General features: G+C 38.0%; 1 protein-coding gene across 4 annotated transcripts; it reads left to right on the top strand.

The window, feature by feature from the left end:
* The first annotated feature begins 24,120 nt into the window (after positions 1–24,120).
* Positions 24,121–101,611, top strand: LOC149801528 (lim and transglutaminase domain protein ltd-1-like). 4 transcript variants are annotated; one of them, XM_089955706.1, is made up of 11 exons: positions 24,121–24,355; positions 32,368–32,524; positions 72,507–72,678; positions 74,300–74,413; positions 76,399–76,625; positions 80,186–80,394; positions 80,915–81,822; positions 82,300–82,468; positions 84,780–85,060; positions 87,261–87,446; positions 88,712–101,611. In XM_089955706.1, the coding sequence occupies exons 3-11, from the start codon at positions 72,523–72,525 to the stop codon at positions 88,757–88,759; spliced, it is 2,298 nt and encodes a 765-aa protein (XP_089811832.1). In that variant the 5' UTR covers positions 24,121–24,355; positions 32,368–32,524; positions 72,507–72,522; the 3' UTR covers positions 88,760–101,611. The 4 variants fall into 4 exon arrangements, with proteins under 4 accessions (XP_089811832.1, XP_089811833.1, XP_089811830.1 ...); XM_089955707.1 differs by having other exon boundaries at positions 72,503–72,678; XM_089955704.1 differs by having other exon boundaries at positions 24,122–24,355; positions 32,368–32,527; positions 72,499–72,678.
* The last annotated feature ends 42,568 nt before the right edge of the window (positions 101,612–144,179 follow it).

Genomic DNA, 144,179 nt, shown 5'->3' with positions numbered 1-144,179 from the left:
ATTGTATGACATGTTGGGTGGAGACATGAACATGAGAATGACCATACTCAACAACAGCGAATCACCCACCGTTCACGACAACGAGTCTTTTAGCAAGTTATTTCGTACCCCAGTAGAACTGAACCAAGGACTGAATTTGATGTTCGTGTATTCCGATGTGGTGGAATACAACGTGGTGGGACACACCTCCGTACCGTTACTGCGTGTCATTCCTTTCAAAGTGGATTCTGCCACGAACGCTGACGAGGAAGGTGGAAACACTTACCACGTCCACCGCGAATTTGTCCATCCTCACTATTTACCCGTCAGCAAGTCGTATTTGGACACGGTCAACATTACTATAAAAGGAGATTTGGGACAAAATATTCCATTCACCAAAGGAAAAGTCACGGTGAAACTCCATTTTCGAAAACGGTTCTCTCACGACTCGTAAGTAAGTCATGTATCCAGTGTACCGAGGGGTTGCACGACAGCGAGGACACGGTTTAGGAGACATGTTAAAATCGGCCTTTCGTTCGGTGGCCCCGGTGTTGAAACCGATGGTGACACGCGGATTGCACGCCTTGAAAGATGCGGCACTGACGCAAGGCAAAGAATTTCTCCAAAATGTCATCATCGACAAACAAAACCCTAAAGAAGCCTTCATGAGGGCTGGCAAAAATGTCTTGCTGCAAACGGGAAAAGACATTTTGGGTCGACGAGAGACACCTATAAATGCCCTGCACGCTACCGAGTCTGGCATTCAGCAAGGACAAGGCAGAAAGAGACGACGAAGAAGAAAACACCCTTTCACCAGACTTCAAGCGAGAAAGGCCAAGAAAAGAAGAACCGTTCGAGACTTAGACGTTTTCGATTATTGAGACACAGAGAAAAATGATGCACCGAGAGTCTTGCGCTTGTTCCAAGACGGAACTGGATCTGTTTGCCATGCCCCCCACCATGATGACGATGCAAGAATCTCAATGGGTGGAATTTCATCCCGTCTCCTCACTGACCGATTCCGCTCCCATCGAGTTCGAAATCAAGGGACAGCCCGAAGATTACATCGATCTGAATAGCAGTTACTTGTACTTGAAAGTCCAAGTTCTAGAAAAAGATAATGGTGGAGTAGATGACGCTGACGAAATAGCTCCCGTCAACAATTTCATGCATTCCTTGTTCAGCTCAGTGGATTTGTACTTGAATAACAAACTAGTCAGCAGCAGCATGGATACATACCCTTACCGTGCCTACTTGGAAAATCTCTTGACGTACGGAACAGATGCCAAGGATAGTCATCTCAATGCCTGTGTGCTGTGGGTACCTGACGTAGCGGGCAAGTTCGACACAATAGATGGAAGCAATTCCGGCTTTGAGGCAAGAGAAGAAAAAATCTTAAACAAGAAAAGTTTAGAACTGATGGATCGTTTGCATTTGGACATGTGGTTGCAAGAGAAATATTTGCTGAACGGGGTGAATGTCCGCTTGAGACTGAATCGCAGCAGTGCCGCTTTCCATTTGCAGGCTGCTGATCCTGCTAAGGCTCCTAAAAGCATAATCCAGGAGGCCAAACTCTACGTACGACGCGTGGAAGTGTTACCCAAAGTAGGTAACGACATCAGTCAAACGTTGAGCAGAACGACCGCCAAGTATCCGATCCGACGTGTGGAAGTGAAAACCTTCACCATTTCTGCTGGACTGCAATCCATAACCGAAGATCATCTGTTTCAAGGACAGCTACCCAAGCGTTTAATCCTTGGTATGGTCTCGAATTCAGCCTTCAACGGAGCCATCAAAGAAAATCCTTTCAACTTTCAACACTTTTTAGTGAAGAAAATCGAAGTCAGTAGGGATGGCAAGACCTTGTGTACCCGACCTTTCGAACCTGACTTTGGTGATGCGAAGAATTACTTGAGATCGTACTTGTCCCTGTACGAAGCCACCGGCCAGTTAGGAACCAACACCAGTCACGGCATTGAGTACGAAGATTATGCAGGAGGCTATGCTTTGTGGGCTTTCGATTTCACTCCAGACCAAGGCAGCGACGAAGGACATTTCCACCCTATAAAATCTGGCCAGATTCGTGTGGAACTTCAGTTTGCAGAAACACTGAAACAGACAGTGAACGTCATCCTGTATGCAGAATTCGATAATACCATAGAAATCAACAGTTTGAGAGAAGTCATTCTAGATTATTAGAAAGCCATGGAAGACTGTTATCCCTCTTTACCTAGTGGAGAAACTTTGGAGATGGAATGTAAGGAGACCGTGGAAGGAGAAGAATCTCAAGACAAAGACGAAGAAGTTTTGATGAAGTCGAGATGGCCAGAACAAGAAGCCCATTTAGTCTCCTGTTTTGCCAAACACTTGGTCGACAAAATGACGGAATTGATCAAGAAAAATTGTTATGGATGTCAAAACGATCATCCCAGTCAAATTCAACACGATAAATGCCTGATGTTAAGTCAAGAAGAAAAATTGGACGAGTATCTGGACGAAGCTTGGAGTCTCATCTCGAACAAAGACGTGTTGCACCAGTGGTATAAAGACTTGCGTGAACATTCTTGTCCACCATTAACCACTCAAGAGATCCATCGTATCGAAGCTCTCCTGAATCAGAGTGAGGAAACAGAACGAATAACCGTTTATTCGTCAGACATTTTCAAGCAAAAAGTCAGGATCGAATTGACGACTTATTATTACCTGTGAAGAAAAAAACACACAAATCAATGGATACCTGGGAACTTTATTACCTTTTGAACCACAGTTCGTATACGGCTTCTTGGAATCCTGTCGTCTGTGCTAAAGATGAACTCCCTCATCGCAAACCTAAAGACCATCAAGCTTACGTGATCAACACGGACGAAAGTCATCTCCCAGGAACCCACTGGGTAGCCGTTTACTTTCCTCAAGAAGGATGTGTGGAATATTTCGATTCGTACGGATTGCCCCCTTTGGAAGACGATATCATCGACTTTATGAGAAGAAATGCTCAAACCACCCGATTCAATAACGTGAAATTACAAGGCACAGATTCCTTGGTGTGTGGACAATATTGTGTGTATTTTCTGCATCATCGCAGCCTGGGCTATTCCTTAGAACATTTAGTGACTCATTTTGATCCTCGTTCTTCTGCTAGAAACGATGTGAAAGTAGATCGATGGTTTTGTGACCATTATGCTTATCTTTTGTCTCAAGCTAGGAAACGTAGTGTCCATCAATGGCCTAATGATTTCCAACAGTGGAAATCACAATTTCATTCACAACGTTGTCAGCCTTGTTTAAAGTAGATTGTATTTGAAGAAAAAAATGTTTGGTATTTGAAAAAATTGTTTGATGTTATAGTGTTGGATTATTGTTAAAAATGTTAGAGTTGTTGTTTAGTGTTAAGTGATTTTTGAATAAAAAATGTTGTGTTTTGAAAAAATGCTTTTGTCTTTTGTTTAGCTATAAGAATGTTGGATTGATGCTCTTTCATTTCTTACTATCCCTCTCATGACAATCACTGAACGTTGCGAATCGAAAACCGTGTGGGGGATGTTTTCCTTCACGTCCGCGCTTTCACTTTAAGAACCGGGTTGTTTCCAGTCTAGCCATCCATTGTCGACTCATCCTCCTAAGAAGATGTGCTCCAAACTAGCTAAGCTCAACGAAGCCTACGTGAATCTGCATAGGGTCAGACACAGTCTGATACCGAAGCCAGAAGAAATAGAGAACGTGAGAATGTTAAAAATCACTGAAGACCTGATAGAAGAGCTCTTCAGAGAAGAAATGAACAAGGAGAAAGAAGAATGGACAGAGAAGTACAGACTTCAAAAACAGCAACAACAACAACAACAACAACAACAACAACAGCAGCAGCAACCTGAACCTGACAGAGGCTTTGTCGATTGCCGTATCGACACCAAAGAGTTCTTCTTCTCTTTCCGAAGAAGCAGACCTATTGCCAGAAAGTCTATCCTCAGAGGACATCGCATTCTTAGAAACTAAAAAAGAATGCCATAGCAAACAAAAAAACAGCCCTTTTCAGGGCTACCCAATACTCTAGAAAAGAAATAACTATTAATTTGCCAATGTATGTAGGTAGAGTAGTGTGAAAATAAACACTAACTCTAGCTTTTAAAAATGTGAGCGTATGAGTTTGTGTGATTGTGTTTGTAAGTCATAAAGTAGGTTGGTGTGGATAGTAGATTAAAATGATGTTTGTTTTTTTGGGCTGCTTGAGGTGTATATTAGGGGTTAGATTGGATTGCTTTGCGTATGTGGATAGTCTATTGAAGTGATGGGTAGCATAAAAAAGTGAGAGAGTGTTTCTTTTAGGTCCGCGCGTTGTTGTTGTTTTTTTTGGTCATGATCTAGGTAAGATGAATTTTATGTTTTTAGGGGGATGTTTTCCATCACGTACGCGCTTTCACTATAAATTGAAACTCGTTCGGCAGTCGAGCTACCCTTGTTGATTGATCAACGCAAAAAATGAACACGAGACTTGAGAAACTGTTGGAGCTTCATGTGCATCTGGAATATGCCAGGCGCATATTAAATGAACTGGCCGCGGAAGCCATTGTCGAGGAGGGAAGGATAAGAGAGGAGGAAAGAAGAAACAAAGAAGAAGAAGAAGAAAGAAGATATAAAGAGGAAAGAAGAAACAAAGAAGAGGAGGAGGAAAAGGAGAGAAGAAATTTCAAAATCCCAGAGAGTGAAAATTGGGATTCTGAAGCAACATATCCTGCCTCTGCTCTCTCCCCTCAAAAGGTAAAAAGTAACTGGGGGATAAGATGTGTATGTGGCGCCAGGCCTGGAAGGTGCCACCATTAACCAGGTGCCCATGAAGTTCCAAACAAAACAGCCCTTTTCAGGGCTACCCAATACTCTAGAAAAGAAATAACGATCGATTTGCCAATGTATGTAGGTAGAGTAGTGTGAAAATAAACACTAACTCTTTATTAAAAGTGGAAGTGTATGTGTTTGTGTGTTTGTAAGAGCTCAGGTATGTTGGTGTGAATAGTAGATTATGGGTTTCTTAGCAAATGTGGAGAGTATAGTTAGGGTTATATTATATGAAATGAGAAAAGTGGGATGTTTTCCTTCACGTACGCGCGATGTTCGGTCATCATCTAGGTAAGATCCATTTTATGTTTTAGGGGATGTTTTCCTTCACGTTCGCGCTTTTCGTATAAGAACCCACAGTATTCGTCGTTCAAACCATTCTGCAAAGAATACAAAGAAGATGGCGTCAAACCAAATGGACAAATTACAAACCTTGCAAGACGTTTTAGACAACTTAGGAATAATGGAACAGATGCTATTAAGACTGGTTGAAGACCATTATTCCTATAGTCCCCATCGTGTAAAGATGGAAATTAACAATTTAAGGAAAGCAAAGGACAAGATTAGTGGTGTAATGAAAGAGATCAAGGAGGAGAAGGAGGATGAAGAGGAAAAGATAAGAATAAGAACATGGAACGAAAAAATTGAAAAAGAAGAGGAAAATGAGAAGAGGAAGAAAGAAGAAGAGGAGGAAGAGAAGAAAGAAGAGAAGGAGAAAAAAAAGAAGAGAAAGAGTGTTGGAGATAAAATAAGAAGTTGGTGGAGGAAAAGAAGAAATTAGAAGCAGAAGAAGAAGAAAACCCAAAGGCCCTTTTCAGGGCCCCCATATTTCTCGAAAAGAGATAGTCTTTTGAATTGCCTACCCCTTTTTTAAATTTAAATTTAAATTTAAATTTTAAAAAAAACTTTTTTTTAAAAAAAAAAAATCCCATGTTAAATTCCCCTTGTACGTATAGTATCCCACGATTTATTCCCATGTTAAATTCCCTTGTCCGTAAAGTGTCCCACGATTTATTCCCATGTTAATTCCCCTTGTCCGTAAAGTGTCCCACGATTTTTCTCCATGTTAAATTTCCATTGTCCGTAAAGTGTCCCAAGGGTGTTTTTAATGCTAATTCCCATTGTCCGTAAAGTGTCCCCCTTCACTACTTACGTGAACCATGAAACATCAGCAAATTTTCCCCACAATGTGGCAGGCAGAAAAAGGTTTACTTCAAGTTTATTGTGTAACAAAATGAACTGAAATAGAGTAACTCAGGATTCTAAAATACAGACAAAAATATTTTCTTACCAAGTGCAGACAGTCTATGTAAGATGCATTTATTTTGGCTGTTTTGAAGAGTAAACAGAAACAGAAAACGTTATCATATTACAGTAAAATCTCATCCACAAGACAACTCAGTTTGTCTGATAATGTGACAAATGTACTCTGGTGTCAATATGTCCTGGGTCATCTGTCATGCATCGTACACTACACAAAACAAAACACAGAAACACCTGTACTGACCCTGGATAAAGTCTCTTAGTGTCCAAAATCTAGAAAAGCAAAACATTACAAAATCTTAGAAGAAAAAAATTATTTTCCTTACACAAAAAAAACTCCAGAAAATTTACATTCTCTAATGTTGCTACAGTATTGCAGGCCAGCTGTCCTATTGTCTATAGAGAAAAAGAATACGAATAACTCGTGTGCGTCGAAAAATATATGCTAAGAACAGAGCATTGCCCTAGGATTCGGATGACATGATGTCTGCTCTTAAGTATGTGTTTTGTTCTTCACACCATCCTTTTTGTCCATGCGTTTCATGTATAATGTTACAGGAATTATAAGAGCTAGTTTCGTCTTTACATTGATGATATGGGAGGTGTGGGTGAGTATGACATTTTCTTTCTTTATAAGGGATGATAGGGAAGTTAGTTTTCTTTATAAGTGATGGATAGTATGTGCAGTCTTAACATTACATTTCATACTTTGCTGCCAGGAAGCCCCCGAAATGTTAAACTATGAATATTTTAACATTACATTTCCCCTCGCCCCCCATAAATCTGCAAAAAGGCGGCCTAACGTTAAATTCCGATTCTCACCAGAGCAAAATCTCTATCTTAAATTCCATTCTTTTAGGTGCACGTGATTTTGTTTTAGATACACTTTTGTATTTTAATAAATCTCCGAAGAGTTGCTGTAGATATATAAATGAAAAAAAAATTCGATCATTGATGGACCTGAAGAACTGAATACTGTATTCAGGGATTGTAGGAACCTGTACTGCTATTCACAAATGTAAATATAATTCTGGAGTTAAACAAGTTGAATAACAGAAAAATGTATCATGGTGGAATTAATAAAATTTTAATAAGTGATGAATATAGAATGAACCCATTTTTCTCAGATGGCAAAGGACAAACAGACGAAGGAATAGTTTGTTTAAATCATAGTATGATTTTGTATATGGTATGTATATTTGGTGTCCATATAAAAAATAGAAGTCCTCCTATCCGTATGGGTTCAAGTCTCTGGCTTGTCCAATGTGGAAATGTGAGAAAGCTTGCCAGTAGCTTCCCGCGAGTCGATGATTCTGCACGGGCTTTTCTCGGTTTCTTCATCCTAGTCATGTGCCAATAAATGCCATTAAACTCACAACAACAACCGCAGCAGCAACAACAACAACACAATACAACATATGTTGTACATTTGGTTTTCACTGTACAATATATATTGTAACAAAGTTAACTGCAAATATTTTTGGTGAACAAGAAAATGAAAGTATTACCTTAAGATTTCAGCAATTTATTTCAAATTCAGCAGTTAGATATAGCTATGCGCTTTGTGGCGATCACATATTTGTGGTACAGTGATGAGAACGAGTAATATGGTAATGTGTCTATTTGTAATACAGGCCACCTGGCCTATCCACACATCATCCGGTACAAAATGTTGGTTTAGTGTTTAACAGGAGACCATGTTGCACGATGTTTGAACAATATAAATTATTAAAAAAAAAACACTAGAGGTTTCAAGCAGCAAAACAAAAGATTTGCGATATTAAGATTTCCCGAGTATATGTAACAGTAACTAATGATAAAACAATTTCTCAAATCTTTAAGACTTTTATAATAAACAGTCCAAAATTAATCTTCAAGATTTTTCTAGCATTATTTTATATATAAATTGTTCGAATGTTGTTTGTTTTTATATTTAAAAAACTGTTAAATACTTTCTTCCATACAACCGGTAAGTAGTTATGAAATGAAAACCATTTTCAAATTTAACAATACACATTTCATACAATCTTTTTTCATAATATATATTGTCATATCATCCTACTTTACCTTTTTTTTTTTTTTGATAATTTCCCGTTCTAAGCATAGTAATTATGTAACAAAAGTTACAGTCTCCTACAGCGCCGTAGAGAGCGATCACGAGCCCATGGGTAAGAAACACCTGTGTCTCTCTTAGTTCTTGTTCAAACAAAATTGTTCTGTTTCAGATTTAATAAGTTTTTTCGGCCCGGGCCCCCTTACGGTCCCAGGCCCCGGAGATAAATTCCCTGTTGCCCCCCCCCCCCATTGGCCCTGGTCTCCCCAGCAGTTCTAGATATTCTGGTCAAGTGAAGTCTATTCGGAATGACCACAAGAATATAGTCTTTCTATTTATTCAATCTCACCATGAAGTTTTGGGATAAAATATGTTCACATCTTTGATTAAATATGAACAAGACATATATTTTCACCATTCACCTCCTGACTGCAAAAAAAAGAGCCAATTCCACACACAAATAGAAGCTTTCTAACATTGTTAACCCAACAATCACAATTTCCCCAATAGCAATGGTAGATTGTAATATTGTTTACATCTGTCTTCTGTCATTTTTAGATTTCTAAGCCAACCCTTCCCTTTCCTTTGTATCTTATATTCTGCATACTAATTCTTCCTAATTCATTTGGAGTCGATTTAGATATACTAATATTATTTTTACAAAATGACAAATTAACGTTTTCACTATCTTTTTAGCATTATAAAAAAAAACAGACCTCAAGTTATACGAATGGGATCTATCTTCGAGCAAAACATGAAGCAATTTACAGTAATATACAGTTCTTTATTACCAAATTATGAAAGACTCCTCTTAAAACTTTGCATAGCCTTCAGTGCTTGCAAAAATTCATTTTTAACACAAGTACCATGAGAGTTTTGTTAATATTTCTCTTTTAAAAGAAAATAAGCATCCTAAATATTCGGTAAGAATCGATCTTTACCTCTGTAGCACCATAGTGGCACATTTAATAATATCTGAGATAATAACATATACGAAGTAAAATCAATCTTGTTTTCTATATTAACTTATAATGTCCACTGTAAGAAGTATTAATGCAATTATCCAACTGATTTTGACTATCAGCAAAGACAATTAAGTCGTCTGCATACAACAGCAACAATAATGTTAATATCCTATGGTAACTACCCCGTGTTGTTTCAAGGTCATTAAATAACGCATACAATCTAAACGAATGTTTTTCTCATACCTAAAAATGAATGTATATAATACATCTTCTGCAGAACAAACCGCTCTAAAACCGGTTTGTTCTTCTGCAAGCAGTTCATTTTCTTCCACTAACTCGTTTGAATCGTTTTGTTTGGAATCGATGCGGAATCACTGCTTTTTACAGGTATTACACGGACTGGGAGGTTCGTTGTTACTACTTTTATCAGTAATGGTGGGTCTTCAAGTGGTTCTACTGTGCTTTGCATCTGCACGGTCTTAGTTATCTAAAGGCTTTGTTGTTAGCGTCTGTCAAACCAAGACTGATCTTTAGGCAGTTGTCTTTGAGAGGTCACAGCTGAATGTTTGCTTTTTATTAATTACTGTTTTCGTAGAATCTGCTGCATCATGATAAATGGTAATAATTGTTTCAACGAATTCATTGAGTTTGTTTTAATTAATATAATTTCAAATCACATACACATTTAGAGATAACAAATCCTTGAAAGTTTTGAAAGTAGATTCCCCCATTATTTTGTTCCATATGTATTTATCTATAGGCTCAACACCAGTGTCACCTACAAACTTTTGTTTTAATTTACCCATAAAAAATATAATGGACATATGTACATATGTATGCATGGATGTACACACACACACACACACACACACACACACACACATATATATATATATATATATATATATATATATATATATATATATATATATATATATATATATATATATATATATATATATATATATATATATATATATATATATATATATATATATATATATATATATATATATATATATATATATATATATATATATATATATATATATATATACACATACATACATATAGAAGTTAATGAGTGGCCTTATTAGTATGTTACCTGAGTAAAATTATGTTATAACCCTTCTTAAATGATGATGTAATTATCCATACCAATTTTGTTTGCAGCCGACATATTTTCTTTTAAATAATTATTTGAATTTGCTGAATAGTCTATAATGACAACTATAACAATGCAGTTTCCGAGATATAATTTGCGCTTACATAAAATACCTGATGTCGTTATGGCTCATCGATTTCTAGGTCAATACAAATATTTTCCAGTATCAGCAACAAGTTGAAATAAACTAGTTGAAACATAATAAAGTTAAAGGTTTAATTCCTGTAGAAACAGCCATGTAAAAATTCGCAAACATAACCGTTTTGCTGTTTTATTTCTTGTCTTGTCTTGTCTATATTTTGTATTTGCCTTTGAGAAAGACTCATTAAAGAGTCGAAAGCGCTCAGGCTAGTTAGATACTAGTTTAACACACACACACACACACACACACACACACACACACACACACACACATCTATATACATGTGTTGGCTAAAACTAATCTTATAATCTCCTGCTAAAATCGAATTGCCTTGTATACGTCCTTAAATCGGTCATATGACGTAGAAGCGTAAGTTTTTTCCACAAATGATTTATCTCTCTTGCTTCTTGATTGGTCCGACCATGGCTGTCTTCATCTGCCTTATACCTACATTCTTTAAGAAGGGTTATAGTATATTAATAAGGCCAAAAATTAACTTCCACTTTAACATTCATCCCACTGATGATATCACTATCATACCAATTTTTTTTGAAATATTTGTTTCTCTAAATATATTTCAAGGAATTCAAGAACAAAAACCTATATTGTTTCTGGATTTCTTTTATCTGCACGTGATTTTGTTATTGCATCATCTTTTCTTTTATACAACAAGTGATGTGAAAAAATAATCTATTTTTTCTGACCATGACAAAGCCTATCGTATCAAATGCTTCAACATAGTTAATCAAATTAGACGTATTTTCTTCTTAACGTTTTCCTCATAATCCAGATTAATACTATTGAGGTTAATGAAGAATTATAAGAGTTCTCATCGTATGAATTTGGAAGACCTCGGCCGAAATCCTTGTTTTTGTGCACATGAACAGCATAATTTCTAACCTCATCAAAGACATTAGCATATTAATGATCATACGAATAAAAGCCTGTCTTTTCCTGATCTGTTGCCTTTTTCAACGTCGGATAAAAAAATATACACTGCCTTTCTCACTCCCAGTGGAAAACGCACATTAACCACTCATGGTACTAACACTGTTCCAATAGAAAACTTTTGCAAATACCATGCTATTAAAAAATTCTTAATTAACTTAAAATGTCTGAATGCTTATGATCAAACCTTTATTTATCAGTATAAATGCATCCTGGATGACAGCTTTTGTGCAAAGAAAACTATAGGAATTTTGCCATTTTCTTGATCTACGTGTGTCTAAAACATGTGCTTTCAAGTCCGTAGCAAAGAGTCTATTTCTAAGTTAAGTAAAGAGTGTTTCAAAATCAAGTCTGTTAAAGGACAGAAATTCCATCAATAAAATAATGTCTCTATTTTGTTCAGTTATAATTAGGATAAGCTCTCAAAATGTTTTTCTTTACTAAAAACTAACTTCATTATCAACCAATCCTGGTCATTCAAACAGAGACTTATAAAAAATGGTACTAATCGCTGACTCGCCATCTTCGCTAGCCAAGGTTCCGATATGATAATCCTATCTACACCTTGGATATTGGTGCTTTGTCCTAGCGACATCTTTTAGATTTCAGGAGTTGCCTCCCTTAGCATGTCAACTAACCAATAGCGTGGCGCAGTGTACATCGGCCGAAAATGTGGGAGCAATTGACTTGCAGGGGTACTTTGGAAGTTTAACATCGAAAGAATGACTAAATTCCAGAGGGGAGGAAGCCATTACAGATGTATTTGGGTGAAGGGTATTTGTGCGCACACAGACCGGCAGTGGCAAATTGCTTATTTATCAGTGTATTCAAGTTCTGTGCTCCCTTTGTCTCGATCAGTGAGGAACAGTGTTCAAATTTGAACAACTTAATATGATTGGATGCGGTGGCTTACCGCCGCATCCAATGAAATTCACAGACCCGAAGCACAGAAATATCTGCTTGATGTGCCAAGGTGTAGATAGGGTTATCACATCGGAACCTCGGCTACCGAAGATGCTGCCTCGCTTGGCGCTCAGTATTATAGGTTAGTGTTTGGACTGGTCGGCCTGGTGTCAGGATAATGTGACCGGGTGGGACATGATGCTACATGTCTGCTAAATAAACATCACTATCAACTGCCACACTGCAGACATCGTAGCGATATGATACTAATTGTTAAAGCTACGTTAAAAATCCAAACACACACACATACACACTCGCTTCTATATCATGCGTATTAATTGAAAATTTATCATCAAACATAATTAAAACATGTATATTATAATAATATAATGTATAAAATTACTTTCAAACTCAAAACCAATTACAAAAACGTTCTATCCTTTCAACTTACATACATTTATTCTTACATACATACATGCATAAAGATGGACGGAGAAAGACAAAGACAACAAAATATATAAGAAGTACATCACGTTTATGAATGATAAGATAAGATGTCGTGTGCACTTTTTGAAAATGAAAGTTCGAAAGTATTCGATGAGATACAAATTTACTGCTCTAAAACTTGACATTTCTTTACATTATTTTTTTTTATATGTATGTAGGACGATAACAAAATTCGATGTTGATATATTCAGGGCACATGGTAGGGTGAGACTAGGTAACATAAAAAAAAATGGGTAGTGTGGAAAACTGGTTGTGACAATTCTTCCTGGCATGTAAGAATTAAAATAATATCAGTTTACAAAATTTAATATTTAATTTCGACTTTAAAAAAACGGTTGCACTAACTTGAAAAAACATTTACATAGCAAACAAGCGTTCAATTCAACCAGCAACAGCATATATCTAAAACAATTGAACAATGTCAGTAACAATTTGAATATTCCATCACATCATGACGTCAGATACTACAAGGTTAAGAATACATCAATTTCCTTCACATGCGCTTGGTAAACACAACTGCAGCCGATAGCTTTATTACCGTTAAAGGGATGCGGCTGCAAATTACTATGACAGAAAGTATTCTAATGAACAAAAATCTTTGGAACTGCATGATGTTGTTGCACATGATGATGGTGTTCTTGGGTAAGGTTGCCGTTTTGACCAAGTGGTTAGAGCGCTCGCCTCGGATGCAGGAGGTAGCGGATTCGAACCCCAACTGAGTCATAACAAAGACTTGTAAAACTGGTGCTGGCTGCAGAATCGCTTGGCGCTCAGAATCAAGGGGTTATGTTAGGAATGGTCGGCCAGGTGTCAGGATAATGTGGCTGGGTGGGACATGATGCTACATGTGTGTGTCATGATGCCAGTGCTAGACATCGCTATAAACTGCAATACTGAAGACATCGTAGCGATATTAATAAAATTGATTTGATTCTACTGGGTTTGAACCCGCTACTTCCCGCTTCCAAGGCAGACGCTCTAACCACTAGGGCCACCGTAGCGATACAGGGATAATTTTTATGTTGAAAATACTCTTAATCATCTGCCAATAACTATTGGACAACATTTTTAATAAATTAAATATTAAAATTAATTTCATTAAATACTCTTAAAATAATGTTATGACATAAAGATAACATATAATAAAATGCTTGTAAAATAATGTTATGAATTTTCACTTCTTATTGTTCTGCGTAAATGTTCTCATTATGGGGTAAGAATTGTATTCTTTGTGTTCACACCGAAAATCAGATATCAAATGCATCTGTTTTAAATATTACTTTTCTATTTCTATTTCCGCTCTAACTTGGACATTAGTTTGAACAAAACTTGCTGTTAATTAATGCAAACTTGTTTGGGTACATGTTTCATATTGTTATTAGAAAATCAGATGGCGAGTAACACTATCACAAATCAACGAAGATGTGTGTGTGTGTGTGTGTGTGTGTGTGTGTGTGTGTGTGTGTGTGTGTGTGTGTGTGTGTGTGTGTGAGAGAGAGAGAGAGAGAGAGAGAAAGAGAGACATTTTGATTTTTAACGTAGCTGTAACAACTTTTCAGTCATATCGCTACGATGTCTATAGTGTGGTAGTTTATAGTGATGTCTAGCACTTGGGCATCATGCCGCAGACATGAAGCATGAAGTCCCGCCCAGTCACATTATCCTGACCAGTCCTAACACTAACCCAGTGGTTTCCAAAGTGGGCGGTCGGACTTCCGAAGGGGTGCTAATGCTGAATAATGCTTGTTATTGGGTAAGGTAAGGAGGCGTTGATGATGACCAAAGGGACGGTGTCCCGAAGATGTTTGGGAACTACTGCACCAACCTCTTAATGCTGAGCGTCTAGTGAGGTAGCTGTTAGTAACATTTTTATAAGTCTTTGTTATCACTCGGCTTGGGATCGAACCCGCGACCTTCCGCATCCGAGGCGGACGCTCTAACCAATAGGGCACCGGAGCGGTCCAACGAAAAGCTCTGAAGCCCAGTTGACGTAAAAAGAACCGAATGCTGACTCTTTCATCTGTTTCCTTTGTGCATGATTACGGTATCAGCCATGGTAAGATAATTTGATTATGCAAATACCACCCATAAAAACAACAAGATGAAAAACAATACAAAGGAGAACAAAAATAACAAAGAACGTGAAATGTCCAGGAGGCAGTTCACTGAAATTTGTGTACATACATAGGTAAGTCACCATTGAAATCTAAGGTTATTGCAAGATCTGGAGTTTCTCGTTACCCGGAGCACTATATGGAATCGGGTCACAATTAATACTTCCAGTTCAGTACCCACGAATGTAGTTCTAGTCTATTTTAAGAACATTTTTTCCTCTCTCGTTTTGGTGGTGATAGAAGAGTTGTATTTATGCATTTTTGGTAGGGATTTAAAGGTAATTGTTTATTCTTGATAATATGAGCTCAGGATGTTGTTGTCTGTGTGTATTTCGGCGACAGTGCACAGTGAGTAGTAAGGCCTTGGTGATGATCCGGAAGTGAAATCTGTGTTGTTTACATGCTGCTATGTTGACAGTCCAGTATCTCAAAAAAGAGCAGGTCAACCTTTGACGAGAACTTCACCGTGAAGTCATCTTTGAAGGTATTTTAGATTAACATATGATTTGCATTGATTGTCACACAGTGGAAAAGTCAGTAATGAGAAACAAATGTAGAGAACATATAGTAAAATTAATTGTGTTCTAAATCCTGTCAGGGCAGCACTGATTCAACTTTAATTGCTATAAAAAATTTATTATTAATGATAGATACATGAGATTTTCACACTCTGTGTATATTGACTGTAGCAATCAGAAAATATAATTAAAATTTTAAAAAATTTATTAAATATTTTTAAATATTAATTAAAAAAAATTAAAAAAAATTAAAAATAAATTTTTCCCTATAAATTCACAGAAATGGTATCTGTTGGAGATGACACTCATTATTATTAGCAGCAATGTATTCCTACACCATATAGAAGTTGCAATGGAGGATTTATTTCAAAGCCTGTCAGCAAAAATCTCATTAAATTCTGCAATAGCACATAATAGTGTTTGTAAAATATGGACAGGAAATGTAACAGCCAATGTATTATATGGCCTATTGTCATATAAGGATCCCGTGACAAACACATGGAAGAAGAAACATGTTCACAGACTGGCACTGATGTTGAAGTTGAGAAGTCTGACTATACCAAAGGAGCTAGATGCATCCCATTTATGCCATAATAGTTTGTGTGTGAATGTGGATCATCTGGTTCTAGAGCGTCATTCCATTGACAATAATAGGCAGTATTGCAAAGGTTATGGTCATTGCATTGGCCATGGTGACTATCCAGACTGCATGATGAAGTTGAAATTGTAATATGGAATAAATTCAGTTATCATGATATATCATTTACACCCACCCACATCCATATCAATTTATGTCTGGCATGGAAGGATGGATAGATGGATGGATGGATGGATGGATGTGTTGAGTAACAAGGAGAAAGGAAAGAGTGTGGTCTTTATTTTAGTAGAACATTCTGGTATGACAGTGCTTTCTTAAATACATTCCTCCCTCCCTTCCTCCCTTCCTTCATTTCATTCATTCATTCATTCATTCATTCATTCATTCAGCTAGTCAAGTAAGTCATGTCTTGTCATGTCATGTTATTTTAATTTTGATTTTTTTTTCTTTATTTATTTTGCTTTTTAATTTCTTTATTTGTATTCATATTTAGAGAAAACTGTTTCGACCTCTCCATAGGTCTCATCAGGTGTTAGTAAGTAACACAACTGCACATAACATGCATTGTGTTACTTACGGATTTCCCCACTACAGTTTTCCCTTCTGTACAATGTGTTCTTCATGGTGTCTTTGAGCACTTTCATTTTGCACATGGAATTAAGATAACTTTTTTCTGTCTGCAGTGTTAATTGGCACCTGCTAAACCTTTGCATAGGAGTGATCGCCCTTGGTGTCTAGCAGTCCTTTGCAGTAGGCAGACTTCCTATTGTCTTGCTGTGTCCTGTACCTCAGATGGGCCTGTATCATATTTCCTCGTCTTGCTAGAATACGTTTCCTGGTTTGTGGATGCTTTTGATACAACTGATGGTAAGTGCAGTCTTTATCCATTGTCTCCAGTGATTTCAGAGTTCTTGTTGAAAGTTTACCTCCCAAGAGTGTCACTTTTATTTTCAGTGATGATCCCAGGCTGTTATTGAGTCTGTGTATTGTTGAATGCACTCTTGCCTCAAAGTTTCTGGAATAGTTCACATTTTTAGGTAATGAAACACTGATTGATCTGTTCACCGCCTCACATTTCTGTGTGTTTGTGTTCAGTCGCAGTCTTTCTACAACATCACAGGAGAGTTTCATTTTCAGAACTTCTAACAGGATGTTCTTATCATTTTCTCTCATGTTGAGATGAGTCACTTGATGAGGGCCCAGGTGTGCTGATCGCATCCACCAGCTGTTAGTACTTCCTCCCCCACAAACCTTTGAATAATGCCGGCATTTGGAGCAGTCCCCTGAATAACAGAGCAGAGTGGCATCCATTTCTTGGGGAAGTTGACATTTAATTTTTGTAATATCACCACTATTGTCCTCCATCATTTGCTTGAAGATTAAACCGCAACGTGCTTTAATGTCTTGGCTGACAATTTTCTGTTTGAGCCTTTTTCCTTCTCTTGTTCTTATTCCTGGAAACATGTTTTCACTAAATATTGCAGAATTACACCGTTTGAACTGTAAACGACGCAAATGGATGGGATCCGACAGTCTTTCTATTTTCCACATTGGATGCAGAATGGTGTAAGCATTTTGGAAGCCAGCAGCAGCCTGTGCATCTCAATCTGTTGTTGCATGTCTAATGAGAATCTCTTGCAGCAAAAACTCGTTTCTCTTGCCATTTCATACTCTGAATGTGGTGCAACTGGTGACAGATTTGCTGTGGAGTCAACATGGCCTCCTGGACATTACACATCAAAACCTTTCCCCTTCAGCCATGCCCCAGTCCAACACAGCTTGTTTTCTACTGTAGTCCCCACAATGTACTGCTTCTCTGTAACAGTTTCGCAGGCAATTCCAACAGCTTGTGATGAACTTTTACCAGGTTTCTTTTCATGTCCAAAGCTAATGGCATTGTATCTTGCATCAAAAGCAACATTTATTTGCTCAGGATGCTTAACACCACGCATAACATTAACTTGTCTGACTAGTTTCAGCTTGTCTGTCATGTCCATTCCATTGATCTCCACAGTTGCTTTGCCTACAAGGTTCGAGGCCCTTTGCATAGATGTTCTGCTAGGTGGCGGAATGTCAGTGGCTGCAAGTAAGTATCTAGCCCTGGTGTTGCCCATTGGTGTATCTTGTAGTCCAGCTTGAAACATCATATTTACAGCAGCATGATTTGGCCCAGGGTTATTTGTTTTTATCTCATCATACAACTTATACTCTGGTGACTTAAAGCTGCAGTTTTACACATCATAGCATGCTTCCAAGCAAGTCCCCATTTTATTTCATTAGCAATTTGGAACTCTGGTCTGCCACATGTGTTGACTTGATTACCATGGCGATGAATGAAATCATTCCACATTTCAACCTTTTTTTTTTTTTCATACAGATCATACGTGTCCCATCGTGCTCATTCAAATTTATCTCTTTCAGGTCCAATTTTGCTTTGGATGATGGTCGTAGAATTTTTGCAGACCCAGGTGTGCCATTACAGTCTGGTGCCTGAACTGATTTGAGACCCCCATTTGTCGGCTTTGTCACTGCTATGAGAGAGAACTTGTCTGCATCAATTCTTCTGGTCACTGGAACAGATGCAGCACTGGAACTTGGTAGAGTATCATCAGTCAGATATGTGACTCCTTTGTTATGTGGAATATATCCAGGTTTAAAAAGAGTTGTCTTCCTCTTCTTGTACCCTTTCATGGTTTCAGGTACAATAACTGCATGTAAAATACAAGAATTATAATCTCTCTCTCACACTTATATAACTAGGAGAAGGCATGCTAGCTAGGTTTCAGAGAACTTCACCAACTCTTCAATACTACTGGAAGCCTAACATCTGAAGACTCCTCCCCTCCATGGGTGGAAATGATGTCATGTACTTGGTTAGACCTAGCTTGCGTATTTAGATGCTACCAGATTTCAGGTGTTACCTTTCATTGACAAGCCCTGGTTTAATTGCTTCACACCTGATAAGGAAAACCATTGATGTTTATGACAAAGGAATGGAGAGACTTTGCCACAGAACAAAATTTGTCAACTTCAGGTTTTAAATTTTCATTAAAATTTAAGTTAAATTTAAATTTTCATATCAAAATATGTATCATTTTTTAAAATTTAATTTTCTAAGAAAGTTAAACAGTAAAGTTAAATTTCTAGTAATTTCCAGTTTGGTGTTAGAACTAAAAACTAATTACAGTTTATTTGGAGTGTTTATCTTGATTAGCAATATCACAATTGAACTTTAAGTTTTGTGCATTTTTGAAATTCGGCCATTTGGAATTGGCTTGTGCTTGTGTTACAGTGGTGTCAGCTAAAAGCCTATAACTGTCCTATTCATAGATGAAATTCCTTAAAACTTTGCAGCAGTATTTAAGAGACATTGATTTGATCATGGATGGAAGTTTTGTCCATGGAGGTGAAATTGTCTAACCCTGTCAGGAATCGGGTCACAATTAATACTTCCTGTTCAGTACCCACGAATGTAGTTCTAGTCTATTTTTTCCTCTCTCGTTTTGATGGTGATAGAAGAGTTTTATTTATGCATTTTTGGTAGGGATTTAAAGGTAACTGTTTATTCTTGATAATATGAGCTCAGGATGTTATTGTCTGTGTGTATTTCGGCGACAGTGCATAGTGAGTAGTAAGGCCTTGGTGATGATCCGGAAGTGAAATCTGTGTTCTGTTTACATGCTGCTATGTTGACAGTCCAGCATCTCAAAAAAGAGCAGGTCAACCTTTGACGAGAACTTCACCGTGAAGTCATCTTTGAAGGTATTTTAGACTTGCATTGATTGTCACACAGTGGAAAGGTCAATACTGAGAAACAAATGTAGAGAACATATAATAAAATAAATTGTGTTCTATGTCCATATGCCAACTAGAGAGGGCCGCTTACGAAGGCGAAGAAACAAGTTAGACATACTTCTTTTTACCAGTTAGTAGCGGTAGAATAGAAAGATTAAACCAGCATATAAGGTCATATGTAATATTTATTTTGGGGTTACATGTAAAGGGTCTATTTCGACAGTATAAAATATAGCTAAAATGTATGGAGTTATTAATGTCAGGATGATTCCGAAGAAACAATTATTTAAAGCAATACATGACAGATTCAACAACGAAATTAGTTTCCTGCCTCCGAGTAATATATCCATGAAATCAGGTAGTATCTTTAGCGAAGACGATAATTCAAAGACTTCCTTTTCATTCTGTTGCTTTTATCGGCACATTTAACACGACATCGGCTACACTATGCCGAGAGAATCGTAACTAAGTGCCTTTCTCGTGGACACATCCACGCCTCTCAATGTAATCCTTGGCTTGGATTAAAACTTGCAGTCAATAAATAAGCATGGCGTGAAGATCATTACGTCAAAGGCTGATAAATAATATGTGACAATCTGATATTTTAATGGAGTAAAAATGCTGACAAAGTATAAAAGAGAATATCACGAAGTCTATTCCTAACGTCAGATCTGCTGATACTTTGTCATTCAAATGGCACATGTCAATCAAAAGGTGCAGACAAGGTCCGATTTAGAAGTGTTAAAAAGTTATATTGCCTATAAAATCAATAGACTGACATTTATGGTTTCATGAGTACAGAAGTTCGTTTTGAAATTAGGACTTTCTTACCGTGTTAGTTGTTGCGCTTACAGCTTTAATTAAAAAGTGCAAATAACAAGTTCGCTAATGTCAGAATAAATAATCAATCATGATGAACTAGGAAAGGAACACTAAGGTTATATCACTACCAATAACACCGCGTAACGATTGTGCCTTTTAGGACAAATTTTGCAAAATGACTGACAATGTGTCAGGGAAAAACTCCTCCTCCTTGCCCTTTTGTCTTTCCTTTTTTCTCTCACCTTCCTCCTCCATGTCTTTTGTTTCGTTGTCGTTTTCTTCTTCATTGTTCATATACTGCACTGTGCATTTTCAAGCAAATATTGCTACAGGTGCAACACCGGGATGAGTTGATAAGGCATTCTCGTCCATTCGACAGAGAAATATAGCTGTTTTAATGCCCTTACTTATCTTTCTTATCTCAGTCTGGTTGTCTCAGTCCGGTATTCTGAGACAAAGTGTCCACGCACTTGAGATTACTTTTAAAAAGACATCCTTGTTGTCTTCTGCTGTGCCTGGCGGACAATCAAGAATAACAACACCAGATATACAACAAAATGAAATTAACTCAAAGCATTTTAAGGTCTCTCGAACATTGAATAACACACCTTACAAAACATTGTGAGAGAGACATACACACGCAAACGATCTTGCGCCATTTGGTATAATGCTAGAAACTATATAAATCTTTAGGTCAGCGTCATTAGTTGTTTTTTTTTTTTAAATTCGTGTGAAACGAATTAGGTGCTAATAGCTAGATTTAATTGTGCAAAATGAACTATAACAGAAAACACCAAACACAGGCAATACACATCACTGGCTACATACCTACAAACTCTCTCAACACATACTGTCTAGATTTTCGTTAAAAAGTGCAAAACCTGTTGATCTTCATATAGAGTGAGAAGCAAGAATAGTACCTGATGAATACTGTATTTTGAATCAGCTAACTATAGTGACAAAATGCATGGTTATTTTAATTTAAATGGGGGAAAAATTGGGTGAGACAAATAATCTATGCCGGTGTTTGTACCAAGACAAGGAAACAGGGAGACAAACAATGTAATCCATTTACTGCAATTTCCTTGTCTCGGTGCAAACCCTAACATAGATTCTCTTAATCTCACTCTGTAAATCGTATATTTTGTGTGAGTTTACCTTAAAAGAGTCTCACTTTGTATATCTTTGGTCAACAACATGTCAAGGAAGTTCGCTTTGTGCTGTACATCAATATAGATTAATATTTGTAAATATGGTCATACATACATACATACATACATACATACATACATACATACATACATTAAGAGATTATGCCTGAGATAATAAAAAAAATCTTGCTAAATTGAATTTTCAGGGACGGAGTTGTCTCAAGAAAAGAAGAAATTTATTAAATTTTATTAAGAATACAAATATTAAATATACTTTTTGAAGATTCGCGCTTCATTGAAAAGGTATTAAGTATTAATCTCCAGTTTACCTTACATGTAATAATGAATGGTTATTCGTGTAACAAACGTAGCATTGACCTCACCAATGGAGACAACATATTACACTAATTAAAACTATTTAGGGAATACACATACGTGATATAATTTTGTTTCTGTTAAGTATAATGCTGATGCATCACTTTTGATAGTTCAAAGAAATCTACGAAGTCCTTTGTACATAGTTTATATAAATATTCCATATTTTCTGGATTTAGTATTGTTACATATATTTAATTTGTATTACTGGTCGGTTTTTCTTTATATGCTACTTTTACTTTGTACTTGACCTCGTTCAAAGTCAAGTTCTTTGTGTTCCTGACAAATGACATTTAATTTGTAAACAACAGAATATATAACTAGAGATTTATCTATGATCGTGGATTAAAGATTCAGATCATTTTTAATGGCAAACATCTTTATAGTCTTGATTCTGATCCTAGAAAATTCCAGAATGGAAGTTAGCTCCTTTAATTGACAGTATTTTCAGAAAATGGTAATTGCGACCTAGGTCAAGTAGAGGGGTGTATAATCCTGTTTACCTAAAAATGACTAATTCTTGCCTTATCAATTTGAAGCAGAATCAGTGTTATTTGTGTTTTCAGTTTCCCCATTTGGATAGACTTATTGATTCAAAATTATATTCAATGGAATTACAAAGTGCTCAGTAATGTTTTTGGACAGAAACATTAATTTTGAATCATAGTGAATTCAGACAAGGACATTTTTGGATTATGTTATTGTTATACATCAAAAGACTAGTAGCATATCGTCACAATCCAGGCCACTTGCATATTAACACAGTCGAGGCTACAGGCACGTCAACACACTCAATATCTGAATTTATTTGCAATACCGATGAAATTCAATTGGAATTTCTTACATTTGGACTTGTGCTACAACTTTAAGGACTATTAGGGATTTATTTGATGGAGCAAACGCTGATTACGAGTTCAGCTGATGTACAATGATTGAAAAAAGGCCTTTATTTAAATGCAAAATATTTGTCATATACAGAACATACCCACTCCACCCCACCCCATTATGCCCACATACCCACCCTACGCCATCATACCCACATACCCACCCCACCCCATCATACCCCCAGGACTACGTTATCATACAAAATTAACTGCCAATATTAGTTGTCTACGTCGTGTAAAAACGTAATGAAATTTAAACAGAGTTTGAGATAAAGAAACAGCACAAAATCATCTGTCAGGGGGACATAATACCAGATATCAACAACTCCACATTTAATTTAACAACCGATCCAATTTGTTTTATTGTATCGTAGCCATGGAATGCGTTTGACAGTTTGACAGTCAATACACTCTACTTACAGAGAGGTATTAAGAGATTGTTACGTATCTTATCAGTTTAGTTCTTTTATATTTTAGAATGCGGGTCTTGTTTAGGTTAGAATTTAACTGATTAACTGATTACTGTACAGGAGCCCACATACCGTTATTAACTTTGAAAAAGGCCGGTCCCATAGCGGCGCGGAACAAGATCGGAAATTGTGTAGCCGTTATTTTAGGATTTGAACCTCTCTATCCCAAAGTAAATTTATTTGGTTTATCCGATTGCGTAACATGTTCTGAAAACGTTTGATGGGGACTTTTGTAAGCAAATCTTGATTTGTAAAGAAATTATTTCTGGAAGTGGGGGTCGTATGGGATAGAAAAAAAAAAATATATATATATATATATATATATATATATATATATATATATATATATATATATATATATATATATATATATATATATATATATATATATATATATATATATATATATACACACACACACAATTTATCGGTCTTATATAAGATATATGAGACGTACAATTCTTGTACTTGACAGTACGATGAATTTTTTTTTTATGGAACTGAAGCCGCATGGATATGTAGTTTACGCGATCGGTAACTCGTTTCATTGAAGCGTCTTAAGTTGAACCCATAAATCCCAGAAATCTCTGGGGTGCATTGCGAGATTTAACAACAGTGTATGTTCTACCTGTGTCTTGGAAAGAGAGTAAACATTGTTTTACTGGTGAATTAATGAACAGTAGATCTCAGCTAAAATATACAATCACTTCATTTGCCATAAGTGCTGGGCATTCAAATACATCAGTATGGTATGCTGATATGGACTAAACTGTATTTAATAATATTAGATACCACTTTTTCAAACTCAAGGAATATCAGACCTGACAAAGGTGGTGGAAAGAGCGAACGAGCTTCAGTCACTGATATATGCGGAAGGTGAGCGAACTTTTGTTTTTTAGAATACATATCAAGGACGCGTCTTTGTTTTAAAAAATTAAATGCAATGAATTCGTGTATTTTCAACTTTATTCATATGAGTTGACAAAAGCCTTTCCTATAACACACTGATCAATAACAATGCACTTGCAATGCTATTTGTACGTACTGGCAAGGTTAAAACAACAAGCGGAAGCAGGATCTACAGAAAGGGCTTGTGATTGATCTATTTCATTCATATAAAGACAATCATACTGTTGATGCTGCTGTTAATAATTGCACATAAAATCTAATTGATTCAACATATCACCCTTACGTTCCATAATAAGGAGTTCCTGAAGACGTGCCGGAATAACTGATCACCGTTAGACAACCCCGTCATTGCAACAAAGATAGTCCATCAATTGTGAAAAAAAAGTAAAACATTTAATACTTTTTTTACATATTGTGAAAGATATCTATAAAATTAAATATATGATGGTGTTTAGAATGACCAACACCACCAAACTACGTGTATGATATTATGCGTAAGGTATTGGTCACTATAGACGACTTATTGGGTGGTATATGTTGGTATTGGTCACTACGGCGTATTGGACAATATACGTGGGTATTGGTCACTAAAAATGGCGTGTTGGCCGTATAATGTAGGATGTTGGATAATAGATAACATTCGGAGTTTTGCATAGTATATGTGGGGTCTTTGTCGCTATACACGCATGTTTGTTAGTCACTACACACGAAGTGATGTATTGTGTACATTGGGAATTGGTTGGTATAGTGCACACTGTTGGATAGCATATGACTAAGTATTGGTCAAGGCGTGTTGATGGCGAAATGTAGGGTTTTGGACAGTAAATGACTGGATATTGGTCACAACATACGACATGTTCGATAATATATATGAGCTAATTGTCAATATAATCGGGATAGTCTACGTTTGATACCGCTCACAGTACACTGCTTGTTTATGGCATAATGTGGAATGTTGGATAGTAGAGAACTAGATGTTGGTCGTTACTCGCGGCGTGCTGGATGTTATATATGTGATATTCGTCACTGGAGACCTAGAGTACCTCCCCCAACCCCCCCACACACATATTAAATTCCTGTTATGATCCGTTATGGGCCCTTACTGCCATTTCTGTCTTAAATCCCCGTTATGACCCCATATTTGCCCTTCCTATGTTCAATTCCCATTATGCCTTAAAGTGTTCTGCACATTTTAAAGATACAGCGTAATATTAGACTTGCATAATGACCCCAAAGTGCTCCAGATAACCATGGATGGTGCTTCATTACAAAGCATATAGCAAAAAAAAAAAAAGAAATTGTCCAAAAAAATCTAATTATGCTGCCACCATAGATGAAATATAATTCGTTACTTCGCTGTTTACTTGTCATTCTTAAGTTCTTGTCCAATAATCCAATAAAGTGGCCAACGATTCATTGACCGCTATTTTAAGGATCCAGACATTCTTGAGAAAAAGTTTAATAAAACATCGATTTTCTTTTTTTTCTTGCATCATAATACTAATAATTCCAAAAGTTAGAAAAGATGTCCTTTTAGGCTTTGCACAAAATAAGGTGTGCAATAAAGTTAAGAATTGGGTCACATAATCCACGAATTTTAGAGGAAAATCAAGAATTTGTTGTGTTAATTTTTGTATTTGATGGAACACTTGTTTATATTGACCTTTACGAAATGTCAGTCTGTATATTAGCTGAACCACATCTGCCTCCGTATACATTTTATTGCACGTCCCAAACTATATCTCAAACCACAGATAACACAAACTAGCTTGTTAAGTCACGTCCAATTGCAAACAACAGAGGCCCTGGTCTGCCGTCGTTGTTCTACTGAATGCTTCTTGCAAACTGCATAGATCCAGATATGTGGGCGCTGGATGCGACAGCAGATAAGAGTCCGCGCGGTTTGCAATTGATTCTACTTAAAGGTGCGTATATACGATAGTTTACACTTATGATATAACTGAAATTTAATGTAAATATTTATATTCAGTCTTTTCTTGGATCGACCAGGCTTGTCATACGAGAAAGCTTGGCAATAACTTCGCATGGGTCGTTGGTTTTTTTCTGGGTTGTTCTTGTGCCAAATATAGTGTTGACCAGGTATAGCCTACCATGTGCTGAAAAACGGCGTAAAACCCCACAAAACCAAACTAAATCCTAAAGTTTTATGATCGTTATCAGATATACTCGCTTATAAGTCGAATCCATCTGCTAACTGCACAGATCCAAATCTGCCGTCACAAAAGTCTTGGTCTATGCAGTAGAACACACGATATAGACCTTGATCTGCCTGTGCATTATGCTGTGGCTGACAAGGGTCCATGCTGTTTGCAGTTGAACCGGATTGATATGAGTATATACGGCATTAGTATTGGCTTAAATATAGAATAAAGTATATAAATAAAGCACATATGTCAAGGACTCTCTGACGGGATGTAGCAAAAGGAGAGAAGCAGTTGCATCGCTTGGCGCTCGGCATTAAGTCAGTAAGAGGTTAGTGTTGGCACTGGTCGGCCTGGTCCCAGGATAATGTGACTGGGTGGTACATGATGCAACATGTCTGCGGTATGATGCCCCAGTGTTAGACATAACTATAAACAGCCACACTGCAAACATCGTAGCGATATGACTGGAAAATTGTTAAAGCTACATTAATAATCCAACACACACACGCACACACACACACACACACACACACAAAGGGGAGAAGATTAATGTTAAAAAAAGGGAGAATGCTTATGTCGATTGACATACACTAATATATTTTATAGGTATGACTGCTTTGTAAACATTACTGTAGCTCACTGTATAACTTCTGCATTCGAAAATGTCAAAGGTACTATACATTTAAACAAACACTAGAGTATACAGAATTTGCTGGGTAAGTATTTTCTCCGCAAAAGAATATACAGTGGTTATGTTTGACAAACATAAAATGAAATTAATTATCCAAAATATTAAAAAATCTTACATTTTCTATGCTCATGTTTGTTTTGTTTGCAAATCCTTCGGGTTCTGCTTTAAGCCTATGCCATGATCCTCTCCATTTTGTAAGTTCAACTTTAAATTTCGAAACAGCAAACATATCTAGGTAGGGTTGAAAACAGAAGACTGCACATTGTATAATACAAGACGTACGTGAATACATAAATATTGAGAATTCCAGCTCTAAACAAAATTATCGGGGAGTCGATGTTTCAAAGGAAAAGTACACTCTTCTTCTACACCTTTGATTTAACCAAGGATAATATTTTTTTAAGTCAATAAAATAAAAGATAAAACCACCACCACCACCACCCGATGATAAATATATCTCATTTTGTTTCGTTGCAAAATGATTTGAATATACATCGTATAATTGGAATTCAAAATCTGAAACCAGTATTTAATAATATTTTCGTATCTTTAGGCCATTTATTTTGTTCTACTGCGTTCACCCCGTAAAGAAAATCTTTAGGACTTTTGTGAAATGATTTCTCATACTCCATCCAAAGAAGAATGCGAAAAGCAAGCCAAAAGCATAGAAACAGATGACATAAGATGGAGCAATGCATGTTTTAAATAAATTTGCAAAAATATCTCATCTCAGATATGTTTTTAAAGATGCATTAGACACTTCATCTCGGATACACTTTTAAACTTATATTAACATCCCTTCTCTGTTACACCTTGAATATATATATTAGACATCTCATCTCTGATACACTTTGAAATATACATTAGACATCTCGGACAAACTCATCTCATGTACACTTTTAAATTTACATTAAACATCTCATCTCTGATACACTTTGAAAGATACATTAGACAGCTCATCTCGGATACATTTTTGAAGATGCATTAAACATCCCATCTCTATTACAATTTTTAAGATACGTTAAACTTTTCATCTCGGATACACTTTAGAAGATGCATTAAACATCGTAGCTCTAATACACTTTTAAAGATCCAATTAACTTTCCATCTCGGATACACTTTTAAAGATACATTAAACTTTTCATCTCGGATGCACTTTAGAAGATGCATTAAACATCCCAGCTATAATACACTTTTAAAGATACATAAACTTTTCATCTTGGATACACTTTAGAAGATGCATTAAACATCCCAGCTCTAATATATTTTTAAAGAGACATTAAACGTTTCATATCAGATACACTTTTACAGATACATTAAGCATCCCATCTCATATACTGTTATGTATATCTATATTATATGTACTATTTTCACAATAATAATTGTTTTTGGAAGGGTCATTTAGTTAATGCATATTTAAAACCAATTTCCTATCATCATAGTTTGCACTTTCAAGATGAGTCATGTATTAAAATGCATAGATTCATTCATAAAGCTCTAAGATTGAGTCGTACTATAAGTACAAGTATAAATCACTTGATCCGACAATGACACGAGTTCTAGTGAAAGACCAAGTTGACCTAATTTTGATTAGTCGGTGTTAGAACAGATCTTCTGTTTACTGATGCAGTGATTTCGAAATACTAACATGATTCATTGTTCATTGAAGCCCAGTATTGCAGTCTCTCTAATGCTTATTGGAATTGTATACAATAGAATTATTTCATAGAATTGGGCCTTTTTAGTAGTACTATCAGTCTTGAGAGTTATACTGAGCGGACTGATTCATTTATTTAATTTAATCATTCGTTGTAATTACAGTACTATAACATTCATTTAAAGACTATATGGCTATAACAGTTGTAAATCACATATAGACAATTCGAATTTAGAGCTGTCACTGGATTACTGTGAAATTCTTAAAAGACATTTTGGGATGGATTATAACATAGTGGTTCTTCTGTATTGTTGACACATCAGTACGTTACTGACTATCATTTGGAATACCTTTGGAACTTATTCAGATTATTCGAAATATTTGGAATTAGTAGAACATGTAGAACCTTAGGATTCATTCAACATACAGTAAGTTATTTTTAATTCTTTCACTTTGTATTTTAGGAAAATAAATTATATTTTCAGTTAGACAAAACTTGCTGGTCATGCTCTTTCTTGCTACTTGTTTTAAGACCATAGAGTCGTAACAATGCACTTTTGAAGATACAATAAACATCCCATCTTGGACATAGTTAAAGACACATGACACCTCCTGAGTGACTAAAACTACACAGAAAACACGACATTATAACTCATTGTGGGACAGCTTTACTTCAAAATATGAAGTACTTTATTTGTGTTGTAAATAAATCATTGTGTACAAGGAGTTGGGATAAAATCACTGCCATACCGCAACAAATACACGGTCTCTATTTTCGAAAACTATCACAATTATGTTGAATCATGCTCTTTCGTGGCAAGTATTGAAACCGGCTACATGTCACTTAAGTCGCCCGCAGATCAGGGTCTATGTTGTTTATTCTGCAATTTTCATTTAACAAACTGCACATACCCTAACCTGCTGGCGTATTATGCAACGTTAAATATGGGTCTCTGCATTTTGCAGCGTGACTTTTAAGCGAGTATACACACTAAATCAATGTAGTATCTATAATCGACTGACATGGACAATTAGTTCGCAGAAACAGAAAAAACAATAATTTGGGCACTTAGTCGTGCCATTTGTGTAACAATTGTGCACATTATCTTTTAATTGCGTTTTACGTACTGTCTACAGTATTGCTATAGTCTGAATATACCTCCCCGTTTGTTTGTACCCCTTTACCGATTTCAATTACGGAAATCAGTATTGTGATAAAAAGTGCATATAATTAGACAATTCATTCATCTATTTATAATTTCTATCCTGACTATGACCAGAGTGGCCCTAATACTGACATCCTCTGCGCCTTTCAGGCTAACGGACTTTCCATAGTAACAAGGGGCCAAATTGCGTACACTATGGGCGAGTCTGTTTTACTCAGACAACCGTGTGACATAGTTCATCCTATTCGGGAACTGCCAGATAAGTCCGTAAATTACCATAATGTTTCAAGTTATATGGACACATGAACATATAATTACCTGGCTTGTTAAATTCACGTGAAAGGCAAATTTGTTGGTGTCATTATTTCTTTTGCGTGATTCGGCGTTGTAAAAAGACGACATATTATTTTCCTTCTATGTGTACATGTGTAGTCTTGCATACATCCCTTTGCTGGGCATGAACTTGTCCAGGAACTGGAAATGATCGGCGAGCATGGTCGTCTTTTACACTGAAAACTTTCGTTTGGAGTGAAACGCGCAGACGATAACAGTGTTCGCCCCGCCCCCCCCGGGCATAATCAGTTTTTAAATTATAAATTAATAAAGGAACTAAGTTCTGTGCATCTTTTATCTCATTTGTGATTTTCGGTTTTTAAATCGGTAGGGGTTACAAACAAACGGGAGGTAGATTCAGAGTATATTTTAAAAGTCTAGTTTAAATTTGTTCACCTTGAAAATCATCGTGTTTCTTCCTCTCTCCCATTGTTTCATAACATCACACCATCATTGTTTGATCGCGTTCCTGTGTCATCGCTCCATCACTTCAATTCATTACGACACAGACGCACTGAATCACTACTTGTTCGCTATCTTCATCTGTTGATTGTTTTGGCACCCCTGCGTCTATGATGTGGAGTTTGTATAGTTTTCATGTCCGTCAGTTTGTATGTGCGTCCGTTCTTCACAGAATTGTGTGACCGCATCTAGTCCCACAACTTTAATGGATTTCTATGAATTTGGTGTATAATCATAGTCATCATCCGAACATTCCCGTTATGCTTAATAGTTGTTTTCCAGAAATTCACACATGGTCGCTGCTATATACGAGACAGTTCTGCAAACGGAACTCGTCTTCCAGTGAGTCAAGGACTTTTGTAATACTTGGTACATGATGTGGTCGTCATGACGAAATGTGGGTATTGACCGAATCCCATCCTGCTGTGATTTTGTAGAAGTTACTTTCTTATTTACCTTGCATCTAAAGACAACCAGTCTAACCGTGTTTGACGGAGACAGTCCGATTGACTCTGTTTCTTTATTTTGTATAATAGTTAGAGTTGGGAGAGGCCAGGATAATTTTACATGAGCTTTTTACATACCATTTCTTCTGCTAGTACATTTTTGGAAGTCAGTGAGGGGATATTGCAATTTATCTCAATATGATTTCACAAACACCAATGGTTTATTTTTCTGACGTTCATTTTCTTTCAGCACGGATAAGTTTAATATATATTATTCAAATGGGAACAATTCATCCTTTTTCCCTCTTATCGTTGGTTTCTGGTCTATTTCACTAATATTTTACCAATGCCAAGTCTATAACCCACCCCCACCCCCACCCCCAAAAAGAGCAACATTCAAAAACAACACGAAGAGGCGTGTGATGGTTCAGAACTGAAAGACATAATGTGCATCAGACAACTGAGATTGGATTATCAGTCAGTTGCTTTTTGTTTTTCATAACATCTATAGTCTTTTTCGTCAAGTACAACTACATGTGAACCACAAATCGGCGGTGGGTAGTGGATGGTAAGGCAAAGAAAGGAGATGAAGAGGATGAAGGGAGTGAGTGGTGGTTACCCTGCCCACCTCTACGTCCAACTTTGCCCACCTCTACGTCCAACTTTCTCTACTGGACAACACAGACCCATCGCCTACTGGTATTGTCTTTCCACCCCCACCCCACCCGCAACGATATTTCTGGACCCGTCTTGGATTACAGTGATGGACCATTGAAGAGAATGATATTCCATAATTAGGTCACAGCTACGTGTCTATGCTTATCTTCAGGGCAATGAAAATCGAAGCAGGTTTGCATAATGTTTTGAGTATTGTTGCTGTAATTGTTACACAAAAGCTGAATATATTTCGACCTGAAAAAGACCTTCGGAAAGGTCGAGTTAAATACAGTATGTGTTATTTGAGACGTATAATTACCGATGCAAACATTTGTAAAGGCAAATGTCAAAAATAATTATAACTCACAAGTTGAATTTGTTTTGTTTTTTAAATGTAAACAGCACCACTACGTAAAATCCGCAGTTCTTGAATAGAGGCGGCAAGGAATTCAGACCAAGGAAAGAAACACAGGCAGTAATCACTGAGAAAACTGTACACTTGCGATCCGATTGTTCGACTGACTACAACACTTGCCTGCCTAACATTCATTCTCCTCAGGTAGGTCATAAGAATACACACAAAAGAACATATTTTCTTTTAATACAATTGCATACCATACTATACTCGTTTATACGAGCCCAACTGCAAACGGCACAGACCCAGATCTGCCGGCGCATAAAGCGCCGGAAGATTTGGGTATGTACAGTTTCTTTGAATTAATCAGTAGAAGAAACAACATAGACCCTGATCTGCAGGCGCATTATGATATAGCAGATCAGGATCTATGTTGTGGTTGGAATAGACTTATCAGCGAGTACATATATAATATATTTGAATCGTTTTCCATTCCTCTGCGCCCATTGTATTGTATAGGGTGAATAATGAGATATTATTAGCAAAAGAGAAGAAGGAACATTTTTCAGTTCATCTGTACAGATATAATAATCGTGTTTTCAATGGTCTCAGTACTTCGATATAGGAAAATCTTAATAACTCAAACATCAGTCTTTGGAAAACTTGATATCAGTCGAGTGACCAACTGTATCCAATTGTGCAACATACATGGGTCTGCGACCTCGAAAAACTCCCCCAAAACAAACAACAGAAAACACGAACCCAGAAATCGGGACAAGCAGCTCTACAACTGTAACATGGACATTTGCATTTGATTCAGCGCCACCTGTCAGCTTTTGTGCTTCCTTAAAGTTACCGCGCGTATGAAATCTTTACAAACGTCTCTTCAATGTACACAATTCATTGTAATCAGTACCAATACTGAAAGCACGAAAATATTCCAATGTAAAATTATAAGACAAATTGTATTATTCGCAGATAAAACAAAACTTCAAGACTATTAGAACAAGGTATAATAAGAAAGAAACACGAACAATATATACTGTGCAAACATTCTTTAGCTAGGACTGTGGAATTTGAAACGTTCGGCTGTTTAGGAGAGGTGGCTGTAATACGGTAGTTGTGTGCGGCCTTTAACCGACTTTTGCTGGAAGATCCCTGGCATGAAGTTAGAACTTTGATCAGACTGGACCGATTTGGGAAGGCCAAAAGGTACAAAAGATTTATCAGGGCTTTTACTATCGTTTTAGTCTTAATATTTCGTAAAGGAATTGCCTTTGGAAATGTTGTGGACGCACACATTATGGTCAACAAGTATTGGTTTCCTGACCTGGTCTTAGAGAAGGAGCCTGCGCAATCAACCATTTTTGTCTATACGATTCAGGAACAATAATTTGATAGCTCAGTGAACACTCGTCGCCAGTGAGTATTTCAGGTGGTCTCCATTTTCTCATTAGGTTTTCACAAAATAGCAAGTTGGTACCTTTACTGCTTTGTTTTGCTAATAGCCCTCTAAAACAAACAGAATATTTCAGGATCTTGTTCCTGTTCGATGACAAGTGATTTTCGTTTGTCACGTTTATTAGAAATGAGAGAATGAGTGGTAAAATAGGATCACTGTGATCAATACTTTTTGACTGATCAATACTTGGAGCAAAGGCCACCTAATTAAAATCTTGGCTAATCAATGTGTCAGCCAAAGGAATAATTTCCTGATCATTCTTAAGAGCTCTTTTTGACAAAGATCTAGTAACTGCACAAGAAGGGTATAAATCAGGGGTTTCATTTGCAAGAGGATAAACTTTCTGATCCATACAAGGCTTGTCAGTTACAAGTGGATTAACCACAACCTTATCTCCAGTTACGTCATTGCCTAGCACTAAGGGAACACACTCAATGGGCAAAGAAATCACATCACCAATCGTCACTGGTTCCGAAACTAAGTCTGATGTTAACTTAACGTTATGGAGTTGAATCTAAATAAAGCCGCACTCTTCTCCCTGAACAAGAACACTTTTAGTAGAATAAGAATTCTCAGACAAAGCAAATCACCTGATAATAGAAGACTGAGAAGCTCCCGTGTTCCTTGATATACAACCTTTTGACATGAGTGGTTCATAATACTCCTTAACAAAGTACGAATGGGGTTTAGCCAACAAATGCATTGTTTCCAATAAATGACTATGACCTTGAAATCTGAGAAACAAGAGCATTTGGCACAGCTCTGTCCTTATTATGTTGCTTATTATTTGTAACTTAAAGCAATTAGGAAAAACGTGCCCTATTGTCATGCAATTAATGCCCGTAGGAAGAGACGCGGATTTCCGATCAGCTTTATCATATGCTTTTTTCTTATAAGTTGTGCTAGATTGAAATTTATAAGTACTATTAAGAGACTGAATCGGTTTATTACTGAGAACCTGCTGAGAAGAAAACGTATTGACAAATGCAACTTTATGACTCAAGACATAGTCGTCAGCTGTACGAGTAGCGTTCTCCGAAGTGTATATATCGTGTTGATCAAAGTAAATATTGGCGTCACTGTGGACGGACTTATTAAACTCATCGACTAATATTCGTTGTTTAAGTTTGTCATAATCTTTATTAATCTTTTTTAGATGCACACCACATGTCAAATAGTTGTTCTTTTTCCCTAGCAAACTTGACATGGGTTTGGTTTTTTTCTTTTTTGTAATTCAACTTATGTCGACATGCATCAGGTACCAGCTCATAACCCTTCAAGATACATTACTTGACTAAGTCGTTATCAGCACGTGCTTCTACTGACAGTGAAGTATAAGCTTTGCCAATAAGTAGCCTATGTAATAACAAACTCCACTGTTATATTGGCCTTTATAAATTCTCCTGTATGTTTTCAAAATCCAAAGTGTGAAAATATTGATCTACATCTTTTTCTTTAAATGGGGGTACTAATCTAATATTATGTGGTCAAAACATGAACTTTCGTGAGGGAATCATTTTTGCTTGTCAGTTCTAATTATTTTAATGTTAATTGCATTTCCATCTCGTCTTTTTGCATTTTCAATTTCATTTTCCATCTCTCCTTCTTTTTGCATTTGCAGTTGCATCTGCATTTTAATTTTGTCGCTCTTCCCTTTTTCTTTCTTCCTTCTTAATGTAAATTTTTCTTTCTCTTCCTTTTTCTTCTTTTTCAATTTGCATTTGCGTTTGCCCCTCGTCCCTTTCCCTTTCTTCCATTTTAATTCGACTTTCTCTTTATTCTTCTGAATTTGCGTTGGAATTTCTTTCTTCTTTTTGAATTTGTCGCCCTCTCTTTTTTCTGCGTTTCCATTTTCATTTCCATTTATTTTTTCTTCTTTATGAAGCTGAAGTGTTCTTAATTCTATTTCCGCCTGGGCATTTAATTTCATTTCAGAGCTAGATAGAAACTTACTAGTTAACCCCAAGGCACTTGCATAACAATGTCCTTTTCCACCAAATTATTGATCAAAATATTGTATTTTACTGTCTTAACAAGGACGATTTTATTTAAGAATTTGGTAGTTGGCAAGTTTCAGTAACTCGGCTTTCCTTCAATATTCCAACCTATCCTGGGTCTGACTGGACACAAAACTATCCACCTTAGATGAAATTGGTTCATTATATAAAATCAAACGACAAGGGACAAAGTAATTTCCAGGAAGAAAAAAATATTTAAAGTTTCAAAATCAAGTTGAATTTTTCTGAAATGTGTCTGAAATTCTTATCCCAGACGAGACTCCAATTTCTGGTACGAATCTATGATCATATACTAAGTAACAGAAAGAAGAAAAACCATAAAGTTTTGTAAACCTTAACAAATAAGTTAACTATCAAAGTTGCACAATGAAAATGGAAGAGGAATCTAAAATAATCCTTACAAGTTCTATTCAGGTCAAAATGCATTGAATGTTCCAAATGATTTTCACATCCTCGAATGCATGTATCACAATGGCATTATCCAGAGTTCTTTTCCATAATTAACATTAATCCCACAACTATTTTCTACTCAAATTATCTAAACACACAATATTAAACACGTCTGGAGACTGATTTCAACATAAGAAAAAAGAATCCGAAATAGGAATGAATTAAAAAAAAGCAATGAATCTGATTGCTCAGTTTTTGTCCTAATATACACATTCAAGAGTATATTATGACTATATGTAGCAATATACTCCACGTGAGAGATCTTAATACTCAATCTAATATTTTCAAATATTTCTTCATGTGACCTAATCATCCAATGGAAGTAGCTTAATTCTTTTAAGAACCCACCTGACATAAACCCTCCAATGGGAAATAACCCCAAACTAGTAAACATGTCTTATTATTAATATTATTATTAATGTTCGTAAACGCCTCAACAACTATTTATAGATTCTACGCAATCTAGTCTTAATATCTTAAAATATACTCTTTTTTAACAGTGTACAAAAACTAAAACTAACTGTTTAATATCTTGATTATAGATGATCAGTACAAGTTAGAGTCCTGAATAAAACTACACATAATTTTGACACAGTAATGTGCCCAGCAGTGCCGGATAGGTAGCGGGGTTACGGGGGTCCGCCTCTCCACTAAGAAACCCCAACAAATAAAAAAACAAAACAAACACAAATGTACAGTCACTTGTTACTAGAAATTAGACCATCGTTTTATTCTTGCGCGTGTTTATTGGTTAGTATGCCCACTTTGAGTAAATAGTCACATAGACTTTTGCTTCGGTGGTCTTTCGTGGAAAGTCAGAGACCTTGTGAAATTTTGCACACACCCCCCCCCCCACGTCAACACTTGATCTGCTTCGGCCCTACCAAGAGTTACATGTAAGATGAACAGTGACATTCATTTAGAAAGAAACAGAAACTTTTGTGAAACGAATATAAGAGATATCAAGCTGAAGAGTTTCGTTTAATATGCATATGAAGCAGAAGAAATTATAGGTCACTGCTAAATAAGTTCTTTAATAGTCTACTAGATTCCCTGCCTGTGACAGCTGTAACAGATTTTAATGAATAAAAATTCACTGTGAAAAAATATGACATCAAAGATGAAAATAATGTGTAAAAATTGGTTTCTTTATAACAAAAAAGCAAACATTGTGTTTTGAACAGTTATTTTTTTACATAACTCGTGCAGCCGAAGGTCAGTTCCGAAATTCCGCATAAATTAGAGATCACGAGAATAAATAACCCCGTACCTCACTGTAAATAACCAAAATAAGGAACAAGCAGGGAAATTAGTGTCGACGAACAGAGAAAACAATTACTGCGAAGGACTTAGTATCCATTTAACAGTCGTACACACATTTTTCAGTTGCGTATCACGTCATAGGTACCACTGCTGAAACGATCTGGCTTAAGTAATTTTCTTTGAAACGTATATGGTAAAATATAATCAATGAATCGATTGAGCTAACTAAAAACAAACGAGTGTTGTATTCCTCATATCCCTTTGCACCAAGTAACATTATTGTTTGATTGCGTCATAACCTCGTCGCACTGCGACATAGCCATAGTCACCTAGTCTATCAGCGTTTGCTCGCTATGGCGCTTTGATCACTATCGTTTTTTATCGCTTTGGAACAAAGAAACAATTTCCCAAATTGATACCGGGCACATTTCGAAACTTCTATTTCATATTCTGATAAATATAAACGTGCAGGATAGGAAGACAAAGGGTACAGATATGTGGGTTGCGGTTTCTCGCCGAATTGTAGAATGTATCAGACCACTAATTTTTTCACAGCCAGAGAACCAGTCAGCAACATCGCCCTCTTAATAAGAGGGGTGGTTAATTGGATTTGGATTGCGTTATCTAAAGGAAGACCTACCTCAATGTTATAGCCCGATGCGAGTGAAAAAAGACCAGAATTTCAACAGAGAACTGAGCAAGAATACTGGGAAGAAATAAAGCAATACGAGCCCCCGTAGACAAGAAAAATAACAAATTTAATCAAAACAAATTAAATGTGACAATTCCAATTCAATCTAAACTATGTCAACAGAATTTAATTGCAGTGTCCAATTTGTATTTATTCCATCATAATAAAGAGTGGTGAAAAGAGCTCATTGTTTACGTGCGTGTATCAACGTCTTCCTATTTCCTCGACTTCCTATTATGTATGTTTCATCCCTTCCTGGACTTCCTAATCCTTTATTCTGACCTCGGCCTTTTTCTTCTTCTCGGACTTCCGTTTTTGTACTGTCCGGTCTCTCTCCCTGAAAGCTGTTCCTTAAAGGACAAAATTACCCCTAAATCTCTGTATGTACCGCTTTCTACACGGACATAAAATTCCCTCACTTCTTTACTCAGAAGCATACTAGCTATCCACGCACTGTGTAAATTCTGACTTAGTACGGTAGAACATTGCCCTCACTTCGCAGCGACTGGTCATAAATTACCACGTGAGCGTCTATCGAACATTACAGTAGTCATTTACCTATGCTACTACATGTTCGATTACTATTGCATGAAATTCACAAGTTCTAACTCACAGCAATCTCTAACCTACAAGATTGTTTAAACATTACAAAATCAAACATAAATAGGTAATTATCGTTAACTCACGATAATCAGTATCGTCCTAACAGACAAAAGAAATTATTTCATGTAACCCTATGAAATCCAACATATGAAATTTTGGATCGCATGCAATCAATTCTATCAATGAAATGATAACTGTAAAACTAAAAGATAAATTGCATAACAACTCTTGCATCAACACATTTCCATGAAATTAAATAAAATAAATTGCATAACAACTCTAGCATCAACACGTTTCCATAATGTGGAACCTAGTCATAGCAAACATATTTGCATAAAACAAACAATACAAAAAATAGAAAATTACGTGGGAAATTAAATTGCGTACCTTAAGGCTGTTCTCACAAGACAGCCACCTGGTCCCTTCTTGTTTAACGAGGAAAGCACTGTTCTCTTTAGACTTCCCCCGGAGCCAAAACCACTCCTCTCTCACGAAATTAAAGCTAAAGAATTCCGACTAAGGTCGTCACTTTAAATTCACATTGCTTCTAAAGTGTACTCCATAATTTATTCTGCTCAATGGTAGGCAGCGCTTCCTAAATTTTCTCCAAGATAATAATTTCTTCCGTCAGATTTAGACATCATAGAATATGTGAACTACGAGGTATATCCCTTTGAAAATAATAATTTGAGATGGGTTATCAAGCGGTTATGGTTGATAGTTCAAATGTTTACATTCTCAGGACAGCGAAGCAATGCCCTTGATCAAATCTCACTCAGTCATAAATTCTTGCCTTTCGTTTTAACACTGACACGAGGGGTGGGGGTTAGAAGAAAGGTCGAAGTGACCCTTCACAAAGACTTTTCTGGCTTAAATGCGATAACATTTTAATGCTCAATGCATTCAACTTTAAGGTTCAATACAATTCACAATTCCACACTTCACACAGTCTACTGGTATGGAGTAAAAATACAGTACTAAATATTCTGAGACGCACCCATTGGATAGTAAATGGATTTAATTTTTTCCATTATACATTTCAGAACCTTTAAACTATGTAATATAGTCGACAACACAATATTTACTTCTATTTTTATATGCTGTATTTAATTTACGTGTGACCAAATATCACATGGACTCTTGGTGCGAGGTTGTGTTATTAGGTGCAGACAAGGGAGACACCCCTTTAAGAGTACGAGGTTCAAAAATATAACATATGCTACAAAGCGCCTGTATTTTAAGGGTGAAAAACTTTTTATAATAAATGGAAGGATGTGTAATTTGTGCACCAATCTAATGTAAAAATTATTTGTTTTTTTGAAAATATTAGCACTAAATTCTGTGGGAAATGAAGTAATTGTCCGATCCCTCAAGTTGACGTTGGCCGTGCGGGGGTGGGGGTGGGTTCTGAGGGTTCTACAGAACAGTCCTCTAATATATAATGTAGATACTAAACTGCGGATGAAATTATAAAGCTAATTTGGTCTGTTGCTGAAATCTCGAGATAGTGCAACGTAAAATTTGCTTTAATTTCTTGAGAAAAACGAGATGAACGACGGCTTCTTAATTCTCCTTACCTGAACTGAAGACACCTGTACTATACACTCATTAAGTTCCTACAATGCTTTTTTTGTGGGGGGGGGGGGAGGGTATTTTTTAAAATTATTTTTATTGTCCGTTCGACGTTAATCTGGATTCTGTGTATGACAAAGTCTGACTGCATCTTGTCTCATAGTCTTGGATCGATTATTGTGGTATTTAGTATATATTATAGTCGTCATATAAAATGTTGCTATTGACAACTCCTTTCCTTGCAGTTGAAAATCCTTTGTCGCCGACAGTACGACAGACCCTATTTTCATTATTTGCATAATGTCGGGACGCGAGAGAGGCGATAGCATATTAATGTGATAATTTTTCGCAACATTTCTCCTGCCAGTTAATTTTCGGAATGTGATCAGGCGATATTAGGATTTGACCTAACATGGTTTCTCAGAGACTGTGTGCTCTTCATTTTTCTGACATTCTATTTTGTTTCCCAGATAGAAGACTTAATAAAATGATCTTAAAAGGGAACATTCTAAAGGTGAAGCATCATTACCTTGACATCACTACAGTGATCGACATTTCAAAAGAATGACATTCCTAAATTTGACCCAGTTGCGTATTGTTACCAACCTTAAGCTCACACACCACCGACGAAAAAAACAAACCCCCACCAAAGATAACCGAAGCAGGTTCGCAGAATGTTTAGTTTAACATAGTTATAATTGTGAAATAAAATCCTGATCGATTTCCTATCCGACAAAGGCCTTTGAAAGGTGCAAATCAATCACAATATATGATATTTGAAAAACATGTTTACCTAGGCAAACTGTTGTGAAGCAAAACGTCGAATAAAATTTACAGCGCATGAGCAGAGAACTCAAGGGGTATTCAGACCTAAGATAGTCCTTGAAGCAGTAATGACCGAGAAAACCATAATCCTGCATTCGAGTATCGATATTCCACTGACTGCATTCATTGCATGATCGAAATACACCTTCATCAGGTAGGTCTTACAAATACACAATCTATAACACAGATACTTACAATGCAAATACATTTATTTGTCTTAGTTTCTATTATTCAGGGTACCTTTGCATTTGTACAGGATGAATAAGAGGACATTATTTGTGTTTAGAGAAGAGTAGAATGAGAATTTTTCCATTTTGCTGTAGTGATATTTTTGTACGGTTGTCGTAGGTCATACATGCTGTCGTTACTCACAGAACTACGCGTGTTCGTGTTTAATCTTGAAGACCTTCGATAACTCTATCATCAGTCTCTTCAATATCTGATAAAATTCCAATGGCTTGCTAAGTCCAGATATATATGATTCACAGGTGAGCGAACCTTGCAACCTCGAAAAAAGCGAACACTGGAAAAAAACAAGTTGGATCCTTAGTACCTCGACTTTTCGAAGTTCTTATAGTTTTAATTTTGTTCAGCATTATGTCAGCAGTTCTGCTTGTCATAGGATTGCCACGTATAAAAAGCTGTGCAATAAATACTGATGCAAAACCCATGTGCGACATGTTCTGTGTTCCAAGCTGTTTTAATGGAGACTTATGACAAACATTGTATTCCAGATCGGGGTTTCAACCTGGCATGGAAAAAGCGACCAAGAAGTGGTTCCGATCGGTTGAATTTGAGTGATTAGATACGAGTCAAAATTATGTATGACCATCTTTCATCGTCTTAAACTCTGACAGTATTTTATGTGTGAAGAGTAATATCTATGAAAATGTTACTGTTGTTGTAGGGTTTAACGCCATTTTTCAGCACAAGATAGGCTATACATGGCGGCCAGTATAACTGGTGGAGGAAGAACCCTGGAAAACCCCGGGAAGAACCATGGCAGGCTTTCCCACTTACACACGTTAGCCGAGCCTGAGCCTCGAACCCACGCAGGCAGGCGAGATGGCAGTGAGCGAGGAGCGCTTTAGACTACTCGGCCACTCGCCGATAAAAATGAGGTGACAGTGTTCATGCATAGTGTGTGTGTGTGTGCGTTATTTAGATTTTTAACGTAGCTTTAACAATTTGTCAGTCATATCTCTACGATGTCTGCAGTGTGACAGTTTACAGTGATGTCTAGCACTGGGGCATCATGCCGCAGACATGTATCATGATATCCCACCAAATCAATATTATCCTGACACCAGGCCGACCAGTTCTAACACTAACCTCTTAATGCTGAGCGCCAAGCGAGGCAGCTGTTAGTACCATTTTTGTAAGTCTTTGATATGACTCGGCCGGGGTTCGAACCCGCGACCTCCCGCATCCAAGGCGGACGCTCTGACCACCCGGCCACCGGAGCGTTGTTCATGTACAGACGTGACCACCACTGACAAATATGTCACGTAGATATGCACTTGAATTGCCTGTACATTAGAAGGAGACAAATATTTGGATAGAAATAAATACAGTTGCAAATTGAAGAGAAAGAAATACAAAGCGGAAGCGAATCATTTCACACAAAAATGTGAAAGAAAAGAAACTATTTGTAACTTGTAAATAAATTATTTTTTAGTGGACTATATTTCTTGTCCATTTCGGGTGAGAAAGCTTATAAAGGAATAAAAACACGCTGTGATAATTATGGCATAAAATGAAAAACGCTCAGTAGAATTATTTTCTATACAACAAGGAAACAATGTCTGTTTATGTTCACATAGATCATCCAGGTGAAAGACAGCAGTAATAAAATGCCTTCTAAAATAAAAAAGCATCAGTGATATATATATATATATATATATATATATATATATATATATATATATATATATATATATATATATATATATATATATATATATATATATATATATATATATATATATATATATATATATATATATACTAAGTACATAAAATGGACGGTATCAAACGAATATGTTGACTATGCACACGTATAAATGCAATATGAACTGTTAATGATCGTGTACTCTTGAATATGACTTCTTTCATACGGTGTCTACAGGGATATGCTGAAATATTAAAGGAAATTAACTAGAGGGTATGACACAGTATTTTTAAATGCTGTGTTGTGGAACGATCTGCCGGGCAGATATTACAACACTGCAGTAATATACTGCAATGTAAAGGAGTAAATTACGTCAGTACAGCATGCGTAAGGGAGACATTACGTAATGACACGTACCACAGAATGTATTAGTATATGCAGCGAATGTCAAAATTTCGTTACAAATAAAAAATACAAATAGAATGTATTTGGCTTACAAAAAAAGGAAACAGAAACGTGAAAGGTGAAGAAATGAAAGTGTCGAAAGAAGGGCCAAGAATTGGATCAAAAATACAATACTAGTACGTGTGGATCCAAAATACAATACTAGTACGTGTGGATCCAAAATACAATACTAGTACGTGTGGATCCAAAATACAACACGAGTACAAAGCGGATCCAAAATACAACACTAGTACAAGGTGATCCAAATTACAAAACTAGTACAAGTGGTTCCAAAATACAATACATCTACTTGTACAAGTGGATGCAAAATTCAGCACTAGTACAAGTGGTTCCAGAATACAATTACTAGTACAAGTGGATGAAGAAAACAATACTAATACAATATCGCTCGAAAGACTATATAGTTCTCTCCCTTTACATCCCTTTGGAAACGGTGGCTATGTAGGAATAATTCGCCAAGACATTTTGATTCTGAAATATATACATATGTTTCCAATATAAAGCGTAACATACTTTCCTTTTAAAAAACTTCAGTTGCCAAACTGACACCTGAATAAAATAATTTCCTTAAAAGGTTCATACATTACTATACTGTTAAATCTGTATATACATAACCGTTATATTCAGGCGCCATTTACAGACACAGCGATTGAGTGTAATATTATGGTAAACATCGAACGAATCAGCTGCTGAGACTGACGTTTCAATGAAAGCAACAGTAAAATGAACCGTTATGAACAAAGCTTGTTGATATGTATCCAAATTCTGTCTCATTTGATATTCAATAATAGCCTGCCAGACAAAAGCTAATGGTGACCTGTAAGATTTGACTGCGCTTAGTACGGTAAACTAACATTTCACTACTAGTATGTTAAAATTCACAGTCATTTGGAAACCAGTCCGGAAAAAAAAACCTTATTTATCTGTTCATAAAGTGAATTATATTTCATTGGAACGCTCCTGTAGCATAAATAGTTAGAGCATCCAACTCGAATGCGGGAGATCGTGTGTTCGAATCCCGGCCGAGTCATACCAAATACTTGTAAAAATATTACTATCAGCTGCCTCGTTAGGCGCTCAGCATTAAGAGGTTAGTGTTAGGACTGGTCGGCTGGTGTCAGGATAATGTGACTGGGTGAGACATGATGCTGCATGTCTGCAGCATGATGCCCAGTACTAGCTACGTTAAAAATCTAAATCTCACACACACACTTAACTATGACCCGAACGCACTCAGAGTGTACCGAAGTTATTACAACATGTATTATTGACTTGTTTGTTGAAATTATAATTTGATTTATATCTTTCAGTAGAAAAGTTAAATATTCAGTCTCGCTCAAAAAAGATATAACATCCTGAATCCAGGTTAAAACTTCTTATATTTGTCAAAGATGTATATATTAACTAGACATGTGCCATTCAAGCCTTTAATATTACACATAATTCTCCCGAATCGGACAAAACAACATAAACGACAAACAGAACCCCCTAAGAAATAACAAACAAGCTGTGTTTGTAATCGTTAAAATAACTGATATAATTAAAACATTTAGTTCACATTGATATATTCTTTCTGCTCCGGTTGGGCACAGTTAAAGGTAATACGAATGTATTTGCTGATAGAAATGTAATCTGTCAGGACCCTGTTTTTATAGCCTACATATTTCATGTCATTTCATAAATAAAATTACAGGAAATGTATTACAGAAGGCAGGCATTTGCTGACATTTAAGGTGTGTGTAAATTGAACGATGATGTTTCTGCAGGTAATCAGTGTTTGTAATGTTGTTATTTTGTCACCAGCGTAGCGAGGATGACCCCATGCGTGATGCGAGGTCACGTGTGTATATCACTATCCAGATTTAGCGCATGCTTTTAAATAAATTTGTTAACCAAGGGTTTGCCGTGAACCTGGAAGAAAGTCGAGCATTGGAACCAAACCGACGTATGTCCAAACAAATTTCTTAGGAAGAAAGCTGAAATTTCATGAATAAAAACTATGCTAATCTAATAATATTTTTTTTATTTTTACATAAAACAATAAATGAGTTCTTTGTGAACCAATATATCTAGATTGGCTACATCGTGTAGAAACGCTTTTGACCACCAATCTTGACCATTTTTTAAACTTGATACAAACGAATTTGCTTTATCGTTAGTTTTGTTCCCGAGATTTAATTTATTTACAATATTAAACAATATAATAAACAAGAAGAGCTTTTCAGAATATCAGATAGCTCAAGATACGTTACATGCAACACACAATAATGGTAAAAATAAACATGCTAATTATTATGCTGAAATCCACTAAATGTGTTGTAAATTGTGCATACACGATGATCATCCATTTCACATCGAAACGCCGATTACCCCTCCGAATGACACGAATGAGATCAACGATACAAGTGAGTTATCAAATATGCCTACTCCGTGTGATCATACACACTTTATTGAACCTTTGTCTGTTGCAGGGGTCTTTGAGTCGATGCCACATGTTACGACTCTGTGGTCTTAAATTAAGTAGCAGAATAAACAATAAAAAAAAAGTTTAGCAAAATTCAACAAATAATCTATTTCCCTTGAATAAAAATTAAAAAGTTAAAAGGAACTTACATAATTGTGAATTAGATCAGAAACTAATCCATAAAGTTCTATCACAAGTCCACAAGAATAGGGTGTTCCGAATAAATTCCATATTTTGAATGTGCCAACCATGATGATATCCCAAAAGCCTTGATGTATCACAAAGATGTAATCCAGAATATCTTTGAAAGAATTCACAATAATCCCCAAATAGTGTTTTAGTCTAAAATGTCAATGAGCACTTTGTAATTCCATGAGCAATTTAATTAAATAATTCCTCTTAAATTATAACTCCACAAAGACTCGTATAAAAAACAGGAATGAATAATTGTTATATAATAGAAGAAATCCTACTTGTCAGAGTTCATGTAGATGCTTAAATAGATGTGTACACTTATGTATTCGTGTTTAACTCGCACTTAAATGAGAACAGGGTAGACCCACATATACATTCTCACATTATGCCGGCATATCTATGTATCTCAGGGGTGGCCAGTGGTCTAAGTGCTAGTCTTTACCGATCACAGTCAACTCTCCTCTGTCCCTGTGGGTTCGAGTCTCGGGCTAGGCCAGTATGTGTATGTAAAAAAAACTTGCCAGTAGCTTTCCGTAGGTCGGTGGTTCTTACCCGTTTTTTTCCCAGGATTTTCCTCCACCGGTTATACTGGCCGTCATAACTAGCCTATCTTGCGCTGAGAAATGACGTTAAACACCAAATAAAAAATCATCCCAAGTAGTGAAGGGGGGCACTTTACGGACAATGGGAATTAGCATTAAAAACACCCTTGGGGCACTTTACGGACAATGGAAAATTAACATGGAGAAAAATCGTGGGGCACTTTACGGACAAGGGGATTTAACATGGGAATAAATCGTGGGTCACTTTACGGACAAGGGAATTTAACATGGGAATAAATCGTGGGTCACTCTACGGACAAGGGGAATTTAACATGGGATTTTTTTTTTTAAAAAAATTTTTAAAAAAATTTTTAAAATTTAAATTTAAATTTAGGCAATTCAAAGACTATCTCTTTTCGAGATATATGGCTGGCCCTGAAAAGGGCCTTTGGGTTTTATGTTAATGTATTCATTAACATAAATGGCACCGCATTGGTCTTCTTCTTGTCCTTAGGCTGCGTCTTACTGTTGGTCCGTACATCAGCACTCTTTTCAGGCATCCTTGTCTTTCGACGTAGATCCTACGTATCCACAGGCTGGTGTTTGTCCTGTGGACAACGGTCCACTTGGCTCGGACATACATGAGCATGTCCGTCCGGAACATCATGGAAGACACAAGGGTGGATGACTCAACTGTGGTCCACATCTTGAAGCGACGAGAACAGGTGAATCAATGCAGTGAACGGCGCTTATTTATAGGCGGAGGAAGGATTGAAACGGATTGAGTTCATTTACCAATCCTAACACGCGTTACAGAATTCAGTCAGCTCGCATCCAATCCGAAGAGAGCAGTCTGTGACGTCACGTAGTCAATATAGATTCGCTAGCGCTTGTGTGCAGTCAATCTATGCGACAGTGATTCAACATGACGGAAACTCAGAAAACGATTCAGTGGGGTGCACCACCAGGGGAGACTGCCCAAGGGAACCCGGACTTACTTTCAGAAGAGGTGAATTGGGATTTTGTGGATTTTCTCTCCTCGCAAGAATTTGTTCCGGAACCTTCGTTACTTTCTTCATTACCGCAAGTGGAGAATTTTAGACAGAGACAGAAAGAAGAATTGGAGAAATTTATACAACGACAAAAGGAAGCGGAACAGACTTTTCTCCTACAGCAACAGCAACAAGAAGAAGAGGTAAGAAAAAAACAACAGCAACAACAGCAAGAAGAAGTAGCAGCAAAGAAACAAGAGGGTGAAAATCAAACGGTCACGGTACTGTTGGACATTTTAGCGGAGTTAAGAAGTCTGAAACAAATGTATCAGACTTCTTTATCACGACCGAAGAGAATACGACCTTCCCGAGCCAAACATGTCAACCCTGTGACTAAGCCTACCGTACCACCCTTAGTGATTTCAACCCAATCATTATCATCATCATCAACATTACGCAGTCCAGAAGTAGGCCTTGGCCGTGGCAAAGGCTTAAGGCAGTTAAAATTGATTGCTTAAACTCACCCCTACACCATGAAGAAAAAAGGCCCTTTTCAGGGCCACCCACATTTCTCGAAAAGAAATACAATTTCAATTTGCCAATAACTCAAAAAAACTCACCCATGTTACCCTTATAGTACGTGTCTGTGTATGAGTGTGTGAGTGTAGCTTCTTATTTTAAAATCACAACTCAAAGACACTTACCTTATATCATTCATTTATTCTTTTCTCCATTTTTTACAATCCAATTCACAATTTATAACACAACACTTTAATAATAAGTTCATTAATTTCTTCTTTTCTCCTTGTTTAGTCTCTCTGTTTTTTGAATTTCTTCACCGTCACACTCTTTTCCTCTTCTTCCTCCTCGCTTTCTTCCCTTCTTCTTTTTTTCTCCTGTTTCTTTTTCTTCACCTGTCTTCTTTCTTCCTCAGAAGAATCCCTCTCTTCCTCTGAAGAATCCCTCTCTTCTTCTGAAGAATTCCTCTTTTCTTCTGACTCCTCTTGTTTCTTTTTGGGGCAATCTGGAGACCAATGTCCTTTTTCTTGACAATAATAACAGGTATCTTCACTTTTGTCTCTTTTAGTCCCTGTTTTTTTTCTTTTTTGACGGTCTGGACACTCTGAAGACCAATGCCCTTTCTTCTGACAGATATAGCAAGTATCTTGACTTTTATCTCTAAAGGAAGGAGAGTAGTCCGTAGGCTGGTCTGAAGAGAATTTTCTAATGACCCCTCGCAAAGCTCTGACGAAACGTTCCATCTGGTCAGTCTCTTCCATCGTTGTGCTCGGCTTGAGAGTGAAATGAATAGTGAAAGGACAAGACACACACCCTTTTATATACGCTGGTCTGCCAGGACTATAAAGTAGTTTATGGTGTTTGAACTTGAGTCATTTGACTTTTTGCTTTCAAGATGAAACGATCCCATTCATTCGAGAAGAAAGAAGAAGAAGAAGAAAGTAAGAGGCAGAAACGTGATCTATCGCCTCGTACCAGGGCTGAAATCTTGGCACAAATTCATGCCAGTGATTTTGAAGAGGACATGAGTGAACCAGAATCCAAACCCTCTAAACCAAGTTCACCACCCTTTGTCAACCCTGAAAAGTACTATTCCATTCGAGAGACGGAAAAGCGCTCCTCTAGAAAATTTAGAACCACGGCTTACAAATACACGGTGAAGTTTAAAGATTTCAAGTCCGAAGTACCGTTAGAGAAAGCAGAAGTGTTCATCACTGAGGTGTGGGATTCTTTGCTCACTGCACTCAAGCGACAATGTCAACCCAAAGAAGACGATCGCTTGAGACTTTCCATACAACACGACGGTTTGAAATCCCCTGTTTGGATCGAGTTTAGCACCCCTGCAGAATTAACTGCTTCCAAAGTCATGGACAAGATTCAACACGTACAACAATCTAATGATCAGTTTGACATCACCGATGGTAAAGCCACACTGGACATGACCCACGTCTCTCCTCCTCAAGGGACAGGACGCAAAAAGATGTTATTGGTGGACGACCTTCGCAACACCAAAAAGAGTCTCGTCCGAATTAGCAACCCTCATGACCAGATGTGTTTAGCCCGTGCCATCGTGGTGGGACGAACCTATGCCAACAAGAACGACACGGTAGAATGGAAAAGAACCTGGGACACTATTCAACGTTCCCATCGAGCCAAACAAGGAAACGAAGCAGAACTCCTGTTGCAACAAGCCGGACTGTCCAAAGACACACCCTGTGGCATTCCTGAGATGCAAAAATTGCAAGATGTCCTAGCTCCACGATATACCTTGAAAGTGCACCCTCAAGAAGTGCGCGGACCTCTATTGTTTCGAGGGCAAGACTTTAAGGACGGAAAATACATTCATGTCTATTATCACGATGAACATTTCGATACCATTACCAGTATCACTGGATTCCTGAAATACAGTTATTACTGTGAGAAATGTGACCATGGTTATAACAATCGAGAGCAACACAAGCATTGTGGATCGAAATGCACAGGATGTTTGGCCTCTTCACCCTGTCTGAGCGAAGAACCAGTGCCTTGTTCCACTTGTCTGCGCACGTTTGTCAGCCCTACCTGTTACCAACAACATCTGAAAACGCAAGGTTCACAGAAGAAATGCGCTTGTCAACTGCTGAGATTGTGCCCCGCGTGTGAACAAGTCATACGTACCAATAATACCAAGGCACACGTATGTCGAGGAAAGAAAAAATGTCACATTTGTCACCACATCGTGGACTTGGAACACCAATGTTACGTGCAAAAATACCAACCCCCACCAGAGAAAGAGGACGGTCACAAGAAGAAAGGCAATTTCATCTTTTTCGATTTCGAATGCATGCAAGAAACTGGCATTCACATTCCTAATTTCTGCGTGGCTCATCGAGCGTGCGAGAAGTGCATTCAAGAACCTATCTTCAGTCATTGCCCTCACTGCAGCAAGATACCCGGAGGGCGTGAAAAAATCTTTCGGGGACCGAACACGTTAGCCGATTTTGCCCAATGGGTCTTAGACCCCATCGACAAGACGTGGAGCCAAGAGGACATCGAACGTTACGGAGATTGTCATCGTCATGCCACAGTGATGGCTCACAATTTCTCCGGATACGATGGACAGTTTCTTTTGAGGTACTATACGGAACAAGGCACCGAGCGTCCTAAAGTGACTTTGAACGGAGCCAAAATCATTTTCATGCAAGTGGGACAAGTGCAGTTTAAAGATTCGATGAGTTACTTGGCCATGCCTTTGAGTCGAATGCCTAAAACGTTTGGAATGACAGAAATGGCTAAAGGGTACTTTCCACACTTTTTCAATACGGAAGCCAATCAACACGCCGTTCTACCCCATTTGCCTGAGGCTCACTATTACGACCCCGACAACATGCGTACCGAACAACGAGAAGCTTTCTACGCTTGGTACCAGGCTCACGCCTCGGACCCTTTCGACTTTCAGGAAGAAATGCTAAAGTATTGTCGTTCCGACGTGGACATTTTACGGCGTTGCTGTGGAAAATTTCGAGAACTGTTCATGGAACACGGAGGGGTCGATCCTTTGAAAGAAGCTTGCACCATTGCCAAAGCGTGTTCCTTAGTGTATCGACAACGATTCATGCCTGAAAAGACCGTGGCTGTCATCAGTCCTCAAACGACCCACTTTGTCAAACGTCAATACTCGGTCAAAGCCCTACGCTGGTTACATTACTTGTGCGACAAGGAAGACAAGTGGATTCAGCATGCCCGCAACGGAGGAGGCGAAAAGACCATCGGAACGTATTCGGTCGATGGCTGGGACTTAGAAAACCCCAAGATCGTGTACGAGTTTAACGGTTGCTTATTTCACGGATGTCCCGTCTGTTACCCTGACCGTGGCACTAAAAATCAGTTTTTGCAACGAACCATGGAAGACTTGTACCAGGACACTTGTCAGCGACGCCTAAAGTTAGAACAGGAAGGATACCAAGTGGTGGAAATGTGGGAACACGAGTACGATCACCGTATGAAAACCGATCCCGAGTTTAAACGCCTCGTGGAAAGTTACCAGTTCGTGGACCCGCTGAACCCGAGGGATAGTTTGTACGGAGGAAGGACCAATGCCACCTGTTTGCTGTACCAAGCCGACGAAGAGAAAGGAGAAGAAATCAAATACTTGGACGTGTGTTCGCTGTATCCCTACGTGTGCAAATATTGTCGCTTTCCCGTAGGGCACCCGCAATTGCTGACGGAACACATCGACCTGAAAAACATTCGACAATACGAAGGCTTGATCAAGTGCAAAGTTTTGCCTCCCACGAACCTATACCATCCCGTCTTACCTCACCATTGTCAAGGCAAACTGATGTTTCCCTTGTGCCGTACTTGTGCCGAAACGTGCAACCAAGACCAGCCTTGTCAGCACACCCAGGAAGAACGTGCCTTGACGGGAACCTGGGTCAGCGTAGAATTGTTCAAAGCTCTGGACATGGGATACCAACTGTTAGAAGTGTACGAAATTTGCCACTTTCCCAAGACACAACAATACCACAAGGGTGATCCCAGTCAGAAAGGCATTTTCGCTGACTACGTGGATGCCTTTTTGAAACTGAAACAAGAAGCCAGCGGCTATCCTTCCTGGTGTCACACTCCCGAAGACCAAATACAATTCAAAGAGAAATACTACGAACAAGAAGGCATCTCTTTAGACCACATCGAGAAAAACGAAGGCAGGAGATCGTTTGCCAAAGTGATGTTAAATTGCTTGTGGGGTAAAATGGCACAACGACCGTGTTTACCCAAGACGGAATATTTGACAGAACCTTCCCGCTACTTCCAGATGATTCACGACAAAACCAAATACATGAAACACGTGGACGTCGTTCGAGAGAATTTAATCTTGGTCAATTACGAAGAAGATCTGGACTTTGTACAAGACGACCCTTTTGGAAATGTCATCATTGCGGCTTACGTGACAGCCCATGCTCGCTTAAAATTGTACGAAGCTTTAGAACTGTTAGGGGAACGCGTCCTGTACTTTGACACGGACAGTTGCATTTACATCCATCACCCGATTCAACATCACCCTAACATCGAAGGAGACCGTTTAGGAGCCTGGACAGACGAACATCCCGACGACAAGATTCTAAGTTTCGTCAGTGGCGGTCCCAAAAATTACGGCTACGAATACCGTGACAAACAAGGAGAAGTGCACACGACGTGCAAAGTGAAAGGACTGACTCTGAATTATCGTACCAGTCGAGTGGTCAACTTTGGGGTATTGAAAGAAGCCTTGCAATCGGGAGAGGATGGAAACTTTAAAGTGACCACCTACCAACCGAACAAAATTGTACGTTTACCCACTCACCACATCGTCAGTCGGCCCTTGGAAAAAGTCTATCAAATTGTATACCAGAAGCGAGTTCGACTTCCCAATCATTTCACCTTACCGTACGGTCACGTCGGTATTGGTCTGTATATAAAAAAGGAACCCTAGGCAAGATCGATAGTTCATTGTGACTACCAAGACCGAGCGAACAAGATGAATACTGTGAAAAAGACATCGTTTCAGTTTGGGGATTGTAAAAAAGTTGTATCTTCCTCTAGTGTGACTAATACTGGATGGATAAGACCCATGCATTGCGACGGAAAATGTCCGGAAGGAAACTGCGATTGTCCATGTGGTTACCATTGTAATTGCGTAACGGAGTTTGCAGACGAGTGCGATTGTGAGCCTTGCGATGGGACCGATGCTGTACGTTGTGACCTGAGCGATGCCGTAAAGCATCATGGGAACTTTAGTGCTCCTACCCCTGTCATGGAAAGTGATGCTGTGCGTGTCAGACCTGTGGGATGCGAAAGTGATGCTGCTCGTCCTCTTGGACATTTTACTGGGTTTCGTTTTAAAGGGGAATGTCCACCTTCACGTTTACCCCCTTACGGATGTCATCCAGCCCTGAGCAAACTCCTGTTCCTGTCACCCAACCCTCATCGAAACGAACCTGTGAAAGACGAATATTCGTTCCCTGTGCGTTTGTCGGAATACTGCGACTTTGAAAATCGTCTTCAATCGTTCAAAGGAAAATGGCCAAAGTATCTGGGAGGACCGACCCCCGAAGAATTAGCCAGAGCTGGATTTTTCTACTTGGGCGAAGGAGATAAAGTCAAGTGCTTCAGTTGCGGTGTGTCACTTCACCACTGGGAACCGCAAGATTCGGCCTACGTAGAACATGCTCGATGGTCACCGAATTGTCATTACTTACCTTTAGTGGGACCGAGACATTGAAGTAACTTCTTACCATAATCATCTGTTCATGGATACTTTACAAGAGAACATTTGTGCTTTGCCTGTGGAGTTGAGAGAACGCATTTACCGAGAGCTGGTCAAAATACAAGTGAAACGTAAAGAACAATTGCATCCGATACGTCACCGGTGTTTGAACCACTGGTACCTGAAGGCTATACAAGGACTGATTCAATTGAAAGTGTTCCATTGGACAGACATTGATCAACGACCTTCTGGTTATAAAAAGGAATGGTTTGGTATGGACGATTGTAGTTACTACATTGTAAACGTATTGCATCGAATTCCAGAGGAAGAGTTAACGAATTACAAACTTTTTGAACACAATGTCAACTTGGTGAAAGAGGAAACTTCTGAACGAATTGTCATGTGTAGATTAGTGACTCAACGATTTAAATTTGACACTGAAGTGAAACCATGTTTGTGCAAAGAGTACATTTCTTGTGTCAGACCAAAGAGGATTTAGTATGACCTATTCATGGATACTTTGCTAGAGAACATTCGTGCTTTGCCTGAGGAGTTGAGAGAAAGGATTTACCGAGAGCTGGTGAAAATACAAGTGAAACGTAAAGAACAATTGCATCCGATACGTCACCAGATCTTTAACCACTGGTACCTGAATGGTATAAGAGAACTGATTCGTCAGAAATTCTTTCAATGGTCAGACATTGTTCAACACTTTGAGGTCGCTAATGATCGACATGTTCATAATTATGGTTACTTCGAGATTCACCTAGTACAACGCATTGAGGAAGACAAGTTAAAGGATTACCAACATTTGTTACGTGGAATCTACTTAGAGGAAGAGGAAACACCTAAACGAACTCTGACGTTTCGGTTACAGTATGCAAGATTTAGATTCCCTACTGGAGAACGAACATCACTGGCTAGAAAGTACGTCTATTGCATCCGAAAAAAAGAGAATATAAAAAGAGGCTGCCATGCCACGGTTTATGTCACATGTCATCCAACAGATTCCGTGGAAGGAACTCAATGACCATATTCAAACCGTGGATCATTACCATCAATTATTACAAGAACTGTATCCATTCAATTTTGGACGACAAGTGGTGTGTGTCTTAGTGACTTGTTTTCTGGGATTTCGTTTACCAGTCGATTCTTTGTGGACTCTTTACGATCAGTACTTACCACCTCCATGGCCTTAAATGGTCACGAAAAACTCCTCTTGCTCAAAGCCTTGCGTTTTCATCTGGATACTTCTCGACCTCTACGGGAAAAAAAGATTCGTCAACTTTTAGCGACCCAAGACGTGTATGACGATGTGTGTGTAGCTTGTGACTTACATCCCCATTGGACAGATGTCCGTGCCTGGAAAGAATGGGATTTTGAGGCTTGGACCCAAGAAGTGGCCCAGTATGCACGAGAGTTGTTCAAGGAAAAAAGTTACTTTTCAACCCGTGTTAGTGACGGTGCCAGAAGAACCCGTCACCCAGGACAGGACTGTCGTGGACAGACCTGAAAGACCCTTTCGGGAGGACACTTGTGTGACCTTACCCCCTGTTGAACTGGTTAGAACATTACCCAAAAGATGTGATTGTTGTACAGACACTTGTGTTTATTCCACGTTCATCGTTATCATGTGCCTTTTATCCTTGTACTTAAGCCTTTGGCTTTTATGTATTTTTGTCTTTCGTATTCATGTTTGAAAAAAAACATTCAATAAACGTGTTCTGAAAAAGTATATAAACTCTTGTCTTGTTTGTTTTCGTGTCACAAGTGACATTTCTCACACCATGGCTACCTCTGCTGTCTCTGCTCCCTCTTCCTCTACTGTCAAAGTCATCGACGAACACTTAGATCGTGCCAGTTGGGAGGCTTTGTATCTTCGCCATCCCTTTAACATGCTCATTGCTGGACCTAGCGGTTCAGGCAAAACCGAATTCGTCAAACGTTTGATCGAACATAAACATCATTTGATCGATCGGCCCCCTCAACGGATCGTGTGGTGTTACAAAGAGTGGCAATCGGCGTACAGCCTCTTGCGTGAAAGTCAAGGCGATTCCATCGTGTTTGTGGAAGGCATTCCTAAAGAAGACGATGGCATCGTCTCTGACTCCCGTCTAACCCATTTGGTCATTTTCGACGACATGTTAGGAGAAGACGAAGAAGAAATTAAATTGTGGTTTACGCGCAAAGGGCATCACCGTAATGCCAGTGTCGTTTACATCACCCAAAATTTGTTTCAACAAAGTAAAGCCCATCGCACCATCAGTCTCAATGCGCATTACGTGGTTTTGTTTAAAAGCCCTCGAGATAAATCGCAAGTGCAAGTCTTAGCCAAACAGTTAGGAACGCCTTGGCTGACTCAGGCGTACGACGATGCCACTCAAACGCCACACGCCTATTTACTCGTCGATTTGAAACCTACGACCCCCGAGGATTTGCGATTTCGTACCCACTTGTTTCACCACTGGTGCCAAGACGGAGGACCTGTCCTGTACACGTCTCCGTCCTCGACTTCATTTCACTCCTCCCATGAAAAAAATCTATAAAAACCTCAGACCCTTTTTCGTCTGTCTCACACAGTGTGAACATGACGTCCCTTCAGTCACATCTTCCCGTCAAATTGATTCGTGCCTTGTATGGCATCAGCCGAGAAAAAGATCCACAAACACGAGCCCGTGTCTTAGAAGCTAGTCTCAAAGAAGTCTTACGATGGTTCACGGTGACGGCACGTCAATTACTCCAAGGAATCATTCAGATTCCTCATCAAACCCAACGCTTTTTCGATCGAAACAAAGTCGCTTTGGTCCAACTGGCCGATCCCCGCATCGACACTCAAACCAAAAAACAAATCATTTTGAAACCTGGAGGGAGCGGTACTCTAGGAGGGGTCATCATTCGCTCACTCTTAAGATGGGATCCTAATGCCCCCAAAGTTATCCCCAAGACAAAAGTTCAACGAAGCCCCAAGAAGAAAAAGAAAAAGACCAAGTCCCCAAGAAGAATAACTTCTCCAGTGGCAGGACCCTCCTCTTACCAGACACCACCACCATCACCCCGGAAAAAGAAAAGAAGCCCCCAGAAAAAGAAACAGAGAAAAAGTCCTCAGAAAAAGAAAAGTCCACAGAAGAAGAAGAAAACTAGTCGCAAGAGAGGCACTTCGGCCAGGACGCAACCTTACACTCGCAAGCCACGACCTGCCACAGCGGTGACTGCGTCTCCGGCAGCCTCACGTTTGTCCACTTCTCCGTTGATGTCACCAGGAACTGAAGAGTACTTGGAGACGTTGATCACACCAAGAACTTCTCCGTTGATGACCCCCAAAAGAACTTCCCCAGTGGCAGGACCTTCCCATTTAGCGGCAGTGGCTGCTGCTCACAAAGTACCTTCTCCCAAAATCAAAGTCCAAGAAAGATCGGGCATGTTACAAAGTTTACTGGATTTGTCCAAACAAGAACTGGCTCGATTTAGTCCGTTACGTACCCCTGCACGACGTGTCATGCCTGTCCTCAAACTGATAAAACGTAAAGACAATCAGTGGCGACGCGTTCCAGTATAAAAAAGGCCTGTGACCGAGTAGGGTATCAGTGTTTTTAGGTGCTCCTAAAGACTCAAAGATGTCACCCTCCAGAAAACCCCAAGGAAAGAAAAGGAAAGGACTGCCACCACGTTTAGCCAAACATGGGGACCTGTTATCTGTCCTGTCCAAAGCTTCTCCACCCCTACGAAAAAAACTCATTCAAACGGCTTCCAAAGAGGTCATCGATACCGTGTGCGAATGTTGTTTGAACGTGTTGAAAGGCACGATCCCTTTGTCCAAACACCAGAAACAATGCTTAGGCAAACATCGTCACGTTCTTCGGAAAATGGTTCAAAAGAAAATTCCCATTCGTCAAAAAAAGAAGATGTTGGTCCAACGTGGAGGCATTTTACCTCTCTTGTTAGGCCCCATACTGAAAGGAGTCTTGGGAACCATGTTGGGAGGACTGATGGGAGCAAGATAAAAAGGCCTTCGGAAGTCCCAAGATTTCAGAATTCACCCCTGACAACCCCATGGAAGGACGAAAACTAGCTTTAGTGCCTTACAAACGATGGATGGAATACCATCGGTGGCAAGAACAACGCACCCCGCATTTACCTCCCAATCCCCATTTGAGCGAGATGTCCCAGTTACAACACGAATTGCAGTCCTTGCTGGATCGCCAAGATTTGTCCGAAACAGAAAAATCGCAAAAGTACGGTCAACTCTTGCAACGACTGCAACTCTTTCACCAGAAAGCTTTAGACGAAACAGCTCTACCCACTCTGAAAGATTTTAAGACCTTGATGAAAAGTCCAGCACCATCATCATCATTACCACCACCACCACTACTGTCATCCCCAACCGTCACCAGAGATGCTACCCCACAAAGACCTGAGGAAGAAGAGACGCGCGAAGTGTTTCAAACACCGTCAGCAGCTCCCATTTCGAGTAAGATTGCAGCATCCTTATTGACCCCGTCCCCCACACCCCAACGAGAAGAAATGAAAGCTTGGGTTAAAAAGATGATGTCCACACCTCCTTCGACAGAAGTGAAAAAGAAAGAAGGGAAACCAGAAGCGAAAAAAGAAAAGAAAACCAAAGCCATTCCATTGCCACCTCCACCACCACTACCTTCGACTTCTACTCCCGTAGCCCATCGGACACGTAAATCCGTTTCCAAACCACCCTTTCGACCCACCCAAAGTAGCATCACCGAAGAGTGGGTGACTTATTAACACACCAACACAAAAAATGGAAAAAGTCTTAGCCAGCATTTACTACGATCCCTCGCATCCTGCAGGTTACGCAGGAGTTCAAAAATTGTATCGTGCTGCCAAAACGCGACTGAAAAGTCTCCGTTTACCTCAAGTGCAACGATGGTTACAAGAACAAGCTACCTACACTTTGCACAAACCCATTCGACGCAAGTTTGCCAGAAGTCGCACCCGAGTGGAAGGCATCGATCATCAATGGCAAGCCGATTTAGCCGATGTCTCTCATTTGGCCAGCTACAATCGCGGCTACAAATATTTGTTTTGTGTCATCGACGTCTTTTCCAAATTTGCCTGGGTCGTGCCCTTGACTTCCAAATCGAGCAGCGAATTAGTGCGAGCCCTGCAACGGGTGTTGAAACAAAGCGACCGTCGCCCTCTTCGATGGCAAACGGACAAAGGCACCGAATTTCTGAACCAAGCTTTCCAAAAAGAATTAAAGAAACGTGACATTCATTTTTTTACCACCGAAAATCCCGAAACCAAAGCCAGCATCGTGGAACGTTTTCAACGTACTTTGAAAGAACGCATGTGGAAATATTTTACGCATCACCACACTCTGAAGTACATCGACATCTTACCGCACCTGGTGCAAGCGTACAACCAATCTTACCATCGAAGCATCGGACGTGCCCCGCAAGACGTGACTCCCGACAACGAAGTGCTGGTGTTCGAGCGTCTGTTCGGTACGTCCCCGACGAGGGCTGTCCCCAAGAAAAGTGGAGAGTTGGCCGTAGGAGATTGGGTGCGCATTGGCAAAACCAAACGCACTTTCGACAAAGGTTACTTACCTAATTGGACGACCGAATTGTTTCGCGTCACTGGACGAGTGCATGGCCGTCATCCTGCCGTCTATAAATTGGAAGACATGAACGGAGAAGTACTCAAAGGAACGTTTTATTTGCCCGAGTTACAACGTGTCACCAAAAAAGAAGACGACGTGTACGACATCGAAAGCATTCTCGAACGCAGAACCCGTAAAGTGGGCAAACGACGTGTCAAAGAAGTCAAAGTACGTTGGAAAGGATATCCACCCAGTTTCGATTCTTGGATCGACGCTTCGCAAGTCATCGACTATAAAAAGAAGAAGTGACCATCATGCCCTTTCACACAGCAGACGCAGCTACGTCGACCAGTCCTTCTTCCCCTAGTTCTTCTGTGCAAGATTTACAAAAACAACCCTTGTGGGTGTGGTGTGGAGAACGTGTGCCTAAAACGCAAATCGTCTTTTTCTGCCAAATCTTCGTGGTGTATTGTGTCATCGGGGCAGCCATCGCCAATTTAAGTTTGCAACAAGGAGACAAACAATTGTGGACCATTTTATTGAGCAGTTGCATCGGTTACCTGCTTCCCAATCCCTCCCTGAAATTCTCCTCGAACGGAAACGTTGTGTCCAGTGCCAGTGCCAGTCACCACTCCAACAACCACAACCAGAACCCCATTTTGGGCGGAGACACGCCTCTGACGTCCACTAACCCCTCGGACAGCCACAGAACTCTGGAATTATGAGTCACGAAAACCAATTTTACTTAACCTTACCCAGTGACAGTTCCATGGAGGTGTTTCCCCACAACACGTTGTGCTGTTACACGGCCAAATTACCTCAAGCCATTCCCTTAGATCACGAAGCCCATTGGGAAGTGGCTTTAGTAGAAATGATTCACCCGACCCAAGTCCTCAATGTCCTTCCCAATCAAAATAAATTTGATGTGGAAGTTTATGACGATCAAGTGCAACAGTGGATGGATACCCATAGCAAATATGACAAGAAAACCCGTACACAAAAGTACACCACCTATCACTTGTTCATTCCCCCAGGCTATTATTTTAGTGGCCAACATTTGGTCAGCACCATAGTCACCAGGTTTAATGGCGTGTTTCTGAAAGCTTTGGAAAGTGCCAATAAAGGTATCGTCACCCTTGAGTACCACAAAACAGCTCGTCGCTTCCTGATAAAATTTCCTGAGGGGCGTAAAATGATGTCTTTCTTATTTTGTCCTGAATTGTTTGACATGTTGGGCGGAGACATGGAGCTGAGGAAGAAAGTAGAACAAAAACCCGAATTACCAATCATTGCCGACAACGAGACCTTTGCCAAGTATTTTCGTACCCCGGTAGAACTGAACCAAGGACTGAATTTGATGTTCGTGTACTCCGATGTAGTGGAGTACAACGTGGTGGGACACACCTCCGTACCGTTACTGCGTGTCATTCCTTTCAAAGTGGATTCTGCCGCAAACGCTGACGAGGAAGGTGGAAACACTTACCACGTCCACCGCGAATTTGTCCATCCTCACTATTTGCCTGTCAGCAAGTCGTATTTGGACACGGTCAACATTACTATAAAAGGAGATTTGGGACAAAATATTCCATTCACCAAAGGAAAAGTCACGGTGAAACTCCATTTTCGAAAACGGTTTTCTCACGATTCGTAAGTAAGTCATGTATCCAGTGTACCGAGGGGTTGCACGACAGCGAGGACACGGTTTAGGAGACATGTTAAAATCGGCCTTTCGTTCGGTGGCCCCGGTGTTGAAACCGATGGTGACACGCGGATTGCACGCCTTGAAAGATGCGGCACTGACGCAAGGCAAAGAATTTCTCCAAAATGTCATCATCGACAAACAAAACCCTAAAGAAGCCTTCATGAGGGCAGGCAAAAATGTCCTGCTGCAAACGGGTAAAGACATTTTAGGCCGACGAGACACACCTATAAATGCCCTGCACGCTACCGAGTCAGGCATTCAGCAAGGACAAGGCAGAAAGAGACGACGAAGAAAACACCCTTTCACCAGACTTCAAGCAAGAAAGGCCAAGAAAAGAAGAACCGTTCGAGACTTAGACGTTTTCGATTATTGAGACACAGAACAAAAAAATGATGCACCGAGAGTCTTGCGCTTGTTCCAAGACGGAACTGGATCTGTTTGCCATGCCCCCCACCATGATGACGATGCAAGAATCTCAGTGGGTGGAATTTCACCCCGTCTCCTCACTGACCGATTCCGCTCCCATCGAGTTTGAAATCAAAGGACAGCCCGAAGATTACATCGATCTGAATAGCAGTTACTTGTACCTGAAAGTCAAAGTTGTAGATAAGACTGGAGGTCCTATAGACACTGAAGCAGTAGCTCCCGTCAACAATTTCATGCATTCCTTGTTCAGTGGAGTGGACTTGTACTTGAATAACAAACTGGTCAGCAGCAGCATGGATACTTACCCTTATCGTGCCTACCTGGAAAATCTCTTGACGTACGGAATAGATGCCAAGAACACTCATCTCAATTCCTGTGTAGTATGGGAAGCTGACGATGAAAATCAGTTTGAATTATTAGAAATTGATACAGGCAAAGAACACAATGCGGGATTTGTAGAACGAAGAGACAGAATCAAAGATGGACAGAGTTTAGAACTGATGGATCGTTTACATTTGGACATGTGGTTGCAAGAGAAATATTTGCTGAACGGAGTGAATGTTCGCCTGAGACTGAATCGGAGCAGTACCGCTTTCCATTTATTGGCTAGTGCTGACGATTACAAAACCAAAATCCAAGAAGCCAGACTCTACGTGCGACGTGTGGAAGTGCTACCTAAAGTAGGTAACGACATCAGTCAGACGTTGAGCAGAACGACCGCCAAGTATCCCATACGACGTGTGGAAGTGAAAACGTTCACCATTCCTAAGGGACAGCGATCCATGATCGAAGATCATTTGTTCCAAGGACAACTACCCAAACGTTTAATCATTGGTATCGTCGAGAATGAAGCCTTCAACGGAACTATCACTAAAAATCCTTTCTACTTTAAACACTTTGACGTGTCGAAGATCGAAGTCAGTCGAGATGGCAAGACCTTGTGTACCCGACCTTTCGAACCTAAGTTTAAAGAGAAGAATTACTTGAGGTCGTACTTGTCCCTGTACGAAGCCACCGGACAGTTAGGAACCAACACCAGTCACGGCATTACGTACGAGGATTATGCAGGAGGCTACGCTTTGTGGGCTTTCGATTTCACTCCAGACCAAGGCAGCGACGAGGGACATTTCCACCCTATAAAATCCGGCCAGATTCGTGTGGAAATTCAGTTTGCAATCAAAGACCCCAGTGTTGATGATAATCCAACGTTGAACGTCATCCTGTATGCAGAATTCGATAATACCATAGAAATCAACAGTTTGAGAGAAGTCATTCTAGATTATTAGAAAGCCATGGAAGACTGTTATCCCTCTTTACAAAGTGAAGAAACTTTGGAGACGGAATGTGAGGAGACCGTGGAAGGAGAAGAATCTCAAGACAAAGACGAAGAAGATATCATGATGAAGTCGAGATGGCCAGAACAAGAAGCCCATTTAGTCTCCTGTTTTGCCAAACACTTGGTCGACAAAATGACGGAATTGATCAAGAAAAATTGCTATGGATGTCAAAACGATCATCCCAGTCAAATTCAACACGATAAATGCCTGATGTTGAGTCAAGAAGAAAAATTGGACGAGTATCTGGATGAAGCTTGGAGTCTCATCTCGAACAAAGACGTGTTGCACCAGTGGTATAAAGACTTGCGTGAACATTCTTGTCCACCATTAACCACTCAAGAGATCCATCGTATCGAAGCTCTCCTGAATCAGAGTGAGGAAACAGAACGAATAACCGTTTATTCGTCAGACATTTTCAAGCAAAAAGTCAGGATCGAATTGACGACTTATTATTACCTGTGAAGAAGAAAACAAACACAAAACAATGGATACCTGGGAACTTTATTACCTTTTGAACCACAGTTCTTATACGGCTTCTTGGAATCCTGTCGTCTGTGCTAAAGATGAACTCCCTCATCGCAAACCTAAAGACCATCAAGCTTACGTGATCAACACGGACGACAGTCATCTCCCAGGAACCCACTGGGTAGCCGTCTACTTTCCTCAAGAAGGATGTGTGGAATATTTCGATTCGTACGGATTGCCCCCTTTGGAAGACGATATCATCGACTTTATGAGAAGAAATGCTCAGACCACCCGATTCAATAACGTGAAATTACAAGGCACAGATTCCTTGGTGTGTGGACAGTACTGTGTGTATTTTCTGCATCATCGCAGCCTGGGCTATTCCTTAGAACATTTAGTGACTCATTTCGATCCTCGTTCTTCTGCTAGAAATGATGTGAAAGTACATCGATGGTTTTGTGACCATTATGCTTATCTTTTGTCTCAAGCTAGGAAACGTAGTGTCCATCAATGGCCTAATGATTTCCAACAGTGGAAATCACAATTTCATTCACAACGTTGTCAGCCCTGTTCAAAGTAGTTAGTATTTGAAGAAAAAAAATGTTTCTGATTTGAAAAAAATTGTTTGATGTTATAGTGTTGGATTATTGTTAAAAATGTTAGAAATGTTGTTGTTTAGTGTTAAGTGATTTTTGAATAAAAAATGTTGTGTTTTGAAAAAAAATGCCTTTGTGGTTTGTTTAGCTATAAGAATATTGGATTGATGCTCTTTCATTTCTTACTATCCCTCTCATGAACGTTGCGGCTCGAAAACCGTGTGGGGAATGTTTTCCTTCACGTCCGCGCTTTCACTTTAAGAACTGGGTTGTTCCCAGTCTAACCATCCATTGTCGACTCATCCTCCTAAGAAGATGTGCTCCAAACTAGCTAAGCTCAACGAAGCCTACGTGAATTTGCATAGGGTCAGACACAGTCTGATACCGAAGCCAGAAGAAATAGAGAATGTGAGAATGTTAAAAATCACTGAAGACCTGATAGAAGAGCTCTTCAGAGAAGAAATGAACAAGGAGAAAGAAGAATGGACAGAGAAGTACAGACTTCAGAGACAGCAGCAACAGCAGCAACAACAACAGCAGCAGCAACAACCTGAAGCTGACAGAGGCTTTGTCGATTGTCGTATCGACACCAAAGAATTCTTCTTCTCTTTCCGAAGAAGCAGACCTATTGCCAGAAAGTCTATCCTCAGAGGACATCGCATTCTTAGAAACTAAAAAGAATGCCATAACAAAACAAAAAACAGCCCTTTTCAGGGCTACCCAATACTCTAGAAAAGAAATAACGATCCATTTGCCAATGTGTGTAGGTAGAGTAGTGTGAAAATAAACACTAACTCTTTCTTAAAAAATGTGAGGGTATGTGTTTGTGTGATTGTGTTTGTAAGTGATAAAGTAGGTTGGTGTGGATAGTAGATTAAAATGATATCTTATCTTAGTGTTTGAGGTGTATATTTTGGGTTAGATTGGATTGCTTTGAGTATGTGGATAGTCTATTAAAGTGATTTATAAAAAATTTTACAATAGTGATGGGTAGCATAAAAAGTGAGTAAGTGTTTCTTTTAGGTCCGCGCGTTGTTGTTTTTTTTTGGTTCATGATCTAGGTAAGATGAATTTTATGTTATTAGGGGATGTTTTCCTTCACGTCCGCGCTTTCAGTATAAATTGAAAGTCGTTCGGCAGTCCAGCTACCCTTGTTGATTGATCAACACCAAAAAATGAACACGAGACTTGAGAAACTGTTGGAGCTTCATGTGCATCTGGAATATGCCAGGCGCATATTAAATGAACTGGCCGCGGAAGCCATTGTCGAGGACGGAAGGATAAGAGAGGAGGAAAGAAGAAACAAAGAAGAGGAGGAGAGAAGATATAAAGAAGAAGAAGAAAGAAGATATAAAGAGGAAAGAAGAAACAAAGAAGAGGAGGAGGAAAAGGAGAGAAGAAATTTCAAAATCCCAGAGAGCGAAAATTGGGATTCTGAAGCGACATATCCTGCCTCTGCTCTCTCCCCCAAAAAGGTAAAAAGTAACTGGGGGATAAGATGCGTATGTGGCGCCAGGCCTGGAAGGTGCCACCATTAACCAGGTGCCCATGAAGTTCCAAACAAAACAGCCCTTTTCAGGGCTACCCAATACTCTAGAAAAGAAATAACTATTAAATTGCCAATGTGTGTAGGTAGAGTAGTGTGTATATAAACACTAACTCTTATTTCAGATAGTGTGAGTTTGTGTGTTTGTGTTTGTAAGAGCTCAGGTATGTTAGTGTGAATAGTAGATTATGGGTTTCTTAGCGTATGTGAAGAGTATAGTTAGGGTTTTATTATATGAAATGAGAAAGTAGGGGATGTTTTCCTTCACGTACGCGCGATGTTGGGTCATCATCTAGGTAAGATCCATTTTATGTTTTAGGGGGATGTTTTCCTTCACGTTCGCGCTTTTCGTATAAGAACCCACAGTGCTCGTTGTTCAAACCATTCTGCAAAGAATACAAAGAAGATGGCTTCTAACCAAATGGACAAAATGGAAAAATTGCAAAACGTTCTCGACAATTTAGGAATGATAGAGCAAATGTTGGTTAACCTAAACGAGGATCACTATTCATATAGTCCCCATCGAGTGAAGATGGAGATAAACAATTTACGAAAAATGAAGGTAATCATCAGTGATCTGTTGAAAGAAATAAAGGAGGAAAAGGAGGATGAAGAGGAAATGATAAGGATGAGAGAATGGAATGAAAAAATTGAAAAAGAAGAAGAAAATGAAAAGAGGAAGAAAGAAGAGGAGGAAGAGAAGAAAGAAGAGGAGAAGAAAAAAAAGAAAGAGAAGAAGAGTGTAGGAGATAAAATAAGAACTTGGTGGAGGAAAAGAAGAAATTAGAAGCAGAAGAAAACCCAAAGGCCCTTTTCAGGGCCAGCCATATATCTCGAAAAGAGATAGTCTTTGAATTGCCTAAATTTAAATTTAAATTTTAAAAAAAATTTTAAAAAAAAAAAAAATCCCATGTTAAATTCCCCTTGTCCGTAGAGTGACCCACGATTTATTCCCATGTTAAATTCCCTTGTCCGTAAAGTGACCCACGATTTATTCCCATGTTAAATCCCCTTGTCCGTAAAGTGCCCCACGATTTTTCTCCATGTTAATTTTCCATTGTCCGTAAAGTGCCCCAAGGGTGTTTTTAATGCTAATTCCCATTGTCCGTAAAGTGCCCCCCTTCACTACTATCCCAAAACAAACAAACTATGTCTCCAAGCGCTGCACACTTGAGGTTAGAAACAGAATGAATATCATAGGCTCTAATCGGATTCGACGATGGCCTATCATAGACCCTGATCCGATGCGACGATGGCCGATCTCGCGCGTGCTGTTTGCAGTTACGTGCGTTTAATGTACAAGTAACAGTCTTGAGTTTCTATTCGTACCTGAAAGATAATTTGAGAGTGTATTGGCATTGACTTTAATACTGATGTAGATGTTGGGACAGTATGAATATAGTTTTAACTACCGATGGTACCACAGACAGTAGTAATGGGCATAGGCGTTGCTGCTGATGGTAGGAGAGATAACAGCGTATGGAAACAGTCTTAACGCTGATGGTAGGACAGATAACAGCGTATGGAAACAGGCTTAACGCTGATGGTAGGACAGATAACAGCGTATGGAAACAGGCTTAACGCTGATGGTAGGACAGATAACAGCGTATGGAAACAGGCTTAACGCTGATGGCACTGGTCAACAGTGAAATCATTACTGACTTGAAAAGGCCCTAATCTGTAGTATTTTGGTGTGCCGAACACGAATATAACCGTGAAAAATTTGTATTGGCTCTCGTTTTGAAGATATTCATATACCTCGTTTTCTATGTTTCACTGTGTAAATTTCTCCAGTAGGACTGCAGCAACATCCGGAATAATGATGTAACATTGCATAATACCATCATGCTCACATCATCCACAGTTGATTGCATCATTTTCTGATGCAATGCAATACTAATGCCATGCGGCTGCTGAAGTAAGTTGACGTCAGCAGTGTACTATACATGTGTAGGCCTATTATACTAATGCCAGGCGGCTGCTGAAGCTGACGTAAGCAGTGTACTATATAAAGCCCAATCAGATAGGTTCAGCATTTAAAATATTTTAGACGTTGTGCGAGACAGTTCAAGCTACTGTTACATAAAACTTATTATTTTATCCATTTACGTACAATAAAGAACAGTAATGCCTCGAAAGTGTGTTAATACCGCGGACAATTTTTGCTATATTTGTGGGGAAGTGATATTTGCCAACCAGAAGAAAAGTATCAATTCTCAAGTGAAGAAGGCATATCATCTTTACCTCGGATGCAAGGTTGGTGACCAAGACAAGCCTTGGGCTCCGCATATATGCTGTGCTACATGTACAACACAGCTTTCACAGTGGTTGAATTGCAAAAGGTCATCAATGCCGTTTGCAGTCCCAATGGTGTGGAGAGAGCCAAGCAACCACCTAAATGACTGTTACTTCTGCTTGGTTCCTCCTCTTTCCGGCGGAATAACGAAGCGAAAGAAGTCGAGAATAGTCTACCCAAACATTCCGTCTGCATTGAGACCAGTTCCACATGGTGAGGGACTTCCTATTCCAGAACCTCCAGCAGAATATTCTCTTGATTCATCTGACGAAGACAAAGGTGAGTCGACCTGTTCTTCTCCTGGTCCATCAGCATGCAGTGATCCAGATTTTCACTGTGGTGCATCATCAACCCCACACAGAATAACACAGGAAGAACTAAATGACCTGATTCGTGATTTGGACTTATCAAAGAACAAGGCAGAATTGCTAGGATCAAGACTCCAACAATGGAATCTTCTAGAAGAAGATGTCACAATTACTGCATATCGAAAGCGCCACCAGCAATTGGAGCCTTTCTTCAGAAAGGAAAGTAATCTGATATTCTGTTCCGATATTGAGGGCCTCATGAATGCTTTAAAAATCACTCATGACCCACAAGAATGGAGACTATTTGTGGACTCTTCGAAACTGAGTCTCAAGGCTGTGCTTTTGCACAATGGAAACATTCTTCCATCTATTCCAGTAGCGTATGCTGTCCACATGAAAGAGACATACGATAACTTAAGGCAGCTACTGAATTCCATTGAGTATAACAAGTACAGCTGGCACCTCTGTGGTGATTTGAAGGTAGTTGCCCTTTTAATGGGACTGCAGCAAGGATATACAAAATACATGTGTTTCTTATGCGAGTGGGATAGCCGAGCAAGGGAAATGCACTACATGAGGAAGGAATGGACTCACAGGCAGAATGTAGCCATTGGAGAGAAGAATATCCAACACCCAGCTCTGGTTGAGGCTCAGAAAATCTTGCTACCACCCCTTCACATCAAACTAGGTTTGATGAAGAACTTCGTGAAAGCCATTGACCGGACTTTGCCAGCATTCCGATACCTGCATGAAAAATTCCCTCGACTCAGCGAAGCAAAGATTAAAGAGGGAGTTTTTGTGGGTCCTCAGATTCGAGAGCTTTTCAAAGATGACCGGTTCAACAACTTGCTGGAAGGTGACGCGAAACAAGCATGGAATGCTTTTCGCCTAGTTTCTACAAACTTCCTCGGAAATGTTAGGGCAGAAAACTATAAGGAACTAGTAGAAGACATGTTGATGAAGTATAAGAAACTTGGCTGCAATATGTCTCTAAAGATTCACTTCCTTCATTCCCATTTGGATTTCTTTCCTAGCAACTGTGGTATTGTTAGTGATGAACACGGCGAACGTTTTCATCAAGATATCACAACAATGGAACAAAGATACCAGGGAAAATGGTCCACTACAATGCTGGCTGACTACTGCTGGACACTCCTCAGAGATGCTCCCGAACAGCTGTACAAGAGACAGGCGAAGAAATCTAAGATGTAGTCAATGACTTGATTTTTTATAGGTAGGCTATTACAGTTGACCTTTTACTATTGGAATGCATTTCGTTATGTAAACATTAATTTCTTGCAGATTACAAAAAAACTAGAGCCAATTTTGCAATTTGACTGTCATATTCGTGTTCAGCACATAAAAATTGATAAGAATTGACTAATTTTATTTCAGTAACATGACTTTTGTAAAAATTTGTTGTCCAGTGTGGTAGGACAGATAACAGCGTATGTGAATAGACGTAACGCTGATGGTAGGACAGATAACAGCGACTGGGAACATGTTTAACTACTGATGGTTGGATAAATAACATGGTATGGGGATAGTCTTGACTTCTGATGGTAGGACATATAACAAGGTATGGGAACTGGCTTAACTACTGATGGCACGACAGATAACAGATTACCAGTATAATTGGGGGCCCCGAGTGGCCGAGTGGTCTAAAGCGCTTTCCGTTACGGATCACTGCCATCTCACCTCTGACTGCGTGGGTTCGAGTCTCGGATTCGGCTAATGTGGGTATGTGTCGTGGGTCGGTGGTTCTTTCCGGGGTTTCCCGGGTTCTTCCTCCACCATTAATACTGGCCGCCATGTATAGCCTATCGTGTGCTGAAAAATGGCGTTAAACCCTATAACAACAACAACCAGTATAATTGTCTAAACATAAACAATATATTGGTTGTCTCAAAGTAAGACATTTCTTATTTCTTGATTTCTAAGTGAGCCATTTTCTGCGACTGAATATAGAGCTAATCACTGGAAGTGTATTTTTTAAAATTCTTATATTGTTTCTTTTAAACTGGTAACGAGGTTTAGTTATATTGTTCATTGAAAGGTCCAAACTTACCATTTCTAGGGATTAAACACCTGGCCTATAGCTTGGAATTATTGCTATACCAATGAAAAATGTCCATACATATTGAACATGCAAGAACAAACACACATATCCAATTAACATTTGTCCTTGAGTCATTTCTCGCCCTCAGTGATATGCCCGAGTCTTAAACATTGTAAAGGGTGTCAAAATGAAGGAAAGGCGAGGATACCGAAGTTTAGTTTACATTAACCAATACATTCAGTTTGTTTTTCCATCAAAACTACCTGCATATTCTTGTGTAAGTAAATATGATTTAAATTTGTTCGCATCACGTAATAGCCATACCGTGTCACCCTTGCACTCGAACGGATATCTAAGAACTGTAATACGATATCATTTTAGACTGGTTTCTTTAATGCACTGTTTGCAGCCTACAATGTTGTCCACTTCATCTGAACACGTGTTCGTATCACTTATCGATCATTGCTATCTATGTTGCATTGATGTACATTCGGTAGAGTACAATTAATCGTTTCCAGGAAAACTATTTAAAGCAACAATCAAACATCCAATCTGACATTTGACAAATGCAAACATAACGGCATTATCGTTCCACGAGACTGTGTAGTTGGAGAGAAAGGAAATAACTGGAAAATGTTAGCACAGACTACTTCTCTTGCCATAATTATCTCTCGTAACTGTTCAGAACCAATTTTAATCACCTTGTTTGCCAAGGTTCGTTGATCCACTTCTCTCCTCATGGACGTCGCGAATATGTAGTGACCGCTCCGGTGGCCTAAGTAGTTATATCGTCTGCCTCGGATGCGGGAGATCGCGGGTTCGAACCCATGCTGAGTCATACCAGAGTCTTATAAAAATGGTTATAGTAGCTGCCTCGCTTGGCGCCCATCATTAAGAGGTTAATGCTAGGACTGGTTGGCCTGGTGTTAGGATAATGTGACTGGGTGGGACATGCTGCTACATGTCTGTGGCATGATGTCCCAGTGCTAGACATCACTATAAACTGCCACACTGCAGACATCGTAGCGATATGACTCAAACTGTTAAAGCTGCGTTACAAATCCCCAAAACGCAAACACATGAATATGTAGAGACCTACAATGGTATATGCGGTTTCGCTAGGTAGTTGAAATTATCCACTCAGTTTCCTTCTTACATCTACCTTGGGAGATAGAAATAAGCATGGTATCTAAGTTGTCAGAAGCATTCTTCATGTAAGTTTCCCCATTTTAACATTTCACGCAGCTTATAATTTGAAGGCAATGCAAGTGGACACTTGGAATGGATAGTTTTAAGTATCTGACAAGTCACGTAAAGAACGCTGTCTGTGCTCATTTGAAACTCTTCTTTCCAAAAAAGGGTATTTGTTCAAAACAGATTCCGCCAGATTCCTATAACGAGGGTCGATGTGGATCGACGACACCTGGCTAGCGAATATGACTTTTAATAGAATTGAGACTTTGATGCCGGTGAGCTTCTATTGTAGTCATTGAACATAATACCAAACAAGTTTAATTGCTTTGTAATGTAGTATATAACGATAAAACTGAGTGGCATACATTTGCCATTTCAATAAAACCACTATTATATAACAACTGCTCCAAACAAGGTACTGAGTGAAAAATAGTACCGTGTGCAAAACATCCCACGATTTGATGACTCATATGTACCGTATATACTCACTTATGAATCAGGTCCAACTGCAAAATGCCTAGACCCCGATCTGCCGTCGCATATTGCGCTGGCAGATCGGGGTCAATGCAGTTGCTAGGACTAGGCAGTTGAACATAAACATTGACCCTGATCTGCCATTGCATTATGCAACTATAGATCGTAGTCTATGTTGTTTACAGTTACAGCATGCATAGCGTTAAATGTAATGATCTGAATTGCTGTTTACGACACTTTGCAATCAGACGTAACTCATTTTTGTCAGAATTCCTCATTTTTTGTCACTCTTGCATATTCTTTTTTAAACATGTTTTGAAGAATTAAAAGAAAAATCAAAAGTGTTTGGGGCGAAGTTTATCATGGATAGTGCACAGTGGGTTTAAAGAGACATACATGAGAGAAACAAAAAACACATGATCTAACGCTGGTTTTATTTGCTTTATTTGAAGAGTCCATTTATAACCAGGAACATAAGTAATCCACGCTTATTTATTTTATTTTTTTTTTCTTCAAACGGGTATGAGCAAGCAGTGAAGTTATCACCATGGGGATTGGGTCGTCGTCAAAGCCACAGGATTTAAACAACAATAGCAAGAAGAAAAACAATGAAAACAACACCAATTCCAACATCAGCAGCAACAACAACACAAGACGGCAGATTCCTGAAGATGAGAATTGGCAGGAGCCGGAAATTGAAGATGTGAGTAATAGTAGTAGTAGTGGTAGCAGTAGCAGTAGTAGTAGCAGCCTAGTTGTGATGGTATAAATAATTTAAATAAAAATAATAATACTAACAAAAACAACATCTAAAATGACAACATCAGCAATGTTAATGACGATGACAGCCATACTACTTCTACTGATAAATGATGATGAATAACGTCGGCAACTAGTGCAGATGTAAATCACTTCGTCACAGAACAATAACGCTTCCCTAGCAATAATTGTCACCACCATCACCACCACAACTAATGCTAGTAGTACCGTAACCCCACCACCTTTAATAGCTCTAATAACCGTTATGACTCGTGACATGTAAACACCACTCCCTTTATTTCCATCTATTCTTTGTCTTTTTTTAAAATTCTTCTTCCTTATCTTGATGTTGCCGCAGCCACACCCTTTTACCATTGGTGGTCACTGCATGATTGATAAGTACAGTTTATTACACTACAATATTATTATATTTTATTCACGATATGATCCCTTTTTCTTATGAATTTAAATTATTGGTCTTACGTAAAGATACACAACATATTCGAAACTAGATTTTGAGACGTACAGATTTATTTTACTCATTTGTTAATTTTTGAATCAACTTTTGATGCAGAAAATTTCGTTGTTTCATTTATGAACTTTGTGGTTTATATCATACAACATTCATCAAATGATTACAGTTTCTATTAATTGATCAACAAACTTTTCACTGGTCTCACTGACAGTCTCAACCATTTTTCCTTTGCAGAGGTATGCTCCTGTGTAAGCATGGGCGGGAATTTTTCCGAGACTGGGGTGAGGTGGGGGGGCATTGGGGTTTAGAGTTAAAGCCAAAATCAAAGTGTAGATGTACTTTGCACAATGTATTTATTTTTTTTAATCTAAGGGGGTGGGGGCAACTGCCATTCCTCCTGCGGTAAGTTAAATACGTTAGAATTTGAATATTACGGTTGGGCACAGTTGACGGCTGTTGAGAGAACCGAAATAAGCCGTATATATGGACAATAAATAAAACAATGCACAAATCCTAATACTTCTGCTTTTTTAAAACGTTTTTGTCAGTTAAAATCGATATTTATATTTGTTTAGTGAATAAAAACGTGAATTGTTGGTTTCAAAGTTCACGTTTCTTTTCAATGCTAATATTTTGTTAAATGAGCGATTATGTGTCACCATTAGTAAAACAGACAGAAAGTTATCCATATTGACATGTTCTGTCAAAGGATTATGGATTATTAAAATCCGAAAATTTTGATTCACTTAAATTCTCATGTCAAATTCTCAACCGTAGTTAACCATACCCAACCAAAGATATCTGGGTTATCAAGTGTCGACTAGAAACGCAATTCAATTTAGTTACTGTTGGCGATTAGCATTACTGCATTACAAATTTTAATCTTGTCATGGCTTCTAATCCACACATTCATCGACACTAGAGGGTTGTAATTGCATTCGCCCCCACCTTCTTACCCACGGGCATAACATATAATACATAGTCTTCACCCAATATTGATAACTGGCACCAAACACAAATGCATTATAAGACAGTATGATACTAACACATACAAAGTTTCTTATTCAATAATATATACTTTATGTTAAAGGTCCAGGTTCCGTTTATAGAGAGCGGATATCCGTCGGCTGCTATTCCACCCAACAGGAAGGATGATATTTTCAGTATCAACGATTTCCGAAACATTGACGAGAAAGCTAGAAACGTAACATTTTCACTTTCTTCATATTACTCTCTTTGAAAATTATATAAAATTAAATAAAACTGGACATCTAATGGACTTACGCACCACAAACAAAACAATAAAAGATACTCTCCAACGAAAAAACGGTCCGAGAAACGACAACGGGGATACATTATCTTAATTATCTTCATTTGATATTATTCATTATTATTATTATTATTATTATTATTATTACAATTTAGTTACCTTAGAGATTTATATTAACAGAGTTTTCTGCACGCATCTATTGTCTTTCATTTAATATGCCTTCATGAAGAAACCTTTTCTTTACTTTGGGAAAAATTATTTCGGTCTGTTCTACATCGATAGGTAAATCAAGAAGAGACTAATTATGAACGAACAAACATCTAATTCAAACCTGTCACCGTCCTTATATATATATATATATATATATATATATATATATATATATATATATATATATATATATATATATATATATATATATATATATATATATATATATATATATATATATATATATATATATATATATATATATATATATATATATATATATATATATATATATATATATATATATATATATATGTGTATATATGTGTGTGTATATATATATATATATATATATATATATATATATATATATATATATATATATATATATATGTATGTATATATGTATGTATATATATGTATATATGTATATATATGGATATATATGTATATATATGTATATATATATGTATATATATATATATATATATATATATATATATATATATATATATATATATATATATATATATATATATATATATATATATATATATATATATATATATATATATATATATATATATATATATATATATATATATATATATATATGCAAAAGAATACAAATCATAGGTGGTGAATAAATGAATAAAAGTCCTTTCACGTGCATTGGATCCAGCAATGGATCATCTGTGTCAGGGATTGCTTAAGATAAATGCAATAAACTGACAACGAACAGTGCAAAACAAGTATCTAACTAGCCTGAACGTTTTCGACTCCTAATGACTCTTTTTCAAAGGCAAATATATAGACAAGACAAACAAATAAAACACAAAAACCGTTGTGTTTGCAAAACTCTATATGGCTGTTTCTACATAAATAAAACCTTTAAATTTATTATGTTTCAACTAGTTTGCTTCAACTTGTTGCGAATGCTGGAAAATATTTTTATTGACCTAGAAATCGAATCGCCATAACGACATCTGTTGTTTTATGCAAATTTATGCAAGCGCAAATTATATTCCGGATATTTCATTGGTATAGAAGTAATTAAGCAAATTTAGAGAATTATTTAACAGGAAATGTGTCGGCTGCAAAATATAACTTTATTTGTGCATGGCTGTCTTTTTCTAGTTTTCTTGGTTTAAACCGGTTGGTTTCAATGTTCTAAGGCGGCGTATCCAGTAAGATTCCTTTTCTTTCCTGGTTTCGGAACTCCAGTTAGGGTTGTGAGCAATTGCAATAAGTGTTTTATATATATAATATAGGTTAGAGAATTTTCAATTCGTACTCTACGTTGATTCGAAGCCAGGTCCGCGGGTAAACGGCACCTATTGCCTTGCCTGCACACACACGGTGTTTTATGCACTCATGTGATACAGACACACCAGCATGATGACCTAGTAATTAATTCTCATCTATCTACACAGTCATTCCGGATTCCTATGAAAGAAATCAAGGTATATATAATTAATTATAGAGAATTATAAATATACACTAGACAGAACGGAAAGTGCTATCCCTGGATTATATAGAAGAATGCTTTATAAAAGTTGACAGAATTAATATTTTAATACAAATAATACTATCATACAGGCTTTACAATTATCTAAAAATGCAGCATCTATTTTGTTTAGATCATTCAACCCAAATATATATGCAGTTTTATGCACACATGAATGACATGTACTTGTTTACAAAAACAGACTCCACCCGGCAAAGCCGAGAGCTATGAGTTGCTCATCGATCATCTGATTTCCGGTTTGCAAACTGACCTACAGAAATTGAGAGTTCTATTTACATGGCTTGGTTCCCAAAATATAGATGGCGCTGATTATTCGAAAGTGACATCTAGCAACAGTCCTATTGGTTTTATGAAGCTTATGAAGGAAAATCGAGGATCCTATGCATCGTTTTTTGCTCTTCTGTGTAGGTATGTGAAGCGGTATAAATTTAAAGTATTCATTTAAAGCGAAAAGAAGAGTATCGAAGAGCTAAAGTTCCTTTTTGTCAGGTAAAAGCTTCAATATATAGTAAATTATAATTTCTATTACATATGGACATAAATGTAATGACCCCCGAAACATTTGAATGTTTGGGTGGTTGTGTCGAGTTGTCAGTCACATAAAGCTCCCCCACCCCCACCCCATTTCACCTCTAAACATGTTTTGGCCTAAATCCGTGAAACTTAATAGCTGACCACTACATGTTTGCTCCCCTCCCCTAAAAATAATTCTGCGGTCGCCCCTGGTCATATAACCATATAACACGTGTATGTAATCACGTAATGTAGAACCAGCTGTGTAAACTATAGAAGATACACACTTAGTGAGATGCAAATTACCGTTTTCAAAAGGTCATACTTATGTTAGACACACTAAGGGACTTAAGAACCAGTCGCTGATGATCTCCATCATACGGTATGGCTTAAGACATTGTTCGCCACCTCAAGAACAAAAAGTAGAAGAAAGCATTAAATACGTTAATAAAAAAGACTATAGTTGTCATTAGTTGTTTTGAAAGGAAATCAAGAGTCAGATATAGTATGCAGTAAATTAAAAAAGTTTATTTTATTTATTACACATGTGGGATATGATCATGTTTATTACATATGGGTTACGGGTTGTTATGCCGTCACTGTGGTACGTGTGGCGTAGGGTGCTTCCAATATTTATTTGAATTATTATAGAAGTCCCACCCAGGCTCGATTTTGGTTGGAAGTTAAATTAGCGAATGATTGATGTAAAGCTCCCAGTCAACAATGCCGACGGTTAAATGATTGAATATACAAAAAAGTGAAATTAAATAAATAACAATTTAATGAAAATTCAATAGTCAAATGATTAAAATTTCCCAAGTACTCTTCTTCTGCTCGACCTGTGATAGCCTATTGCATCATTTGATTAGTAGTGTGAGATAGTTTTCCACCTGTCCTTGTATTCTACTCATAAGTGTATTCTTCTCTCCTATTCCTCCAATTCCTTCTCTTCCTTCCGACTTTTTCCAATTCCTTTTCCTCCTCGACTTCTCTATACCCCTGCTCCTTCTCCACTGCTCTTCCTCGACTCCTTTTCCTCCTCTTCCTTGACTCACTCCACCAACTAGATTTGTCGACTCCGACTGTTCTGCTAGTCGCACTTCCGTCTCCCCTCTTAGAGACTCGGGACTTAACTGAATCGGAAGTTCTATCCCCCAAAAGCTTCGTTATGGAGCTTTGTCTTCCCTTGGAATCTCCTCTCTAAGCTTTACCGCCAATTACGAGTGGCTCTCTCAGAGTAACCCTATATTGCTCATCAATCTTCCTAGGCGAGACTAAATTTTCGCTTGCTAGTAAGAATTTATAATTCTGATCGAAATTTTTATCACACCCTCCGTCTCAATTCCGATTGGATGTCGCTTTGACCCGATTCAAGCAAACTTAGCGGACAATGTCCTTCTTGCTGTCTGTCCACGTTGGGACGGATTTAGAGCACGCTCCGTTCCTCGTGGGTTTCTCTAATCTTTGGAAAAAGCTGTAACACATAGGTGGGAAGTCGCTCGATCTAACGTATGTGCCGTTTCAAGAGGCCGGATCTTCTGTTTTGGTCACGGTAACTTTGCGTAAGAGATTAACTCATGGCTTGTAATAATACCTTAGTTTATATATGACTTACGAACTGGGGCTGAGCAAACGTGACATTACATCTGTGAGATATTTCTGTCAGATATGAGCGTATTTATTACATCTGTAAGGTATGAGCACCAGTAATCCTCTAGCTTGGGAGAAATCAGGCCATAGTTTCTTAAAGTTTCCGAAAGATGCGTTGCATTTGTGACCTGTAATTAGCATTTCTGATGACTGTACTGTGACCCGTCAGTTGTATTGAATTCAACAATATTGTCATTTATCTATTTGCGTGCGTGTGTGTGACAGTCTGACCGACAGAAGTACGTCTGCATACTAATAATGCAAATGTGAATAAATGAGCCCGATTAATTTAAAAAATAAAAATAAATGCTGCTTAAATTGTTACTTTCTTCAAATGTCTACGATCTTCAGGATTTAAGATTGCCACGTGCTGTTAAGTACGTTTCATGCGACAAATTACCTAGTCAAATGAAACGTTCTGTCTCTTGATTTATTTTATTGAATTATTTCGATAAAGTCAGGATTTGTTAACAGGGTAAGCCTACAAATACTTTCTCCCTGCACAAGGCACACCCCTTACTTAGTCGAAATCAATAAACAAATATTTTCGCCGTTTTTTTTTTAAATGCGACTTATCATAGTAGGACGTGGGCCAATACATAACAAATAATGCTGTAGAATAAAATTCACACTCAGCAATAAAGTTTATAGCTTTGATATATATTTTCCTGCCTGAATGAACTTATCTATTTTCAGTTTCTATTTTTTTTAAATTCATCGCCGACGTTTAAAGGATCTTGCTTGATAACGGTGGACCGTTTTCTTTCGGTTTTGCATAAATTATATATGTAGAAGAACTGATTTACTACTTAAATTTTTTTAGAATTCTTATGCATAAATGTTTGTTTCAATTTATATCCATCTTAATAAATATAATCGTACAAAATGTAGTACATACTAAAATGTAGAATCTGTCTTAGGGCTGTATGCTCTAACACATCCCAACTAGTACCATCGGCGAGATGTACGTGTGTGACGTCACCGGAAGAAAAAGGGACCAATTTTAGTTCTTCCTGGATTGCCTCGATATGACTAATATGGCGATTTGCCTCGATATGACTAATATGGCGGATTGCCTCAATATGACTAATATGGCGGATTACCTCGATATGACTAATATGGCGGATTGCCTCGATATGACTAATAAGGCGGATTGCCTCGATATGACTAATATGGCGGATTGCCTCGATATGACTAATATGGCGGATTGCCTCGATATGACTAATATGGCGGATTGCCTCGATATGACTAATATGGCGCATTCAAATGTCAGCCTGTCTTGCTTATCTGATGAAACGATTTAAAACTGGTACAGTAGTTTAGAATTTAAGGAAAATGAATACAGCGATAACGTGTTCTGAGGCCGAAGTTTCCTTTTCACAGGCCATCATTAGTAAATACCTTAGAAATTGGGCATATAAATTTCTCAATTATATTTAATATGTTTCTTGAGTAAATTGATTTGTTTCTGTTTTAAGATGCAGTTGTAGTCTTTATTTGTTTATCAATCGTCTCTAGGTACTTAAAACTTTTAATTTTCAATGCCATTAACTTTTAATTTCCAATGCAATTAACTATGTATTGCAATAATCTTTTGTATTTTTAGAAATGCAGATATCATACTCTTCTTTATTGTGTTCATTTACTTTCTTGAATCAGAATTGCCAAGCTTAGCTTAAATGTGTCATATTCATTTGCTCCCTTTTACCAGAGCGTGTAAGCTTAACTGTGTCATGTTCAGTTACTTTCTTTTACCAGAGCGGCTAAGATTAAATGTCTCATGTTCATTTACTTCCTATTATCAGAGCGGCTAAGCTTCAATGTGTCATAATCCCAGGAATTGCTAAAAGCGCAGCATATGAGGTTGGAATGCCAGAAGAAAAGTGCCAGACCTTGAAGAACTCGTGGACAGCGGTATATGTAGAGAAAGGATGGAGGCTAGTGTTTCCTTTGTGGGCATGTAGGGCGGTCGTCGGTCATTCCCACGGAGCCTTTACAAAAGTTGAGGAGAAGGGTACTTATGATGAACCGCTTTCATTTAAAACTAGTTGAACACTTAAACATATAATAAGTTATTCGCTGTTGCAATATATCCTTTTTTTGATACAGGAAACAGGTATTAAGGCGGTCTTTTAAATTTACTCGATTTTCTTGAAATTTATTTATAACTTTACAGATGAACAAAACAAGAGCATGCAAAATAACGAGCAGCCGAGGAAAAAATGTTCATGTTACATCTGCTGCATATTTTTTTTAAATCAAAGGTTTAAAATACATATTTCCTGGTCGTTACGAATTTCATAATTACCACTTCTTAATCGAGATGGAAACGCTCTTTTCATTCAAAAGGTACTTCCCAACACTATCGTCTTATATGAAAACAATATTGCTTCTTAAATTCATAAAATGAAAGTGTTGACACTTACCATCATTAAACCAACGTAATCAAAGCGAAAAAAAGGCCAACAACAATAAACAATAAAAAACGCCAATATATATGAAACAGTTTAAACGGAGATATGACTTCTTTGCAGGAAAGGCCGTGCGACAAAAGGAGCAAGCATCTTCAGGTGTTTCAATTCGTCATCTCAATGAGTATTACTTTCTGACTGATCCAGAGGAATTCATTTTTATGGCTTACCCCGATGATAAAAAGTGGCAGTTAATCAGAAATCCTTGGCCTTTATCCAAGTTTGCCGATGTTCCTCGATGTAGACAAAGCTATTTCCAGCAGAAGCTCGACATTACCAGCAAATTCAGTGGTAGGCTACACACGGTGGGTGGCGAATGTGAAGTGGCGATTCGTGACCAACAAGATGGTTTATATCTCAGCTATGAGCTCTATTTCAACCACGTGGAATCTGGGAAGGATATTTCGCCAACATTACAACTAAATCGATACGTGCTGGTGATGAGGCAAGACGTCACTTGGATTTTCCGTCTTCGGTTTCCCGAGTCTGGAGTTTATAAACTTGCAGTCGTCGGGGGCTCTTCTCCAGCAGATTGTATTGACTTTTGTTCCTTCAAAATATTTTGCGATGAAGCGAAAGAGGATTGCCAGCCTTTTCCAGCAAATCCTGAAATTGGATACGGACCAAATAAAGAAACAGAGAAGGCGGGCATTCAAGCCACATCTCACCAAACAGGGATAGTGAATATTGTTGCCTACCAGGAGGTGAACTTTTCCTTTCATATAGTAAAAAATGTGGAAATAATGACAAAATTAGTGCACAATTCAGTGCCAGAAGAGCAACTCAAGGCGTGCATAAAGCAGACAGTTCAGAAGAAAAAAGTGCAAGTAGGAGTGCGAGTTCCAGAAAATGGAGAATACGCATTGCAGATGTTCGCACGAGATAAAGGATCGAATGGAAGTTTCGATAATGTTTGCAATTATCTTCTTACATCTGAAACGAAAAAGAAGAAAAAGAAAAGAAAGTATGAGGTATGTGAATGAAAAGATTTATTATAAAAAGAAAAATCATGGTTTACTTAGTTCGATGCATGCATACCTTTATAGTACAAAGTGAATTTTTTTAATGCATTATTAGATACAGTTTTAAGTTTTGTAGAGAGAGAGAGAGAGAGAGAGAGAGAGAGAACTGTTGTAGTGTTTTGGTATTATATTTATTTTCTTTTCTAGTATACGTTAGTTTTTCCTATATTATATTCCGGCGTTGTTATGTCCTATAGTTCCGTCTAATATATATATATATATATATATATATATATATATATATATATATATATATATATATATATATATATATATATATATATATATATATATATATATATATATATATATATATATATATATATATAGTGAATTGGACTTCTTTTCTAACGTATGCATGGTCATTCAGGTGTTTTTTACCTGTGACATATTGTACTACATATTTTTTCCATTCGGTGCTTTCAGACCCCGATCGAAAGGAACGCACGCTCAGCGTTACAAGAGAAAACTCAGTCCCGAGATATTGAAGGTCTAGAGAAAGCCATAGAAAAGTTTCAAAGCCTGGAGCTGGACGATAAGCAAGGTGAACTGGTAAAGGCAAATGACGCTCTCGATTTCAGAAAGGTTCAACATGGTGAGCATCTGTATACTAAATTCGTAACTAATAAAAATTGCCATAATACATGTATTAACGTGTCATTATATATTCGAACCTCTAAGGGACTACATGTGTGCAAGCGATCGTTAAAGAAGGTTTGAGATCATTGTTATTATAATGGGCATTTAGCCGAATTACATAACTATGACGGAGAAGTCATACAAATGTGTGAATATTTTCATACCATTTGACACAGTATTGAGGCTTGCACTAAAATGTAATTTGTTCATTGGTTCATTAATTAAATAGCTATAGGCAGTTAACCTAATTACCTGACTATGAATGAAAGGTCATATAAAAGTGAGGATTGGTCGCGAGGGTGATATAGTTATAAACCCCTTCTGTCCAGTCTTAAACACCATTTCGAGCACTCCCGTATGTTCGAGCGAACTGCGTTTGAAGCAAATTATATTATACTTCCAAGATTCGATGAATGCAGAGATAGAAAAAGGACCGCTTGTTTTCTTGCCCTTCATATGACTGAAGTTTTATGCATTTAAGGAGTTAAGAACTCATGTTAAAGTATTACGACTTTATGGACCTTAAAAAATAATAGAAAATAGTGAGAAACAACAAGCTTTGTAAAATTTAACAAATAATTTATTTTACAGGAATATACAACGAAACTGTAAAAAGAACTTATGTAAAACTGTGACTAGACCAAATTTGGAGAGATAGGTTATTTTTTCCATTTTATCAAGAGTAAAAATATATATAAAAAATAGACAAATACTATGAAATCTTGCCAATTTATTGAACTTGATTGATTGATTGATTGATTTTGATTTTACGATTCACCAGTACTGTAAGGCTATATAGCGCCATAGAAAAGGTCATATGATAAATGATTTATATATGAAAAGTGGTTCACGGTCAAAATGAGATTAAAAGACAAACACAAAACAACGAGATTGTGAGGATAATATATGAAGGTTCCTGATTAGCGAAAAATGTAAATGGTTTGTATAAAGGTTAATTCGATACCAAAAATATTTACGGTGATTGACAGTGCACGTGTTGGTTAAGAATGCTCAAAGGAAATAGGGTGCACACAGTTATATTTTAGAATAAATGTTAACTTCCTTCAGAATATAAGACACATTTACTGTATCCAACAGCTCTTTCGTGTGCTGAACTTTATCATAACGATCACGTATAGGTTTGAGATGTAAGCATTCTTTCAGAAAATACTATATGGTAAAAGATTCGTTGCAATAAATGACCTAAGGTGTATCTTCACAATATGTAAAAGTGAGTTATAAAAGTATGACCAGTTCCAATTACGGCAATGATTACACCATTCTTACTGACCATATGTAAAAGTAGGTTATAAAAGTATGACCAGTTCCAATTACGGGAATGATTACACCATTCTTACAGACCATATGTAAAAGTGGGTTATAAAAGTATGACCAGTTCCAATTACGGCAATAATTACACCATTCTTACTGACCATATGTAAAAGTGGGTTATACAAGTATGACCAGTTCCAATTACGGCAATGATTACACCATTCTTACAGACCATATGTAAAAGTGGGTTATACAAGTATGACCAGTTCCAATTACGGCAATAATTACACCATTCTTACTGACCATATGTAAAAGTGGGTTATACAAGTATGACCAGTTCCAATTACGGCAATGATTACACCATTCTTACCGACCATATGTAAAAGTGGGTTATAAAAGTATGACCAGTTCCAATTACGAGAATGATTACACCATTCTTACTGATCGTTCTGTAGGATGGAGGCCATTCGCCCAAGGAGGGCTTGACCAAATGGAGTTTGTTACTGACGGCATCACTCGATTACGTCTAACATTTACAAAATAAGAAGATTTTGATGCAAGGTTTAAAATCAGTGCATGGCATTTTAAAATTACATGGTTGAGATAGGGCCGTTTTAGCAGCGCGGTCTACTCTTTCATCACGTTTAACACCGACAAAAATGGGTAACCAACAATGTATTATGTAGCGATAGGTACGCAGCTTGGTATGTTTAGTGAGAAGGTTGGTCAATAATGTTTTTGTTTTTTTGAAACCTCCTATTGTGGATTTACCGAAACAGTGATAGTGAATCGGAGAAGATGATTGAGTTTAAAATATTTTGGTTTCTTGATATTTCAGCTCAGTGTATATTGCTCTGATTTCTGCAGATACAAAAGCCCTCTGGTCGTCGTGTTTCTGCTTTTAAATAAGCTGAATGATAAAAATTGTTTTTCTTTTTCTAAATATAAGATGCGACGCATCACCAGAGTAATTTTCAAACATCAATCAATTTTAGAGCTTAGCGATGCAATCAATCGAAGACATCTGGAGACACTTGACAAAGCCATTCAACATGGCCATGAGTCCAGGTTTAAACCCAAACTTGAAAACCTCATCACAGAAGCGGAGGATGTCAGGGATCATCTAAGACAGCTCAATCGGTTTGCGCATGACATTCTGGAAATGAAGCAGACGACAATCGCTGAGCTGCGCAGCTACAAAAAGCCTCCTGAAGTTGTGAAGGACGTCATGACAGGCACATTTCTGATGCTGGGCGAAAGAATAGATACTATAGAGGTAAAGATATTATATATTATCTCACTCTTATTTTCTTTAAAATGATTTTCTTAAACATGCAAACTAAGTTCTATCAAAAGCCGCTGTTGACTAAAAATATGCCTTTTTTAACATTGGAAAAGCATATTCTTATTAATTATTAAAGTATTATTATTAATGTATAAAAACGACATTTTGATGCTAAAGAAAGAAGCTTTGCCAATCTTAGAAAAAAATTTCTTAATATTGGAAAATCAATTTCAGACATTAGAAAATGCCCATTTTCTTCAACAGCGGCTTGGAATAGAATACAAAAGTTAGGACAAAATGCTTTTGGGTACATTGAATATTTTTAAACTGACTTCAGTTATACTTGCACATATATCTCACATTTATATGAATGCATCACCAGCTAAAAGATGTGTTTGTCTCGAACTTGTTAGCACTTTTGTTCAGAATCATCTTTCAATCTATCTAACGTTAACAGCACCAGAATTATATAAAAATAGTCTCACAAGAGTTTTAGTGGATGTATCAGGCACTAGAAACCTGCAGAAGTTGTTCAAAAGTATTGACTGATTCATTCTGAGTTTAGAAAAAACAAGATGAAATGGAAATAACAGCAAGGTACATCAGTTTTCTTTAATCAACGTTTTTATGCAGTATTTTTGAGCTTAAATGACCTTGCTTCTACTACTACTACTATTGCTACTACTACTGCTGCTGCTAATGCTACTACTGTCGTTCATTTGAGAGTATATCCTCTTTAGCCTTCAAAGTATTATATTGCATTTTTTAGTTTTTGTTGCGATTGCTCCGGTGGCCTAAGTGGTTAGAGCGTCAGCCTAGGATAAATGTATTCAAAGTGCGTTGCAAGAGCATGAATCGGGACATTATATATATATATATATATATATATATATATATATATATATATATATATATATATATATATATATATATATATATATATATATATATATATATATATATATATATATATATATATATATATATATATATATATTTTTTTGCGTCTGACTGATACTTTTGCACTTTTTCGTATTAGTCATATAAATCCCCTCTCCCAAAACTGTGTTGATACTGATGGAAGATTTGTGCGTATAATGCCTGTTCATTCAAATTTGCAATTTTCCTGCATCCACATCTTTCCGGAACACATATGCGTACACTTTAGACACTTACCGGTTTTTGGTAACAGCCATATCTAACGGGAAATTCAAAATGGCCACTGACAAAGGGTTGTGCTATTCCATGTGGATGTACAAGTCGTCAAACATACACTTTGCTCCGGAAATATGTGCATGTCACCTAAAGAAACCTTCAGCCTACGGCAGCTCCACAATCGAGAGAAATTCCGGTAAGTGTATAAAATATACACCGATGTATGCAGATAAGATTGGCTGCCGACTCGTGCAAGTTTTGATGAATAGGCGATATAAGCCCTTAAACCGTCCGTCAGTGTCATCACGGTTAACGGGCTCTTTTATCGGTCTATTTTCTTATAATTTCAGAACTGTTTTGAAATTAAATGAACGCGTTTGACCTCATGTACGTATGAAAAGTTTGCTTGTCTATATAATCTAGTACTATTTCCATTGATAAGCCAGTTGCTTTTTAATTGTGTGTGAAGTTATTATTTGCACTCGTAGCCAGGAATCCAATTTTGAAGGCTGGAAGGGAAAGTGGGGTGGAGGTGCGTGAATACAAGAGCCCTACCAGCTGTAATTTATTCATTTTCAGCTTAATTTTAAAACACGCTTATGTTGCGAACCTTTCCTTAGAATTCTTTAGTCCTCATCACAACATTCATTCTTGATCCCTATCCAGGACTGGCGTGTAGTTTTGATCCAAAGAGATGATAGTGCATCGTCTGATTTGATACTTGTAGATCACTCGTTGTAAGGAAAGCGTGATTACCAGCAAAACTTACACAAATTATACTTTGAGTTTTGAAGAGTGAATACCTAAAACATTCACAGCAGAACTTCAAAAAGATGAAGTGAAAACCATAGACATTTTTTGAGTTTTTGGTAGCTCTAGTTTTTTGGGGTCGATATCAAGAGATGGATTTACTCAGGGACAGAGTAACTTCTTAGTTTTATGCCGAATGCTGAAAGCTCTAATAACTGATTTTCTAGTTACGGAAGTTTTGCTACACCTAACATTCCTCTATTTTATTGAAATTCATTTCTGAAAGGTATGGGAAGATGTCCAGTGCCTTATGGGAAAACTTGGAAAAGAAAGTCTCATCAGACGAGTAAAACAGTTCGACACGGTGAACGTGCAGCTTGGAACTTTTTCCGAGGTTGAGGAACTCATCAAGGATCACGACGAAACAAGTGCGAGGCTTGCCAGCGCTGGATGTGGTACATTTTATGTTTGGGTAGGATTTTACTTCATTTTCTTAATCGATACAAGTTCTACAAGTACAACACAATGTGCTCTAAGGCACAGTTACTGAGTAACTTAGTTTAGCTGTTTATGATAAGAGTTGTGAGTAATAAAACATGCAAGTAATATTCAGGATTTTTCAAAATAAAAATTCAGCTATTGTGTAATAACTACTGTGGAGTCAATTTATTTCCCAATGTAGAAGATATGCCCCCCAACCCACCCAACCCCACATCCATCGCGATTGTACAGCCATTCCACGGGCGTCAAATAATACAGATAAAACGTATCGCTGTTCTGGCACCATCAAATATCATCTTGTATATTGGATTTAATTTATATTTGATTCAATATAATTGTTTGTAATTTTTAAAATAATTTTATTTTTAATTTCATTACATGTCAAAGTAATGTAATTTTGTTTACTAGAAATTTGATATTTTCCAGAAAATTCAGTTTGATCTGAATCTTTTCATAAATACCTAATAATAGAAACACTATTTCTATTTTTGACTTAGTTCCCGACCTTGATTCAGAAATCACTGAGACAAGTAAAAAACTTTCTATTTTTTTTTATTCTCGGAATAAAATGATTGTTTTCTAACAAGATCAAACTGGGAGTATATGCTTTTAGATTTGTAAACAGACTCTATTTCGCAATTTTGGGGCTTCCGAAATTGTGCAGTAGTTAGATTTAATGGTGATGTTTAGATATTTCTCAGTTTTGGCTTTTACCTTGGACACGGAAAGTGTTTGTTTGTGACCAGTTTGGAGTTATATTTTAAGTTTTATTCAAATTATTTGGATTCTAAAAGATAATTCTTTCTCCTGTAAATATGTGAGTGCTCATACATAATTCTTGGACAAGACATTTATTTAAATTTTATTCAAAAATTCAAACACGGGAATATTATTTTGTGTAGTTTACAAAGAACTGTATACACATCAGCGCTCTATTGATTACAGGATACGTCATCGGCTTCCATTTAGGATTCTTCGTCGGGACTCGAACTTGAATTCATTAGAGCATTTCATTGCTAGGACTTCTAAAATTTAATTCGTGGATTATTCTTCGATTATTTTTGGATTTGATTCTTAAAACCGTAAGTTCTATTTTTTTTCCAGGGAAATAAATTATTTGCTAAATTTTTCAAAGCTTGTTGTTTTCACTCTTTCTTTTGTTACTGTTTATTAGAGCCTAAACACGTCACATAAGACATCATCACGTAATAGACATAATGTATTTGTTCTTTACAGCTGACAAACATTCTTTCAACGGTGGAAAAGAAAACAAGCGAGCAATAGATGTGCACATTCTTATGGACTTCAAGTTTTCTACTGCCTTCCTTCGCGCACCTTGAGCTCCATACTATCTGGATTGCTGAAATAGCTTCCTATATATATATATGAAAATGTCCACTTACTATATGATTTCACATATGTTCGTATCCAATAATTTAATTGTCAAAAGGTTCCTGATTTGAGTATTCTAATTTGATGTTCTCATAATACAGAGCATCGACACGAATTAGAACTCTAGATGTGCTGCTAGGAAAATGTTTGCATTATCTGGTCCTTTGAAAAAAAGAAGAGATGAGTTAGAGAGGAGAATACATATTGAATTGTTCAGGTACACAGCACGATGTTATAGGATGCATCAGTTATAAGAGCGAAAACTATAAATAAAATGAAAAATAATACCACTCACTGGATAAGATGAAAAAGTAAATATGGGTATAGAGTTTTGTTGTTCTGTAAACAACGATACTTTAATTATCCCTCACTGGAGTCGATTGTGCACTTAGTTGGAAATCATCCCATGCTCAGGGTTGGATTGTATATCGAGTGGGAGATCATTCCATGCCCTTAGGTTGGATTGTACATCTGTTGTGGGAGATCATTCCATGCCCTATGGTTTGACTGTAAATCTAGTATGAGATCATTCCATGCCCTTAGGTTGGATTGTACATCTGTTGTGGTAGATCATTCCATGCCCTTAGGTTGGATTGTACATCTGTTGTGGGAGATCATTCCATGCCCTTAGGTTGGATTGTACATCTATTGTGGGAGATCATTCCATGCCCTATGGTTTGACTGTAAATCTAGTATGAGATCATTCAATGCCCTTAGGTTGGATTGTACATCTGTTGTGGGAGATCATTCCATGCTCTTAGGTTGGATTGTACATTTATTGTGGGAGATCATTCCATGCCCTTAGGTTGGATATTACATGTAGCGGGAGATCATTCCACGCTCTTGGGTTGGATTGTACAACTAGTGGGAGATCGTTCCATCCGCTGGAGTCGATTGTACATCTAGTGTGGGAGATAATTACATGACTCGGATTAATTGTAATGTATTGGGAAATCATTCCGTTGTCTTGAGTGGATTGAACAACTGGTGGGAGATTATTCCATGCCTTGGGTTGGATGGTAATCTACTGGGGAAGTCATTATATGTCCTGAATTAAATTGTGCATCTATTGTGGGAGATCATTCCATGCCCTTGGGTTGGATTGACCATCTTGTGGGAGATCATTCCATTCGCTGCAGTCGATTGTACATCTAGTGTTTGAGATCATTTCATGCCCTCAGTTGAATTGGACATCTACTGTGAAATCATTCTGTGCCCTGGAGTATATTGTACAACTGATGGGGGACTAGTCCATGTCCTGATGTTAATTATGCATCTAGTGGGAGATCATTCTGTGTCTGGAGTGGACTGGTAATCTAGTGTGAGATCATTCCATGCCCTGGACCACGAACACCTTACAACATTGATGTAATTTCGAGCAATATACATACCCAATTTTGGAACTGACCAAGTACCGATGAGAAATCACAATATAGTTTATTGCGAATTGATATCTTAAGTACTTGAAGGTCAAGTATGTTCATACTGAGCAAGGTCAAGTATGTTCATATTAAGCAAGGTCAAGTATGTTCATATTGAGCAAGGATATCTTAAGTACTTGAAGGTCAAGTATGTTCGTATTGAGCAAGGTCAAGTATGTTCATATTGAGCAAGGTCAAGTATGTTCATATTAAGCAAGGTCAAGTACGTCCATATTAAACAAGGTCAAGTACGTTCATATTCAGCGGCAAATGTTGTGGATAATCTGTTCTGAAATACTTATAACACAGGTTGATTATATCAACACTGCGATTGTGATAATGACAGTTTAAAATTCTGCCAATATTGCGAGTATACATTGTTTGAAGTCTATTAATAGACGTTTTTGGCAGACTACACCAAATATTAGAATAATAATTGATGTGGGGAACAAATTGAGGGGTGTTATCCAAGATTTTCCTAGCACTCGTTAGAACGAAAGGATACATATTTTAGAATCCTAATTGAGCTATTAGTTTGCCAATTTCTTTCTGTGATTATTCTTTTTAAAACTTAAGTTCTTGTCTAAAGCAATACATTAGTAGTAAAAGTTATTGAATGTTAAGAATATATATTTAATGTAGTTTATGTTAGTTTCAAGACGTTTTGTATCTTCTTTTTATTGATTTTAAGCGCATTTCGCTGTCCGTACCAATATGAGACCTAGTTTCTTAATTTTCAACCAGTCATAGACATTCTTAAACTCAGATTGCAGAAATGATCTCATTTTGTCAACATTTTTGTCAGCGAAGTAAAAAGACAGCATTGTTGCTTTAGTTTTAGAAGCGAATTCACTGTGCCAGCATTCCAACGTTCAATAGCAACACAAAATTAAGTCTGGGGTGTTAAAATCGATCATGCCTTTTAGTTGTCCAAATGAAACTTTCTTTAAACATTGATACCTTATTGTGAGAATGGACTGGGCTCCTGGAAATCGCTAATCTTAGTTCAAGCTACATGTACTTTCCTAGACGTGCTTCATTTTAGCAAGAATGTAAAAAATCTGAAAAGAGTGTTTGATATAAGTTATTATATCACCTAAAGTATTCGCACACTCTCCCGTTTGTTCGTACCTTCCCTACCCCATTTATAAAAACGAACAGCATCAAGGATATAAATAATGCACACAACTTAGTCGTTTCATTCATTGATTTATAAATTTCTAACCTGAGGGGTCGTTTCATTCATTGATTTATAAATTTCTAACCTGAGCGGTCAGTAGTACTGTCGACTTATTGGCGTTGCAAAGCAAAGACTGCTCACTGTCCCTTTTTCTGGTGTCTAAGATTAGTCTATTTCAGTCAAAACTGTGTCGTCTGCATCCATTATTGGCAATGTCTAGTTTTCATATTTCTAAAACAAATTGAAGAAATAAAAAGGAAGAACTCTTTTATGCATGTTTTCGAAGAAATGTAACTGAAAATGTATCAAAGACAGTGACCTACTGTCAAACTGTTGCTTGAAAAAATAGACTTGCCCATGCATATATGGCGGACTGTATTACGAAAGAAACTCCATTTTGATTCGCAACACCAACAAGATGACAGTGTTTGGGATCCCCTTGCGCCAGTCAGGTTAAAACTTAAAACTCCGTGAATGAATCACTAAGTTTTGTGTATTTTTTTTATGTTTCTTTGGAGCCTTTTGTTTTTAAAATGGGATGGATGTACAAACAAACGGGATGGTGTGCGAAAATTATAGTATTAAGGACATTTGCGTGTCGGAAGAAAATATGTTATTTGAGGATACTACCAGAAATAACAAAGAAAACTCAGATATCGTTAACGTTAATGGTAAATAATGTTTTAGTGATATTCTCACTTGTGACACTTATAATCATATTATGGTATGGTTCTTGTGTTAGTCAGGTAGTTTACTAATACTAAGGTTAGCTGGTCACTTCCAGAATGCACATTTGCACCACCAATCCCTTCGCATGATGCATCTACAATTGCTCCATCGATGTTACCCTGTGTATTAGGCTATCATAAGGCGCTATTAGATCACTCTATTGTGAGATAATTGTTTCAGCTAGAACTTAAAAATTAGTATAAAAAACTCCGCAAATTCTGTTTTATGATCAATATTTATCACGTTATAGCATACTAAAATCCACTCACCATAGTTTCCTTGTCTTATCTCTGGAATGATAAATTAATTACCAGGGTTTATATTCATAGCATCAACGTTCAGATAAGGTTCGAGTGCACCGAATGCTTCCATCTGCCGAGTACGAAATTGTGACCTGTATTATAACGTTTTAGATAAGCGTTTCCTCAGATACCGTTCATAGAAGAGTTATAGGTTGCTGCATTGTACGGATAGATTTGGACAAGTTTTCTGAACAATACTGCACGACGTTAGGAATGCGGCATTACTCAGAAAAGCGAGTTCACGCTTTCCTCTACAAATGTAGTAAACTTTTTATTATATACTAATTTTGTTTTTCTAAATACGGCTGAATAATGAATAGAACACACTACAAGAAACAAAGTAATTGAATTTATGCCGGATTCCGAAGTAAACACACAACTGTAGGTCCAACAATACATAGTAACGATATTAATAGCAGCGACTCTTGAAAATAATTTCGTTCGGCCTACTTAAAATTAAAATTTAGAGTCCTATTGTTAATGAATGCGCATTGAAACAGACTTTTCAGTGGGTCTGGAAAGGAGGGATTTTGTTTTTCTGTCGATTCAACTAAATTATGCTTTTCTGTTTGTGATGGACAAGATTTACTAGCTGGGTCAATTACCTACGATGTTCATGTAACTGAAAGGACTTGCCTTGGTGTAGCTGCACATGTGTTTCTGTTATTTCGTTGATTGTTTAGAATTATAATGTGAGGAAAATATGAATTCCTTTAGTTGAAATTCTCAAAAAGACGCAACATTAAATATTGTTTGCTATAGGGAATATCACATTCATTTCGTTTTGAATGCAGTAAGGAGAATGTGATTTCTGTTGGAAATGCACTCAAAATTACAGTACATTTTCGCTGTGTGGATCAAGTTTGGGAACCAAAGTAATTTTGGTTATCAGAAATAAGTAAGAAAGTACATTTTGAGGAAATTCAAGATGCACAAAGGTAAATATAGTTGATGACACTGTTATTATCTGCAAAAGGCGACATATGTTTATGCCCTCTCACTTGCATACTCTTTGTTGGAGGGACCTAATCTATGTACATGACCTGTATGACTTCCATCACTATAATAAATCCAAACATTGTCTCAGATAATTAAAACGGGGAAAATTGCAAATCAGCTGCGCTGTGACAACCCATTTCGCCAGGGGAAATAAGACTTCTTCGTCGTCTTGGCGTATTGACTCTGAGGCAGTTGGTTTTCAATCAAAACCTGTCTTTTTAAGTTGCATTGTTTTTTAAATTTGGTGTTTGTGCTGACTTGTAAAATGGGATGACTCTGAGGGAGACTGGATAGCCCTTAATATGCCTTTCTGTGTTTTTTTTTTTTTTTATTATAGGCATTTGAGAGCACCAGTCATAATATGAACCATTCGATTTGCAAATAGTTATGAATATTTCTCCTGAATAACTTATTGATATATCATAAAGGCATTTTTAATACCGCGTGTCTCACATTTGTTGTTGACATTCGGATATTACGTTCATTCGTTTCCTTGGTTAATTTTTTTTTTTTTTTTACCTTGTGAACTCATCCACATCTTTAACTTTATCATCTCTACTTTCAAATGGACCAAACAGCTCGTTTCGTACGCCCACAGTCAAATCTAATAAATTTAAAGCTCCGGCGTCTGTTACTTGAGCGTACGTTGTTTACAATCAAAAGTAATTCCTAGCACACCATCCTATTTTTGGACACACGTGTCGTGCAGTATTTAACAGTGCAGTATGAAACATACTGCACCATTTTGACATGTAAAGTCTCTGGAGAAAAAAACAAATGAGCATACAATAAAACAATATTATATTTAAGGTCGTACTAGACTAATTGGCGGTAACATGAAAAGTACGTGTAGATCAAACACTATAGCTTCAGTACGGTCATTGTAGGCTGAACGATTTCCACGAATGTATCTCTTATATGGTACATGCATACAATTATTAGTGCAAAATCAATGCGCACGCAATAAATCAAATCCACGCTCGTGTATTTAATGCAACTGGCAGGTCGCCATGATTGACGCATGTCCCCGCAATACCGCTGTGGCTGGTAGACCACTCGCGGCAGCAAAGGATCAGAGTGGATACAAAGTAACACGTCGCCTGTTAATTATACGTGCTGTATTTGATAACCCCAATGCCGCTGTTTTTCATAAATTTCACCATTCTTCCAATCTAACTAAAATTTGGAAGGAAAGAAATGATTTGTTCAAAAGCTGACATTAACCCTTACTTCATGTAATCAAGATATTAGGTTAAAAGGAAGTTCAAATATTCGTCTCTTAATTCAGTTCCCGAATTCGCTCGTAATTCGGTTCCTTTACGGGAGTGCTCCAAAAGCAGTGATCTGATAATTCGACAAATTCTATTAATGACTAATCTAATGACAACAAACATTCGCATGTGGAGCACAAATTGATTCGAGAGGGAATGAAAAGAGGCAGACCCGCTTTTTCAAGCGGATCTGAGTACATTAGATAAAAATAAGACTCGGGGGATAAATATTGATTTTCAGCTGGACCTCTGGGATACTTTGAAGGGCGAACTTCAGCTGAAGACAGCTGTTGCAGATTTCGATGTTAATTGAAAAGCATACGACTCAGACTTGCAAAAAAAATGTGTACAAAATAATGTACGTCATTGTTTCCTTTAAAGAAACATGCTCGTGAATGCTATTTAGGAAACCGAGTCATATCAAACGCAAAATGCAATAGCGAATCACATTAAGGAGCACATACCGTATCCGACATAGTGCAGTGCTGGCTTCTTAGGTTTAAAATGGTTACGTCACCAAATCTTGTGTTCCAGCTTTCTACTGAAATCGGTTGACCCACTGATGTCGCTGATCAGCATCGGATTAATTCGTACGCATTTGAATAATGGCTGGGTTTCTCAGTTTGAGGGAGAAATTACATGGCTCATAATGTTATGAAACGTCGACGTTATTCAATGGTACCCAACGATGTTTAGGACCAATATCTTTCAAGATTCAGTATTATTCTGATGGTTTGGCATATATGACTTTTTGCTCGTAACGACGGCATTAGGGCTTTAAAAATGAATGCTAAGCTTGAAAGAAACATGTTTATATGAGACACCATTGAATGCTTTATATAATAAAATCATTTGATAATTTTTAGACATGTTCTTTCCATTTGAGCCAAAAGTGATTCTGCTGTATAATATCGGACAGGTTGGTGCATTGAATAGTTACCTGTAGATGCTATTGTTTGATGTCGTCGATGTCGACCGTTTTATTTCGATTATGGTCAAATTTGAATTTCTTACGGAAATAGTGCATCAACGCAATGTGTTAACTGTAGAAGAGATATAAGTAGGAGCAAACTGTGTAAGGTCTGATAGTTTGAACAAAGAGAACAATCAGTTCATCTCGACGCCTATCGTAACCGAAACCTACCAACTAAGAACCATAAAACAGAATCTTAGAGACCTACCAGGCAAATACCAGTTACAAAGACAAAATCGAGAAGTCACATAGCAGAGAGAGAGAGAGAAAGAGAGAGAGAGAGAGAGAGAGCAAATGGATGCAAGCATTTGCACCACTGCAGGTGGAAGCAGGCATTTGTGTTATTGCAGCAATCGATCACCCACATGATTTTGAAATTAATCTGGGTACAAACTCGCAATTAAATCAATAGGCAGAAATAGTATGCTAAATTAGATGCAGACACCTATCTCCATTTTCGGGTATTTGCGCTTACATGTGCTCTTGCCCATGACAGAATAAGTATGTGTAGTCGTTTGAAAATTCTACAAATATTCATGGTTAGACATCACATATTTTTATTGGAACATAAATGAGTCAATAAACTTTGTTAAATAAAGACCAATTTTAATAAGACTGGAATGAAAGGCCCAATTTCCCAACACCAAAATAATTCAATCGGACTATTTTGTACCCTTCGCCACTCTTTGTAAAGTCACATTTGCGTCACAGAAGAAGGACCACTGTGCTGAATAACGAAATGGGATCCATGACCACATCCGCCTTATAAAAGTTACCGCCTTATATCAAGGCTCCTTATAATGAGAAATAACGATATGTTGTAGATACTTATTTGTGGCTTAAAAGAAAGTTGGTCTTTCAAAATGACATTTCTTCTAGATTAATTTCATTGGACAACCAATGTGGACGACTAGCACTTAGTGTAATATATAACCAATAGATTCCAGGGTCGAAAGGTCAATGGTATCGGTCGTGGTAAATTTAATAATAAAATAATGGATTCTGCATGTCAAGTTTAGTATGTTAAGTACCTGCATCAATGACTATTAAACATGGGCCAGGCGTATAATATGCCTTTCACTTTACTATTATTATCACATGGTCATGCAGAAGAAACGCATCATTCAGCAGAATTCTTATTCGTAATTTTTATATTTATTTTGCCATACTTCGGTCAGATTTAAAGCTGGCCAATACTAGATAAGCGCAAAATCATGACACAACTATGCCCGTGTTGATTCACATACTATGTGGCTCTTCAATAGTTGACCACTGGAATGCAAAATTAATAGACCGATAGTTGCGTTTTAGCAATTTGAAATAGTGCATGTTATAAAAAAAAAACATGTCAGTATGGCAACCATCGGTGAACCACGGTCATTTTGTGTCATATTTAATTTTATTAAGTCTTTATCTCGTAATGTATCACTTGTGCACACATGTCAGGGACCATGCATAACTGCGTCGACCGCTCTGGTGGCCTAGTGGTTAGAGCCTCCGCTTTGGATGCGGGAGGTAGTGGGTTCGATCCCCGGCCGATCTAACCAAGGATTTATAAAAATGGTACTAACAGCTGCCTCGCTAGGCGCTCAGCATTAAGAGGTTAGTGTTAGGACTACTCGGCCTGGTGTCAGAATAATGTGACTGGGTGGGACATCATACTACATGTCTGCGGCATGATGCCCCAGTGCTAGACATCACTATAAACTGCCACACTGCAGACATCGTAGCAATATGACTGAAAAATTGTTAAAGCAACGTTAAAAATCCAAATCACACACACACACACACACACACACACACACACACACACACACAAATGCGCCAACCTTTGTGAGGGTCGAACTTTTTAATTAATTATTCTTAAATGAAACAGCAAATATTTATAACTAATACTTTAATACTTTGGGGTTTTTCCGGTAAGAACTAGTTAAAAATAAGTTTACATAAAAACCTTCAAAATTGACGTTTAAAATATTCCTTCATGCTGTACTTTTCATGTTGAAAAAAAAATCAATATAACTCGTATTCCATCGTTAATTATGCAATTTTGTTTCCGTGTCACCCATTTAAGGACATAATACCTTGCATAGTTAATACGTCTGACAATAATTATTCTTACTTACTGCAACCTAAGTTTCTCTTTCTGACCTAACTATTCATTATGCTTTTTACTTACAATCGACCTTTCTGTCCTGCCTGCGTTATGATAATCATGTACTGTCAACCTTTCTGACCTGAACTTCTTTTGGCTTATTACATAATGCCCACCTTGGCTCCCACATTTACACTGTTTATATACTTCAGTATGAAGTCATGCTTATCATTTGATACTTCGAAATGAAAATAATGACATACTAAAAAATCTCCAAACGGCATAAATTTTTCATTCATTTTTGAAAGTTGCTGGTTGGTTGAAACATTTCACTTGTAAAAAAAAACACAAAAACAATTGATTTATGAAATTCATTGGCGACGAAGCATTTGAGTGCGCACTCATGCTGTGGACAACACAAGACATTTACCATCACATCCCAATAGTTTCTTTACTGTTACACATATACTTTCCAAAATTATGAAGGCACCTGTCCCTAATACAATGCATGATTTATTCATCATTTTGCACGAGGAATATAAGTTACAAGAATGTTACACGTTCCGGTATGCATTTATTTGATTGGCATGTTTATGTTATAAAGGCATTATTACAAATATGTTATATTTAACGAATGCGTTTTTCCTGATACGTACTTTTCAAGTCATTTTCAGTTCTACCGGTCGCACACCGGATTCGATCATGTGATCGTTCTGCTTATGATATCCAGGGTACGTTGTCCGTTAACCAATTGATAATTATCATTACTACTCCTGCACAGCTTGGACGCAATACATGCATGAAACTTGGCATACAGATTTATCCAGATATACACATATCCCTTAGGAAAATGGTGCTTCATGGAGATTCAATATGACATCAAAGGTGGCCATCTTGAAAATCTTATGATCACTACTCCTTCTGAATGGTTTGGTGTTGTACTTCGGTCGATAAACATGGTGCCAATTGTATCTCCAGTATGGTCAATAGTATGACGGTTATCTTTAACATAGTGTTATCCCTCATCGTTTTGAACGGTTATACCACAACGGAGCTTCAATTAACTAAAACAGCTTCTTACTGTATCAAGCTGACCCAAAAGAAAATGGTTGTGATCTAACTTACAGCATCGTCGCAAGAAGGTATCATAGAATCGTGTTGCTACTACTCGTAAAGGGATTATCCTACTGATAATTGGTCCCTAAAAAGATTTCTGACAACATATCCCTTATATAAAATCACAATTGTATTTTGTGTCACCCTTTCCTAGTGAATGGTTGCCTCCAGAATCCATATTAGACGAGAATGGACGTTTAAAGACTACTTTCAACCAGAAGTAGATTTGATGGACCTAAACAGCCCTTGTTAGGGATAAAAGAGTGGTGATGGTGATCAATATTGCCTATAAGGTTTTCATTTTTCTGGCAACAGAAAACCTTGTTTGATAATATCTTTATTTTAATATCCTAATTTAATCTGTTTCGTTACCGCCATCAAAATTTGTATCCTCCTATTTTAATTATGCGAGATACAGAGTATGCGTAAATTCATTTTCATTTTACTGATTGGTTTTTAATTAGTTATTACACTTTATACACCAAATTCCAACTTTATTAATGAACCTATTTCAAAATGTATTGACTCAGTTATTTGATTAATTGCACAGGTGGCTTACACACAATTGGTATTTTTATTGTCCAGTAAAATAAATGGACTAGATTTGGTTAAGTGCAGGCTGGCGTTTTGGGGGTCTGTGTCGTTTGCGCCTGTTTCCGGGTACCTCTCCTGCCTTGCCTCTCCCGGACTACTGTACCACGAACCGGGGTGTCTCGATATGACGTCATAGTGGCGACCAATCGCTACTGGCGTCACATACTGCTTTGGTTGACGCATATGCTCAGTGATGGCAGACTGATATTCATTACTTAACATGAGTGCGTGTTGGGTTCATTCCCACTCATGGATAGCCCTTCATTCAGGACGTTAGGGACTTAAATAGTCCTATGACCTGACAGATGAATTAAACAGTGTCCTGTGAACACATAAATGCCTAGAGGATGAGGCACTAATTCCTTTCCCAAGGAGCAATTAAGCATCCTGCAGTGCAGGAATAAAACCGACGTACATGCCCTTGTTGGGAGAAAACGTCGTTAATTCAAGTAAGTATGTATGGTCTCTATATAAAGACAGTCTATGATATTTAGTGCTTGGCAGAAGATAGCTCCAGTCTGACCTCCGCCGCGGCATTATTGAAAATTATGCTGATGTTATTCCTCCCGAATACATGGTCTGTTCGAAAAGGCATTTCACATATAAACTTCGCACGGTAACACAGTTCGTCGCACACTAACACGTAGCCGGCCTGACATTAACTATGGCAACCATTTTGCAAATATTTTTATCATTACTTCTCATGAATGAATGTTTACATTAAAATTCTTTTTTCACTAGCAATCTCCCACAATGAATTTTTTTTTATCAACATTTTCTTTTCACTAACAGTGTGTTACAATGCAAATGTCTTTGCGGTTTCAGTACTCCCAGTACTTTGCTTTGTGGTTTTACGAATTGGTTATGTTCAGTTGTTATTTTAAATGAATATATTATTTCCATAATATGGTATCAGCTAAGTTAGAGTTACCAAAATGAAAACAATTAACGCTTTGCAACTCTTTTTCACTCATTCTGCATTAATGATTTTTTTCTTCTTCTGAATTCATCTTCAAAGAAAGGTATTCTCTTTCTTGGATGTTAAAAAGGTACCCTGACTGGCTTAGTTTGCCAACAACCGTAGATTACAATTTTATCTTTTTTAAATGACTGGCACGATATTTATAAAAGCAAAAACAGCAGACTACACTTATGTGCTCTCAACATTACTGGCTAAGTATTTATTCAAGCAATAAGAGATACAAAAAGGTACATTGAGTGGGCAATTATTTATTCAAGCAATAAGAGGTACAGAAAGTTACAATGAATGGTCAATTATTTATTTAAGCAATAAAAGGTACAAAAAGGTACATTGAATGGTTAATTATTTATTCAAGCAACGAGATGTTAAAAGGTACATTGAATGGTCAATTATTTATTCAAGCAACGAGATGTTAAAAGGTACAATCACTTGCCCAACATTTATTAGATCAACAACAGTAGACTACAATAATGTGTTCGTTAAACAAATATCCTCACTCTCACCCATTTTGACGCCAACCCCCACATTTACACGTTTATTACAATTTTACGAGCTCACTAAGGTCCTTTTTCAGGGAGTAGGTAATAAAAGATGAATACATCTTCAGAAAAAAACGAATCATATCCCAGAGTTTCAAGTCTCTATATTGAACGATGTACGATGAATTGCGAGACATTACTCAAGCACGCATGTCCGAATGGGAATACATAATCCCCACCCATTCGTTGAAAAGCCCGGACATAAAAATAACATCCCTTCTGTTATTGTGCTTCTTATATCGTGTGTACTTTTACCGACAGTATAAACATATTTATCATATGTAATGTCAGTTGAATCAAACCTATTCAAATAAACATAAATCGTTAAGCACCTGATACAGATTACGGACTGCAATAATATGGATGGTAATTATCGCCATGATTCTGTTGCATGTATTTTGTGTTAATATATGCTGTGTATTCCATTCTGCATTATTGTATTTGCATTTTCTATTACAGCAGTTATATGCTATTTAGTCTGGTTTATATTATTGTTTTGCATTTTATATTTGTGTATAATACATATTCCAGATTGCATCTTTATATCTGCCAATGTTATTATTTATTACTGAGTTTGCAAGATATGATGTTACAATACTGCAATTTCGTGTTTGATGTGCGTTTTTAATATTACACATAATATAAGTTGTCTTTCCAGCTGTAAATGTTCTCTTTGCAATTGACAGCTTTCATGTTATAATACACTGTTAAGTATGACACGGGTAAAATGTTTACATACTGAAAGCTGCAATGCAGGGCCATTAAAGTTTCAAGTTGGCTATAAACTTCACTCAAGATGCAATAGATAATGTTCCATTATGTCACGGAGGGCGCCGTGATAACCCAACAAAAATAGTGACGCAGATCAGGTATAATGTACATTCCAATTATGGAGGACTGAAAAACAGATCGGACCTGCCATGTCTTGACAACAACGTAGTATTTTTTGGATAATAAGACCATGTAAATGTTTCCTTCTTTCACAGTTTTTTTTTTCTTCTTCAAATCCCAGTCAAAACGGTCGTGGGAACGTTTAGCGACAAGGTTTATACGGACCCCCTAGGAACGTTTGGTGACAAGGGTGAATTTAACATTGGAAAGTTTAACATGGGTGGAACTATAGAGCGACAAAAAAAGGTGGGACAGGATAGTGACAAGGGTATGGGACTGTTGAGCGACAATTGGAAACGACGTCACGGTACTGACCATTGGTAACAATGTAGCAAGGGGCTGACCTCAATCGGACCATACAGCGGAAAACGAAAACCTAGAAATCTTGGCGGGACATAGACAAGTAGTATATGGGGATACCCTAGCCTCAATGGGAATTTAACATTGGAAAGTCTTGGGTCACTCTAGCCTCAAGGGGAAATTTAACGTGGAGAATAAATCGTGGGCCTGTCTAGGGACAATGGGAAATTAACAAGGGAATAAATCGTGGGCCTGTATAGGGACAATGGGAAATTAACATGGGAATAAATCGTGGGCCTGTTTAACGACAAGATAAATTTAACATTAATCACCCTGGGTCTGTTTAGCGACAAGGGAAATTAACATGGGAATACATCGTGGGTCTGTTTAGCGACAAGGGGAATTCAACATGGTGGGTCTGTATAGCGTCAAGGGGAATTTAACATGGTGGGCCTGTCTAGGGACAATGATGGTAGAGGGCCAAACACAACAGAGACAGAGACAGACATACACTAGTAAAAGCCTGAGATTTATATATAAAGCATTACTAAGACCTGAAATTTTCCTGGGCTGTTCAAAAATTTGCATAATTGTAATGATGCTATAAATAGCTATAATCAAGGAAATGCTCAACGACAAAATGGATGTGACTAAAGGTAACGCTAAAATGACGAAACTGTCCCATAATTTAAAACATATCCCCGAAAATTAAGTTACAATGGTTTAGACTAAAATGGATAAAATTAGTAACTACTTAAAATATCAACTTGTGTGACGATCGTGGATAAACACCCATGTATCTATTTATAGTTATAATCAGCTTAAATTCCTATGAAATCTCACTATCTATTTATAGCTAAAACTTTTGGGTTATTCCTTTGGAAAATCCCACTATCTTTTTATAGCCTCAGATTGAGTGACGTTCCTCTTTATGAACTCTAATACATATGTATAGCTACAATCTGTGGAAATCCCCAAGTCCATATTTAAAGTCTCAAAATTTCTAGCGTCAGTGACGTCACTGTACTGAACACTAGGGGATAAATGTCAACAGTGTTGCAAGTGGCTGACCTGAATACGCGCTACTGTAGGTAGGTAGAGTGTATTTGATAGGATAAAGTGAGTTTTATAGGAACAGAGACCAATACATACACACACACACACACACACACAACGTACACGCGCAGACATACGCACACACACACACACACACACACACACACACACACACACACACACACACACACACACACAGAGGGAAGAGGAAGAGGAAAAAAACAAAACCAAACATACTATCCATACAAACGTATCCGAACGCATACAATCCCCAAATATACTATCCACACAACGTCGCTAACGCGGACAAACCCCAAATATTCTATCCACACTCGGGAGGAAGAAGAAAAAAACAACCAAATATACGATCTACACAACGTACGCGAATACACACGCACACACACACACACACACAGGGAAGAGAAAAAAAAACCAAATATACTATCCACACAGAAGGGAGATAATACAAACCCCAAATATACTATCTACACATGGAAGAGGAAGAATACAAATCCCATACCTACTATCCACACGGAGGTGAGATGTAAAAAAAAAAAACAACAACCCCATATATACAATCTACGCAGAGGGAAGAAGAAATAAATAACCCAATATACTCTATCCTCAAAGAGGGAAGAGGAAAAAGCCATAATATACTAACCACACAGAGGGAAGTAGAAAACCATTATACACTATCCACACGGAGTGAAGCAATAACCCTTTATATATACTATCAACATAGAATGAAGAAAATAACCCATTATATTCCATCAACATAGAGTGAAGAAGAAAAAGATTTTTGAAAGCACCTAAGCCCTCACCTGCAATGACCAACTCTGCCAAACACCTACACCCCACCCCCAACACTACAAAACCCATTTAACCCGTTATTTTATGGCATCAGTGTGTGATTTAGGAAACATCAAAACACAAAATGATGGATGAATAGACTGACTATGGTTTACCGACTTGCATGCCTAAAGAGCGTGCGTGAAGGAAAACATCTTTGATTTCAATTCTAACTAAAACATGTTCCAGAGGGATAGAGATAGGTGAAAGAGCACAGTTTCATAAAGTGTGAGTAAAAACAAAACACGCCATCCTTATTATAGAATGTCAAGACTAAGAGACACTTACGTTTTCTTTCTGGTCTAGTTTCTTTTAGAAGGTAGGATGAAATTTCACATCAGGGCCAACGCATCGGCTCACATTGTCAATTTTTCCATTTCCATGTCTTTACTGGCACAAGTTCTTCATCATCTTCAATTTCTTCTTCTTCTGAATCCCTCTTCTCTGTTTCGTTTTGTTTCTGTGTCTTCTCTTTTCTCTTAGGGCACTATGAATCCCAGTGTCCTTTCTCCCGACAGCGATATTAGGTATCTTGACTTTTGTCTCTCTTTCTTAGACGAAGCAGGTATTCTGGAGACAAATACCCATTTACCTTTGCAGATATAGCAAACTTCATCAGCATTTACACACTTTCGTATGACTCTCATCAAATCAACGACCAAAAGAGTAAGTTTTGTTGCCACTTTCGCCTGTGAATTATGCTTTCGTATGACTTTTAGCAAATATTTGACCAGCAGATCGATCTGTGCTGACTTCCATCTTCTTGATCGTTTGAGAGTGGAATGAATACTCTGACGCTAAGGCACTTTCCCTATGTACAGGGACCTGCTGCGTATGAAACCTAGTCAAATATAATTTTGCAATAAGATGAAACGATTTCATTGAGAAAGTAAAAGGCAATGACGTGCCGTGTCGCCTCACACAAGACCTGAAGTGTTAGCTCAAATCCGTGTCAGCGATTTCGAAGACGACATAACTGAGCTTTAATCAATGTTCTCCACTTATGCCACAAAACCACGAGTCCTGCTTCACGCCAAAAGAAATTTCGTTCAGTCCGTAAAATATAGTATCACATCTGAAAAACGCAAAAACGAACGTCCAGAAAACTGAGAACGACGACTTACACCTACATCGTAAATTTATGAGTTTAAGTAGTGCATAAAACTTACTCAAATTAAATTTTTATAGTCAAGACGAAACGATCTATTTTCGAAGAAGAAAGCAGACACCAAGCAACAATGACGATCCGTGTCACACAACACCTTTCAAAATGTATTATTATAGGTTTGTTCTAGCGATCTGCACGGTTAAATTAAATGTTTGATGTATTTTGCCATAAGACGGACACAATATTCATGGGATCGCCCATGGTACGATTGTTCGTGCATTAGTTTAATTTTTTAAAATATTTCTTTTAATATGAATCGCCTAAAGGATAGACTCAGTAAAGCATGGCCATTCTCATCACTGTGTGAATAGCTACTCAAGTCAATTCGAAGTGAACGCGGTAAGAAAATAAGTATAGCCAATGAGATGGATTACAACGGGTGATGCATTGTTTTGTTCTAGGACTGTGTGGCATAATAATCCCTATGTTCTTGCGTTGTTACCATTACAGTGCAGACAGACTGGAATGTGAACTTACAAGCCCTTTTTGTGTATTGTACCATTTCTTCTTACCACATCAAAATACTGAGCGTCACAGTATTGGTTCACGTTTTCAAGCTGACCATCTTTTTTATATCTCATTTTAACATAAACACTCACACTCACATCGGTAGAGTCAGAACAGACGTGTTACAGTATTGAGGGGCATGTTATCTTTTTTTCTTCAAACTGATAAATTTGGGGTTTGTATGAAGTAAAGAACCGAAAGTACAGTGAACCTCAAGGATGATGACCCAATCTGTCTGTCTATTGATGCGTGTATTTACTTAAGAAGAAATATGACCTCTAAAACGCAAAGAGATACGGCAAGCATGATTAGAATGAACACAACGATGTTTTCCTTCACGCCCGTGTAATTTAGAGTTTCAATCCTCTTTCAAGACAAACTTGGTCTCCTTTTGTAGGGCTTGAAATAAAAAAAAATGAAAAATCTAAAGCACTTTGCTTTAGATAATTTCATCAACAGACTAAACAACATAAATACCGTTACAACACCAGAAAGCCTTAAATCTTCTATCAAAAAGAAATGCATCAAAAAATTAAAGATTAACGATAATTAACCAATGAAACCGAATTTAACAAAGGCAATGACATGTGAAGAAATGTCTCTCACTTTGGAAAGGTAGGCGAATGTAATCTGTCATGCACCATCAACTTGAAAAAATTATAAACAGAGAGAAATCTGAATTCAAAATTCATTTTTTAAAAAAAAATTGCTTCGTTTCTTTTTTCTTTTTTGGAACAAATCTAAGCACTAATATAGAGTGGAAAAGGGAAAATGCACATAAAAGCTTTGATATTTCTGAAAAAATGAGTCGATATTCCTAACGTTCATAATCACCTATATATGCTTGGACTTGTCTGTGACTTATCCACAAAATAAGATGTACATATTTCTGGTCAAGCTGCAAGTGTGTGCGTGTTTTGGAAAATGGTAAAAATTGGATATACAAGTTTCTCGTGACACTTATAAAGTGAAGAGTCTGTGCAAGTGTCAAAAGCCAAAGTCATATAAGTTTTGTATTTTGTACGGCTTGTAAAGATTTCCACTTTAGAAAATGTGAAGTATCACAAGTTATTATCACAAACAGAAGTGGAACATTGGGGCTTGCAAGAAAGAAAATAACCCAGACACTTGGTGTCATCAAGAGTGCTAGAGATGGTACCCGAACCTGCTTGCTTGCTTACTTGAATTAAAGTGATTTTCGCTCCAGTGGAGCATGTATCACTAGTTTAATCACACACCGCGTGATTTTTAATTACTCCTGGGGAAGGAAAGAGAGCCTCATCCCCCAGACTTTTATGTACTCACAGACTACTTTTAAATTTAGCCACTCCAGGTGTAGGACTAACTAGTCCTTAACAACCTGACGGAAAGGCTTTAAACATGAGTGGGAATAGTCTCACCACACACTCATTTTTCTTAGTTGGTTTGAAATGCCTCAGGTGTCAACCCAAGCAGTATGTAAAGCCCGCTACGATTGGTCGGTAGCGATGACGTCACATCGGGACACATGGGCGTGTGGCAGGTGGAAATCGTTCCACATTCTGCCACGTGTACGATGTCTGAGCGTGGTAAAGGAGGAAAAAAGGTGCTCAGCAAGCCAGCGATGGATGTTAAGTACTCCCCAAGACACCAGCCCGTACTTATTTCAAATCAAGTCCCGCTTTTGCTAATGGACAATAAAAAGTACCAATAATGTGTTTTCCACCTGTGCAATTAGTTCAAATCTAACGAGTCTGTTAAATTTCCTACTTCCTAACGTATCTATCTAATATTAGTACTTAGTATGCATAAATATAGCCATACTGGTCTTATTTAAATTAATATGTCTAAGCGACATATACAAGTTTTGTCACTGTTAGGTTTAACAAGTTAAGTTTGTTGTGGTGTTCCAATGGGTCAAGTTTGTTTCGAGAACAGTTTAGTCAAGAAGGGATACCAAGCCAGATATGGTTCCCTATTTAATAAAAGGCAATCTTTGGGAGCCCTAAAAAGGGCTGTTTTTCTGCTAGAAGGTACCACATCTCTCTTTCGCCCTCACGATCTTTCCCGTACTCCTAGTCTCATGATTCTTGATATCAGGAAATGCGTAGTCATGATGGGCGACAATGTAAGCAGCGGCTTCTGCAAGTTGACTGAGGGGGTATCCAGTGTAGGCTTGTCTGTAGAATTGGGGGAAGAACTCTGACCCCAAATCCCCATTGAGAAGGTCTTGGTTTAAAGGTGTCTAGAGATTTGTAGGCAACGTATTGTATGGCTCTTATACACTGTCTTGCTTTGTTCACGTCATACAATGCTTGATCTAGCCCCATTTCGGTGTACTTCTCAACGAGGGTCAGCGTCCCCCTCCTCCTCCTCAACCGCCTCTATTTCCTCTTCTGGTTCTGATACTAATTCTTCAGTTGAGGTAGATAGTTTCAAATCCGCTGCTATGGTGTCTGTCGCTGTTATTGTTGTTGTGGTTGTTATTTCAGCTAGGATTGCCTGTAGTATCGGAGTGAGAGAAGAACATAGTGCCTCCGATAATTGAGTCTGAGTTTGCCATACCGTTTGTCTAACATAATTGACCCTTTCTTCTGCCACGACTCTTTCCGGGGTGGGTTGTTTGTTAGGTATAGTCGGCTGTTGACTAGATGTTATTTGTGGTCTCGAGGTGGGTGGAGTGGTAATTGGCTGGGTCTGCATTTCTTGCACCCGCTGCTGTTGTGTATATTTCTTCCCTCCACACCGAGTTCTGGGTCTAATTATTTTAATTTCGTTGTACCCGAACTTACATTATCCATATTATCACCAAAAAAAAAAAAAAGAAAAAATAAAAGACGCACAGACCTAAAAGAATCTCACTTTTTTCACTTCTGTTGTTTTTTTGTCTAACTGACTAACATATCATAGGCAATGGAATGTTATTTCTTTTCGAGAGTATGGGGTAGCCCTGAAAATTATTTTTTTTTTTTTTTGTGTGTGAACTTGAAGCTATGGCGATCTTTTAGCTTATAAGATGGCGGGCTCCTCTGACGACAGGCTTTCTCACAGGATAAGGTCTGCTTCTTCGGAAAGAGAAGAAGGATTCTTTGGTATCGATACGACAGTCGACAAAGCCTCTGTCAGGTTCATGCTGCTGCTGCTGATGATGTTGTTGCTGTTGCTGCTCTCTCTGCTGTTTATGAAGTCTGTACTTCTCCGTCCATTCTTCTTTCTCCTTCTTGATTTCCTCCTTGAAGAGCTCTTCTTTCAGGTCTTCAGTGACTTTCAACATTCTCACATTGTCTATCTCTTCAGGTCGCGATATCAGACTTGTCATGACCCTATGCAATGTCACATAGGTTTCGTTCAACTTATCTAGTCTGGAGCACATCTTTGTAGGAAGACGAGTCGACAATGGATGGGCAGACTGGATACTACCCCGGCTTTAAAGTCAAAGCGCGGACGCGAAGGAAAACATCCCTACACGGTTTTCGAGTCGGAACGTTCAATGGGTGTCATGAGAGGGATAGTAAAAAGTCAAAGAGAATGAATCAGGATACCTATAGCCAAACAAATCACAAAGGCATTTTTTCTTTCTTCAAAACACAGCATTTTTTATTCAAAATCACTTAACACTAACAATAATTAAACAATATAACATCAAACATTTTGTTTCAAATCACAAACATTTTTTCTCAGCTAACACATTATTTTGGACAGGGCTGACAACGTTGTGAATGAAATTGTGATTTCCACTGTTGGAAGTCATCAGGCCATTGATGGACACTACGTTTCCTAGCTTGAGACAAAAGACCAGTATAATGGTCACAAAACCATTGATCTACTTTCACATCGTTTCTAGAAGAAGAACGAGGATCAAAATGAGTCACTAAATGTTCTAAGGAATAGCCCAGGCTGCGATGATGCAGAAAATACACACAATATTGTCCACACACCAAGGAATCTGTGCCTTGTAATTTCACATTATTGAATCGGGTGGTCTGAGCATTTCTTCTCATAAAGTCGATGATATCGTCTTCCAAAGGAGGCAATCCATACGAATCGAAATATTCCACACATCCTTCTTGAGGAAAGTAGACGGCTACCCAGTGGGTTCCTGGGAGATGACTGTCGTCCGTGTTAATCACATAAGCTTGATGGTCTTGAGGTTTGCGATGAGGGAGTTCATCTTTAGCACTGACGACAGGATTCCAAGAAGCCGTGTACGAGCTGTGGTTCAAAAGGTAATAAAGTTCCCAGGTATCCGTTGATTTGGGTGGGTTTTTTTCTTCACAGGTAATGATAAATGATCAATTCGATCCTGACTTTTTGCTTGAAAATGTCTGACAAGTAACCGTTTCTTCGTCTCGTCTCCCAACTCTGATCCAAGAGAGCTTCGATGCGATGGATCTCTTGAGTTGTTAATGGAAGAAAAGAATGTTCACGTAAGCCTTTATACCACTGTTGCAACACGTCTTCTTCCGAGATGAGACTCCAAGCTTCGTCCAGATATTCGTCCAATTTTTCTTCTTGACTCAACATCAGGCATTTATCGTATTGAATTTGACTGGGATGATCGTTATGACATCCATAGCAATCTTTCTTGATCAATTCCTTCATTTTTTTCTGCAAAGACTATAGCATAACAGGAAACTAAATGGGCATCTTGTTCTGGCCATCTAGACTTCATCATGGTGACTTCTTCGTTTTTGTCTTGGGGTTTTCCTTCCTCAGGATCTTCATGTTCCATGTCCAAAGAATCCCTACTATATAAACATTGATAAAAGTCTTCCATGACTTCTAATTGTCTAGAATGACTTCTCTCAAACTGTTGATTTCTATCGTATTGTCAAATTCAGCATACAGGATGACGTTCACCATATTATCTGCACTTAGATTTTCTGCAAACTGAATTTCCACACGAATCTGGCCGGATTTTATAGGGTGGAAATGTCCCTCGTCGCTGTCTTGACTTACAATTCGTTAGAGAACCGTTTTCGAAAATGGAGTTTCACTGTAACTTTTCCTTTGGTGAATGGAATATTTTGTCCCAGATCTCCTTTTATAGCAATGTTGACAGTGTCCAAATACGACTTACTGACGGGCAAATAATCAGGATGTACAAATTCGCGGTGTACGTGATAGGTGTTTCCACCTTCCTGGTCACTGGTCGTGGCACTATCCACTTTGAAAGGAATGACACGCAGTAACGGCACGGAGGTGTGTCCCACCACGTTATACTCCACCACATCGGAGTACACAAAGATCAAATTCAGTCCTTGATTCAGTTCTACCGGGTTTCCAAAAGCTCTGTAAAAATTCATGTTACTGTTGATCTTGGGGCTCAAATTGTTTGCGACCATTTCTGCATGTCCACCCAAAATTTCAAACAAACTACCATTGAACCTGAGGGACAATGTGTCCGTATCTTGAAATTTGATCATGTGACGATCAGCCACTTTATGACACTCAATCTTCACACTTTTTTTGGCTCTGTTCAGTGCTTTGCCAAAGGCTAAGTTGAACCTGTCCTCAATAGTGTCCACCAAATGTTCACCACTAAAATAATAACCTGAAGGAATTTTCAAGGTGTAGATAATGAAGGCTGGATTGCTGGCTGGTCTTGTGTCCCCTAAAAACCCGATTTTATTGATTTCTTCTTCCAATTGGGCATTCAGGATTTCCACCTGGAAAGTGTTTTGCTTTTCGCTGATGCTTTTGATTTGTGTTGGGTGAATGATTTCCACCAAAGCCACTTCCCAATGGGCTTCGTGATCTAGTTGGATGGTTTGAGGTAACTTGACCGTGTAACAGCACAACGTGTTGTTGGGAAACACCTCCATAGAACTGTCACTGGGTAAGGTTAAGTAATACTGGTTGTTATTGTTCATAATTCCAGAGTTCTGTGGCTATCGGAGGGGTTACTAGACGTCAGAGGAGTGTCTCCGCCCAAAATGGGGTTGTTGTTGTTATTGTTGTTAGAGTGGTGACTGACACTGGACGCAAGATTCCCGTTCTTCCCGTTCGAGGAGAATTTCAGGAAGGGATTGGGAAGCAGGTAACCGATGAAACTGCTTAATAAAATGGTTCACAATTGTTTGTCTCCTTGTTGCAAACTCAAATTGGCAATGGCTGCCCCGATGACACAATACACCACGAAGATTTGGCAGAAAAGGACGATTTGCGTTTTAGGCACACGTTCTCCACACCACACCCACAAGGGTTGTTTTTGTAAGTCTTGCAGAGAAGAACTGGCTGAAGGAGTGATCGCAGTAGCTGAATCTGTGTGAAAGAGCATGATGGTCACTTCTTTTTATAGTCGATCCAAGCATCAAAACTGGGTGGATATCCTTTCCAACGTACTTTGACTTCTTTGACACGTCGTTTGCCCACTTTACGGGTTCTGCGTTCGAGAATGCCTTCGATGTCGTACACGTCTTCTTTTTTGGTGACACGGCTTGATTTGAAATAAGTACGGGCTGGCGTCTTGGGGAGTACTTAACATCCATCGCTGGCTTGCTGAGCACCTTTTTTCCTCCTTTACCACGCTCGGACATCGTGCACGTGGCAGAATGTGGAACGATTTCCACCTGCCACACGCCCATGTGTCCTGATGTGACGTCATCGCTACCGACCAATCGTAGCGGGCTTTACATACTGCTTGGGTTGACACCTGAGGCATTTCAAACCAACTAAGAAAAATGAGTGTGTGGTGAGACTATTCCCACTCATGTTTAAAGCCTTTCCGTCAGGTTGTTAAGGACTAGTTAGTCCTACACCTGGAGTGGCTAAATTTAAAAGTAGTCTGTGAGTACATAAAAGTCTGGGGAATGAGGCTCTCTTTCCTTCCCCAGGAGTAATTAAAAATCACGCGGTGCGTGATTAAACTAGTGATACATGCTCCACTGGAGCGAAAATCACTTTAATTCAAGTAAGCAAGCAAGCAGGTTCGGGTACCATCTCTAGCACTCTTGATGACACCAAGTGTCTGGGTTATTTTCTTTCTTGCAAGCCCCAATGTTCCACTTCTGTTTGTGATAATAACTTGTGATACTTCACATTTTCTAAAGTGGAAATCTTTACAAGCCGTACAAAATACAAAACTTATATGACTTTGGCTTTTGACACTTGCACAGACTCTTCACTTTATAAGTGTCACGAGAAACTTGTATATCCAATTTTTACCATTTTCCAAAACACGCACACACTTGCAGCTTGACCAGAAATATGTACATCTTGTTTTGTGGATAAGTCACAGACAAGTCCAAGCATATATAGGTGATTATGAACGTTAGGAATATCGACTCATTTTTTCAGAAATATCAAAGCTTTTATGTGCATTTTCCCTTTTCCACTCTATATTAGTGCTTAGATTTGTTCCAAAAAAGAAAAAAGAAACGAAGCAATTTTTAAAAAAAAAAAAATGAATTTTGAATTCAGATTTCTCTCTGTTTATAATTTTTTCAAGTTGATGGTGCATGACAGATTACATTCGCCTACCTTTCCAAAGTGAGAGACATTTCTTCACATGTCATTGCCTTTGTTAAATTCGGTTTCATTGGTTAGTTATCGTTAATCTTTAATTTTTTGATGCATTTCTTTTTGATAGAAGATTTAAGGCTTTCTGGTGTTGTAACGGTATTTATGTTGTTTAGTCTGTTGATGAAATTATCTAAAGCAAAGTGCTTTAGATTTTTCATTTTTTTTAATTTCAAGCCCTACAAAAGGAGACCAAGTTTGTCTTGAAAGAGGATTGAAACTCTAAATTACACGGGCGTGAAGGAAAACATCGTTGTGTTCATTCTAATCATGCTTGCCATATCTCTTTGTGTTTTAGAGGTCATATTTCTTCTTAAGTAAATACACGCATCAATAGACAGACAGATTGGGTCATCATCCTTGAGGTTCACTGTACTTTCGGTTCTTTACTTCATACAAACCCCAAATTTATCAGTTTGAAGAAAAAAAGATAACATGCCCCTCAATACTGTAACACGTCTGTTCTGACTCTACCGATGTGAGTGTGAGTGTTTATGTTAAATTGTTTAAATGAGATATAAAAAAGATGGTCAGCTTGAAAACGTGAACCAATACTGTGACGCTCAGTATTTTGATGTGGTAAGAAGAAATGGTACAATACACAAAAAGGGCTTGTAAGTTCACATTCCAGTCTGTCTGCACTGTAATGGTAGCAACGCAAGAGCGTAGGGATTATTATGCCACACAGTCTTAGAACAAAACAATGCATCACCCGTTGTAATCCATCTCATTGGCTATACTTATTTTCTTACCGCGTTCACTTCGAATTGACTTGAGTAGCTATTCACACAGTGATGAGAATGGCCATGCTTTACTGAGTCTATCCTTTAGGCGATTCATATTAAAAGAAATATTTTAAAAAATTAAACTAATGCACGAACAATCGTACCATGGGCGATCCCATGAATATTGTGTCCGTCTTATGGCAAAATACATCAAACATTTAATTTAACCGTGCAGATCGCTAGAACAAACCTATAATAATACATTTTGAAAGGTGTTGTGTGACACGGATCGTCATTGTTGCTTGGTGTCTGCTTTCTTCTTCGAAAATAGATCGTTTCGTCTTGACTATAACAATTTAATTTGAGTAAGTTTTATGCACTACTTAAACTCATAAATTTACGATGTAGGTGTAAGTCGTCGTTCTCAGTTTTCTGGACGTTCGTTTTTGCGTTTTTCAGATGTGATACTATATTTTACGGACTGAACGAAATTTCTTTTGGCGTGAAGCAGGACTCGTGGTTTTGTGGCATAAGTGGAGAACATTGATTAAAGCTCAGTTATGTCGTCTTCGAAATCGCTGACACGGATTTGAGCTAACACTTCAGGTCTTGTGTGAGGCGACACGGCACGTCATTGCCTTTTACTTTCTCAATGAAATCGTTTCATCTTATTGCAAAATTATATTTGACTAGGTTTCATACGCAGCAGGTCCCTGTACATAGGGAAAGTGCCTTAGCGTCAGAGTATTCATTCCACTCTCAAACGATCAAGAAGATGGAAGAGTCAGCACAGATCGATCTGCTGGTCAAATATTTGCTAAAAGTCATACGAAAGCATAATTCACAGGCGAAAGTGGCAACAAAACTTACTCTTTTGGTCGTTGATTTGATGAGAGTCATACGAAAGTGTGTAAATGCTGATGAAGTTTGCTATATCTGCAAAGGTAAATGGGTATTTGTCTCCAGAATACCTGCTTCGTCTAAGAAAGAGAGACAAAAGTCAAGATACCTAATATCGCTGTCGGGAGAAAGGACACTGGGATTCATAGTGCCCTAAGAGAAAAGAGAAGACACAGAAACAAAACGAAACAGAGAAGAGGGATTCAGAAGAAGAAGAAATTGAAGATGATGAAGAACTTGTGCCAGTAAAGACATGGAAATGGAAAAATTGACAATGTGAGCCGATGCGTTGGCCCTGATGTGAAATTTCATCCTACCTTCTAAAAGAAACTAGACCAGAAAGAAAACGTAAGTGTCTCTTAGTCTTGACATTCTATAATAAGGATGGCGTGTTTTGTTTTTACTCACACTTTATGAAACTGTGCTCTTTCACCTATCTCTATCCCTCTGGAACATGTTTTAGTTAGAATTGAAATCAAAGATGTTTTCCTTCACGCACGCTCTTTAGGCATGCAAGTCGGTAAACCATAGTCAGTCTATTCATCCATCATTTTGTGTTTTGATGTTTCCTAAATCACACACTGATGCCATAAAATAACGGGTTAAATGGGTTTTGTAGTGTTGGGGGTGGGGTGTAGGTGTTTGGCAGAGTTGGTCATTGCAGGTGAGGGCTTAGGTGCTTTCAAAAATCTTTTTCTTCTTCACTCTATGTTGATGGAATATAATGGGTTATTTTCTTCATTCTATGTTGATAGTATATATAAAGGGTTATTGCTTCACTCCGTGTGGATAGTGTATAATGGTTTTCTACTTCCCTCTGTGTGGTTAGTATATTATGGCTTTTTCCTCTTCCCTCTTTGAGGATAGAGTATATTGGGTTATTTATTTCTTCTTCCCTCTGCGTAGATTGTATATATGGGGTTGTTTTTTTTTTTACATCTCACCTCCGTGTGGATAGTAGGTATGGGATTTGTATTCTTCCTCTTCCATGTGTAGATAGTATATTTGGGATTTGTATTATCTCCCTTCTGTGTGGATAGTATATTTGGTTTTTTTTTCTCTTCCCTGTGTGTGTGTGTGTGTGTGTGTGTGTGTGTGTGTGCGTGTGTATTCGCGTACGTTGTGTAGATCGTATATTTGGTTGTTTTTTTCTTCTTCCTCCCGAGTGTGGATAGAATATTTGGGGTTTGTCCGCGTTAGCGACGTTGTGTGGATAGTATATTTGGGGATTGTATGCGTTCGGATACGTTTGTATGGATAGTATGTTTGGTTTTGTTTTTTTTCCTCTTCCTCTTCCCTCTGGTTGTGTGTGTGTGTGTGTGTGTGTGTGTGTGTGCGTATGTCTGCGCGTGTACGTTGTGTGTGTGTGTGTGTGTGTGTATGTATTGGTCTCTGTTCCTATAAAACTCACTTTATCCCTATCAAATACACTCTACCTACCTACCTACAGTAGCGCGTATTCATGTCAGCCACTTGCAACACTGTTGACATTTATCCCCTAGTGTTCAGTACAGTGACGTCACTGACGCTAGAAATTTTGAGACTTTAAATATGGACTTGGGGATTTCCACAGATTGTAGCTATACATATGTATTAGAGTTCATAAAGAGGAACGTCACTCAATCTGAGGCTATAAAAAGATAGTGGGATTTTCCAAAGGAATAACCCAAAAGTTTTAGCTATAAATAGATAGTGAGATTTCATAGGAATTTAAGCTGATTATAACTATAAATAGATACATGGATGTTTATCCACGATCGTCACACAAGTTGATATTTTAAGTAGTTACTAATTTTATCCATTTTAGTCTAAACCATTGTAACTTAATTTTCGGGGATATGTTTTAAATTATGGGACAGTTTCGTCATTTTAGCGTTACCTTTAGTCACATCCATTTTGTTGTTGAGCATTTCCTTGATTATAGCTATTTATAGCATCATTACAATTATGCAAATTTTTGAACAGCCCAGGAAAATTTCAGGTCTTAGTAATGCTTTATATATAAATCTCAGGCTTTTACTAGCGTATGTCTGTCTCTGTCTCTGTTGTGTTTGGCCCTCTACCATCATTGTCCCTAGACAGGCCCACCATGTTAAATTCCCCTTGACGCTATACAGACCCATCATGTTCAATTCCCCTTGTCGCTAAACAGACCCACGATGTATTCCCCATGTTAATTTCCCTTGTCGCTAAACAGACCCAGGGTGATTAATGTTAAATTTCTCTTGTCGTTAAACAGGCCCACGATTTATTCCCATGTTAATTTCCCATTGTCCCTATACAGGCCCACGATTTATTCCCTTGTTAATTTCCCATTATCCCTAGACAGGCCCACGATTTATTCTCCGTGTTAAATTCCCCTTGAGGCTAGAGTGTCCCATGATTTTTCCCCATGTTAAATTTCCATTGAGGCTAGAGTGTCCCAGGGGGTTCTGTAATGCTAATTCCCATTGAGGCTAGGGTATCCCCATATACTACTTAGACATTTATAACACATACAACATATACATAGATTGATGAAAATCAGTCTATCATACCTTAAATATAAAATTGACTAAAAACAATTTTAGGCAAGAAAGCAAATCTTTTAAAGGCATATGAATGGCCCTGAAAACGGCCTTTGGGGATCTTCTTGTTTGTCTTTTATTCTCTTCTTTTTCTCCACCAACTTCTTATTTATTTTCTTGCATTCTTCTTTTTTTCTTCTCCTCTTTCTTCTTCTCCTGTTTCTCCTCCTCTTTTTTTCATTCTCTTCCTCTTTTTCATCTTTTTCATTCCAAGCTCTCATCCTTATTCTGTCTTCATCCTCCTTGTCTTCTTTTACTTTTTCCAACAGCTCTCTCAATCTTTCTTCCGTCTTCTTTACACTATTTGTCTCCATCTTAGTCCTGTGGATAGTATATACACCATACTTCATCATCAAATCCTTCAGTATTACAAAGTCATCTATTGCCTCTTGTAATATCTTCATGCTGTGAATCTGATTTGAAGCCATCCTGGTTTATTCCGTGTAGAATGGCGCGAATCAGTCAGTCAATTAAAGGATTTAAGTCGCCTACGCAACTAGTGCTTTCGCGACTGGTTAAGTCTAGAAGGTAGAGATTTTCAATTGATCGCGACTGTAGGAATAGAGCCACTACAGGCCCGCTTTTATGTGCGAATGTCGCACTTTTTAATTCATGAACATGTCCTGCCGAGAAAAGGAGGCAAGGGGCACGCGGTACGCGAAACGCCACAGGAAAGCTGTACGCCCAGAAACGCCCAGAAACGGCAAAGCTCGTAAGATCAAATCAAGTCCAGTTGTACTAGTGGATAGAAATCTATTCCAATGGTGTGTAAGCCACTCGTGTAATTTTCCTAATCCTTTGAGTTGCGTAATTTCATTACTATTTTTAATTAAAGTTGGAATTTGGTGTACATGGTGTAGTTTTGATTTTCCGAAATGTTGTCAATCAGCTGGGTGCCAGGCACCCTATACATGTTTGGGTCACGCTGTGTTTACTTTCTGTTTTCATTTTTGATGGTGGTATACAAAGGATCGAGTTAGGGTTGTGGGGATAGAGCTTTTATCGAAAGAGGTCTTCAATAGACGAAGGAAGAACCTCATATAAATTGGCTATTTGAACGTCGATGTCCGTTTTCTTCTTTACTCCTTCTTCATTCTGTGATACCCTCTTTCTTTCTTCTTCGTGCTGTTGTTGTGTTTTGCTGTTTTGCTAGAGTTTGCTGTTCTGCTTCGACTCGACTTCCATTGCCTTAGATCTTGATGTTATTCTATGGCATCCGTGTGTGATTTTAGAAAAAATCAAGACACAAAATGACGAATAAAGAGACTGACTGTTCTTACCCATTGCATGCCTGAAGTGCGTGCGTGAAGGAAAACATCCCTTCCATTTCAATTCTACCTAAAATATGACCCAGAGGGATAGAGAGAGGTGAAATAGCACATATTCATGCAGTGTCAATAAAAAACAATACACACCTTCCTTATTATAACATGTCAAGGCCCAGAGACACTTACGTTTTCTTTCTGGTCTATTCTTCTTTAGAAATCAGTATGAAATTTCACATCAGGGCCATCGCATCGGCTCAAAATGTCAATTTTTCCATTTCCATATCTTCACTGGCACAAGTTCTTCCTCAACATCGATTTCTTCTTCTTCTTAACCCCTCTCCGCTTTCTCTTCTTGTTTCTTTTTATTCTCTTTTCGCTTAGGACACTCTGAAGCCGAGTGTCCTTTTTCCTGACAACAGTAACAGGTATCTCGACTTTTGTCTCTCTTTCTTGGATGAAGCAAGTATTCTGGAGACCAATACCCATTTACCTTATAAATATATTAAACTTCGTCAGCATGTATACACTTTCGTATGCCTCTCATCGAATCAACGACCAGACGGGTATGTTTTGTTGCCACTTTCGCCTGTGAATTATGCTTTCGTATAACTCTTAGCAAATCTTTGACCAAGAGGTCGATCTGTGCTGACTCTTCTATCTTCTTGATCGTTTGAGAGTTGAATGAATACTCTGACTCTGATACACTCTCTATATATACAGTGACCTGATGCGTATGAAACCTAGTCAAATGAAATTTTTCAATAAGATGACGATTTCATTGAGTAAGTGAAAGGCAACGACGTGCCGTGTCACCTCACACAAGAGCTGAAGAGTTAGCTCAAATCCGTGTCAGCGATTTCGAAGACAAAAACAGTTAGCTTGATTCAACGCTCTCCACCTGTGCCACAAAACCACGAGTCCTGATTCACGCCAAAAGAAATTCGTTCGGTCCATAACAAATATTACCACACTTCCAGAAAATTTAGAGCGACGGCTTACACCTACAACGTGAAATGTAGAGTTCAAGTAGTGTGTAAAACTTAGTCAAATCAAATTTTTATAATCAAGACGAGACGATCAATTCGTAGGAGAAAGCAGACACCAAGCGACAATGGAGATCCGTGTCACACAACACTTTTCAAAAATGTGTTGGTAGAGGTTTGTGCTAGCGATCTGCATGGATAAATTAATTGGGTTACGTGAATGGTTTCTATTTGTAATTAATTTTTTGTACAAACGATAGATACGTACAGAAGTGTTACTGCATTGGGTGACAGAAGAACGGGCAGTACTTTAGCCTGGAGTGTTTTGAGAGATGGGCAGACAGAACTAACATTACATTGGAGAGAGAAAGAAAGAATGGTGAAGAAAAAAACAAACGTAGGACATCATTTTTGGTTCTGTTATTTTTTGCGGTATAATAGGACACTTATAATTAAGACAACCACACATTCTATGTGAGAAATGTTCGTTGTTTTCATTGATTCGTCAATTTTATAAAAAGGTTGTATGATATATATTGTCCACTGACTGCTTAACATTTTGATGTATATCCCAAATTTAACAGATGTCATGTGTTTCGCAGCACACGCTACCAACAATGTTGCAAAGTTTTCACAAAACAAAGAGCGGGGGATGGGGTGGGGGTGGAATATGAGGCTCTGTAGGGGACAAAAGCTGGTTCAATCAGAACGTTGCTGTTGAAAGTTTAATGTCATATGTCAAGAATTCCGATTTCACGTGTTGTATCAAAAATGTTTGTCATTAAAGTTCCATTAGATTTTAGATTGTATCTGTTGAATTAAAAAGTAGTGGTTGAAAGGTATATCTTCTATGTCGAGGGTTTAGATTATGTCGTTTGAATTACACAGCGGTGGTTGAAATTTCAATGTCATACGTCGAGAATTCCTAATTTACCTATTGGTTAAAGAGTTTGAGTTGAAAGTTCCATTTCATATGTTGAGTATTTAGAGTTCATCTATTGAATTACACAGCGCTGGTTGAAAATTCGATGCCTAATGCCAGTTTTTTTTTATAAAAAAATTGTATCTTCTGAATTACAATGAGGTTGTTGAGGTTGTTGAAATTTTAATGTCATATGTCGAGAATTTAACACGTTGAATAACGTTGATTTGCTGAAAGTTCCATTTCGTATGTTGAGGTTTTAGATCGTTTCTGTTGAATTACACAGTGGTGATTAGACATTTTATTGTGCTTGTCAGAATTGTTATTTTTATAAGGTGAAATGATGTGTTGGTGTTAAAAGAAACATTACACAATGTCCACTTTAACAATTCAAAATAATATCTAGCATTAAGATACAGCAGTCGTGTATTCAGTTATGAGGAGCCATTACATTTCATGCATTGACAGTTTGAGAGATGTCATTCACAGATCGGGAATTACTATGAATTTCTTCGCTAGAGGTCGCTCTCGTGAACGGACCGAGTTATTTTTAAACAAGGAGGCTGCTTCTCGTTGTTGTGAAATTCAACAGATGAAATCTAAATACTCGCCATGTGAAATTGAACTTTCATCACAAACAGTTGCATACAACGTGTGAATTAGGGATTCTCGACATATGATATTGAAATTTCAACTACCGCTGTGTAATTCAAAATATACACTCCAAACGTCGACATAGGAAAATAGAACTTTAAACCACCACTGTATAATTCAACATAAAAAATTAAATAATCTCGATCTAGAAAATGGAACTTTATGGACATGCAGTTTGACCCAACAGGTAATATTGGATTTCTCAACATACCGACATCGAAATTGCAACTGCAACTTTCTCATTGGACCTGCTTTTGTCCGCTACGCCGCATCATAGAAAAAAGCAGCACCAAAACACGCCTTGTTCTATCGACAGTCTAAACTGAGAGAAAATAGGTCGAACATTGTTACATTTTTTTCTGAACGCATGGTTTGGTTTAAGAATTCAGAGATAACCATAGGCAGGGTTATACTGTGCAATGTCACTCGCGTCATTCTTGAAAAAAGCATTGTGTTTGTTGCCTTTCTAACAAACGGTTATAAAAAAAATTCCGTGACACATTGCAGTGACAAAATAAGGATAAAGCTAAGATAGCTGAATTGTACAAGCTCGTCACTTCAAGATTTTATTTCATCCAACGATTTATTGATAGCAGAAAAACATCGTTCTACAATTGTAAGGGTGTAAGATTTTGAAAAAGAATTACATGACGAACGGAACAGTTCACATATTTATGGTAACTACTAATTACATTTTTGGAGAGGTATCTTCAAACGGAACAAATACCATTATGATTTCAATCCGAACTACTAAGACGGAGAGAGAGAGAGAGAGAGAGAGAGAGAGAGAGAGAGACTATGTTTTCAGGTTTCCTATTTTTAAAAAGAATCACGACACTTATGTTTGTTTTTTTATGGTATATTTTCCCTAAGAAAGATTCAAGCAACCACAGATTCCACTTAGAAAATCAAATGATAGGAAAAATCCACCATTGCAAAATGTCACCAGCGTGAATTGATGACGAATGCGACTAAAACGTTCTCACAGAATAGTACAATTAAACATTCCTTGATGTATTTTGCAATAAGACTGACACAATTTCCATGGGATCGCCCATGGTACGATTGTTCGTGCATTAGCTTAATTTTTTTAATCATTTAATTTTTGTAAATCGCCTAGCAAAGACCCAGAAAAACATGGCCTATCTCGTCACTGTGTGATGACCTACTGAACTCAGTCGTAGCGAACGCGGTAAGATCGTAAGTCTAGCCACTGAAATGGCTTACAACGGTTGATGCATTGTTTTGTTCTAAGGCTGTGTGTCAAAATAATGCCTACGCTCTTGCGTTGTTACCATTGCAGTGCAGACTGGAATGTGAACTTAAAAATCCATCTGTTGTGTATTGTACCATTTCTTCTTACCACATCAAATACTGAGCGGTCATAGTATTAGTACACGTTTTCATGCTGACAATTTTTTAAAATATCTCACTTAAACATTTTAACATAAAGTTAAAGATTAACGATGACTAACCAATTAAACCTAATTTAACCACTGTAATGATATGTGTAGATATGACTTACACTTTGAGAAGGTATGCGGATATAATCTACCATGTGCCAACAAAAATATTAAGCAGAGAGAAACCTCACTTCAAACTTTTTTAATGAAAATTGTTTCTGTTTCCTTTTGCTTTTTTGAACATACCTAAACACTAATCAAGGGTGGAACAGGGAAAATACACATAAAAGCTGCTGATATTTCTGAAAAATTGAGGGGATATTCGTAACGTTCTAAACCAGCTCTGTATGCTGGGACGAGTCTGTGGGATATCCACAAATAAAAGAAATACAGATTTCTATTAAAGCTGCAAGTGTACATATTACACGTGTGTGTGTGTTTTGGAAAATGGTAAATAATTGGAGAGATATTTTTTTCTCGTGACACTTACGAAGCGAAGAGTCTGTGCAAGTGTCAAAAGCTAAAGTCGTGTAACTTTTGTACAGTTTGTAAACTTCCACTTTGGAAAATGTGAAGTATCATAAGTTATGATCTTAAACGAAGTGGAACATAGAGGACTTTGCAGTGTTTGTTTAGATAGATCCACTAAACTTCACAATTTACTTGTTCTGTCTCATACTTTGGTCTTTGGAAAATTCACCTATGTAGGTGCAGCAACAGTGCAGCAACAGTGGTAAGAACAGGAGGAGACATCGAAGCTGCTGTCGTAAAAGGATAGTTCTTTTAAAATTGGGTTTAGTATATTTTGTAAAAAAAAACACTATCAAATGAAGGAAAACGTGTGTTTAATGACGGTTGGTTGACATCGTGGTCAACGACAAAGTAAAAGTGAGAGAGAGAATGAGATATCGTAGTCGAGTAGCACGGTTTTATGGAGTATGTACGTGTCCTAACGGCTCTCTATCACTCTTGACGATACCAAATGTTTTTTCTTGCAACCTTTTCTTTCCTGGTAGGTTTAAGGAATGTCAACATCTAAGTCACAGAAGAAAGAAAGACAAAGAAAAAGACAGTGATATTTCTAAGAAAGACTCACAGAAAGAGTAGTGACTCCAAAAAGAAAATTATTTTGTTTGGGTACAAAACGTTTATTCAATTACTTACACGAGCTCTACGACCTGTGCTTTGGTCTAAACAGTATCATTTTAATACATAACATTTGGACATGTAACAAACATATTTACAAGTTATGTACATATTCATCTATATATCCCAATGCAAAGTACTTTACACATTTCTCATTACTCAACACGTTTAATTTTATAAACTCCCAAATCCCATTTTCACCACGGTCTCTCCATACTTTAGAGTCATTATACAAATCAGATGTAACATTCCTATATTCCTCACCTTTATCCGTGTAAAGTCTGTACAAATTTCCTCTTCATGTATTACTTTTAGCCACGTGTAAAGCCATAAACTTTCGCTGTCTTTTCCCTTCAACCTCTCAATTTAAATCCCTTTAGATTCACTCAGTTTCACATCACAAACGGTACTGTTCAACTCTGATACAATTACTGAATTAACTTCAAATTCTAACTTCTACTTCCTCATCTTCTTCAAACAACAAATACCCAGTCTCATTCTGCTTCTGCTTCATTACGTGCACGTTGAGGTAAATCTTCAAAGAACAGCATATATCTACAAACGTCTGCAGTAAATTCAGTAGGATACCTGGAGAGAATATCATGCTGTTGTTGAGCTGTCAAATCTGTTCTTGACAGGTACAGGCTCCAAAAAAAAGTTCTAACAAATATGAATCGAATATATTTTTCAATTGATCTACCTTTCTCCTATACAACTCTTAGACAAGATTATCTTTATTCACTAGCTTAGACTTCTTCTCTCCCCTTGAATTGTAATGAAACTTGTGTAGATATGATCTTGTAATTCCATTGGTAAGCTTTTGATATCACTAGTTACATTCTTATCACGTAATGGAACTTTCACTGAAGTCCAGTCCATGTTAATTCGAAGGAAGCTAACCGGGCAATAACCGAAAAAGCCTAAAAACTCTTACTCATATATATCCCATATTTGTTTTAAAAACCCAGTTCTTGGTCCTACAAAAGTATTTTTAAAACTTACCATTGATACCTTATGAAACAAATCATTTCATATACAACGTTCACATTTACTGTGGCGTGAGTGTGTGTGTGTGTGTGTGTGTGTGTGTGTGTCTGTGTGTGTGACGCCTCCACTGGTGGGTGTGGGGTGGGGTGCTTCCAATATTTATTTAAATTATTATACAAGTCCCATCCAGGCTCAATTTTGAAGTTAAATTAGTGAAAAATAGATGTAAAGCTCCAAGCCCCCAGTCAAAATCCCGACGGTTAAATGATTGTATATACAAAAATGTGAAATTCAAAGTATAAAATTTTAATGACAATTCGATAATCAAATTATTACATTTTCCCAAGTACTCTTCTTCCGCTCGACACTGTGATAGTCTATTGCATCATTTGATTTGTAGTGTGATATAGCTTTCCACCTGTCTTTGTATTCTGCTCATCTGTGTCATCTTCTCTCCTATTCCTCCAATTTCTCTTCTCTTCCTCCCGACTTCCTCCAAATTCCTTCTCCTCCTCGACTTTTCTATATTCCTCCTCCTTCTCCTCTTTCTCCTCCTCCTCCTCGACTCTCTCTACCGACTTGACTTGTCGACTCCTACTGATCTGCTAGTTTAACTTCCGTCTCCCCTCTTAAAGACTCTGGACTCAACTTAACCGGACGTTCTGTCCCCCAAAAGCTTCCTGTGAAAACACAAGGACCATACAGTATTTCCCTAAGCCCTCTCATCTCATACTACACCTAGCCTATCATCAGATACCGGATATTAAATTCTTCGGTCACGCATTCATTCACATCGAAATACTCATACGTCCTTGTATGGAAAACCAACGTCGTAATAAAAGCACGGTATCAATTACTTCTCATACATAAATCCATAAATTGCATCACATCAGTACATATTCCTAATCCCTTTATACTAAACAATATCACAGCAATCAGACGCATTTCTTTAAAATACAACTCATACAAAGTACCCAAAAATTAAAATATCCATGCATCCTTATTAACTAATCTTACACACTTCAACCATTTTCCAAAGTCACAATTCATGCATGTGTAAAATAAAACATATCACAGAATAAATGCACTAGGTTACTACAAAGTAACCTAATAGCGAATTACAAAATTAATTCTGACCACAAGCTAACAACCTACATGATTCTCTACATAATGCTCAACAAATTTCCGAAATACGCATGTAAATTAACACCACAAAGGTAATTCTACGTACTCAACGATCCTATTTATAAGGTATACATACTACACATAATTACAATTATGATGCCGTCATATTCTGCAAAAATCGAGCAAATAACTTAATGACCTTTCCTTAGAATCTTCTTTCTAAGTTTTACCGCCAAATTACGAGTGTCTCTCTCCGAGTAACCCTATATTGCTCATTAATCTTCCTAGACGAGACTAAATTTTCGCTTGCTAGTTAGAAGTTATAATTCGGATCGAAATAGTTATCACACCAGTCGTCTCAATTCCGACTAGATGACTCTTTGATTCGATCTAATCAAACTTAGCGGACAATGTCCTTCTCGCTGTCTCTCCATATAGGGACGGATTTAGAACACGCCTCGTTCCCTTGCGATTCATCTGATCTAGGACAAAGCTGTAACACCTAGGTTGGAAGTCGCTCGATTTAACGCCTTTGTCGATCCAAGACGCCGGATTTTCTCTCTGATCACGGAAACCTTGCGTAAGAGATTAACTCTAGCCTGCGGTTATGTTCAGACATCAACCATGGCCAATACCTTAGTTTATACACGACTTACGAACTGGCGCTGAGCAAACGTGACATTTATAGTTCATAAAAGAATACCATTTTCTTGCACGCTACATACAATTTTCATTTTTAAGAAAAAGCTAAAGCAAACAAGAAACAAACAAATAGGACAAACTCATGTTTTTTTCTTTATCCGTCACAAATGTTGTTTAAAATCTGGTCAGCTACCACTTGTGTTCCTACGTAGATGTTTCCAGCATGTACATCTTTTTAGTGTTCGTTTAACCAACAAGCTACTCACATCGTCTTAAGAAGCCAAAGTCACTAAAGTTTGCGAATATTTTCTTCATGTAGTAGAGAGTGAGATATATCGCGATGAAATCGCAAAGCTTTGAACAGAATGAGTGTCTCGGTCACATTTGAATGAGCCACCATTATGTGTTTGTAGGTACTGTTCGTAAATAGTCCACAAGGAATCTTCTGGAAAACGAAATGCTAGAAACGTAGCTACTAACACACACCACATGGTGTCCAAAATTCAATGGAAACAGTTCATGTAAAGGTTTTCGAAATCCTTCAGAGTATGAATATGGTTATTGATTTCCTACCACGGAATCTGTTGTGTCACTTCTGATAAAGACCGTGGCACGGTAGCCTGTTTTTATACCCTCTTTCTCGGCGGTAATAAGTGCACTTTTTGCACAAAACTGATCCTCCTCCAGTTGCGAATCCAAATGTTTTAGTCACTAGTACACACACCACACATCGCACATAACTTTTCTCTACAAGCAAAATTTGACAGCATAAAAGATTTTTGTAATCATCTAATCTTCATCTGGAACTCTTTGTAGTTTGGCCAACTTGTAATAAGTAGGATGAGTAGCTACCAAAGTCTTCTGGCCCTCGTCCAGTTGAACAATGTCTGACCATTGGAAAGCTTTCAAATGAATCAGTCCTCTTACAGCACCCAGGTACCAGTGGTTCCAACATTGGTGACGTTACGGATGATTTGTCTTTTGCACTGGACTTGTATAATGACCAGTTCTCGGTAAATGCGTTCTCTCAGCTCTACAGGCAAACCACGAATGTTCTCTTGTAAAGTATCCATGACAATGTCAGCCAGTGTTAATACCCACGATGAGGGTCACTTTTGAATGTCCCTTAGTCTTATTAAAGTTTACTGTTCTTTACTGAATGAATTTGACAAACAAAAGGTCATAGTTTCTTCTGAGGCACATTCACCATATAGTCTATCCTTACACAAACATTATTTGCTGATACATCTAACATACGGTCACAAATTGTTTCTCGTAAAGGTGTGATGTCCGCTGGTTGATCCCACACATACCAATGTAAGTTTAAACGGTCTTTGTAATTCTGTTCCAGCTCTTTGCCGTCTAGACTTTCACAATTTATTTGAATCTTGAAATACGTACATCGATACTCATTAGGTGGTTGTTGAAGGTCCGAAAAATCGAGTCTCTTATGACATTCAGGTACCATTGGCTAATTCTTCGGGGGTAGGTCCTCCCAGATATTTAGGCCGTTGTCCTTGGAAGGTTTGGAACCGACTTTCAAAGTTGCAGTATTCAGGCAAACGCACAGTGAACGAATATTTGTCTTTCACAGGCTCATTTCGACGAAAGTACGGTGAAATGCGGAGAAGTTTGCTCATTTTTGGATGACATCCGTAGGGTGGTAGACGCATGGTCTCGCGTGGAGGTTGAAAACCACCATGAAAACCAGTAAAGAGTCCACGATAACGAGTGGAATAGCTTTCGCATAGGCCAGGTTTGACCCGGACAGCATCACTTTCCATGGTAGATATGGTAGCAGTGATAGTAGTAGTCATATCAAAGTTCCCATGATGCCCTGATGAAGTAGTCGTAACGAAGTTCCCATGATATGGTACTGAATCACTGAGGCTACAGTGTACATCATTCTTTTTTAATGCCTTGTTTTGGACGTTCTCCTTTTTGCGTCATGGACACAGTTACTACATTTTCTAAGGTACCAGCATACCTGTACTGTAGTATGATGGATGGAAAGGCCATATAAAGGTAAGATCAGTGCGGAGACCTCATCGAGTATGTTCCAGAAGAACTGAATCTTTATAGATAGCAGCAGGGAAGGGTCACCGACCTTAATTTCCACCGAAAATAAACCTTTCTACGAAATCATTTCTCGTACAGGCCTTTATTTTCACTTTTAAGGGATACCATAGGGGTGTATTTTTGTGTATTTTTACCCCCCTGCATTTTACGTATACATAAAAACATCTACGTATAAGCGAATTATTTTTTAAAACAAATTTTTATACTATCTTGTCAAGACCAATTCGATACCTACATCGTGGATCGTGTAAATTTATTGTAATAAATCCGTGTGGTGTTGCCTGCGCACGACTGAACATATTCTTGAATGCATTTATATCCATGTCACCGGTACACCAAGTTTGATGAATATTGCGTAACGTGTGTGTATCTACGCCGTTAAATACCGCCAGAATATTACAATTATCTCTAATTACCTTTGGAATTTGTGTATATCGCTGAGTAACATAAATAATGTCCGTGTTTTTATGCCGGCCCCGAGAGAATATTCTGGCCGGGTTAGTTTGTTTGTCCAGCATTACATCGTCATACACGACCAGGTTGTTTTTTTTTCTCCATCAAGATCGTCCACGGACGGTGCATCGTCGATATCAGTTATAAATTCTATAATGTTTTCACTAATTTCTGACGTATTATCACTAAAATCCTTCAAAACTTGATAACAACGTTGATCATCAACCGACGGTGCAACTAAATATAACTTGTCCCATTTTAACCATCTCATAATCAGATTCAGCACTAACTGTGTTTTACCTGATCCTGATGGGCCAATTATTATCATTCTTATCGAATTTGGTAATGCCGCGTGATGTTTTACTTGTTCGCGTTTCTTTGTGGCCGAAAAATCAATTACATCCATGAATATAATATATTATGGATTTATATTGTGTGAAATGTCGCACGCGTACTGATACGGAAAATCTATCCGAAGTCAAGACGCGCAATAACAGAAATGCAATTACAGGCACATGTGTCAAATGCGGCACAAAGAAATTTAGATTTGTAAAAAAAAACTTGGAGGTGACATTGCATCAACCCTCGGAAATCTCCCCGGATTACCCTGGGCAAAGTATCCCGGAGAAAAACATGTCCCAGGATATAATTACTGCGGGCCAGGAACGAGGCTAGATATCAGACTTAATGAATATGATCAACCAAAACCTGACGAAGAACCAGTAAACCCTATCGATGATGCATGTTATGTCCATGATCTTGCATATCGTAGTGGAGATTTAGAACAAAGACATCTTGCTGATGTGAAATTAATTCACGTCATAAATGCGGTTCCTAATAAAACATTCAGGCAAAAAATGGCAGCATTTGTAATCAAGGGCGGAATGAAAGGCAAATTATTACTCGGCTCTAGTTATAAATGATGGAGGAAATATAGTATTCACCGCAAGGATTTTGGCGAGGAAAATCTGCAATTACTAAACTTGCTAAAGCTGCTAAAGTAAAAATACCTGTCGCTAAATCTTGGTTATCAAAACAAGCAATATGGCAAATCTATCTTCGCCCGCCTAAGAAAATTCCCCACGCACATTTTGAAGTTGGTACTCCAAACGAAGTTCATCAGGCCGATATCATGTTTCTTCCCCATGATACCGTTGACGGAATAAAGTACAAATATGTACTAACGGTCGTTGATATTGCTAGCAGATACAAAGAAGCGGAACCATTAGCAACTAAAACGGCTAGCGAAGTCGCTAATGCATTTAATAATATCTATTCAAGATCACCATTAACATGGCCGAATTTACTTCAAGTTGATCCTGGTAGGGAATTTCTTGGTGCGGTATTATCGCTTATGAAATCCAACAACGTTAATATCCGACGTGGTCATGCTGGAATTCATCGAGATCAAGCGATAGTTGAACGATTTAATAAAACTCTAGCTGAGCGATTATTCGGATATCAGTATGCGAGGGAATTTATCACCGACGAAAGATCTCACGAGTGGGTATCAAGATTACCTGGCGTAATTGGTGCAATAAATAATGAAATAACTCGACCAATAAAAATGAGGCCAGCGATGGCAATCACAAAAGAACTATGCCAATAAAGCGAGATTTTCCAACTCAGCCAGTTCTAGGTAGCCTCATAGTTAGATATTTGTACAAACAAGGCGAGGCTGAAGGTGGCCGAAAAAGGGCAACGGATCCAAATTGGAGCGTTACTTCGCATAAAATATCATTCGTGACAAGATCATCGGGAAGGCCGGCCATGTACACGTTAGATACATACGCGCCTCAACGTAAATTTACACGAGAAGAACTACAAGTGATCCCACATGATACTCAATATCCTCCAAGATCACTTAAGTAAAATTCGTCCCAACTGAGATAATTTTCTAACTCTAGAAACGGCTAAATAAACTAAATTTGACCACATTAATCTATCATCGACGATCCAAACGTAATTTTCTATAGTTAATCCTTGAGATGAATGTATCGTAGTTGCATAACCTAATTTCCACGGAGATTTTTCCAAATTTAGCATATCATCAACGAAATTTTCATCGACGTGAACAATATCATTCAGCACTAAATTTCTTTTTTTTCCCACAAACATCTACGTCGATGTTTTGTTTTCTTGTATCCGCGGGTCTATAACATAACGGTACTTGCATCGTTGGAAATTTTTCACGATGCAACTTAAATAACTTTACCTGAAGATCATCACGAATTATTTTTCTACTAGCCACAATCAAGTGATCAGGGCGCCATAATTCAAGAAAATCATTCATGGAAGTCTCGTCGATTATCTTTCTCATAACGGTGCATTGAATTTCATCTGATTTTATTCGAATTAATTTCTTAAATTTCGTCAGTAATTTATCTGTAGATCTATAATCTGCGTCAATTTCCTCATAATAATCAACAAATTCCTTAAGCCATCCATGCGGAGATTCTCCATCTATCGGATTTGGTTGACCATGATCTCCGCACATTACCACCGCGGTATTTTTCTGAGCTAACCATGATAAGAATAATTTCAACGTAGATAAACTTATTGTACAAACTTCATCGATTATTATTATTTTATTTATGTATTTGTCGCCCATTCGTGCAGGATCCCATACTCCACCGCTATATTTGAAATAACTATGATAAGTGCAGGATTTAACGCCGCGTTGTTTCATTTCTCGCGCTAATCTGTGTGTCGGCGTTAGCACAATCATATCAGAATTCAAGAATAGTTTTATTGCTCGCGTAGTTTTACCGCTTCCGCCAGGACCATTTAAATACACGAATTTATGTCGGGAAATCGGATCATTTACAGAAATTTCCGTAGATATCTCCGTAATTTCTCCATGATGAAATTCATCACGATCTTCGACATCCGCATCTTCACAATAATCGAGAATATCTTCATTTTTTTTTCTCCAAGTTCCCCACGGACCATCCTCGACAAGATATTTTTCCACCAATGACAAATATTTTTCCTCGATGTAAAACGAATCTGTTTCGACTCGTACAGCAATATCAGAGAATTTATTTATCATCGAAAGTAAATTTATACTTACGTAGGCCAACATCGACGATCTTAAATGCGTATATTGCGGAGATTCTCCATCAAGATAACTAACCACGGTACCTAACTTTGTTCCGTCCACGAAAATATTCTCCCTGCCACAAAATACACCTCTCGATGATGTATCTGCGATTATAAAATCTAATTCAGCGTCGTTCATAAATAATCTGGTATGACGTCGCTTATGATCAACTGAGCCACCCTGAGTAAATTTACCTATTATTTTTCTTCCTATATCTTTAGCGTTATCACAGTCCGTCGGTAGCCATACTTCAGTCTGTTTTTTTATACGAAATAATCGCTTCACTGACTGTTAATTTTGTTAACATCCCCGAATCTAGCATGTATTGCAACAGCGCTGTATGTGTCCAACGTCGTTGTGATAAATGCCTTCCAAAGGAAACATAACAAATTTTATGTAAATTATCCGCAAGTTTGAATGATGTAACACGCGCGAAACCCGTTAAAACAAAGTCAGGTAACGGTCCGTTTATTGCAACCCGCGTCATTTCACTGCAAGGATGACCGTATTTAGCAAAACATTTCGCACAATCACCATATCCTAGAAAACTTCCTGGATAACACGCGGACATGTCGATGGATATCATATTATTCGTAAAATCATATTTGGTATTCCATAATCCTCCATGACCATATTCGACGCAACTCATCTGTACATTTTCAAGAAATTCACCTCGCGTTGGCTTCCATAAGTTTCTTTCTCTGGCGGCATGAGCAGCAACGGGCGGAACAGTAAAACAACCGTTAATAATTGTTCTGGACTTGCTGAATGTTTATACGCTAATTCGCTCATTGCATCATGGAGAGATTTATTTCTGTAAATATCGCCACGTGGCAGAACAAATTGGTCATATTTATCCTCACTCGAAAATAACCACATCGAAATTGGATCTGATTTACTCAATTCGCTAATAAATTTAAATATATCCAAGGAATTTTCTGCAATAAATTTAACTTCACGTTGTCGTGGAAATATAGTTACCGCGCTCGACCAAGCATGAGAATTATGATCTACGATTACTATCGATGATCCGCGAGATTTATACGGTGAATCATATAAAATTTCACCCGATAATGTTTTGACCGCGATAGGAAACTTCAATTTTCTTGATAACGCAGCTACATCGTCAACCGACGCACCATCAACAACGGTCCCGGCCCACGTATTTATCTTTGATAATCTTAATTCAGTCAAACCCGATCCGCGCTTCGAATTTTTCATGTGCTCGATAACACGCTCAGCAACGCAATTTATCGCTGAGGATTTTTTCATAGGAGGTAATTTCTTCACGTCTGGTTTGTTATTTAACAAATAAATTCCATAAACCACCGCACTAACAGGATAAGCTTTAACATAATACGGTTTATCGATACCTAGTAATAATCCGGGCCGGCTTTGCGCATCAATGATAACATTTTTTTTTCCTCCGACGATAGGATCCCGTTTATCACGAATGATCCATACTGCGTCGGGCATTTGCACAATAAACTTTATCCCAAATATAAATTTTTCCCGAGGATGATATTTTTTAATGTAATCAAATATTTCCCTGGCTCGTTCAATCGTCATGGTATTATCGATGGAATTTGTTTTCCAAGTCGACCAAACATGAACCGCTCCATCATCGAGAAACTCTTTCTTTGCTTGATTAGCCTCAGAAATCTCATATTGGGCTTCGTCAAGGTCAAATAATTTCATGTTATATTTTAAACAAATATCTAAATAATAATGAACAAGTGTAAATGGCTCCTAGTTGGCTCAGTAAATTACTGCGATAAATCATGCAAAAAAGAATATTGTGGAGCTCATATGCAAGCTATTCGAGATGGAAGCTTTGGACCGCAGCATTGTATGAAATGTAATGTTGGTACGCGAGGGAAAACTCGATTATGTTTAAAATGCGGCGGAAAACGTTATCGAGAACTAAAGCGACATTATGATAAAAAATCTGTCAATGACATAATAACATGTGAAGAAGACTATATTAATAGATTTCAGACAAATAATGATTTAAACAAACAGAATATCATATATGAATCCAATATTCAAGACTCACCCGACAATTAGCGGCTACGAAGCATCGCGGGATGGTGTTGTCAGGCACATGAAGACAAAACGTCCTGTTGGTTCCATCGATAAATACGGTTATTTCAGATTTAGAATTAATAGTGAGAATAAAAATTATTTGAATCACCGGTTTATTTTCGAGTGTTATAGCGGCATTATCAAAGATAAACTCGTTGTTGACCACATTGATGGAGATACTTTGAATAATTGCATAGAAAATTTACAAGCGGTTACGCCCAGTGAAAATAGCTCACGCGGCAATGCGGGTAAATTCTCAAAATATCCCAAGGCGGTCAAATCATTAAATTTATTCACCAGCGAGGAAATGGTATTCACGTCAATGAACTCCGCCGGTAAATATTTTAGTATTCATTCAGCCTCGGTGCGGCGAGCTGCAGATAAAATAATCAATTCGGCATTTTCATATAAGTTTGATGAATGGATCGAATTTTATTATATTCCAATAATTCTCGATGAATAAAATTTTTACTCACAAAAAACAATTACTTGCAAAAAAATAATTTATTAAAGATTTAATATTATAATAATGAATGATGAAAATATTGCAATTATGATTGACGCCATCGAAAATCTGAAAAATAAAGATATAAAATTATCCGCCCTCGACACGGATAAAATTATATCTGATTACGAGATTCTCACGCAGAATAAATCCGGTCACAGGTATGTCCTCCCGTCAGAATATAAATTCATAAAGAATATTCAATCAGCGATGTATCAGTCGCTGGTATCCGTCGAAGAGGCACAAATCAAAGATTTTGTTGCGTTATCTACGATCATCGAAAAGATCAGATCAGAGTTATCTGAAGAATATGAATCAAGAAAAATCATCAGTACTCGCGCTAGACAACTAAAAAAAATTGTAGACGCAACAATTTCCCATTGAATCTTCGATTAAGAATCTTCGATGACTACAAATTTTTGAGAATTAAAAAAAATAAATAAATTTAACTTTTTTGCCGTATTTTATCTATTTTTTGTGTTTTTTTCCGTGGACAGGTTTAGAATCGAAGATTTTTAATCAAAGATTTTTAAGATCTCACTAGAACGTTGATGCTCAATGTTTCTCCGCGAATATCAAGTAAATTTTCTGATTGATCAGTTAATTTGAAATTAATTTTTGATAATAATCGATTATAACATCGCAGGTAAAATAAATTAACTGGTTCTTCACGATCAAAGATCCTGGTGGCGTTGTTGGGGAAAATGAATATAAAATAAACCCTTGATTAGCCTGATTTGACACAGATGTATCTGCGCTATAACTTCCATCAACGATGTCCGCTTGAAGATTAACTGCAATAACATCAGTTATATTCACAATTCCTGGTGAAATATGTCTTCCTTGTTTTGATGGATCATTATCGTGTTTGAGTATGCTTGGTGGTGGTAATTTATTCGTCCATGCGGCGTGTAATTTCGGAAATAATTCATCAATGGTGTCGGTGACGGATTTTCTCATCTCAGATACATTACCGCGAAATTCATAATTTTGCAACGTTACATCGGTCAGTTTATATAAATTCATAAATTTTTGTTTGTATTCAGGCTGAGCACCGTGAATAACGGCCTGAATTAATCGTCGATTAAAATACTCTAAGTTGGATATGAGCTTATTTAAAACTTCCACGTGTTTGATAATTTCACCACATGATATTGATACATTAAAAATACACTCATCAAAAAGCTGTCGCAGTATTTGTAATTGTTCCTGATATCGTTCATGGTAAAGGTTAATATCATCCACGACTGAGTATTCAAATAAATGCATGGTATGAACTGATGAATCTGGGTCTATTTTCTTAAATAACCATACCTGAGCTTCCCCCTCTTTATATTTATATATATCTCCAAAATTAAATTCCCTTAATAAATTGAGAAAATTATCGATATACGGATAATTGCCGTGATGATTTTCCTTGTCGCTAACGTAATCAGATTTTTTAGGTTCTGGTGGAACTGGAGGAGTTGGCGGCATATTCTCAGGCCAACCTAACACAGATCTGATCGAAGATCTATAAATATCTACGATATACGGTGATTTTAACTCAATCATCGAAGTTAATGTTGGTTCGTGTACAGATATTTTTATTCCAGGCTCGGAATCTCCAGTTATATTTGATATCCTGTAGGTGAGTTCATCGTTAATTTGTTCGATTTGATAACTATCCGTCGGCAGTCCAACTGTGATCCAGTCCGGAGTACCAGGAGTACCATCGGTGCTAGGTTTATTCTTATTAGCGAAAACTAGCATATTATTTGATGATAGTTGCCCAAATGATTCTGATCTGATATTAGGCCAACTATAATAAACACGTAATTGCAGCAATGCAATTTCGCTAATAATAGGTATTGATGTTGGAAAATTAATGTTAAATTCTGGCTTAGTCGAGCTTGCCGATATCATTGTTGTTGTTGGCGGAGTCGTATTTGTTACAATCTGAGATAACTCCGACATTATTTATATTGACAATCTTTAACATTAATGAGAATTCATTATCAGATATAATTCTGTCGTTGAGGCTCTCAGAAAGCAGCGATGATAATTTTGTATACACGGTCGTCGCCGTGGACAGTTTATCTACGTACGAAGTTAATTTTACATTCGTGCATGAAGATATTTTCTTCGCGATGATACTAGCAACACCAGCTATCGCCGTCGACGCAGAAACGGCGATAGTTACGACGACGGGAGCCATCATTGTTACCGCGGATAATATTATTCCAACGCCAGCGATAACTGCGCTCGCCGCATAAACAGCTACGTCGATAGCAACTAATCTGCGCTGATATTTTTTTACCTTTGCGGTAAATGTATCTACGAAGTTTTTTAATGAATCTTGCCATGACCGGGCCTGATTATATCTGTAATCGGACATTATTGAATTTGTGTCCAACTAAATGATGAAGGTATTTCAGCGATAAATTTCGCGCACCACCAATATTCGGTTGGCGTCGTTGTTGCTCTATCTGGTGGATCTAGTTCAAGTTCCTCATCGACGTTTATTTCTAGCGGAATATTTAAAAATCCAAGAAATCTATCCGCGGTGTGCCTCCATTTATATCTTTTAGATATAAATCTAAATCTTACTTTGGATAATATGTATACCTGATACAGACCTGTAATTGGCGCTCTGTACGTGAATGTACTATTTTCTGGCGTCCATGTTCCTGATCCTGTCGCTGTTGTGAATGTTAAATTTACAAGCTGGTCCGGCGTCACTGGTGGAACTTTAACAAAACTTGTCTTGGATATAATTCCGGGAATAAATACGTTGACGCCAGTAAATAAATCAGCAGATTTTTTAATCTCAGCTATTTTTGCATTAATTTCAAGAATTAATACGTTTATTTCATCGGAGATCTTTATTTCGGAGATTTTTGTATTAATCTCGGTTATTTTTGTGTTAATTTCGGAGATTTTTGTGTTAAAATCACGAATTTCTCCATCGTACAATGACATATCAACTTTGTTACGTACTAATGCATTAATGTTAGTCAACAGCGCCGGAACGTCCTCGCTGACTTTCTTTACGTCGCTGAATTCTTTCACGTGAGCGTCATATTCAGTACGTTTGATTATATCGCCTATTTTAACGTTGCTTGTTCGTAATTTCCCGTGTTGATCTTGAAAGATAGCAACATCGTTAGCGTCTACTCCTGTTAACGACAGAAGATTATTAATATCGCTTTTAGTTGCGTATTTGGATAGATCGATATCAGCTGCGTCGGATTTTTTTACTCTATAAAGCGATCTTCCGTAAATATCAACCATATTTACTAGAAGTATATTCAAGTAGTGTTTTGTGATACGGATTTTTTTGTGCGTGAAATTGCATCAAGAACATTAAGTGACTCTGGCCCGCATATAGGTGGATCAGTTAATGTTTGCGTCGGTAACGTTGAGTACCAAATCGGAATTTTTAACTTTGATATATACTTGAGGAATTCTTTTGGTGGCGCTAGTCCGTATGAGTCAAAATAAACAGCTTTACGAGGATTTATTGCATAAGCAACCCAATGTGTTCCTGGGCCGGTATTTGAATCGAGATTTATTATTCCTGTTTCGTTGATGTTTGGTTTGTCAGGAAGTTGATCTCGCATAAATACACCTCTGAAGAATTTTATTTTTCTACGAGTTGCCTCGCTAGATAAATCTAAATTTGACATCGGAGTTATCGCCGCGCTAGCCTTAGGTCGCTTCCTTGATATGTTCCCGGCAATCTTACGCCAGATCCCTTTGAGAGAATTTTTTCTACAGCCGGACCCAGGCGTTCCCGCAACATAGGGCCAAAACGCTCCCGTATACGCGCTTGTAATTCTGGACTTAGACGCGCCTGTAACATCGGACCCAGACGATTTCGTAGCGCCGTGTTTAGACCCAATCGTACCGCGGGGTTTTGTAACAACGGGGTCGCGCGTGTTATTGACGCCGGGCCCGAGACAAACGACATATTCCCGCCCCTTTTTTTAATCCGCTACCACCAAACAACTTTGATGTCAACCCCCACGGTACAAATGGAAGAATTCCGCCCTTTTTTCTTCTTCTATATTGTCCTCCCGTTATTTTTTTCAGTATTTTATCAACTCCAAATCCGGCCGCGGCACTTAATGCACCTTTAGCTATTAACGGAGCGGCTATTGCTGCTTTTGCTGCTAATGCTGGACCAATAGCGGCCGCTAATGCTGGAATTGCGGAAAGAAATGGGAAAATTCCGCCGGTTTTGATCATATCCGCGACGGCACCAGGACTAAGGCTAATTTGAAGACCTGAATTCGCTGATTTAGCTTTGGTAAAACGTCCATGTTGCGTCTTAGTTAACGATAATTTATTTGGTCCGCCGTGAAGTTGATTACTTTTCAACGTTAGTTTTGCTCCACATTTTTTTGTCGTCGACGATTGAAGTCTTTTTGCTTGACCAGGAGTCAAGGTAACACTAACATGATCGTATGGCATTATACTAATTTGTTGATCTAAATTACATTCTTTCTACGGGCGCGTCAATAACTCTCATTCTGCCGCCAACCCCCTCCAAAATCATAGTTTTGTCGCTAAGCATCACCGCGTACGCTTTGCAATCAGCTCCGCCGGCATTATCTATCCTAGCCCTAAAATGAATATCGACGACGGATTGTCTCATCAAATCAAGATGTTCCAGTGAAAAATAATAAATCGGATATAATGTACTAAAATCTACCTGCGATATTTGTAATCCTGTATCAATATTTTGATCTCTTCCCATAAAACTTAATAAGCGATGATACGCGCGGGCCACAGAATATTGATCAGGAGTAAAATTTAATACTAAATCCTCGGATGGTTCCTGATGCCCGTTTATTCTCAATGATACTTCGTTAGCTCCTACACGATCAAATATCATATGACTTTCGTCCTGATTCGGTGGAGTTGTTTTTGTGGCGAGTTGAAGAGCGATGAATATATGTCTTACCGCAGCAATACCTTGCTGTGACGCTATATTCCATGCAAAATTGCTTGGAACAGCGAAGGGAATACTATCCGTACTCATCGACAACCACGATATTACTGATCTGCCGCCCTGATTCATGAAATCCAGTAATTTGTTTTCCTCGGTGATTGATGGAGTCATCACAGGCATCCACAACGAAATTTTGAACAATGTTACTCTACCATCAGCAACAGCCTGGCCACGCCAAATCGCATCATCGTCGCTGTGTTTTCTGTAAAGAACAATGGTATGTTTAGCTCCAAAAAATTACCTTTCTAAAATCTCTGCAAAATCCAAATATATGAGATAGTGGAATCGCGCACGAAAATCTTCTACGACCTCCCTGCAGTGATTTATTGCGCGTGGCAAATCCAAGGTTATACTCATCTCTTACATTAATAATCATATCTTCGACATCAGCGGGCGCTGGTGGGGCGGCGCGATCATTTGGTCGTCTTACTAAAAATTGCCTACCTTCAGCCTCGGGAAAATTATCCTTGGCGAACATCATACTAGGTCCGGCCGATCTGGTAAAATCATTGGAGTACCTAGCTAAGCCTAGAATCGTCGTGGCAACATCAACGTTATCATGAATTATTTCAATCTCTTTTCCATCAATCATGTATGCGGCGCTCTTAAACAAAGCCATAATTCCGTTATTGACGAATCCAACTTGGGTATCTGCAGGATATGCATTAAGAATTCTAGCAGCAACAACCTGTGTCGTAAGTTCTCCCTCAACTTCAATGAAGGCCTCAGACGGTAGAAAATATCTACTCGTATCGTGGACCTGAAGCTCAATTCGTCCGGTATTATTTGGCGTTTTCGCCTCGTACGAATAATATTGATGATCACGAACAGAATCATCCTTGGCTATCTGCTCGCCCATATTGAATGCCTCATTGGATATTCTTGCGAACATTTTATTATAAAGATTATCTTCTAAAACGAAGACCACTTCCTGATATATCGCTCGTATTCATTATTTCCTGACGTATTATTTCTTTATCAACTTTTAATTCACCAATTCCGCCAACTTTTGATTTGCCGCGCCATTCACTATTTTACCGATATTATTAGGCATTTCGTCGGTGCTGGGTAATATAACCTGCGCAGGTGGTGGTTTTTTCTTTCGACCTAATAAATTTGATATTTTATCTTTGACGGCATTATAACCTTTTTTCGCCAAATCACCAACGCCAGAGAGAACTTTTTCACCAATAAAATTCATGGCCTTCATTCTAAGTTGCTTAGCGACAGGTCCAACTTTAGGAGCTATTCTTGTGACAAAACCTGATACAACATCACCAAATCCATTACCGTAAACGTATCTATATACGGGTAATCTAGAGTTTACTACGCGAACCTGAGCTGGTCTGCGCTGATATTTATGAACAATCATTATTCATTTACTATGATCTAATCGATAAGCTCGTCGATAAGTTCCCTGTACGCATGCACGTCCATGATACCACCACGAAATAATCGCTGACAAATATCTGAAGCTTCACTGGTTATTTCACGCGAGTTATTTCCGGCTCGTTTTCCTCCAACAAGTACTTCTAGTCGAGATACGTCGTTGACAACGCTATCGGGGCAAATTGTACCATAACCACTACCAGTAGCGCCAGGTCCTTCCTTATGTGTATCTGATCCTTTTGGAGGAATTTTTTCTAATCCTTGATGACGATTGGGTTTATACAGTTGATCCTCATCTGTTCTTCTTGGAAAAACTTCTACTCTTCCCTGATACCTACTTGGCGATGTTGGCCAGCCTTCCTTAAATATATGCTCGGATCTTTCTGGGCGATAATAATGACCCGGCGATGTATCAAAAAAACCTTGGGGTGATACATTTTGTTTGTGTCTTGGGTCATCTATATCTTCTCCGGTATCTAGTCTTCTCATTTTACCTCCTGGTTTCCATAAATCTTCCACCGTCCTTATTGGACCAGATGGTTCTACATCTACCTCCCAACCTGGGATCGGCAGTGATACATGAGAAGCAATTTCGTCCTCCCGTGCTTGTGCCTTCCACGATGGATCACCTTCCTTGTCCTCCTCCATCAACCAATCGTGGTATTCTTGTTGTTTTCGAAAATCTTCGTCTTTTATTTTCTGATCATTGACCCTTTTCATAAACTTATTTAATGCTTGATTATCCGCCCAATCGAAATTTTTATGTAATGTAGCAAATAAATCGGGAGTTTTCACAGAATGACAGGCGTAAAATACTGAAGGCCCCCATAATTCTTCGGGCATATAAGCACCTTCCCGCAGAAGTGCTTTTTTATATTTATAATCGTGTGCCGCAACATAAAGTAACATAGTTGAGGGCCTTGTTATGTATTTGAAAAAATAATCGTTAAAAATATGATGGGGTTCGCGCGAGGCCATTTCTAGCGATAAATTGAGTAAAGTCCGATTTATTGGTTGATCTGACCCTACTTCACCCGTGCCTGGTACGCGACCTTCCATTTCCTCCAGACTTACTAATGGTGGTTGAGTTATTTCCTTTGGACTCGCCGACGCACGACCTTCTTGTTTCTCAGGGCCTCTATCTAAAAATCGTTCAATAGCACGCTCCCTATCAACAAGTTCATTATATCGCGCATTGTAACCTCTTTCATACACCGAGAATCTCATATCATCGCTTCTTAATCGATTAATGCCTGTTCTTGCCTTGTATGCCCAATCACGAAAATCATTTCTTTTAGGGAAAGGAACACCAGGTTTTAAATCTATTTTTTTGCTTTCATACAAATCGGCAACCGCAGCACCAAATCTTTCATAATCATCGTCATCATCAATTCTATAACCACCAAGTACTTCATCCATGTAATCCTGAGTAAAATATTCGTCATGTTTACGTTTATACCCGCGTGGGAGTGCTTGGGGTCCTTCTTCGGGGGGGGGGGGATAAAAGTGGCTGAAAGCCCCTCTCAATAAAATGTTGCGGTGGAGGTAACTCCAGATGTTGTGGTCGTTGTGGTGGTGGAAATTGTGGCGGTTGTTGAGGTGGTTGCTGCTGTGGTGGTGGAGGTGGTTGTTGTGGTGGTGGTGGAAATCGTTGCGGTATTTGTGGCAGTTGTCGTCCTGGCCTTCCTGGTGGTGGTCCTCCTCCTGGTGGTCCTCCTGGCTGCTGTCGTCGTCGTTGTACAGCATCGGCCACTTCACTGACTGCTTGTGCAGTTTTCCCCAATACAGGTAAAATACCCTGTTTCAACACATCGGGGTCGGATTCTTTTCCAAATATAACTTCCTTGGTAGTTTCGGTGATCGGTGCAAATAAATCTGCAGAATAATCCCTAAATCCACGTTTCATATCATCGACGGCTTTCATCTTTTGTTTGACAGCTGCCCTCAATGGAATATGTTTCTTTATTGCTTCCGATCGTTCTCGCGCCAATCTAGTAGTGAGAGATTCTCCAACATCCATTATTATTTATATATGAATAATTTCAATTTGTTTCCAAAAATAATTCGCTTATACGTAGATGTTTTTATGTATACGTAGAATGCAGGGGGGTAAAAATACACAAAAATACACCCCTATGGTATCCCTTAAAAGTGAAAATAAAAGCCTGTACGAGAAATGATTTCGTAGAAAGGTTTATTTTCGGTGGAAATTAAGGTCTGTGACCCTTCCCTGTTGCTTATAGATACACCGATCCATTCGCAACTTCAGACCACAACTGAGACACTGTACTTCGTATCCCAATCCAGTCTCAGGTCCCAGATAGACAAATCCTGTTCTACTACAACTTTCGAAGTAGGCAATCCTTCCCTATCCGAGGGCCGTTATTTTAAACGTTTTCAATCGACGGGCACAATCTCAATAGTCAGGCAAGAAGACAGAAAAATGGTATGTATTGAATCTGAAGTCCTCAGTGGGTGTCTCATTCGATTCTTGCTGTGTCGAAGTCATCCTTCTTTGTTGGTGACTCTCGTCTTGGAACCAGTTTTTTTTTATACCGGCAAGTCCATAAGGTAAAGAGAAGTGGTTGGGAAGCCGCACTCGCTTGTGGTACACAATTTGATACAGTATTTCTAAACGTCGACTAACGATTTGGTAAGTGGCTAATCTTCCACTTTGTGAGGTTCGTATGTGGTCACTCTAAATTCTCGATCCTCTCCAGACTATAACGTTTTTTATGTATGCTAAAGTTCACCACTTCACTCGTGCGATGATTCAGTGTCATTCCTTTCTCTTTACACTCGATGTAGGCTTCTTCTTGGTCTCGGTATTCGTAGCCGCAAATTTTAGGACTGACGTTACGAGAGCCACGCAACTACGGAGAAGCAGCATCAAAAAAGCCTGAAGCTG

Source organism: Sinohyriopsis cumingii, chromosome 4 (genome assembly GCF_028554795.1).
Source record: "Sinohyriopsis cumingii isolate HCF-2022 chromosome 4, ASM2855479v2, whole genome shotgun sequence".
Classification (NCBI taxonomy): Eukaryota; Metazoa; Mollusca; class Bivalvia; order Unionida; family Unionidae; genus Sinohyriopsis; species Sinohyriopsis cumingii.
Note: the sequence above shows the minus strand (reverse complement) of the source record. Positions and strands in the feature narration are given on the sequence as shown.

Excerpts from the sequence above, each read along its gene's own strand:
- LOC149801528 (XM_089955706.1), top strand. The coding sequence starts at position 72,523 with ATGGGGATTGGGTCGTCGTCAAAGCCACAGGATTTAAACAACAATAGC. Across the intron at positions 80,395-80,914 it reads TACAAAAGTTGAGGAGAAGG|GAAAGGCCGTGCGACAAAAG; the intron begins GTACTTATGATG and ends ACTTCTTTGCAG. Across the intron at positions 87,447-88,711 it reads GTGGTACATTTTATGTTTGG|CTGACAAACATTCTTTCAAC; the intron begins GTAGGATTTTAC and ends TGTTCTTTACAG.